The 144,179-nt window shown below is 36.5% G+C and overlaps 5 protein-coding genes across 11 annotated transcripts in view; 3 read left to right on the top strand and 2 right to left on the bottom strand.

Moving 5' to 3' along the window:
* Positions 1-19,094, top strand: part of LOC106545519 (Y+L amino acid transporter 2) — a 24,780-nt gene extending 5,686 nt beyond the window's left edge. Inside the window, exons 1-11 of one of the 5 annotated variants that reach the window (XM_087706886.1) lie at positions 230-375; positions 1,466-1,641; positions 6,276-6,797; positions 8,584-8,709; positions 9,768-9,912; positions 10,128-10,251; positions 13,899-14,002; positions 16,415-16,511; positions 17,134-17,283; positions 17,810-17,993; positions 18,891-19,094. In XM_087706886.1, coding sequence (XP_087563012.1) covers positions 6,293-6,797; positions 8,584-8,709; positions 9,768-9,912; positions 10,128-10,251; positions 13,899-14,002; positions 16,415-16,511; positions 17,134-17,283; positions 17,810-17,993; positions 18,891-18,982 — 1,527 coding nt within the window. In that variant the 5' untranslated portion in view covers positions 230-375; positions 1,466-1,641; positions 6,276-6,292 and the 3' untranslated portion in view covers positions 18,983-19,094. Of the gene's footprint in view, positions 1-229; positions 422-1,465; positions 1,642-6,275; positions 6,798-8,583; positions 8,710-9,767; positions 9,913-10,127; positions 10,252-13,898; positions 14,003-16,414; positions 16,512-17,133; positions 17,284-17,809; positions 17,994-18,890 lie in introns of those variants that run through there. The other 4 variants (XM_087706885.1, XM_087706887.1, XM_087706888.1 and 1 more) reach the window with 4 other exon arrangements.
* Positions 19,095-25,585: 6,491 nt separating this feature from the next.
* OSGIN2 (oxidative stress induced growth inhibitor family member 2) lies at positions 25,586-40,458 on the top strand. Of its 3 annotated transcripts, XM_087706883.1 has the most exons (7): positions 25,586-25,681; positions 26,583-26,737; positions 29,860-29,996; positions 30,857-31,048; positions 32,090-32,181; positions 32,470-33,524; positions 34,939-40,458. In XM_087706883.1, the coding sequence occupies exons 1-6, from the start codon at positions 25,638-25,640 to the stop codon at positions 33,485-33,487; spliced, it is 1,638 nt and encodes a 545-aa protein (XP_087563009.1). In that variant the 5' UTR covers positions 25,586-25,637; the 3' UTR covers positions 33,488-33,524; positions 34,939-40,458. The 3 variants fall into 3 exon arrangements, with proteins under 3 accessions (XP_087563009.1, XP_087563008.1, XP_087563010.1); XM_087706882.1 differs by lacking the exon at positions 34,939-40,458 and having other exon boundaries at positions 32,470-34,288; XM_087706884.1 differs by lacking the exons at positions 25,586-25,681; positions 34,939-40,458 and adding an exon at positions 27,820-28,643 and having other exon boundaries at positions 26,597-26,737; positions 32,470-34,288.
* A 2,089-nt stretch (positions 40,459-42,547) lies between these two features.
* On the bottom strand, positions 42,548-73,219 carry NBN (nibrin). Its single transcript, XM_087706881.1, has 16 exons — positions 73,094-73,219; positions 70,412-70,545; positions 68,785-68,933; positions 67,286-67,445; positions 65,632-65,735; positions 59,288-59,405; positions 57,308-57,498; positions 56,261-56,358; positions 55,024-55,165; positions 53,905-54,159; positions 53,119-53,578; positions 51,398-51,466; positions 49,831-49,983; positions 47,545-47,658; positions 46,186-46,235; positions 42,548-44,134 (listed from the first exon to the last, which is right to left on the bottom strand). The coding sequence occupies exons 1-16, from the start codon at positions 73,128-73,130 to the stop codon at positions 44,107-44,109; spliced, it is 2,262 nt and encodes a 753-aa protein (XP_087563007.1). The 5' UTR covers positions 73,131-73,219; the 3' UTR covers positions 42,548-44,106.
* An 806-nt stretch (positions 73,220-74,025) lies between these two features.
* Positions 74,026-91,071, top strand: DECR1 (2,4-dienoyl-CoA reductase 1). The gene is made up of 10 exons (XM_087706879.1): positions 74,026-74,153; positions 83,149-83,348; positions 84,405-84,462; positions 84,588-84,674; positions 86,763-86,910; positions 88,549-88,648; positions 89,067-89,139; positions 89,575-89,721; positions 90,060-90,122; positions 90,927-91,071. The coding sequence occupies exons 1-10, from the start codon at positions 74,079-74,081 to the stop codon at positions 90,984-90,986; spliced, it is 1,011 nt and encodes a 336-aa protein (XP_087563005.1). The 5' UTR covers positions 74,026-74,078; the 3' UTR covers positions 90,987-91,071.
* Positions 91,072-93,642: 2,571 nt separating this feature from the next.
* On the bottom strand, positions 93,643-120,217 carry CALB1 (calbindin 1). The gene is made up of 11 exons (XM_014062118.2): positions 119,977-120,217; positions 119,297-119,373; positions 109,319-109,393; positions 105,872-105,955; positions 105,710-105,766; positions 102,437-102,514; positions 100,806-100,861; positions 98,631-98,670; positions 98,492-98,545; positions 98,285-98,356; positions 93,643-96,439 (listed from the first exon to the last, which is right to left on the bottom strand). Exons 1-11 carry the CDS (start codon positions 120,056-120,058, stop codon positions 96,326-96,328), a joined length of 789 nt encoding a protein of 262 aa, XP_013917593.1. The 5' UTR covers positions 120,059-120,217; the 3' UTR covers positions 93,643-96,325.
* Positions 120,218-144,179: the final 23,962 nt, after the last annotated feature.

Genomic DNA, 144,179 nt, shown 5'->3' with positions numbered 1-144,179 from the left:
ATTTTGTTCTGTTCTACATTCCTAGGATTCTTTTTTGGCTACCATAGATGGACACAGTTCTCCTGTGATATCTACAGCACACTAAAGCTTGGCTGTGACATCAACAGTTACGGCTCATTAGTACACTTGAGCTGTTTAGTGGAAGAGAGTTTATTTTATCGGTGGTTGTTGCAGCGACTCATTGTGGATTTCCTGCTCAAATAGCAGCACAGAGAAGGGGGAAGAGAAAGAGCGAAGAGGCTATTCATATTCATATCAGTTTCCACTCTGCATTGGGCAGCTGTTTGCTCTGTTGCTTATTTAGAGTGAGATCACCATTCCATTTCAGAAGTTACAGCAGCTTTCCCTCTAAAGTAAGGAAGATATCGTTCATGGGTGAGCCTCTGTATTACTCCTTTTTACCCTTACTGACTAATTTCAGGTAGGAATGACTTTTCCTTTTGATATTTTCATTCGTTAGAAAGGGGCCATTGAGAGGGTAAAGCAAGGGGAGAGGATCTTGTTGTTCAAATTATATTTAAAAAAAAGTTTATTGGGAAATATAATTTCTTAACTAGCCCTTTCCAGATATTTGGGACTACAGCTTTCATCATACCCCATCAGCATGTGTTTTAGTCTTATGGATCTGGTAAGTGCCAAGTTAGAGAAAGTGAAACAGAGGAACTTTTGAAATATTGTCTATAGGCAGAAGCATGTTGTGTGACACAGGGAAACCTTAGGACACTGCATATGAAATTGCATCATCCATTCAAACACTTCTCTTAGAGTTTATTTTTCATCAAACTCAACATATTGTATATTGTATACTGAGGTCTGCTTCAGCTGATTTTTCATATTTCACATTTGATCTCATACATGGTTTAGTATAGCTATTTTTTCTACCCATTAATTATTCACCAATTATGGTAGTAAAGGCATTTCCATTATATGATACATTATTTAAGAGTGTTTTATTTCATTTGTATACATGGGCATCTCACCTATGTGAAATGTCAAAAGTAACAAACCCCTAACTGATGATTTACCTCTATTTATTTCTGAAGATATTGCTTTAAGTAGGCAAGAGGTGGTAAACTCAAATGAACTTTGCATAGGTTTCATTGCCAATTCATAATAAACACAATGAGCAAGCTAACAAATATTTATAGATACACCGCTGTGAATTCGAACAAGTGCTTTCTTTTAGATGAGAAATCTTAGGGCAAGTTTTCCTAAGGTTAAGATTTGTTTTGAAAGTAGTGTTTTGATGAAAACCATAACAGCCAGGCGGTTTAGAATTGTAAATCTTTTTAACTGTCCCATGAGCTCATCCAGTACTGTAAAAGTAGATAAACAAATGTTCCTCTGATGTAATTCTCACAGTTCGTTACCACTGGACATACTGTTCAAGGCTTAGAGGAGTTGAACTCCAAAATAGATAGAGATCTACTTCTAGTCTACATATTTTCTTTCTGTACACCAACAGTAAGCAATATCAACTTCACCAACCAGGAACTTGGAGCAGAGAAGAGAAAGGAGTCTCTGGCCAGGGGAATGAAAGAAGAAAAAGAACCAAAGAGATAAGAGAAGACAGAATTTAAACTGAGTTCTCACTCAAACGTCAACTGAAATAGTAACGATAGTGAAAAGTGGAAGATCAAGGTAGAGTCACAGACATGTGATACCCTAAATATGAACAAAATTATTGTATAGTTTTTTTGTGGACTGCAGTCCCTTTCACAAGAAAGGATACTTTCTTTATTCAACAAAAATCTATATAGATGCTGTTATGAAGAATAAGATTATTAACATTGTGTAATTTCATCCACAACATAAATCTATTTCTTTTGGTCTTACTTTTTTCAATTTTTCTTCTACCACAATAATTTTTTAAATAATTTCTTTTGCAATTTAGAATCATGCTGTATAGTTACTGAGGTAATAATTACAGAATGAAAAGTAATACTAAAGGGAGGTTTAACTGTGATACAGTTACACCAAATGATATTGCAAGTTCACATTATAAACATTTTGTGAATGAAAAAAATTGCTATTGGTTTAAGCTTTTAATGTTCATTTAGAAAAGACTCTTCACAATTTTGGACAGATCATTCTGCCCCAGTTTATTCTCATCATTTCATCAAGCTACCCATCAAATTAACACAGTACATCATCACCATCACTAAATAATTTGATTTTCTTACTTTTCTCCTATGCGACCTCCCCCCCCGCCCTCCCCTCCCCTCTTCCCAAGGCTGAAGAATATAATCTAATGGGCTCAAGAACTATACATCTGATTTTTATTGTGCTGCTTAATTTTTGGGGATGTTTGTCATGAAAAAATGAGCAAAGTTATATGCCTAAAAAAGATCGATTCATACATTTCAATAGGCTTTTTTGGTTGTTTTTGTAATAATAAGGTAATATTTCTGATAAACAATAACCTGACTTGAAAGAAAGTATCCCACCACATTTTTTACACTAGATTTTAAAGAATTATCTGAATTTTCTTTGAATCCAAATGTATGAAGAATGACATGCAAACAAGAGAAAGGAAAACAAGATTGAAAATAATTTTGTGCAGATTTTCCCCCTAATATATACTTTCCCTAAGCAGAGAGCAAATCCTATACTCACTCACATTGATGATGTTACCTAGTTGGTTAATGAAATGTCTGCAAGCTTCAGTTCAACTCTGAGCTATATATATATATTCTCTTCTGTTGATTTACCCTAATTGCATTTAAAAAAAATAAAATAAAATGGTGGATGCATTGCAAAGTTTGGAATCAGGAGAAAGGGGGGGGGGAATAATTAGAATGTTATTAGTTTAAAATGTGATATGTTTATGTTCAAATATGAATTGAACAAATTTATCCCCCATCCCTCCCAACAGTCAAGCTGGATTGACATCTCTACATAGCTTTAGTTTCATTCTTCCAGAATCTTTAATATCTTGGTTTCTTCATTTTAGAGGCAATCTGAGAAGGTCTATGTTGATTCTTAGCTAATTTTTTTTGTCATTAAGGCATTCAAGAGTAGAGTTATTGCTGCCAATCAAACTTAGAGTTAATCTCTGTATTATGGAGCTTGTTTGTTGTAATACACTAATATCAAAATAAATAAAGAGATTACAGTTTCGTACTATGGGTTACTTGTGGCAGGCTAGAAATTTTGGCTATTAATTTGAGATAACATAGCTGGGCTCACAATTTAACTCACACTAGTCACACTTATTTTAATCATGATTTCTCAACAAGCTCCCTTGACTTTATTCACAAAAGATGCTAAAGCAAATCACATTGTGGGTTGTTATAAGAATCCAATTATAATCTCTTGGGTCAAAGGAAAGCTGGAATGCATAAAGTACAACATGCATGAATTAGAAAATGTTTATGGGCCAGCAATATTCATGCTCAATATGGAAAAAAAAAAGCTGGGACAGCTGAGCTTATTCAGTGTTTTCATGGCTGAAAGAAGATACTTTATGTTGTGCAATAGAAAGAGAAGTGGAGGAAGTGGAGATTAACTCCAAGGCCATGCTTATTAGTTCAGTTATTTCATTTATTTATGCCATTTAGAAACCACCCATCTCCCTCACAGAACAACTCTAAATGGTGTACAAATAGATATAAAAATTATATATAAGTATTATAATAAAAGTTCAAATTTCCCCCGCACATGTGTGCTAGTCATTTCTGGCTCTAGGGAGGGACTAGGTCTAGATCTAGGGATGTGGTGGCTCAGTTGCTAAGATGCTGAGCTTGTCAATCAGAAAGGTCAGCAATTTGGCGGTTCGAATCCCTAGCGTAACGAAGTGAGCTCCCATTACTTGTCCCAGCTTCTGCCAACCCAGCAATTCAAACGCATGTAAAAATGCAACTAGAAAAATAGGAACTACCTTTGGTATCAGGTTCTGTGCACCTTGGGCGCTTAGTCATGCTGGCCACATGACCACAGAGATGTCTTCGTACAGTGTTGGCTCTTCAGCTTTGAAATGGAGATGAGCACCGCCTCCTAGAGTTGGGAACGACTAGCACATATGTGCGAAGGGCACCTTTACTTTTGCCTATTATAATAAAAATAGTTAATAATAAGAATAAAATACTATTAGATGGCTGCCTCAAGTGGCTGAAACTGGGAAGTTGGAAGACAGATTTGAGGAGATAATTTTTGATGCTCTAGAATCTGATCAGGTTTCCTCAGATGTTATAACAAAAAAAAACTCAATTTTTTCTTCTTAGTGTTTTACTACAATTACAGGGTATGTTTCCCCCCCCCCCCAGATTAACCAAGTGTTGATCCATTGGATGCATAGAAATTGATTGACTGACCTATTACTCAAGCTTGGCATTGGGAGCTAAGAAAAAGTGACTTCCAATTGCACTGAGATTCTATATTTTGTTTGAGAGCTTAAAGTGCATTCTATGTCTCATATCTCCTAATTCCCAATTGTGTGGGTTGCCTGAAAGACTGGTCAAAATTTTCCAGGGACTGTCCCTGATCCACTTTAGCAACACTGAAACAAATCAATTATCCCACTAGTAGTATTCTCATGTAGTAATGCAAGGAATACTATATTAGCCTTCAAAAAATATTGAGTCAAATCTTGGATATTTCCTTCTATGGTTTCAACATACAATGCATACAGTGCTCTCAAAAGAAACTTTTCCAAATTAAGTTTCCATGTGCATTATACAAAGTACAGATAGTTCTCAACTTTCAACAGTTCATTTAATGCCTGTTCAAAATTACAACAGAACTGAAAAAAAAGTGACTTATGAGCATTTTTCACATTTATGACCGTTGCAACATGCCGATGGTCACAGGATTTGTATTTGGATGCTTGACAACTAGTTCATATTTATGACAATTGCAATGTCTTGGGTCATGTGATCACCTTTTGCAACCTTCTGACAAGCAAAGTCAATGGGGAATCCAGATTCACTTAACAACATATGTTATTAAAATAACAACTGCAGTGATTCACTTAACAAATCTGGCAAGAAAAATTGTAAAATGGAACAAAACTCACTTAACACATTTTTCACTTAGCAACATAAATTCTGGGCTCAACTGTGGTCGTAAGTCAAGGACTACTTATAATAGCTAAACTTTATGTGGCGCCTATCACTGCTTAAGCTTCTAGTAATAATTAATCCCAGTAATACTATGTACTATGTATTTACTAGTATTTTAAATTTCCAACCAAAGCCATTAAATGTTTGTTTTTACCTAGGAAAGGTCTGGAATCAGTGTTTCAAAGTCTGCTTTTCATGAAATACAAATCATAATTTTTTTATGAAGAACTTTCTGGAAAGACAAGTAGTTCTAATCAGGAATTTTAGACTTAATGTTTTCTTTCTTCTCCTGCCCTGTCTCTATCCAAGCAAAGCGCTCTTACTTTATAAAACAAGTGAATTGCAGGTGTACCTGCAATGAGGGGCAGTTATGTGTAGGAAAAACCTAGAGTACCAGAGGTTTTAGCTTTAGACTTGGGTGAAAACGTGATGGGGTTCTGTGAAACTTTCAAACTTTCAAACTTTAATGGTATTTGTATGCCGCCCACTCCCTAGGGACTCTGGGCGGCTCACAGCAAATAAAAACAGCAAATAAAAACATTTAAAACATTTAAAATTACAAAATTAAAATCAACACAGCATCCATTTCATCAAATGTGGCTGGAATACTCAACAGCCCCAGGCCTGCCGGAACAGCCAGGTCTTAGTTGCTTTACGGAAGGCCGGGAGGGTGGTGAGGGTCCGGATCTCAGCAGGAATCTCGTTCCACAAGGCCGGTGCAGCTACAGAGAAGGCCCTCGCTCGGGGAGCCGCCAACCGGCATTGTCCGGTCAACGGCACCCAGAGGAGGCCCAACCTGTGTGATCTTATTGGTCGTTGGGAGGTAAATGGCAGGAGGCGGCCTCTCAGGTAGCCAGGTCCGATACCATGTAGGACTTTAAAAGTAACGACTAGCATCTTGAAGCCAGTGCAGCTCGCGGAGGATAGGTGTAACATGGGTGTACCTCGGTAAAAGTAAAGCCTATGGAAATGAACAAAGAATTCACTTGAATGCAGCCATTTTTTAATTACAAGAGTTTTGAATAGGGTTGATGGTGGTGATTATTACGGTATTACTAAACTAACATATTCAATGCCTTGAACATATTTTAAAGCTCCTGGTCTACAGACATCACAAATAAACCTCCATGGAATTAAAGTGTTATAGTATAACTATTCCTTGTTTCCGCATTTTTCCCCCCCCCAGACAAAACATTCTCTCGTTCTTGTTTCCAGGTAATGATTAACTGAAGATGACGGGTCCTTGGAAAACATGTTGCAATAAAAAACATAAACCCAAGAATGAATTACAGGAGTTGGACTCAATGGCAGAGAACAAGAAGGAAAAAATGCAAATGAAACAAGAAATCAGCTTGCTTAATGGCATTTCTCTAATTGTAGGGAACATGATTGGATCAGGAATATTTGTATCACCCAAGGGTGTGCTGATGTACAGTGGCTCGTATGGACTTGCACTTCTGCTCTGGGCCATTGGTGGGGTCTTCTCTTTGTTTGGAGCATTATGTTATGCTGAACTGGGGACATCCATACTTAAATCAGGAGCAAGTTATGCCTATATTCTAGAAGCTTTTGGAGGATTTATTGCATTTATCAGACTATGGTCTTCCTTGTTGATCATTGAACCTACCACTCAGGCAGTCATAGCGATTACTTTTGCTAATTATATTGTGCAGCCAATATTTCCATTTTGTGAACCACCCTATGGAGCAGTTAGGTTGATTGCAGCAGCCTGCATCTGTAAGTAAAATTTTACTTGGTCATTGCAATAATTTGTTATATGGTATCCTATTTCCCTGAAAATAAGATCTCCCTGGATAATAAGCCAAATCTGGCTTTTAAGCGCATGTGCTAAAATAAGCCCTCCCCAAAAATATTGCAACACAGCAGCATCCATGAGGTGATCACGCTTGCTGCCTTCTGCACCTCAAAAATAATAAGACATCCCTGAAAATAAAGCCAAGTGCTTGTTTCGCAGGTCAAAAGAAAATAAGACCCTGTCTTATTTTCGGGGAAACACAGTACCGTTTTAGAATGTAATACATTTTATTCATTTACTGCAACAACAGTGAGCCAAATAAATACCAGACACTGCCATTTTATCAGAAGAACTTTCTAAATTCTTATTAGCTCAGTAGTCTTGCTTTGAAGATTTCAAAGGCATTGGGTAATATAGTAAGTTGCCAATTACATTATTATTTAGAGTGGGTAAGATCCAAAATACATAGGCCAACTATTTACCACCATGTGGGAGAGTTAAATTTGCTGCCCTGGAATATGAACCAATATTTCATGTTAGTAGTATCATAATGGAGTAACTGTATCTAAAAATAATTTGAGTCTACCTCCTTTGTCCTTTAACCCAACATTATAATCTTGCACATGTGATCTAGCACATGCTGGCTGAGGAATTCTGGGAGTTGAAGTCCACAATTCATAAAGTTGTCAAGGTTGGAGACCCCTGATTTGGATGATAGCGGTCTGGTGGCTTGCAGCTATTTTGAGTAGCAAATTCACAATTCACTATTATTGGCCTTGCATCTAAAAATGGTCATATATATATGCAGCACATAACCGAAACTGAACTTCTTTTCACTTTCTTAATATCCCTGTAATATCATTTACATTTCTGCTCTTTAAAAATGGGAACTTGAAACAAAACAGAGAGGTTTGCCAAGCCCATATAAGTTAAATATCTGAGGAAATAATTCAAAAAATTGTGCAATCATTCCAGGGTTTACTGAAAATTGTAAAGCTGTGTGATTTGTTTCTCTGAAAGTATGTGCAGTATTGTAACAAATCCTCACAATTTGTCTTAATCAGCCCAATGGCAAAATAAGACCATGTTTAGGGTGGCATTTCTTCATAGTTTACTCATGTGATCTGATTGACAGATTCTTTCCATCTTAAAACTGGAGAATCTGGTTAAACTTGCTCAGAAATTATACCATTATCCATCAAATAAACCGTAAATCATATTCTCTTTAAAGAATAGCTTATGTTGTTTATTTTGGTTTCTGCCTCCCATTGAAGGGATATGAAGAAAAGAGAGAAGACTCATTTTTATCTATATGCTGCTTGCAAAATTGTTTTTGGTCAGCATTGGGCGCTCACCTTTACAGCTGGTCCTTGTTTAGCAACTGCCTCTTTAAGTGACTGTTCACAGTGATGATGGTAATGAAAAAGTAACTTTATGACCAATCCCTGTACTTACAATCTTCAAAGGTCTATAAAGCAAAAAAAAAAAAAACACCCTGAAATATGATCATAGACACAATTGTAATTTTATTTAGCAACACCTTCACTTAACAACTGAGTTACTGATCCCAAATATGGTCACTAAACAAGGATAACCTGTAGTTTTTTTTAATACACTCACCTACACTTTCGAAAAACAAAACAGCCAGGCTATTCAAAGAGATATTTCAAATAGCTTTTGTATTCTAATTAATTTCTAACAAATTTGTCAGAATTTTGTAGTCTAACAAAGTTTATTTATTACGTTTGTTTCCTATTTTCTTGTAAGGTTCCCTGACTTTTATTAATTGTGTCAATGTGAAGTGGGGAACCCGAGTACAGGATCTTTTCACATATGCAAAAGTGATGGCTCTTATCATGGTCATAGCTGTGGGCCTTTATAAAGTTAGTCAAGGTAAGAATGAACTTACTGTTATAAATATGGCAAAGTAAACAGCAGATAGAGGCAAACATTGATTTTAAATCAGATTTTACTTTTTGGTTCTAAGGTGTGCGTGTGTGTGTATTTGACATGATCTATTCCTCTGAGGCAGGAAAAAAACACTGTGATCCATCTGCAGCAATTTGTAGGGTCATGAACGTCTGGGCACTTTGTTTCCATATAACTCTTGTTTTTCAATATATACCATTTTCTGAATAACTTCCTATTAAACATGCAGATCTGTGGTGGCAGCTGAATAAATTATATTATATAATTATTCCGATGGCTGTAGACCAGGAAACACCAAAATAATTTCGTTTTTAAGGCTGGATAAAACAACCTTTATCAGCATGCCATTCTTCTACAAATCCACTTTTTGTAATGTGTCAAAACCTTAGTCATCATTATTTCCAAATACACCTTTAACCATATACTGCCAGCAGATAATTACTAGAGCAGATAATTATGGTGCAATCCAGATACAAGTTTTTATTTTATATTTTATAACAGGGGACTGCTCTGAGTTCATTTTCTTTTTAAATCTAATGGGAGCAAACTAAAGAAAATTCTTGGAAGGTCATGTCATCTAGTGGTGGGTTGCTCCAGTTTGGCCTGGTTAAGCTGAATCAGTAGTAGCGGTGGCGGGACACCCCCCCCACCTGCCCGGACGCTTCTGCGCATGCATGAGCACATGCACGAGTAGACCCAAACTGGTAGTAAAAATATTTGCAACTCAACACTGATTTCATCATATAGAACTAGCTTCCAAGTAGTGTATCTTTGCTCACATAACTAAATAATGATCTTTTGTGATTTTTCTCCTCTGATGCCAGAAAGCTGGTATGAACAGACTTGCTTCCCAGAAGGGTAAAAAGAATATACAATCAATATAACCAACTACAAATTAAGTTATGGAAAGGGAAAATGTTACCAGTGAATATTTCAGTTCTGCTCCCTTTTTACCCGAATACGTGCGAAGTACCTATATGCCTAAATGTAAACAAAACCTGAAACTTCTGGTGTTTCCACAGGAAAAACTGACAACCTCAAGGAACCATTTGAAGGTTCCACAACAAATGCAGGATTTGTTGCACTTGCTCTTTATTCTGCCCTCTTTTCCTACTCTGGATGGGATACATTGAATTTTGTCACTGAAGAAATGAAAAACCCAGAAAGGTACATGTTTGTTCTGGATAAATATAGCTCCTTCTCCTCTTTTTGCACCTGACATGTTTTACATGTTCATATATGTAAGGTCAGTAATATAGCAAGAAACTTTCCTATACAAACTGCTGTATTAGTATTTGCTTTATTCCTTTGGATTCATCTTAAATTCAGGTGCATTTAACATATTCTGCTGTTTGCTTGTTTGTTTTTCTTTTTTTCTTCAGAAACCTTCCACTTTCCATTGCAATATCAATGCCTGTAGTGACTATTATTTACTTGCTGACCAATGTGGCCTACTATGTCGTGTTGGACATGACTGCTCTCTTAGCAAGTGATGCCGTGGCTGTGGTATGTTCTGCATTATAGATTGTTGGGTGCATCTGATGGGCAGCCTTCCCCAATCTCAGGAAATCTACAGGTATTGAACTGCAACAGTGGTGGGTTCCAGATCCCATTCCAACCGGTACGGTTGGAACAGGCCCTGAATCTCGCGCAAACAAAAGCAGCGTGCACATGCATCTTACCGCTTCCACAAGCCTCCTCAATGCTTCAGCTGCTCAGCGGAGCATCACGCAGGTGCTGTATGCACCATGCCCCTGCACAGAAGTGCTGAAGACTTAAAAGACTAGTAAGGAGCTCAGGCAGGTGGGTGGGACCTCCGGAGTACCGTACCATACCGGTATCCGGTGCTCCTGGCAGGGTCTGGCATGCCCGTACTGGAGCATACCTCCTACAACCCACCACTGAATTGCAACTTGTAGAGTTTCAGTGCATCTGGAGAATGGCAGGTTGAAGAAGGCTGACCTGAGTAATAAACACATTATTCTTACCACTCGCCTTTCATGCAGTCCAAACGCAGGATGTCTTTCATCAAAATAATAAAAATAGTGCTGTGATATTGTACCACAATGCCATATATGTCACAAGGTACATACAAAAGCGCAGGATGAAATGGCACAGCATTGTTTTCATCAGATGTTACAGGTGCTTCTGATCCAAACTTCTCATGTGTTCAAATTCCCTTGTAGAATTTCCCACTGCAATGTGAAATCTATGTTGGATAGGGACAGCATGTGACAAAATTAACTCTTTGCTGATTTTAAATCTTAGTAATCTTTTAGATTTTTAGCATCAGAAATATACATCAGGCTTAGTATCAGCTCATTTCCTTAAATGTTTTGTCACAAGAAGTAATATTTGCAGTAGAAAACCTCGAACTCTGGGAAAGCCAGATAATTTAGTAATTTTTCAGTATCACCAGAACAAGATGACTGAATATGTATATGTATATGTATATGTATATGTATATGTATATGTATATGTATATGTATATGTATATGTATATGTATATGTATATGTATATGTATATGTATATGTATATGTATATGTATATGTATATGTATACACAAATGTAACAAAGGCAATAGTAAAAATATTGGGTTTCTGTCTGGATGGTCTCTTATGACGAGCCGATAGATAGAGAATGGAAGCAGTAAGCTTCCTCCCATATTTGGGCATACCAGGGGTTGTGACACTAATTGTATATGTATATGTGTATGTGTATGTGTATATGTATGTGTATGTGTATATGTATATGTATATATATATATATATTGGTCCTTGGAGACAGGAGAGGTATTGCAATTTTTTAAGACTGCAAAATGCAAGCAAAAATCACCCGGTACACAAACCATTATTTTCATGTAAACTCAACACCCCCCTCCCCCATGGTCTAAAATATTACAAGCAAAATGCAATCATTTTGCTAATGAATTTTAGGTTTTGTTGGATGGTCAGAGCTGCATGCAATTCATTGGTTGCCTGCTTTTTAAAGATTTATGAGTTGGAAATTTATGGATATAGCAATGCCTCCTTATTTTCAAGTGATAGAATTTATTATGAGTATAATTCTGAACTAAAATTGTAAATTATATATATGGAAATGAGACATATTTGCATATATTTTGCAATCTTTGAAGCTTGAGAGTTTAAAACAAAATTAGACATTTTTATCAGTGATTAAGGGACAAAAATAGAGATAGATAAATTAGAACATGTAGAAGAGCAATAGTTAAGAACTAAGGATCTGGGAATGAGATAGGAAGTTGTTAGAAATTATCATTAAGCAACATTATCACTGCATTTCGAATATAACCTCTTGATTCTGAATTACCAAGGGTGAGTCTTACTTTTAAAGTGAGTTATTATTCTGAAGGAACAACCCATGTTTTGGAAGCTATCAAATGATCTTCTTTGGGAATACTTTGACCCTTGGGTTACTTTACTTAGAGCAGTAAGTTCCATGGACCTTAAACAGAGGACATAAATAGATGGAGACACAGGACTCCTTTCCCATGAATTGTTGTTTCTCATCCAACACTCGAATCCAATGTTGATTCAAAAACATCTCTTTCGAATTACAGCATGGTCAACCTGACCTGCGAACAGTGGAATATTGGTAGAAAGCAGAATAAAAATATCAACTCTATATCAAGAATCATCAGCAGTATGTTGCCAATAGGTTCCCACTGGGTTCCATAAGATTGGTTCATTTTTATGTATATTATTACAGAGATATTAAATAATAAATTATCTTATTTACAAAATAATTAAAATTTACAGCTGACTTGTTGCAAAACAAAATTTCAATAGTATCATTGTCATCCTAAGAATGATTCTGGCTTCCACATAAGACCCATATGTATACTTATAAAATGATTGGTGTGCTGTATAGAAGTTTGACTATCCATCTGTCCAGGGCAACCATAACAGCAATAGAATGATAGGAATCTTCCTCAAGGGTTGGAGGAATTGATAGGCAAACTCTCTGTTTTGTCAATGGATGTTTTATTATTGGTCACAATCACACTTGAAGACAACTTTCTATTTAATAGGTATGACTAGTTTGTCAGAATACCTAATTATTATTCAGGGAAAGCTTTTATTTAACGTGGTAGAACCAAATTATGTTTTCTACAATATACATAATGCACATAAGTACTCAGTATTGTTGATTTTATCCTTCCTTTGTTTTCACTCACAGTAAGTTGATTATTGAGGGGTCCTTGGTACTCTCTGAGCTTGGTTGTTTTCTTGCAGATGTTTCAATACCCAAACTAAGTAAAATCATCAGTGCACTGATTACATTATGTAGTTTAGGTAATGAAACATCTACAAGAAAACAATCAAGCTCTGAGATCAGCAAGACCCTTCATTTCAATCATTAGCTACAAATATTTTCCTTTATAAGTTGATTAGTCTTCCCTGTACCATATACAGTAAACACGTATCTTATGGAACTGTTAGAAATGCATCTTTAACCTGGTAACCTCTAGACACAGTTTGGACTACAATTCCCAAGCAATATAATGAGAAGACATTATTTGCAATGTAGTTTGGAATTATTGACCATGTAGTTTCAACACTTCAGGAGAGCACCAGGTTAGGAAAGTTTGCTATGAAACAAATAAGGGTAAAGATCATCCAGTCATGGATGACTCTAGGGCAAGATGCTCATCTCTGTTTCTTGGCTGAGGTAGCAAGTGTTATCCAAAGACATCTTCCATGGTCAAGTGGCCAGTATGGCTATATGTCAAAGGTGCATAGAATGCTATTACTTTCCCACCGAAGTGGTACCTATTAATCTACTCGCATTTGCATGCTTTCAGACTACTAGTAGGCAGGAGCAAATAAGATAGATTATTGTTTCTCTACCTAGAGGAAGTTTGGGACTTTACAAAATTCTCATATGATTATAAAAAAAAATCCTATCAAATCACGACAATTCTTTTCTGGCCTTATTGTCTTTTATTACGTAATCACTACAAATCTTGTTATTCATGTTAGATACCAAAATTCAAAAGCTATGTCAAGCTATTGGTATTGTCAGAATTCACTGAGTATAATTTTATGCTAGAAATTAAATTTTCATGCAGTCAATTTCCCTGACACAGGAAAAATAGATGAATCTTTTCTTCTTTGTTTTTCTATTGCAGACATTTGGTAATGAAGCTCTTAGCCACGCTAAATGGATCATCCCTATTGCAGTGGCAATGTCTTGTTATGGAGGATTAAACTCATCAATTATTGCAGCTTCAAGGTATGAGACACTAGGAAATGGCTACTGGGCTGATAAGTCAGTAGCCAATTCTTAATAAACATTTATGTTGTGCAATGTAATACTGAGCATAAAGAGCTTTTTTAAATTCTTCCTCAGACTTTTTAGGAAAAGAAACTGGGTGGCTCTTTTCTTGAATTTTCCCAGGAGAAAGAGTTTTCCAGCAACCTATGAAGGGTAGAAGGCATCACTAGTCAAAAAGCCCAAGAGGAGGCGAGTTCTCTTGGAATTTAATTGATTCCAATTGAAGGGGGAGGGATGCTATTTTATTAAATTGTACGTGGAATGTGTGTGTGTGTGTGTGTGTGTGTGTGTGTGTGTGTGTGTGTATGGCATAGCATACTCCTACCGTGTTTTCCCCAAAATAAGACAGGGTCTTATTTTCGTTTGACTCCCCAAAATAATCACTTGGCCTTATTTTCAGGGAGGTCTTATTATTTTTGAGGTGCAAGAGGTGGCGAGCATGATCACCTCATGGCTGCTGCTGTTTTGCAAAATTTTGGGGGAGGGTTTATTTTTTGGGGAGAGCTGATTTTAGCGCATGCACTCAAAAGCCTGATTTGGCTTATTATCTGGGGAGGTTTTATTTTTGCGGAAACAGGGTATTAAGTTAAATTTATTTTGTTATACTCTTTTTCTCTTAAGAGACTACTCTTCCTCATTCCTTTTCCTCAAACCATCAGACACCAATATGGTAGCAAGATTCAATCTCATTTTAGGAAAGGCCTGTTACAAGGATCAGGTGTCATCTCTTTAATAATTCCATCATCCCCAACCAGCATGTCCCACTTTATATGCAACAGCCATGCTAGCTGAGACTTGTGGAAGTTGAAGACCAATATATTTGTTGGGAGATATTGGGTTAAGGAGTCTTAATTTCAGGATACCACAGAAATTTACTGTCAGCCCAGAAATTTATGGTGATGTGTGCCTTTAATGTGCTTTCTGCTCATTTATTAATTCCTGAAAATGGCTCAAGAAGCAACCGTGTATTTTCTTTGAACAAGACAGCTAAAAGATGTTTCTTTTATTAATATATCTATGAAGCTAAAACTGTTTTTTCTTTATTCTGGTTCCCTCTAGTGTCCAATTTTTAAAGTCTCTTTGAAATCCTGTCTTTAAAAGGATAATAACAAGGATACTTCTAATTAATTCCAAAATCTTATTTCAAATCCACCAGACCCTTAGTAGATTTGTAACTTTCCAAAATCAAGGTTCTAATCATCCTTTTGCTATTTATTCCAAAAGGGAAAAATAGTTTTTTAAATTTGCATTGAAAATTTATTTTGCTAAGAATTGAATGAAATTTGCCTGGTGCTATAAAACTTGTCATCCAACTGTACTTAATATATGAAAAGCAATTAACAAGCAATTTCTGAAAATTGCTAGAATTGCTCCCTACTAGAAAAGGGAGTATCCAAACCCAGTGCCCTTTTGAAGGCATCAACCGTGGTTTGAGCAAGTCCTTTGTATCCTGACCAGATAGTGCTGTCTTGCAAATTCTTCACATGCAGCAATTGTCCGGAGCACTTGTGGGAAATCTCAAGTCCTCTCCTCTTTCAGCGAGGAATTACAAAGATCCAGTCTCCTTGCTGGTTCTTCATTCCAGCATAACGGTCAGCTCCACTTTTAACAGAGCTATGCCACTTCTTTCTTGGAAGTCCCAAACTGTTTTCTGAAGAGTAGGGGAGCTGTTCAGAAACTTGCATTATGCACCAATTTTATATTACGTGATTAAGAGAAATGTTTCCTGAAGGATTTCAATCTTCTACATAATGTATAACTATCTTGACTATAAGTATGGGGTCTTGAAACATTTATCCTGAGATTCAATAAGTGGTTACAAAACAGAGATATTTTTTTAGCAATGGCACTGCAGGTCAGCTTCCCAAAGAAGTTACAATTTACTAGTTTTGATAGTGGAAATTTCATATTTTATTTACATAAAGAATATCTTATTCTCCACTGTGTCTTTGTCTAATTCAGGGAATATGCCTTATTGGTAATGTGTACATAATGTTAACAAACATTTCTACATGATTAATTTCATAATGGAATGGCAGTTCTCTATGGATGCTGTGGAGACTGCACTTCACCACAAGGAGTACAGCAGGGGATAAAATGTTGGACTTAATCCATGACAATCCAGTTTCAAAACTCTGTTGTCAATTTAAAAAATTAGATAACTTTGAATCCATCATTTTTACTCAGTCTAGTTCATTTTGCAAACAAATGTAAAGATGTTCTACTCTGAATTATCTGAAGAACAAAATTAAAATTATAAATTATTATAAATGGGGAGGATGAGGAAATATCTGTTATGCTATGATTTAAATCAATATTATTGTGAATGTATAAAATGACGCATTAATACTTTTTTTCTACTTCTGATAGACTTTTTTATGTTGGCGCTAGAGAAGGACATCTCCCTGATAGCCTGAGCTTAATTCATATAAAATGTTTCACCCCTGTTCCTGCTCTTGTTTTTAATGTAAGTAATGATAAAACACAAGAAAAGAAAGCTTTGCTTATTTTGAAAACTAGATTGATATATTTATTTCTTGTGAACTGAGGCAAACAATTGATTTTCCCAAACTGAACAAATAGGCCTTGTTCAAGCAGTCACAATAGTACCCAGTCCATGTATGTTTTGAAAACTGATTGGATTTAGTGGTATGTCTTTGAAGTTACAAGACTTCTAGTCAAATTATTCTGATGCTATTTTGTAAAAAATAACCATCAGCAACAACAGAAATAAAGAAACTTTCCAAAATGTAACTCTATAGCAGTTGGCTGGGAATTGGGACCACATATTTTCTTTCCTTGGCAAGTTTAAGGGCAACTAGCACAAAATTAAGCCTCCAATTCCTGCACTTTATTTGGTTAAAGTTGTTAGTAATGGAGAAACTTAATTGAGGGACTGTAATGCATCAGTTGACACAAACCAGTGCTTAAGTGTCATGTAGAGCAGGCTGGGAAATTCTGGAAGTTGAAGTCTACACATCTTAAAGTTGTGAATTTGGTTGTTGAAAGTTGAAAACACTGATTTAGAGCATACATTTATTTTTCCCTCTATCTTTACACTTCATTCTTTCTCTTTTATCTCCTGATAGGGTTTGATGACTTTGGTTTATCTCCTTGTGGAAGATGTCTTTCTCTTGATAAATTACTACTGTTTCAGCTATTGGTTCTTTGTCGGACTATCCATTGCAGGATTAATATATTTAAGGCATATTCAGCCAGATAGACCAAGGCCCATTAAAGTAAGAACATAAGAGAATTAAAACTTAAAATTGTAACCATTAGTATATAGTTCTAGTTTTTATATTAAGCCTCTGTGGAGAATTCCATTTATGAAACCACTGACTTTTTCCTTATATGGGGTGGGGGGAGGTTGCAAAAATGCATACATTCACTGGGTGGCAATAAAGAACTAGCATTTTCTGAATGTTTTAAGTGTCAGGTAGTCGTGCCTAGATTTTTGCAGTTCTGATGTGGCAACCCGATTAGGAGCCCTTTAATTTGAGACGCAAACAAAATATTTCTGATATCTACTTTCTATCTGTTAGATTGGCTTCTGGATTAAAGTGAAAATCAGTGTCCTTGATACTGTTGTTTCCGAGCATTTCATACCGTGCACTAATAAATATTATTTGTCATGGGTATAATTTTATTCTGGTATATGAAACACAATCATAGAAAAGTTTATTTGAAATTGTGAGAGTTGTGGTAATGGGAACATTTTAAAGAAGCACTTACTTTAACTTGGAATTATCTTTTTTTTTTCAGCTCAGTCTCTTCTTTCCCATTGTATATTGCATATGCACAGTTTTCCTTGTTATAGTGCCTCTTTATAGTGATACAATCAATTCTGTTATTGGAATTGGCATTGCGCTCTCTGGGATTCCCGCTTACTTTTTGGGAGTTTATTTACCAGTAGAAAAGAGACCTCGGTATCTTCATTGGCTTTCTGGTAAGAAACTATGCAGTTTATTTGCAATTTTGCAAATTTATATCATCCATATGCTATATTAAAGATTAAAAGGGATGGATGGAGTAATCTTAACATGGATCAAATGACAAGCGATTAACTTTATTTAATAAATAAACTTGTATCTATTTTAACTCTTATCCATCTAATGATAGTGGTATCTCTTTTAGAGAGCAAAATTGTTCTGAATGGTAACTTTAACCATACAGTTGGAAGTCCGCATGCTTTGATTGACTATCACAATAGTTTTATATCTATGGAGGTTCTCAATCATCCAGATCATGGTTCTCCCAAAAGTGCTTTTCAAAAGGCAACTAAACTTCTTAGTTTTTTCCTTGAAAAATTTCGCTTCTCATCCAAGAATTTTCTTCAGTTTGGGACACAACAGTTTTACGTTTTGACACCTCCAGCCAGATACCCCTGCAGAGGGAGTCAACCATCCAAGATCCTAGAACCACATACATCCTTCCACACAAAACTTTGCACATAGTTCCTCAGAATAGTTCCATTAATTTATAACTTCTAATAAGACGGAAGAAAAAAAATGAAAGCTGGGAATAATTTTTTCAACTGTATTTCGTTAATTTAACTAGCTAAAATTTAATGTGAATAAAATTAAATTTTGGTCTTCATCTTTTGTCTTCACCTTGCTGTTTTTTTAAAAAATTAAAAATAATGCAGTCCTCATTCTATTTCTCCTTTAACATCCCAAAATTGTGATATCCCTATCTCATATCAAATGTCAATTGGTTGATCACCAATTTGTTATAAAAATCAGGGTTACCATGCTAATGAAGACTTTTACATCATAAGAAATTCTGGAAATGCTGACGTAATTATCAGTTTTATAATATGGTGATTTTATTTTTTATCTTGCAGCTACCACTACACAGTATGTTCAGAAGTTATTCTGTTGCTGTCTGACAGACATAGACCTTGAAACAGAGAAACCGGATATCAAAGCAAAGTAGATTATTTTGGACAATCCCTACACTTTGCACATCCAAACAGCTGGAAATACTCCTTTCTGCTGTAGAACAAACTAAAAAATGTATGACTGTACTGTGCAACATTTTGCTGTATCCCCCTATTTTACTTTATCCACCTTTTCTTTGTTAGCGATTTAAGGGATTTCTTCATATTCCCATATAATATATATAACATGGATGTTATTTTTAAAAATAAGCAGTCCATTGTATCAAAGCAAATGCTAGGGATTTAGAATTTCCCAGAAAAATGACATAGATGCCAACCTAATAGGAAGGAAAAGTTAAAATAATGCCAGGAAGACAAAACTAAAGATATCAAATTTCAGGTTCATCCTTGAAAATTCTAAAGCATTTTCTTTTACGGATGGAAGGTGTCCAATTTATTTGGTGGATGAATATAATTAGTCTGTATCAGTGGAGTTCATCTTGTGTCACTGAGTCAAATCCATGAAGGGTATCAATGGAGACACTGTATGTCTTTGTACTGGTGCCTAATGTTTAGGCTCAATATTGAAACATCAAATGTTACTGTCATTGTTATACCACAGTGTGTCTTTTCTCCTGGGAGATTAATGTATTATGGAAAAATACTGTATAATTAGTAAAGAACCTTGCTGTTAGCAGCATCTTTAGAAGAGGAATGAGAGCTGTTGACGTACCAGGAATTCTATTAGTGATTCTGTAAATAACAGTTATGACACCAGTACCAGGCTGTCAGTGAGAACTACGTATGCTACACTATCATATTTTCTTCTAAATCTTCAATTGTCTGTAATATTGTAAAATACTGTTTGCATTGATCAACATTTTTATTTTCATTCAGTCCAAATGTTTTATATATTTTTTAAAAATGCATGCTGTATTGATAGATGACTGTCAAACTTACTTCAGTTTTGAATAAACCTGAGTTTTAAATAACTGCTTTGTGTGCCAGTGTATACATAACTGAAGGATCATAATTCTCATAACTTATGAGTGTATAAAGCTTTTTCTGGAACAGAACTAAAATGAATTTAATTCCAAAGATCCCCTATAAAATTCTGCATCTGAAATTTATACAGGAATGTTTGTTCAACATATGCTATTTATAAAATATTGCATTCTGCTGGACTTAAAATATGCTTTATTCTTTTCTTCTCCAGACCACTAAAATAGAGAAATTATATCTTTTTAGATAAACTAACGAAAATGGTGCTGTGATATTTTTACACCCAATTGTAATGCAAAATATTTTTCTGGAGAATGAAAGAATCTGTGAAGAAAAATATTCAATCCACCAAGATATTTCTTCCTATTAATCTCACAACTTGATCGAGCTTTTAAAAACATTTTAAAGGATATTACTGAGAGTTATTGGACAGAGATAAAACAAAATAGTTGTGCAACCAAACTTAAAAACATTCATTTTCACTCTTGAAAATACATTTCTGACATTCCTCTTTTCCTGATCTACTCTTTTCTCTCCTATAGATCAGTACTTCTTTTTTAAATAGGTAAGATGTGCAGCCAATCTTATTGCAAAGCAGTTCAATGAACTTAAGCCAAACTATATATCAGTATTGCACTTAATTATGGTGTATCTTTTAGTTCATCCTGTCTGTTTTTGGTCCTTGAAGATGTTCTTTGCTCACTCAGCTGCACAGGAGTGCAGCCTTATTTAGACTGAAAGAGAAAGTAAGAAGGGAAGAGTGAGATTTACTCAGGATTGGTTCTAAATCCTCAAACATATAATATTATATGTTGTATCTAGATAAATAAATATGTTCTTTATCAAACATCAATTATACAATGGGAGATCTCTTAGCATTAGTAATATTGCTGAAAAGTTCATTTGTTGCAAGATTCATATTAAGGTTATGGGAACACTGAGTAATTTTTGAGAAATGGGTGTAATGTTTTCTTTGTAATAAAGGAAAAGTAGCCTTCTGGGAAGAAATGATAGACAAAATTTGGCAGATAAAACCATATACAGAATGGTCCTATGATAAAAAAAATTGCCACACATTATATGATGGAACAGAAAAGTTATTTTATTTGCAATAAAGGGATTTCAGAAAAGGCTTATGTGCAAATGTCTATATATATTTGCACAGTAATATAATTCTGATTGCATATTGCTACTCTGATAGATCATTGTTTTTGTGTATATCTGTATAGATCTGATTCCTGTTTAGCAGTAACAGTGATTCATGTGTTATATTCAAAAATGGAAATGTATCCCCTTGGGTTTGTTATGTGTTAGTGTTGAATATAACCATGAAGATCCAAATTAAAATTTACAATTGGTAATATTGGGCTACGTTAACCGAGGGGAATATTGTGTAAGGGTAAAACTAGGAATACCTTGAATGTTGTCCTTCCCCAGAACAGAGGCAGCTATAGAAAAGATGCACTTCCTAGGTCCCACTAAATAGGAATGTTTAAGGGAAAGCATCAGGATTATGTCCACATCCAACCTGGTGGGCCAGGTATATACCCTCAGGGCAGGTACTCTTAGTATATGAGAGCAAACCCCACCCCTTTTACCACTGATTATGTTACCTAGTTGTAATGAAATGTCTGCAAGAAAATAACTAAGCTCCAAGAGCATCAAGGACCCCCAAAATGTGTAGGTAGATTCCACCATGTTTACAGATTTTGATATAATGTCTTCTGATTAAGACTTCCAGGTTTTGTAGAGAAAGAATGGACTAAAATAACTACTCACTTAGAATTATTATATTAGATTTTTATTTTACATTTTATCTGTGTGTATGTTTGTATGTGTAGAGAGAGAGGCATAGCGTGCGAAATTGGTACCTAGATTGCAACTGTGGTGTGCAGGAACTAGCTGGTTTGCAAGATTGGTAGTTTAGCTATATCCATAATTTTGCTTCTCAACAGGACATAAAGAGCTTTGCAGGGTTATATAGAGTGAACAGTTAATCAGAGATCAATTGTCAGGGAACTGGAACAATGTCAAAGTGTTAAAACCTTCTTGCCCAACTGGTCCAATCCAAATAATCCCAACAATTGTTGATCTTTCTATTGTTATTGAATGAAGGCAGCCATGGATGAAGCTAGAAAATGTCTCATCTGTGGTGGAAGAAATTTGTTTATAGAATGAGGATGCTCAATTCTACTTTCAGCCCAGACTGTTTCATGTAAAGGCTGATTTTTTCAGCTGCTTTTTAAACAATAATAACCGTTCAACAAAACAATTTCACCATAAGACAAATATGCCGTTATCTGACCCACCTTCCCACCGATACGTTTGTGTTGCTGAGATTTTATTGTTGACAAAATTGTCCAAATGTAATCTTTAGCCTGAAGGCTGATCTGTTCAATTCAAAATGGTAAATTAGAGAAGTCTGTCAAAATATCATTATATAGTAATTATTCTAGCCATGAATTAGTGCAGGATATACATGTAAGCACCTAGAAAAGCAGAGATACTGGGCCACAAAAAGGGGGCATGATATGTAGGAATAAATATTGTATAATATAAACATTCAATAGATCTCATCAAAATAGGGAAGATAAATCAATGTACTTGCTGTTCAGAGGTTCATTACTGATAAGCAACTTCACCCTCTTTTCCTTTCCCTTATAGTCTATTTCTTTCAATAAAATGTAGAGTGGAAAAGAGAAGAAACTTCTGAAGAAGACACTTTTCTAACAGAGTAATGCCCTTTGACAGACTCCAAGTAAGGGGCAAGGCCGTAAAAAAGAATAAATGGCCACACTATTACAAACACCTGAATCAAAACAAGCTTTTTTAGGTTATTGATATTCATTTGATTAAACTCCAAATACAAAAAATTTCATAGAGGTAGTGATGTTATTAGAGCATTCCTTCTTGGGCACCTCTCTGTTAAGAGAGAACTTATTCTCCAAATGCCAAAAGAACCCCATTCACATATGTGAAAGGTATTATTAGTAGATTTGCAAGGAAAAAGGTATTTTAAAATCATCATCTTCATCACCACCACCACCACCCACCTTGATGGCATTCACAGACAAAAAAATCTTTGATTCATGCCCTTGGCTGTAAAATAACATAATAATCAAGAGAGTATCTTCTAAAAGAGCTCTGCCAACTGGATATGAGTATTCTATATTGCAGTTTTCTGTTGCAGAAGAAGATACAGCAAGTGGCATATGCAATTTAAAATATTTTTAAAGGAAATACAATTTACTTTATATTGCAAAAGGAAACAACAGAAAAATAAGCATTTTTAATGGTATATTCATTTGAAATTTTGTTCTTTTAAAACAAATGAAACAAGTTGTGAATTGAAATGAATCCCTTTAATTAAATAATAATAATTTCAAGTGCTTTTGTGTTTTTATTTTTTTAAATTATTTTATTTGTATGGCGCCCATTTCACAAGAGCATGATTCTGGGCGGCTTACAGTTAATAGATTTAGTTTTTAAACAACATTATGCTACCATGAATTATAAAGAATGGACTGTATATTTAATTGAACACTAACAGTAGATCAGATTCAAGTTTTTTATATACTTTTGAAATGTTTCCACAAACATTAATACTTTAACTCCTATTGCTTTGTCTTTTGCATTCATTGAGATATAAACATTAACACAGAGGAATTTACTGAACACAGCATAACTGACAGGAATTTGCATGGCAAACTAAAATGTTGCTGCTTGTTTAAAGCATTAGGAAAGACACAATCAGATTCTAAAGCTAATAATCCTTTTGCACATGTGCCAGGAAATTAAACACAGAAGAGATTTTTAGAAGAAAAGATAAACCGTATTATAATGTATAGTGGAACATTTTGTCACTAGACGAGGACTTAAATTCGCATGACTTATTTTATCATTCTAAATATAGTCTGATAAAAGTAGGCACAACCTATTAGATATTGGATACTTAATTTTCCAAAATCGCATAGAGAATGAAAAATTTTCAAATGTCCAAACTCAGTAAAAATCATAACAATTTAAAATTTTATTTCCAACACTTATCAGAATACAGTATAGCATAATCCAAATAGAACAGAAAAATATACCAGCAGATCGAAACTACTATAATCATGTGTGTTAAATTGAATTACAATTTAACATCTGGAAAGGCACAACCTGAAGGACAGCTAGAAGCTCTAGGACCTAACAATCTTTGTTAATGAAATGTGGAATACTGTAATTTTCGCAGTAAGCACAGGCTATTTTGATTTGTGCTAAGATAAACAATGTCAAAACTACTAAGGTCACGCAGTGTTTCAGTATTTAAAATAATTAGCTTTTATTTAATGAAATTTAATATATAGTCTCAAGCCTAATAAGGTTTTGAACCATTTCAAGTGTATAATTTGAAACAATGTCCTGCCTTGGGCATAAAATTAAAATGTACCGTAATGTGGGTTGATTCAAGCATTTTGGAACTGTCTAGACTTTGAATTGCCCACAAACCAATTGTATTTCCTGCAGTAGAAGCTGCCATTCATATTTGGATAATGGAAAGGAAAATTTATCCCAATTTCCTTAAGAAAATAATACATTTAGGATATCCCCATTTTGAGAAATGCAGAAAAGGCTTTTTTTTAAAAAACTATGCAATTTGGATAATAAATATTAAATATACTTAAAGATTAAATATGAAAAACTTAAAGATTCTTAAATGAAGAATCTAAGATACTTAAATTATTATTGGAGGAAGTTTTGAATACTTTGAGAAATAACTGAAAAATATTATGATGGAGACAGGTACAGCGGGTCATTTGCAAGGAAAGTGGAATAAAGAGTTGGAATATCTTGTTTTAACCGAAACAACTTTACCAAATTTCCTTTAAGTAGGAGATCAACACATAAACTCAATCAAAAAGGCCAAAATATAGTATGGTATTTTCCTAACTGTTTTATCAACAGTTTTGGTATTTCTAAATTCTGATTCAAAAACTGTGCTGCAAGGGAGAAAAACGAAGCTCCTCCATTGCATTGATTGTTTGATCAGGCCCGCGTTTGTTTGGAGGACTGGGTAGGAAACAGACATCCTTGGTGCAGCTTCGTTTCCCTTCTTCCATTATTTTTGTTTCGCCATTGAGCGCACTATAATAGAGAGCAGCATCCGAGGGAGGATGGGGAGGAGGATGCGGAGGCTGACGCTATTTTTAAAGGCATATTTGGTAAAGAACGGGAAAGATCAGACCTGCGGCTCACTCCCAAGAAGAACCCCTGCAATAATTCCGAGGCACTCTGCTTAGAGAAGAGCGATAGAGCTCGCTGCCCTTACAACCCTCGCTGTGGGCCCTCTCTGCTTTCCACCGCCTTTCCCACCTTCACAGATGCTCGAGGCAGAGTGGGGGAGGGAGAGAGAGAGAGAGAGGAGCGACGCCCGGCTGTCCCCCATAACGTCGTCTTACGTGCCCCCCCCCTCCATACGGCACTGAGGACAGACCCTCTCTCCGCTTCGCCCCCCGCCGCCGCCGCCTGCCTGGTCCAAACGAGGCTCCGCCCCCCTCCTCTGGCACAGCGCCGCTCGCGAGGCGAAATGCGAAGGGGAGGAGGCAGCGACAACCAACAGCGGTCCCCAGCGCGGCGGCAGAAGAAAGGAAGGAGGCGGAGGCGGCGGCAAGCGCAGCGGCTGCGGCCGCATCTCCATCTCTCGACGTCCTTTTCCTTCAGTCCCTCATGACGGTGTGGTGCTGCCGCTGCTCCTTAACCAGCCGCTTCAGGTAAGCGATTCGAGCCTCGTTTGCCGAGCGTAGCGCCCGGCTACACACCGGCTTCCACACTCTCTTCCTCCCTCGCAACTGAGGGGCATCCAGCACCCGGCCCGTCAGGCCGGCTTAGGAAACCCTAACGAAATTAAACACTTGCCGCCGAGAGATGTGAGGCGAGAGAAGGCGAGGCGGAGCATCCCGGCGGAGGTCGGCCGCGCACGAGGTGGTGGGGATGGGGGAGGTATGGTCGGCTGAGATGGAGAGGCGCCGGCCTCGGCTGCACGCGCTCGGAAACGCCGCCTTTCCAACTAGCGGAAATGTACATCGGTGTGTGTGTGTCTGTGTGTGTGTTGTGCTGTGTTGTGTGTGTGTTGTCTATCGATTGAAAACGTTTTAAGACTAAATCGTGTTAATCGTATTTCATTCTGTCACTTCCTTCTTCTCGGCCCGCGTAGGAGTGTAAGGTATATGTTTAGAAATTTATGGTTCGAAGCTATATATTCGAATGCCTTTAAAAAAAAACAGTTGCCCCTCAAATGGGTTTGTGGGGGGAGGAATAACACGTCCAGAGTCAATTAGTGAAAATGCACCCCCTCCTCTTTGTTGTGGATCCAAGCGCAAGGTGTGTTGTTTATTTAAAAGACCCAAAAAAAATCTTGTAAGGATTACTTCGATAGTTGTTGAGAAGCACAGTTTGGTATTCACTAATTTTAAAAATGACCATCAACCAATCTGTCTCAAGATTGAAATCTCAACAATCTGTCACCTCTACTGTTATTATGTTTGGGGGGGGGGGGTAACTTGCATATGCATATGGCTAAAATACTATATTTACAAATCAGCATAAGTTACAGAAGTATACACAGTGAAGGATATTTTATAATACTGATTTGTTTCATTTTCTTTTAAATAGAAATTACAGTAGTCCAGAAACTGAAGGATGCTTTTTGAATTCCTTAGTGCAGTATTTTGGTGACAATCTTGGGACCAACGCTAAAACTATGCCATTACTACAAGAAAGTACACTACCTGTGGACCCAACGTTGACTTTGCCTATAGTAATAATCGGTGAGTTATTCTCAAATATGTTTCATGCTTAGCTCGTAGTGGATTTCCATTATTAAGTCATATAGAAACTGACTTAATCAATTTGACTTATGTGTATCCTTGTTAGCTCATAAACCTAATCTGACATATAATTATCGTGGCATTGAAAAAGATTTTGTAACTGAAATAATTTTTGCCAGCGTATATACTTTGTCTGCAAAGTATACTGTGTATAATTCTGGTGATCATAATAAAAAAAAGTTGCTGAGGCCCTAGAAAGAATGCAGAGAAGAGCAACAAAGATGATAAAGAATCTGAAAGCTAAATCTTATGATGCACAATTGAGGGAACTTTCAAAGAAAAGGATAGCGGGAATATGATGATTATCTTCCAGTACTTGAGCGGCTGTCACAGAGAAGAGGAGATTGACTTCTTTTCGAAAGCACCAGAGGCCAGGACAAGAAGTAATGGATGGAAGCTTGTTAAAGAGAGATCCAACTAGAACTCAAAGCTACTTTTTCAAAGGCAAGAACTGTTGAAAAAGTGAAAAAGGAAATTTTCAAGGAAAAACAAAAAAAGTCCAATTGCCTTTGAAAAACACCTTTGGGGAAATCATGTCCCGGATGATTAAGAATCTCTATAAACATCCAACCTGGATGGAAAGGAGAAATTTTCTGATAATGAGAATAATTAATCAATGGAATAGCTTGGATTGGAGATGCTCCATCATTGAGGTTTGTGAAAAAAGACGGATGGTATAAATTATTCTGCCTTGAGCAGGGCAGTTGGGCTAGAAGACCTTTGAAGTCCCTTCCAGTCCTATGATTCTATATTCTACCCCTTAGTCTCATTACCTTTTGAATTGTATCTGTAAAATAGTAAGATTGTGGGCAATATTGATATGTAATATTTTTTTAACATCTACAAAGATTCCAAAGCAGATTTTAAGAATTTTAAAAACAAAAATATTTTTATCCATGTAGTTGACCTCAGCCAAGTAAGCCCTTTTTAGATTTTAAAAATCTGCTTTATAGTGCAAAATTTGGAATGAATGTAAGACAAATGTGTAAGTATTTTTTCCATTCAACACTTCTTCATTTCAGATCATCCCTCAAGATCCACTTTCTGCCCTGCTGATTCAAGTAATCCTCATTTAGTGACCAATGTTGGGACCAGTTATTTATTTTTAAGTAAAACAGTTAAAACAGTTGCTGGGGTGAAGTCACATGATTGTGACTGTGTTTACAGTTTACTTCCGCTTCCTTTTCCCACCCACTCCCCTGCCCTTTGGAATGTTCACCTCATCTTTGGGGTAATTAGCAGAAAGGGAATTAATGTTTGCATTTACATTCATTCAAGAGGAAGGGATTACTAGAGAGTAAGTAGGCACACAATAAAGAATACAGAAAGGAATGTACTAGTGCCAACTGTGTGGCTCTTTGGTCTCTTGTCATCTCTTCCTCTCCAATCTCTCCATTCTGGGAGGAGAGAAGGAGAAAAAGGGTCAGGTACAAAAGGGATTGCCTGAAGATATTGCTTATATAAATCTCTCCATTCTGAAAGGGGGGAAATTAAAAAAGAAATGGGTCAGACATGTACTGATTGATTGTAATGGTGAACTCTTTGGATTTTTGTATTTATTTTTAGTTGCCTTCTTTCATGAGAAGTTGTATATCTGAACAATACTTCCAAGATACTTCTTGCAAATGATGCTTAAGAAAATTTAGTATATGTCCATTAATATGGAAGCAAAAGTTATTTGAATTGTCAATAATTTGATGAATGTCAAATATCATTATTAATTAGTGAAGTTAAAACTGTTATAAAACTTGATACCGGGGGGGGGGGACTTCTAGGGGAGTAATAGTGAACTGAAGACACCTTCATGAAAGCAGAGCTGACAATTATGGCAAAGACCAAAGTACTGGTAAGTAAATGGATTCTTCAGAACCTCTCTGAAGGAGAAGACGGACGATTGCCTATATGTGCTATTAATAGGTGTTTCTTGTGAGAAGAATAATGTAAGAGATCTCCTGTGGACTTAAGCATCAAAAGACTAAGAGATTAGCCATCTTGCTTGCAATCACTGTAGACCTTTTTAAAGGATACTAAATTCACAAGCCTCACTTTCTAATTACTTTTTGAAATTGCTTATTAATCCATCTTAAAGAGACCTTCAGAATAATTAGTTTGAAATACCTCTTTGTAAAGTTATATAGGTAGCTGTTGACATTTAGTGGTTGGTCAAAGTTACAACAAACTTATCTGGATAATAGTTTCGACCCAGACTCGAAGTTTTATCCCCCCTTCCCCCGGTCATGTAACTGAGCTTCAGGCACTCAACAATGGGCTGCATTTTTGCAGTGTCAGTCATGTGGCCATATTTTATGACAGCTTTGCAGAAAACCAACATTTAGTGGTTTTCAGAAAAAATACAGTATAGTGAACCATTGATTTCCTTAAGGCATTCATTTAACGATCATCAAAAAGTTGCCAAATTAGGTGGATCACATGAATGAACCTGTTTTACAACTGTCATAACTTAGGACCATGATGGACAGGCTTCACTACGGTCATAAGTCAAGAAATACTTCTGAGGGGTAAAGAGTATTTACATTTGTCTATACTATATACAGATAAAATTTGATTCCTGGTGACACAATGTAATTTCTTGCCAACAAGATGGAAGCTGTTTTTCATTACCATCTTTGTTTTGTTTTAATTTCAATCGTTTACACTTTCTGTCTTTCTTGCTGGTTCGAATTAAACTGATCTGCTTTTTCTTACTTTTCAAGATCATCTAGGAAATGAGATTAGTTAGATTACTAATTAGTCCCAATTATTTATTAATTATTTAGTACAAAATAATAAAAATAATTTGTTATATACTTTACTTCTTTATTTTTTTAATAGCAGTTTAAAAATTATTAAAATAATGTATAAAATGTGAAAGTTGAAAGTCTAGTGATAAATGTGAGGTTTTGAAAAATCCAGGTTTTTATCCAAATTTTTATGGAAGAAATTGTAAATGAAAAGCATTTACTTCAAAATCAGTAGGTTTAAAAATGTTTGATTTTGATGTAATATGTACATTTCTTTTAATTCAATAAATAGATTGTTACTTTTTTTTCAAAAACAAACAGGTAATGGACCTTCTGGAATATGCCTCTCTTACATGTTATCTGGATATAGACCATATTTATCCCCCGAAGCTGAACATCCAAATCTTATTTTGTATAATAAGTTAAAAGAAGCTATTCAACTTTCTATTGTTGATCAGGTACAATAAATGCGAAACTTACGCTTATATGCTTATTAATCAAAAACATATATCTTAACTATGAAACATGTATTTAATTTTATGTCATATTTGATTGCATATTATATATCAAAAATATTGATTCCATTTGTGTTGTAAGCTGCTAGTAGTTTTTATTCTTTCTTACAATTGCAGTTGATATAAAGTACATTTTAAATGCAAGATACCAGACGTGTACTATGCAATAAATACATAAAATTTTCCCAAAGATCATACCAGGTTTTCGCTTACTACCACACTAGTACATCTAAGGCTTTTGGAAACTTCCTAAATTCTTATTTCCAAAAGGTATACATTTTAGATACCATTAGTGGCTATTAATAAACCTGTGACCTATTAATGTAATGTGAACTAAATAGTAGGGCTCAGAAAACACTTTTATGGTGTGTCAGACATAAAAATGTCATTAGAATGAATGTCAACTTTGAAAAATAAGCTGCCCAAAAGAAATTGTTCAATTATAATATATTAATAACACATTCTCCATATTTAGCTATATATACAGCTAAATCTTGACTCTAATGCACTCCCAACACAAACTAGTCAATTGTATGCCAGTTAGGAGACATGTTTCCAATTTCATGCTGTCTATATATTCTGGGGTTATTCTCCCTCCCCCCACTTCCAAGCTAATTAAAATCAAAGGACAAATCAATCTTGATAAGAATTTGCAGACAGGAAGTAAATAAATTATAGGTTCAAATAATTTGTAAGAAGATTCATATAACTGATGTGCAAGGGAAACAAGGTGTTTTTTTCCATTATGTTGTACTCTGAGGAAAAGTTGAATTGACCATTTAAATCTTATCTTTTCAAATCAGGAATTAGAGTACTTAGCTGAAGGTCTGGAAGGGCGCTCTTCAAATCCTGTTGCAGTTCTGTTTGACACTTTGCTTCATCCTGAAGCTGATTTTGGATTTAAGTACCCACCGGTTCTTCAGTGGAAATTTGAACCACATCACTACATTCCTCATATAGTGCTTGGCAAAGGACCACCTGGTGGTGCTTGGCATGTAAGAAGAACTTTAACTTTTTAAACAGCTAAGTGCATTTACTATATAAGACTTCTGATTGGTTATGACTTCTATAGCAAATGCCCATTTATATTTTTTGAGCTCTATCATGTACAGCATTCCATCGTTGTTGTATTCATGTTGGAAGCCCTGAGGCACTTCTGAGTTAAAATGATTAATTAACTGGTGACATCACCGTTGCCCAGGAGACATCCATTGGGGGCTTCTTTCATGTCCCTGTTAATGAGCCCACCAAAGTGGTAGCTATTTATCTACTCGTATTACCACTTTCGAATTGCTAGGTCAGCAGGAGATGGAATGAATGACGGGAGTTCACCCTGCAACATAGCAGCACTCAGGTTCCGAACACGGACTGGTAGATTGTTCTCAGCATGTGAACTACTATGCTCCCAGCATTTCAAGAATAGCCTGGTATTTTTAATCATCCATAAAAATAACATTAACTCTGATTGCTTAGCAGTTTGTTTAACAGATTTTCTGTCCTCATTTTCATAGGCTTATAATAGGGAAGATTGTTTATTTTTTTATCCTAATCCTAATTTTTTTTATTTGGATCAATTAGTTACTAAGCGACCAAAACCTCTTAGGTCCTGAAGTCCTCCTTTTATTACAAACAATAATCACTGGATAGTATCAGCTTAAGATAGTCATTATAAGACTAAGAAAGTAGCAAAATAAATCCTACCAAAATAAAAGCATGGTGATAAAAGGCAGACTATTAACTTATGTCAGGGGGTGATATCTTTTTTTCTGTGATTACATTGTCGAACATAACTTGTAATTAGAAATTTAAACTTCATTTTATTCTAAATATCATCATAACAAACTGAATAAATATGCTTTCATTGAGTCACTCTGGAAACTTGCCAAACAAATAATATACTAAATTAATTGGTCTTGGTACATAATATATGATATATATTTCAGTTTGTTTTAAAATTAATCTTCAAAATGTAATGCTATTGTTATAAAAAAGTAAGATTATATTTTGAATAAAGTTTTGATTTTATTTTCCCATAGTCTATGGAAGGTTCTATGCTAACTATCAGCTTTGGAAACTGGATGGAATTACCTGGATACGCATTTAAAGATTGGGCTGCTACTAAACGAAGGTGAGCTTGGTAACGTTTTTATGCTGATTGTTGTAAAAAGAAAGAACTGATGCCTGGATGTAGAGATATTGTAGGTTTCCAACTCAATGGAATTCACACTGTAGGTTTCCACCTAGTGGAAAATTTTAAGATAGTAAAAAATAAATGTACTTAAAATAAAACAATTTCCCCCCCCCCCTTCCTTTTTTTTTCTTTAAGGGATAGTATAATCATATTTAGAGTTGAGTGGTGTTTGTATGCTCCAAATATATCAAATGTACATAATTTTCTGATCTGTTCTTCTTTCAGAAATATAAAGTGTGATAGAGTTCTGCCAGAGGAAGTTGCAAATTATTACAAGCACTATGTTAAAATCATGGGCTTACAGAAAAACTTCAGAGAAAATACTTATATAACATCTGTGTCAAAGTTTTATCGTGATCAGGACTGTGAAAGTGAAAGCCCTTTGCAGATAGAGGAACAAGGTGGGCAGACTACACTGATCAAAAGAAACTGGGAAATTAGAGGTTATCAGAGATCCGCAGATGGCTCTCATATGCCATTCTGTTTGTTTGCTGAGAATGTGGCTCTCGCCACTGGAACGTTTGATGCTCCTGGCCGATTGCAAGTTGAAGGAGAAGACTTTCCTTTTGTGCTCCATACCATATCTGATTTTGTAGCTGCCATAGATAAAGGAATATTACATGGGAAAACAGATCCAGTTTTAATTATAGGTGGTGGACTCACAGCAGCAGATGCAGTTCTGTATGCCTATAATAACAGTGTATCTATTATTCATGCATTCCGTAGGAGGGTTACTGACCCAAGTTTAATTTTCAAACAGCTACCAAAAAAACTTTATCCAGAATATCATAAAGTCTACCATATGATGTGTACTCAGTCAGTTACTCTGGATTACAATGTGCATCCTGCTTATACCAGTTTACCTGAACATCAAGTTCTTTCTTTTCAGCCTGATATGAAGTGTATCCTACAGAGTTCTACGGGATTAAAGAAGATCTTAAAATTCTCTTTAGCAGTAGTCTTAATAGGTTCACATCCTAACTTATGCTTCCTAAAGGATCAAGGCCAGAGCATATGCCATAATCCAAATGAACCAGTTACTTGCAAGGGCAACCCTATTGAAATTGATCCATACTCATATGAGTGTATAAAGGAACCCAATCTTTTTGCACTTGGTCCATTGGTTGGAGACAATTTTGTACGCTTTTTAAAAGGAGGAGCATTGGGAATTACACGGCATTTAGTTGCAAAACAGAAGAAACATCAATTTATAGTTGAAAGAGGTGCAGATGGAGCCCCCTAAAGCAAATAGACATTACCTGAGGAGCTGCAGGCATATGGTAATAACTGATCTGACCATTAATAACTAAATGATTAGTCTTGGTTTTGTTATACATACCAGTTTTTTTGTGCTTGCATTGCCTCATAGAGGAAGATGCTACAACAGTATTGCAGCCTTGCAAAATGCAAAACAAATGACAGTTTTTCTGGAATTGCTTCTAATTAAGGCAAATGTAATGGTTAACAATGCATGCTAATTTGCTTTGGTTTCAAAGCTTAGATATATGCTGGTCTTGTTGTGTTTGGGTCTTTTCCCGTGTAAGATTGAGATTGTTTTGGCAATGTTTCAATGAGGTCTCGCTCGTCATCTTCAGGCTGGGTTTTGGGCTTAAAGTGTGATCGGAGCTGCCGTCTTTCTATAAATCTTGAGGGGACGTGGAGTGCTGACTTTGTTTCAGTAAGTGGAATGATTGGTTGTGTGGTTGTATCATGATTGGTTGATTGGTGCTGGCTGTGTGTCTATTGTTGTTTCGTGTTGTAATGTCCTGGGTGGTGGGTGGGGCTCATTTGTTGACTAGGGCTGGTTTCCAGATGTCTGGTAGGCGCGAGGTATCATCACGTTTATTCATGTTGTGGGGGTGTTTCTCTATTTCGATAGCTTTCATAATTATTCTCTTGTTGAAGTGTTCTGTTTTGGAGATTAACCTGGTTTCTTCAAAATTAATTTCATGTCCTGTAGAATAGACACACAGCCAACAACAATAGACACACAGCCAGCACCAATCTACCAATCATGATACAACCACCCAACCAATCATTCCACTTACTGAAACAAAGCCAGCACTCCATCCCCCCCCCAAGATTTATAGAAAGACAGCAGCTCCGATCACACTTTAAGCCCCAAACCCACCCTGACGATGGCGAGTGAGACCTTGCTGAAACGTTGCCAAGACAATCTCAATCTTACACGGGAAAAGACCCAAATACAAAAGACCAGCCATAAGCTAATTGTTTTGCTATACAAAACTAGATGAGTATTCAAAAATAGAATTTTCTCCTTAACACAGCCAGTTAATTTTCAGCCAGTTACTTGCAGCGAAGATTTTATAAAGGCAACCTGAGAATGTTGCATATTCTGAATCGCAATGAGTTACAAATTTGAGATGTGCCTAATCTCTTACATCTAAATCAGATCTAGTGCTTGAGTCTGATGAAGGCACCAATCATTAATCTAAAACATGCAGTACAATCCAGCTAAATCTGACATTTACACAGAAGACATGCTCAACAGAAGCATGTACAGATGGGAGAATTTGCCCATATTTTATGTAGTTTCCATTATAATACATCCACGATATATTTGAGGCAGAATAGCCTGTTAATTATGGGAATTATTGCTATAAAAACCACAAGGGTAACTAGTGGTTCTCTTTGTATTTAATTTTTATAAATTATGAATGTTTTATTTTTTAGCCTCCTAAACTTTGATTATGTTCATTGGCAGCAATCCCTACAGACATCAAAATGCATGTATAGCAAATTAGTTTCCTAATCTCCAATTTTTGTCAGTTATACCCCTGTCCATTTAAACCTGGGGTATTTACTATTTGGTAAAATATGGAGGAAAAATTAAATGTAATTTATGCTAATATATAAAATATGTGGAACTGGAATTGGTAAGCAATTATACTCTAAATATAAAAGTTGGCAAGAATAAAAAGCATTTACTTTTAATTCACTTTACCCTTGTGTATATTATGGAGTATATAACAGTAATTCTGGATTAAATTGCGTGTGGGATTAAATGAATGTCCAACATTTAAAGACTGCCTATTTTTCATTGTAGGGATAAACTTCAGGGTTGCCAATAATTTTAAATAAAAGCATGGCATTCCAAAGATTTGTCTTTTCCCTCTCGTACATAAACTTTTTTTAAAACTCATCCTCTGTTTTTTACATTTTGTCTCTATCAATTTGAATCAGAACTGTTGTAAACTCAAATTAGTAGCCTCAGTGTTAGAGATACACAAGTTAAATTCATTGTAAAACACCCAATAAAGAAATTGTCAAGGTTCGTTAAACTATTTTAATATTTTTAAAGAGGGCCCCTTCAAATCAGTTGTTGGCTTTTTAAGTTTATCATTTACCTGGCAGATCAGGGTAACAAACTAATCTTTTAGTTTGTTACCCTGTTCCTTCAAAGACTTAAAGAACACTACCTGTCCAAATTTGACTATAAACCACTACATTCTTACAGTTTTCTAATTATTATTTCTAATTATTATCTTTCCTAAATAGTTTAATGCAGAACCTTTCAGTATAATAGAAAATCAATTTGGTTGGAAGCAACAAATGAATTTGAATGTGGTTAAGTTACTTTGTTGGAATACCAGTTACAATCCATTTTTCATATTTTCCTTATGAAGGATTACCCTAAATTAATGGTTATTATTATATTATTAAATGATCATAAACCAGAATAGCACTTAACTCATAGAAGTGCTTGCATGCCAAAACTCTTCTTTCAATGTTTCATTCAATTTGACATAGGGGAAATATCCTTTTCATAGCCAAGATGGGGCGGGGACAGTGGTGGGTTACAGGCAGTAGGCCCCGGAGCACCGGGTACCGTTCTGGTATGGTGCTCCAGAGGGCCTGCCCGCGTTCCTTACCTGTCTCTTCGGCGCTTCCATGCACTGTTCATACAGCGCCTGCGCAACTCTCCGCTGAGCAGCTGGAGGCTCATGGAGTCGTTGCTGGATGGTAAGACGTGTGCATATGCATGCACGCTACATGTGTGTGCACATTCATATGGAGGACACCGTGTCCCGTTGCAACCGTATTGGTTGCATGGAATCCGGAACCCACCACTGGGTGGGGATAAGATTTTTTTTGTCGCATATTTATGTGTGTGTTTTAATCCTTGCAGGTACCTAATACATCTATTTCATGCCTTTTAGTGTACTGTCCTCAACTTACTACAAAATAAAATTGGGATCTTATAAATAACATTAAGATTAAGCAGTTCAGTGGTACAATGCAGAAATCCATATTTTTCTATGATTCTCCTCCAGTAAAAAGAATCACAGTATTTGTGAGTTTTTTCCCCATAGGGTTTGATACTACTGGAAGTCATAGTGTTAAGTAGAAACTTAGAGCCAAAGTATCAAAATCATATATTACAATATTAGGTGTTATATTTATAATAGGCTTAGGGATCTCATGGAAACGGAAACTGCGAAATGGCTGTATTTTGTGTGAGATTTTGGAGCATTCTCCAATGGTCTATTTATATTTACATGTAATTGCTTTTTATTGGTTTAATTTTTTTAATGATTATTTAAGACTTGATTTAATTGTTTTTTTGGTTGTTGTTGTTGTACACTGCCCAGAGACACATTCAGGAGAGGGGCAGTTACATAAATCTGAAAGATATATAAACCCTCCTCTCACAATCATATATACTAGCAAATCAAAGAAAGCAATGCTGTTTTTTGGTAGAAGATCAGCCAAATTTGATAAAATACTAGGATAACAAAGATAAAACAGATAAATATGTAACATACTGTATTTTACTACAATGATGTGTTGATTACATGTGCATGTGTAAATTAAGTTATTGCAATCTATGAAGTGTATGTATGTACATATACATACGTACATACACACACACACACACCTAAAAAAGGTAGCATGTATTAAATGAATTCAGCTACTGAACTGATAAAGGGTTTAGAAATTTTCTGACCTTCCTGGTTATCTATGTACCAAGAGCAGAATGTAAGCAGATCTGATTTTCCTGTAGAATTTATAATAATAATGCATGCAAAATTATTTTGATCCCTTGTCACCACATGGTCACGGGTAGGTTTTCTCAGTTAATGGGAATTGGGAATATCTGCCTTGGTAAGATGTCTTTGTTGCTAGCTTTGAAAAATGCTATTCACAGCTCAAGAAGTTAGATTTTGGAAAGAGCTTGCTGGTTCCGAAATACCCTTATTAATCCAATCCAACACGTGCAATGTTAGAACATACTATTAACTTAATCTGAAACTTCACATCCCTTATTCTTTGAGCAGTTGTTCGGTTTGGTCATATCCTAAAGAAATTAGGAATCATAGAAAGCCTTATAATGCCAATGTCTGCTCTTCAGCCGCTTTCAGGAAGAAGAAAAAAATTGTCTGTTAAAATTAGAGGGGTCAGTCCAATTGAAAAGAACTGGATTTTCAGGCAGTGATTTATCATTGTCCAAGCCCTCCTTACCTGGATTGCATTTTGGTGCCCTACTACCTTGCACAAAAATACACTCCACACTCTTCACGGCCTTTCTAGATTTTAAGCATGCCGTTGACTCTTCTTGAAGATGTTGCACTTCTCATCCAACAAGCTTCTTCATGTCTTCTTTGGAACAACCATGACCTTGATGACTGAGAATCTCCATAGACATGCCTTTGATTCAATTTCCAGGAATGCCCTTTGGGGAAAAATTAGAAGCCAACTTTTGACAGGCATTTCCTCTTTCTGATACAGAAATATTCCATCACCACCCTAAGAACAAGGTGCAATATCCAAGAGTCCTTTTCTGACACAATAGGTGTTCAGAAAGGAGTGTGTAGGATTTGCACCTCAGTTCAGTGGTAGACTTTCATAATCCAGGTTTCTATGTATCTAAACCACCAGGGTACAAAATCCCTATACTACTTTTTACTGATCATAAACTATCATAATGCTAAAAAGAGCAACAGCAGCATTATTTTGGTATTGCAGTTAAAATTGCCTGCTTCTGAATTTTGAAAAATCTAAAATCCTGGTCTTTGTTAGAAAAGCCACCCACCTATTCTGGAAATCAAAGGAAATTACTGCATTTAACATCTTAGGGTATTTTTCCACTCTAAAGGCACTGGAACCTGCATGGAATCACATAGTGAAGTTAGCGCTTAGGTCTAGAGATGCTATTAAGCACTTTGTTCACACAAGTTGAGAACAATCAATCTCTGCAAGCATTAAAACTTTTTAAGGCCACACCACTGTCTCAAATCCCTTATTGTGCACAAATAGCAATTTATGCAAAGAAGAATGAAGTAAAAGCCGTGCCAATAAATTTTTTGAAATCAACCCTTTCTGCTCCCAATGGAACAACGAACACCCAATAAAGGCTCAAGATGGGAATACCTGCAATCCAGGTAAAGGAGGATGATGATAAACTACTAGCACATTAAATTAGCAAGAATCTGCAAAATGCCCCACAATGAATGCATGAACGCCATGTGAAGTTGTATATAATTCAAGAAAAAAATGCATATAGTGACTGATAACATTTGCAGCTGAAAAGCCATTCATGGCTTTCTTGGTTAGTAAAGCAAAATGTGATGGGAATATAGAAATATATTTTGCCTGCTTTGCAGAAACCAGGAAAACAAATGGTTTTGGATTGTTGGCAGCCTTTCAATTTAAACCTAGGCTAATCAAACTACAAACATAATATTCTGATAGGTAGAGCCTGGATATGTAAGCATGTCTGCATTTAAAACAACCTTACAGCTAAGCTTACTATGATGTGTGAACCCTCATTTGCATGTAATGTTGCTATTACATTGTGGCTGGCATGCCCAATGTGCATTTATGTTTAGGCAGAGTAAGACTTTATGAAGTTATAAAGAGAATGAACTTTATATGGAGGAGGGGGAGAGAGAACATCTAATTATTATGATCAATTGTTTTGCAACACTTTAAGAAGTTTAAAACAGCTAACTCACATGAGCTTCATTAACCTTATACAATGGAAGTTTTCAAACTTGAATGTGATTATGAACTACATTGTTTCCATTTTTAAGCCATTTCCCTAGACAATTATATAACTGAAGTTCACTATGCTATTATTGATTATTCAATACGAATTTAAAGATTTTGAAGAAATGCTACTTACTGAAACCTGGGCCAAGAATTTATGTAGTGATTTGACATAAATGAAAATTAAATTGATTTTTTAAAAAGCAATTAATTGCATAGAGTATTTTTGGAAAGATATGGAATTGCAAAGCAATGTTCTTTATTCTAATTGCTGTTAATTCCTTATAGGCATGCCTGGTACGTTAATTTAAATTACAATAATAAAAGTATGTGTGTCTAGAGATTCAAGTATATCTGAAGGAGAAAATGACATCATTAAACTGCACAGACCTGAGAACAGTAGAAAGATTAGCTACTTTCCTCTAGCAGCAGTTATGTTACCCATATATTTCTTTCAACATAGTTTCTTAAAATAATCTAGAACGGGATGTAAATGATGTATTTGAACACTAGTTCCAATTTGCTTGAGAAAACTCCTTTCTTTTATTGGTGGGTACAATTCCTCTGATGCTGAAGTTTCAAATGTCGATACTGTACTACAAGTATCTGGAAAGACAACACACATCATTACATCTATCTTATATTTTGCCTAAGTCCTGCCTATGTTTTGAAATAAGAATGATATTCAAGGTTTCTAGAAGTAGAAAGTAAGAAGCAGGTAGCAATTTTAGATATTCTGGTTCACCAGTTATGTGAAACACGCTCTTCTTCCAGATCAGAGCTGTCAAGAACTTAAATGATATCTCCACAATGGACACTGAGCTTTTCTTCTCTTCCCAAAAGTTTAAATAAAAAGAGTCTGTATAAGAATGCCCTGATGAGGAACAAGCTCAATGTCTTGGATGAATATAGGTTGATTCCTGGAGACAGAGATTAATTTAAGAATTTACCAATTTATACAGAGAAACGAGCCTTTCTTGAATGTCTAAGAGGATGAAATCTCCAGGAATATTTCCAGTCCCCTGCTGAGGAAAGAACCATGATGTTTGTTGCATTTGAGCCTTTGCTCAAGGCATTTGTCATAAAAAAAACCCACCTATGGATATGGTTTAATTTCAATATAAATTTAAGAGAATGAAGCCACCTTGATTGCCAAGTTCAGCCATGTATCAGATTTGAAAGCATTCTTTATTCCAAACACTTAAGCAGGGGTGGCTTCATAATTTTTAGCAAGGGATTCTCTACCCGGTTGCACCTCGGCAGGGGGCCATTTTTGCCCTTCCCGGGCTCTAGAGGCTTTCCTCCAGCCTCCAGGAGGGCAAAAATGGTTCCCTAAGGCTCTGGAGGCCGGAAACTTCCCAAACTTCTGGTAGGCCCATTTTTCGCCCTCCCAAGTCTCCATGTGTGCCCTGCACTTCTCTGCATCCAAAATGGTTGCATGAGGACTCCTGGGAGGGGCAGGGTAGGTGGGGCCAGCCAGGAGTGAGATTTGGGGGTCTCCGAACTGCACAGGATCTTAGCTAGAGGTTCTCCCGAACCCCTGTGAACCCCCAGCAGCCCAACCCTGTTTTAAGTGAATTCTACTTGAAACTGTCCATGGCTACTTTAAATGTATGCTTGGCAACAGCTTTCCTGCTTGGGAAGGCAATGAAGGAGAAGAGGCATTCTCTCCAGAAGCCTTCTCAGGACACCCACTTCGATCTTGCCTCTGATCAGTGCTGCCTTTTCTGCCTGAATTCTGCCTTTCATATAGACAAGGAAAACAGCAATCCTAACCTGTAAGCAGCATAAAGGTATTTCAGTAATTGAGGTGAGCGAGTGAGAGTATGAGCCAGTGAGAGCTGTAGAAGATATAAAAATATTTTGAGAAAATATACATGCTAGCAGTTTTATGGATTTGTCTTTCTAGTTGATTTTTGCTAAAAGGAAGATATAGCAATCTCACAACACATTGACAATTTTATTTGTTTGTAGCATGCTGTAGCATACTGTGAAAGTAGCCAAGAAGCCATAATTCATACCTCCATGTGTTGTATGAATAATTCCAATAAAAAAGTCAATAGAAAATAGATTTTAAAAACTTTGCTTTTCACTAGAAAATGATACTTTTCTATTTTCTTGTTTGCTTATAACTTTGATCTGAGAATTACATTATTAATTACACAGTTCAACTGCTGTTGTATATATGCAAAAAGCCTGGAGGTTATTTGTATGTAGTACAATGAAGTTATGGTATTCTCAGTGTTCCTTTCCTTTCCTCCCCTAAAAAATTATCATTAAAATTTCACCAGCATTTACTCAGGATAAATTGTGGTTAGGATAAATTAAAAATAAAAATAGCTGTAAAAAAAGATCATGTTTGAAAGGAAAACTATTAGAAAATAATACTTGATATTCAGCAACCTATTGCATCAATATTTTATAGCAAAAGAGGGCTATTAACTTTGCTAGAAAACTGACTCAACGGACCTAGCCTCTCTCAGAAGAGTCAACCCATCTGCATTTCCGCTAGCAGAAAGGCCAAATAGGGTCAATTCCATCACTTCCATAAGAAAACAGCAATTTGGGGCTTGCCTTCTCTTTAAATAGTTTCCAAATTATCTATTTGTATTACAGCTGCTTCAGCCCTTACTTTTCTGCATTGGAGTTTCTTTTAATTGATGTTTATTATCAGACTCAAGCATAGGGTATCAGGATAATATAGCACTCGCTTTCTCAGAGTTATTTTAAAGCAATAAAGAGGAACTTGAAATGAAGGGAAAAAATGTGATTCTCTGAAATAAAACATACGTATCCAGCAATTTCAAAAATCCATGGTTTCTATACATAGGTTTTAGACAATTATATTCTCAACACGTTAAATAAATAATGTTAAGTTACTGCAGAGATTGGAAAAATGTAATGGATAAACGAGAATGATCTCAAATAATTGGGGGTATGAAAGAAAAATGCTTGGAAAATCAATCCAATTATTATACCAGCTTAGGAAAGGTCTTCATATCCACATGGGAAATTGATTAATATTTTGCACTGCTAGCTCATTAGTACACTTCTTCAGGCTGGTGATTTTTTTAAAATAACATATAATCATTCGATGTTTGATTCTATCCTTACCATGATTCTAAATTTTCTGCAAATCAAAGAATTGTTGCATTAAAACAAATGGAGACTTTCTCAATCTTTGCTTTAGCATTTACTTGTTTTTACTATTTAGAAGATGAAAATTATTTCTTTTCTTTCTTCAGATTAGAAAACATATACCATAAACAGGACACTTTTGGAAAAAGGCACATTTCCTCAGAGAAAACATTTATTGGTTAGCTTACACAAATGTCTGCTTTGTGGTATGATTCTCCAGTTGAAAATAACTCAGCTAAACCAACAAAATATTCATTTATCCATAGTATGTAGCATAGTATATAGTGCAAATCTATATTGGAGTGATTCAACTTGACAGTGAAGACTCCTAAAGTTAAAATATACTTTAAAAAAAAAACCTTTTTATAGCATATTTGAGTAGGCAGAAACTCCATTGTGAAAGGAATTTGAAGCACATCCTACTTCTAATTCCCCGATCAGGATCTTTTTCTTAGAACTGTTTAAAGGAGTTAAATATTACAGGGACTAGACTGTAACATCTAGTTTACACTTATGTTTAATAAATGTGACTTATTAAAAGGGCCATCTTTTATAAATAGAAATAGTTGCAATGCATCAATTAAACACAAACTTCAAAATTGCCTTTTAAAAATGTGGTATCTCCATTTCTTTTTATTATTATTTTTTAAAAAGGCTTTCATAGAAAGTTCTTAAAATGTGGCATGAAATGGAATTCTAAAAGCATAAAATATATTAAGTTCAGTATCTGACAACGAGCAAATAGCTTGTTAGCAAAAACCAAAACCATAACTTTCCTATGTTGGAATGCTACTAAAAGCTTGGTATTTTCAAGATTTGTTCCCAGATTGTTTAGATGAAATCTCTAATATCAGCACAATACAGTGTCTTGTACCCCACAATCCTATAGGTCCGTGATGGTGAACTTATGGCACGTGTACCAGAGGTGGCTCACAGAGCCTTCTCAGTGGGCCAGCACATCATTGCCAGCTGCTCTTCTAGTTTCTGGTGTGCGCATGCATGGCGGGCAGCTGGTCTTCACCTGTGCCGGAGCACTGGAAACCCAAAGACCAGCTGGCTGGCGCACACATGCGTGCCGGACAGCTGGTCTTTGGGTTTTTGGTGCTCTGGCGCACACGTTCCAGTTTGGGCACTCGGTGCCGAAAACATTTGCCATCACTGCTATAGGTGAATGGCAATACTTTCAGAACCATGTGTCTTTTCCTATGCCTCTCTCATTAAACTTTCTAGTTACTCTAAGAACAGCTGTGTGGACTCCCCCTCATCCACTAGTTTTCATAACACACTACAATGGTGTATTTAATGGAAATATTGAAAGCAAGGTTCTCAGTGCTATTCAATGGGTTTTCTAGGCTGGGAAAATTACATTTCCCACAATTCCTTGTACCCAACATGCAGCACAAATGTAGGTGGGAGAATTTCAGTAAATAGTAACAAGGTTGGAAGAGGCTTGAAAATTATGCAAATGCAGGAAGCTTAAAATTCCTTTCTGGCTCAGACTGGATGTTGAATATTTTCCTTTGGGTTAATATTTCAAAGCCTACAAGAAAATTGGCTTGTTTTGGATCCATCACTAATTGGAGAAGTCTCAAGTTCTTTTTCTTATAAACAGAAACATTCTTTTTAAAAAGTCACATTTTCAGCAGATGTGTTTGATTATAAAGTAACTCTTTGATTCTGCAGTTTATTACTAGCCAGCAATTAGAGGTACAATTATCTTCTTTTTATTCGTGGATCATACCTGCAAATTAAGAAAAAGTATGTAAATACAGATTACTTAAGAAATCTTTAAAATTTATGTCGTGTTCAATAAATAGAACCTTAAATTGACTAACAAATGAGACAATTATAAAGGAATAAAGTAATAAGAAACCATACAAAAATATTAAATGAGATAAAGTAATGTAGCAATGAGGAAATCTGACTACAGTTAAACAGGTTACTTATTAAAATCCCCATATAAGCCATAAAGGATCCTGGGTGACTTCAGTCCTACCATAAATGAATGGCCTAACTAATCTTACAAAGTTGTCCCCAGGACAAAACAGGAGGCCTGGAGGAATATCTGAGATCATTAAAAAGAAGCAGAAGAATGGCAGTAAACAAGCATTGGAAGTTTATCAATATTTCTCCTGAAATATTTGTTGGACCAACATGATGAAACCATACGGGCTGGTCACATTGGGTGCTCTCAGGCACAAAAGAACAAAAATACCAGATCTATACATGAAAGTTCAATTAAACTGATTAATTGCTATAGCCCCGTGATGGCGAACTTCTGGCACGCGTGACAGAAATAGCACACAGTTATCTCTCCGGGCACACCAGCCGTTGCCCATTGGTCTTCCGGGTTCCAGCACGCTGACCAGCTGGTCTTCATGCATGCGGGAGCGCCAAAAACTGGAATAGCAGCTCCTTGGTACGCATGTACACGCCATGAGGCTCAGTTTCTGGTTTCCATTATGCGCATGCGCACAGGCCAGCTAGTCTTCACACACACATGCTTCCCAGAATCCAGAAGACCAGGTGACTGGCACGCATATGCCAGGGAGCTGCTCTTCTGGTTTCTGGAGCTCCCGTGCGTGCATGCACTCGGTGCCGAAAAAGTTCTCCAACACTGCTATAGCCTATGCACAAGAATCTTTTCAACAAATGGTTGAGACTAATCTGCTCTAACTGCTTAGATTTAGATGTGGGTCAACAGTACTCAAGGATGTTGGACTTAGTTCACAAGTTTCATATATTATATCCTTCATAATTTCAACATAAAACTGAACATAATTTAACATTATCTTTCCAAAGTACAGATCTACATCTATTGTCTAGGAACATGTAAAATTCCAAAGAAAACAAAAAACTACCGTATTTTTTGAAGGATAAGACGCACCAAGGTTTTAAAGAGGCAAATTTTAAAAAAAGGTTTTGCGTTCTGCAGACCTCTCAAAAATGGCCCATTTTTCACAAAACCGGGCCCATTTTTTTCAAAAAAGGGGCATGAATAACCTTTAAAAGGCTTGTAGAGTGCTTCGGGGGGGGGTGGCCATTGCCCCCCCAAACGAGCAAACAATGGCCAATTTTTCGCAAAAAATGGGCCAGTTTTTCATCAAAAAAAGGCACACATAGCCTTTAGGAAGCTTATAGAGTTTTCCTGGGAGCTGGAAGGGGGCAAAATTGAGCACAAAATGGCCCGTTTTTCGCTCATTTCTGCCCTCCCCAGCCTCCAGGACCATTCTGCAAGGCTCCTAAAGGCTATGAATGGCTATTTTGGTGAAGGGGGCAGGGTTTCGGGAGGCAAAAAATGCTGTATTCAATGTATAAGATGAACCCAGATTATCAGCCTCTTTTTTGAGGGAAAAAGGTGCGTCTTATACTCCGAAAAATACGGTATTTATGGTGACTGCTTTAATACTCTGGAATAGTGTGGAATCCCAATTAGCTAGCCAGTGAATTGTCATACAGGAAATTATCTTCTCTACTCATACTTGAATAGTTATAGAGGTTTAAAGCCCCAATTCACTTAATGGAGAACAAAATGGTACCAAAAATTAAGGGAAAATCAGTAAGGAAAAAAAATAATCAAGAGTTTCCTTCTAAAAGCATACATGCCCAAAAATCTTTGGTTTGAAGAAACAGCTACACATTTCATATATTTATTTACATAGGCAAACTTACTTACATAACGCTGATCATTATTGGTTCATCAGGAAAAAATAAAAGAGGAATTGTGTCATTTCACTAAACTGCTCAGAAGAAAAGTGTCACTGACTCCTCTATTAAATATAAGTTTCTTACCGGAACAGATCATCTGCAAGTGACTCCTCTCTTGTTTGACAATTCTGCTCCTAGAAAAAAATGAATGTTTCTTTAAGAACGAGTAGCAAGGATTTTTCTTATAAATTTTAAATAGAATCATTCATAAATAATATCCTATGCTGTACAACCACAATGCTATTTCTGTTCACCATATTTCCTTCCTACTGCAAAAATAGGAAATATCAAGCCTTTCCTAAGGTTGAGGAAAGGAAGGAGCGCAGGGAAGGATCACATAAGCTCTCTCTGATTTTTCACAATACCTCTTCTTCTATGCCAACATGCCATCCTTGCATGTTGTGTACATCAAAGATTCAAATAATTGCACTCAATGTTCTATTGTGTTCAGAAAGAATAAAGGTTTAATAAAAACAAAATTCTATAGATTTTTCAAAGTGTGTTTTTTAATTCTTGTAATTTTAATAGTTCTTATGTTTATAATTATTTTTATTGTATTGCCAGCTGCCCAGAGTTGCTTTGGATAGCAAGATGGAGAGCATATAAATGTAATAAATAAAATGGGTTCCTAAGAATTCTTAATCACAGCAAGTACATCTCTAAGAATCATGCACATAAACATCAATCATATTCAAGGATCTTTTATATAGTTGAGATTTGCTGTTTTCTCAGAGAACATTGTATCAAGCAGCACTGAGGTGCCTAGATCAGGCACACTCAAGAATCAATCTAGTCTCTGAGCACGTGTTGTCTGAGATTCCTGATTTACAGTATTTAAAACAATATTTTATTGATAAAATTATCAATAACTTTAAAAAGTGATCCTAAATTAGAGGCTTGTTTTAAGTCCTTACTGAACCACACAGCTTAGGGCTTCTAAACTCTCTTTCAGCTTAGTCTAGTTGTGGGAGCATAATTAAGTAAATACTATATATATTCTATATATAATCTATGAAAACAAATATATACACATCCCTGTTTCCCCTAAAATAAGACCTCCCTGGATAATAAGCCCAATTGGGCTTTTGAGCTAAAATAAGCCTTTCCCGAAAATAAGCCCTCCAGAAAATATTGCAACACAGCAGCAGCCATGTGGTGGTCATGCTCGCCGCCTCCTGCACTTCAAAAATAATAAGACCTCCCCAAAAATAAGGCCAAGTGCTTATAAGCCTCACAGTACACACACACACTTTAAACTCTCAGAGAAAAGTTAGAATACAGGAGACGGTGAAAAACAAGGTAAGAAATCAATATTCTACACATATGTGCTATAAAGTTGTATCCTTTTATCATGGTAAACAACCTCTTTTGCAAAATATTTTAAGCACTAACAATGTCAGTGGTGTTCACATTAGATTTTTTAAAAATATTTGTATTTCCTACCTCCATTTCTTGTCTCAACCAATCTTCCATGTCAGGGTTTCTTCTAGCATGATGAGCTATCAGATCTGATCCTCCAATAATGTTTGGCAGCCTCCCTGCCCCAGGATAAGCTATCTGTCCAGGAAAAAAAAAGCATATCCGTGTGAACAGAAATATTACCGTAATTACTGCCCACTGTTTGAAAGCAGAAGAAAATAAATGCAAATTTGTACCTTGCTTCATTTATTTCTTAAATAAAGTAATCCAATACAACAAATGACAGGATGAAAAATTAATCACTCCAACAGCTCTCACGTACGAATTTGGGACCATAACCCAATGCTGCAGCATTTCAAGCAATAATATATCAAGGTTTTCTAGTATGAATTACTCAATTGCTGGCCCTAGCACAAATTTCTATGAGATCTAGGCCTGGACTTAACTTTACAAAACATTTGTAGACCTGCTTGTTAGTTTGGGATCACTGTCTTGCTGAATTACTCACTTACATTTCAGCCTCAGCTGATAGACAGATAATACTCTCCATGATATAAAGCTTTCTTTTGCTATGGAAAATCATCCAGGTTCTGAGTCAGGAAGGTTTTCTAAGGCACATTTCCCATATATCGTAAACACTTCTTAAATCAGAAAAAAAATCTTTCAAGCGTGATATATGGTATAGGTCAGTGGTGGCTAATCTTTTTGTCATCGCATGCCAAAGCCCGCATGCCCACGCACAACAGTAGGCATGCGTGCCCGCACCCATAATGCAATGCGTGCATGACACCTATGCCCCTCCCCCTGCACATTCATGTGACACCCCCTCCCACGCTCCCCCCGCAGACGCCCCCATGTCCCATTTTGAGCCTACTAGTTCTCCTGCAGCTTCCTGGGACCAAAAGCGGGCCATAGGGAGGAACTCTACACTCCCCACATGTGCGCACTCCCCCCTGCCCCCTCACATGTGCGCGCTCCCTGCGCATGTGTGCACATTTTCCTCATTTGCCCACGCATGCACAACAGAGACCCAAAAATCATCTGGCCGGCAGGAGACACACACACATGCACAATGGAGCTGAGCTGGGGCGACAGCTCGCATGCCCTCAGAGAGGGCTCTGCGTGCCACCTGTGGCATGCCTGTCATATGTTTGCCATCATGGGTGTAGGTAGTCCTTGATTTAACAACCATAATTGAGCCCAACATTTCTGTTGCTAAGCAAGACAATTGTTAAGGGAATGTTGTCCCATTTTACAACAGTTCTTGATACAGTCATTCAGTTAATCTCTGTGACTGCTAAATTAGTATCATGGTTGTTAAGTGAATCTGGCCTCCTCATTGACTTTGCTTGTCAGGTTGCAAAAGTTAATCACATGAGTCAGGGACATTGCAGTTATCATAAATATGAATCTGTTGCCGAGCATCTGAATTTTGATCACATGACTATGGATGCTGCCACGGCCATGTTAAAAATGATCATAAATCAATCTTTTCAGTGGTGTGGTAACTTTGAACATCCACCAAATGAATGGTTTTAAGTTGAAGACTACCTGTATTAGGTTCTTGTTGTAGTAGGCAGTATTTGGTTTCTGCCAGATATAACAGCATTAATCTGTGACTCAAAAGATATACTTTTAAAACAAATCATGTAGTCTGACAGCTGTCAAAAGGCTCTTTGGCAATTTACTTAGTGAAATTTCTTAGTGAACAGTGATTTCCACCCTGATAATCTCCTATTAATCCCATTTTTACCTATAATTTTTTTTGGTGGTAGAATTACAGATTTTAGTCAAGGCAACAAAGACAAGAAAATTTCTGGAGGTTTTGGGTTTTTTTTAATGACTTCCGGGATGACTTTATGCTGTGACCTTAGAGTAATTTGGACAAAACCGTCTATGAAGATTTATTATTCTTTCAAATTTTCTTCATCCCAGGACTGTGTCTCTGACAATAGATCAGCTGAGTCCCAAAACTTATCCTGCATTGTAGGCAATACAATGCCTTTTTTAAAACAGAAAACTCCTAAAATTTCTTTGAGTGAGGCCTCTACAAATGTTATGGTGGGAACTTCACTTATTTATGAGAACTTATTTGTTCACTAAAGCTCCTGTATATGTCAGCAGCACCCACAGCAATATCTCAAAACACTTTTGCATATGCAAACATTCAGAAAATAAAAAGGAGGCAAATACTTTTTAAAAATTACTAATTGTCCACATGCAAAATCAAGAGAGGAATAAAACAGGATTAAACAAACATTCTTAAAAAATAATATTCTGAATAAGACACCCTTGTTATAATATACAAACCTTTTTAAAATTTTTAAAGTTGCTCAGATGTCCGTAGTCTGAATTTGCTTGAGGACTGATTTTCCTTGGTTGAGTAACAACCAATGATCTAAATTCCATTAGCAAAAGTTTATTAGGGAGATAGCTTGAAACATCTCCACATTTACCTGGATTCTTATTTAGGGAGAGAAAGGAAGAACAATTAGTAGAGGTACTCTAATCAAACTTCTCTATCATTAATGAAATTACCAGAAATACTGTATGCCCTCCCATTCTGGGGTTTATATCCCAAATCAATATTTCCCCAAATTTTGTAATGAAACCCATTTTATCATGAAAAATTCAAACAATGTGAACTTATATAAGAATCATGTGCTATGAAAACTTCCTAATTAACTAATTCATCAAATATAAACAGGTTTTTTTCCTTTAAAGAAAATCAGCATTGTGTGACAAAGTCACTCTGACAATTCTTGATCTTTTGAACAATTGGGACATAAAAATATTACATATTTTAGATGTAAAAAGGGAAGCAACCATCAATGTTGGTACAAATTAGGGAGTCTTTCAGATTTGGGAAGCTACATGTAACCCTTCAGGCTCTTGATTAGTCACCTCTGATCTATTAGTCTCAACTTTTTCTTTCTAATAGACATTTAAAAAAAATATCTCCCAACAGTTCCTATGAAAAATAAAATAAAATGGATCTTCTTTTATACTCCAAATTCTCAAATGGAATAATTACTGTTTGATAGCCTGACAAATAGCAGCAAGAGCCAAAAAAGGAGAATATTTATAGCTAAGGTTTGAAATGAAGAGTTTTTGGTGGTCTCTGAGCTTGGTTTTTTTTTCTTGCAGATGTTTCAATACCCAAACTAGGAAACATCATCAATGCTAGTAATTAATAGCATGAAAGAGTCAAAGAGGCAGAAACCACATGACATATTTTCTTCATGCTACTGTCAATAATGTTATGGGTAAGAAACAGTGGTGGGATTCAGCCAGTTCGCACCTATTCGGGAGAACCGGTTCTTAACTTTCTAAGAGGCTCAGAGAACCGGTTGTTGGAAGAAATCTTCTTTTGGTTTTTTCCGCTTTACAGGGCTAATCCTGTAGGAAGGCAGGAATGAAACATTCTAGTGTTGTTTCTAGCTTAATCTTTATTGCCCTGCTTACAGAAACTGCCTCTCCGGTTAACCCTTATTACATTGTAACAGCTAAGGCAAAGTGCCCATCGACCTGAGTAATGTTGAGTTGGCCACGCTCACACGGTCACATGACCACTAAGCCCCGCTTACCCACCTGGTCATTAGGACAGAGAACCGGTGGTTAAATTATTTGAATCCCACCACTGGTAAGAAACAGTTATTTTAAAAGTTTTGCTTAACAGTTTAAGTCTTTTTTAATTTAAAAATATTTTTCCCTTCTATATTCACCTTTTACTAAACTTATTTCTTGTATTTACATCCCACCTTCCTCCAAAGCTCAAGGCACCGTACACAGCTGTGCAATTTTATTTTCACCATAACCCTGTGACGTAGCTTGAGATAAACATGAATATAATCCTTAGATCTGAGTCAATTCTTACAGGTTCTGGTGGTTCTTCTTTGATTTCTTCTTTCTGGGTTTCTGCTGGAAGGGATTCCTCATTTTTTCCCTGTTTAATGGAAAGATATATTTGTACAGATAGCCCTTGACTTATGACCACAATTGAATGTATGTTGTTAAGTGTGAAAATAGTTAAGTGACTTTAGCTTGTCAGAAGGTCACAAAAGGTGATCACATGACCCCAGGACACTTCAACCATCATGAATATGAACCAGTCATATCCAAATATAAATCACTTGAGCATGGGGAAGCTGCAATGGTCATAAGTGTGAAAAATGGTCATAAATCACTTTTTTCAGTTGTAACTTTGAACAGTCACTAAACGAACTGTTGTAAATTGAGGGCTACTTCTATGTATTTTTAGAAAATCTGTGTTAGTCCTAGTATTATCACTTAGGTTTATATCCCACTTTTCCATTAAAAGATCATGGCAGGTATAAATAGTACCCCCTCCTCCATTTTGTCCACACCTAATCCTATGGGTAGGCCGAGTTAAAATCAACTGCTAAAACCAACAATGGATGTAACTTAACCTGAGTTTTCCAAACTCTTCTATAATGTGTGAGTCATCATCCTATATTCCCAAGAGGATTTCTTTCATGTATCGTAGCTCATGTATAACCACGATTCTCTCTCCCCCTTCTTCACTTTACAAACAAGATACTTTTGGATTTTTAAAGGATAATATAAAAAGTTAGCTTTCATTTATTAGCAACTTGACTTAAAAGTTGCTGCAATTGCAACTATATCATAAACCTGAGAACAGTCAGGCTTATTCAGGCCTAGCAGATATATCCCCAACTCCTTTTTAAAAATAATAATAACCAGGTATTTGCTTTTATTTAGGCATCCTTCCTTTACTAACCCAAGATTCACTTATCCTATTAGTAGAAACAATTCAAGTATAACCATTTATGCCATTAGTATAGTCCATGAATGCATTGAAACCCTTTCTAAAGCTGCCCATGCTTTGATCATCACTAATTTAGAATTTAGAATAACAAGAGTTGGAAGAGACCTTGAAGGTCTTCTAATCCAACCTCCTGCTTAGGCAGGAAATCCTACACCACTTCAGACAAATGGTTATCTATTCTTAAAAATGTCCAGTGTTGGGGCATTCACAACTTCTAGAGGCAAGTTGTTCCACTGATTAATTGTTCTAACTGTCAGGAAATTTCTCCTTAGTTCTAAGTTGCTTCTCTCCTTGATTAGTCTCCACCCACTGCTTCTTATACTTCCCCCAGGTGCTTTGGAGAATAGTTTGACTTCCTCTTCTTTCTCATGATGTTCCCCAATCTTGAACTATTCCATTGAAAAATAATTATAAGAATCTTTCCTATTTTAAATAATCATTTTTTTAAAAGTTCACAAGCATTTTAAGACAGAAAATCAGCCTACACTTAAGTTTATGAATTCAGAAAAAAAGCTTGAATTATTGCACCCGCGTGTACTACTGTGATTTAAGATGCTTAGATTTATTTGACAATTACCACAAGGTGATATTTTGTGTATGTGCTTCCCCAGAATGCAAATATGTAATTGCTAATTACATTACATTGTGGAACAAAATTAAGGTATTACATGCAAGAATAGATATATGAAAGGAAATTATTTAAATGCTAACTGATTAATATAATAAAATGTCTGCAATTTGAAGGACTTAATATATGTATAGATCCCATGAGGAAAAGCAGGTCTTACCAAAAATCTAGTGGCTTCTATTTTTGTTTCTGTGTTTCTTAAAGTGGTTTCTTTAAGATCCAATTTCACTTTCTTCTTTGCATTCTGAGTGTTTTTCGCATCCTGTTCTCCTATATTCTCTTCTAGATCCAATTCTTGGCTTGCAAATACAAGTTCTAAAGAAGCTTCATCTTCCACAGGATCCTCTATTTTCTTTCTTTTCTTTGATGCAGGCATTTCAAGAGGGATACTTTTCATTCCTGTTTGCTTTAACTTGTTATTTTCCACTATTGAAGATTTTCTTGAGTCCAAGTTTGAGTCACTTACTCCTTGTGTTGCTGCACGCTGTCCTTTTTGAGAATCCATATTATTTTCCCGTAGCAAAAAAGGTACAGATGGTGTTTGATGGGAAACCTGTGATGACTTCTTATCCATCTTTGCATGTTTTGATAATGGTGTTTCTAATTCCTCATTCCTTTCTCTTAAAATAAAAAAAAGAGACTGAAAAATTGGCCTTAGTTTAAAATATCTTTCTAGTCAACAATAGATAATTGAACAGGTACAGTTAGAGGCCCTATGGATATTTCAACAAGGAGGTGTTTACATTTAATCCTGCTTTACAAGCAAGACCAACTCTAAATTCTACCAAGCCCCGATCACTCTGTAATAACCAATATTGGAATAAATATCAAATAACAGCTCCCTTTAAAATCTTAGGAACTAAGTTAACTAACATAAAAATACAGATTAAGAAAGAGAACTTTTTTAACCCTTAAGAATCCATTATGAGAAAAAGAATTAATGTACCTTTTTTTAACAGTGGTCTGAAAGTAATTTTTAATCGAATTGAGTTGTTGTGAATCTTCCTCTCTGTTCCTGCTATGACTTGAAATTTCAGAAGATAAACATGCTAGACTGGCAAAATCAGCTCCGTGTGTCTTCTTTAGCTGGGGCAGGATTCTTTCTCGGTTTACACTACCTGTTCCTTCTGGAGTCTCCCTAACAGTCATTATATCCTGTGACTGGGTTACAGGCTTTTTTTCGTCTTGTGATAATTCCATACTGTAAAAGAAAACAGTTTAGAAAAAATATTAATCAAAACTGAGGTAAGCACACTCCTTGAGCTGAAGAATTCCAAATTGTTTTGACATCTAAGAAAATGTTAACACAATACAAAACTGTGGGGTATTTTGAAGTCTTATCCCTATTTGCCTCTTTACTGACCCTCAATGATTTTAATGTTTTCCTATTATTTAATATGAGAAAAAGGCTACTATTTAAGATTGTATGCTTGCATGCTTTCAAAAAAGATGTGATATTCAAAAGAATTAAAACTTTTGTTTAATTGCCTAGTGTGTAAACGGTATATAAAAATACAGAATAAAATACATGTATTTAAATATAATCCAATTAATATTCCAAGTATAGGTTGCTATTTTTTTTAAAAAAAAGGTCTTATTTGCTTATTTGTATACTTAGATGTCCATCCATAACTGATTATTTATTTACTCATATTCTATAACTGCCCATCTCAGCCAAGTTAGTCTGGGTTGAATGAACCACACAACCCGATTCTCCTTAATAAGCAACTTAATTGTTAAAACAATCATTTGAAATTGCCTCCAGAAGTTGTAAATGCTCCAACATTGGACGTTTTTAAGAAAAGATTGGACAACCATTTATCTGAAATGGTATAGGGTTTCCTGCCTGTGTACGGGGTTGGACTAGAAGACTTCCAAGGTCCCTTCCAACTATTCTATTCTATTCCATTACATTCCAATCCGATCCAATCCAGTCCATTCACCGAAGTTTCTACACTACACTAAATCACACACAATATAAGATGCCCCCAATTTCAGCAATTACTGAAGAGGTAAGAAATTATAGTTTTGGAAGCAACTAAAAAAAATCAGAATAATAATTTACAGTAATGTGTCCATCACTTCATCCATTTCTGTGTCAGCTACAAATGCACTGATGTCCTCTTGGTTGGAAGGCATTGTTGTTTCCTCCACTGCCACACTCTGAGACTGACTTAGTTGGGATGCCAGGGTAGCAGTTTTTATATCTGAAATTTAGATATGAAGGCAAAATTAACAACCATTTCATCAGAGTTATGCTAATTAAATTCATATAATTCTAATGTTTTATGCTTATTTTTATGTACAGTATTGTTACAATATTTACGTTCATATTTGCTCTACAGAATACAGAATGTCTACATGTTACTAAGTAAAAAATATTAAATGTTATTCCTATTATTCCCAATGATGTTTTCGTTCTATATATAAAGTGTATCTTAGTCTTAATACTGCCTTGAGTTCCTGAAGGAAAAGCAGATTATAAATCTAACAAATTATGGTATTTGAAAACCACAACCTCATGGCAGTTCCCAACATAAATCAAAACATCAATAATAAAGTCCACTACTATTACTGTAAATCATAGCAAGCTTCATATCTGCATCAGTACAACATACTGGTATGCTGTACTGATGCAGATATGAAGCTTGCTATGAGGTATTCAGATAATGCAGGTGTGATGTAACCCATGGTTTTATTACCTTAAACACAGGCAAATAATGGGCCCAGTAAATGTGATCATTTGCATTGGACATCTTAACACTTAACACTCAACACTTAACAAAAAGGTGTATCCAAAAGATCAAATCTATAGGGAAGGAAATTAGAAATGATTTCAGAAATTCTCTCTGAGGTTAGTCAATGCTGATGGGATTTGGTAATTCAAAACTCACTTTTTGCTATATGTAGTGAATTTTAGTTGTGCTGCTCTGTTAAGTATTTGGAAGGGGTTACACAATGCATAAACACAGAAAAAAGGACTCTCTGGTTACATTCTAGAAATAAAACGCAAATGCATGAACAGATTGGGTTCACAAGGATTGTTTTTATAAATTAGGCTAAGCATGGTTTGCTTAGGCATAGTTTGTTGAGTAAATTCATGGGGGGGGGATTAGAAGAGAGAAAGACAGTAATATTTGGGGGGGGGGGTAAATTACTTTTGTATGGTACATTATTTAAAAATAAAACCAAGCTGCAATTTAGTAAAACAGGTAAACAGCCACCCTAGTGTTATTGACTAAATATCAATTTCTTAAACAAAATAAAGAATAAAACAAAGTGGAAAAAAGTATTTTTGTTACCTCCACTGGGTGAAATTTGAGGATTGCAGTATTTTTCTGTAGATGCAAAAATAACTGCTAAACCGATTTCTGCCTCTGAGATTGTTCTGTAGTTCTTCCTAACAGAAATAAAATGTGCTATCAAAAAAGTATCATTCATCTAAAAATATCCAGAAAAATATTTAAAAACAGACTTTCACACAGAATTCAGAATAGCCACAAAACATTCATGTAGGCTGCTAGATCTTTCCCTACTCTTTAAAATGCTTTCTTGGAATACAGGGAATGGATTCATTTTTAATGTGTAGTTTTAAGTCTACAATTCCCAATTGTGCCAGTTTTTAAAACTTAAGGGCTCTCATAAAAAAATTAAAAATTATTTCCTGTAATTGGTTAATATAGTGCTCTACTGCCGTCTCTAAGCAGTTTACAGAGTCAGCATATTGCCTCCAACAATCTGAGTCCTTATTTTACTGACCTCAGAAGGATGGAAGGCTGAGTCAGCCTTGAGCCGCTCAGAATTGTACTCCTGGAGTGAGCAATGACTTAGCCCTTCAGCACTGCATTCTAACCTCTGCGCCACCATGGATCTTTCTTTTAATCAACCAATTGGGGTGGGTGGGGGTTACGTATAATTGGACAATTATATCCAAAGCCTTGATAGTACATCAACACATATTTTCAGGCTACAGGAGGCTACAGGAACCTTAATAAGTTACATGGAACCTTACAATGTCAACCTATCCGTCATCTTTAAAGTTTATTTTAAAACATTTCAAAATTTTCTTCTGTAAAAATACATGTCACCGTACAACTGATAGTGGGCTACATAGCAAAAACTGTCACAATTCATACTAAATACAATAAAATCTAATCTAGAATACTTGGAGCAAATTGTGTGATGAAATGGAAAAAAAACTTAATCAAATTCAAATAGTACTTTCTTGCACAAGTTAATAAACTATGGTGTAAGATGAATACTTCCTTTATGTTTTTAATTTTGCACCATATCACAAGATGTTGATGACACCGCAGTTTTCTATATGAATTATAAACAGTAAGCCACACCTTTGCAAGGCAGCTGTGATATTATCAATCCATTTTTTGTCCAAGATAGAAAGTGATGGTTGGGAGTTTGTAGATCCTACTTCAATCACACAAGTGTTAGATGTTATTAAAACAGCAGCATCTTCTGTTTTGTCAGTCAACAGTCTTGCTTCTCCGCCTCCAAGCTTAATTGCTGAACTCAATTTTGCATGCTAGAATGAAATTAAATTTAAATAACTAAGCTGGTATTAATGTGCGATAGATAGATAGATAGATAGATAGATAGATAGATAGATAGATAGATAGATAGATAGATAAATAGATAGATGATAGAGTCATTTCAAAAATTAAATATTAGAATAACAGAAAGAGGCCTCTCTAAATTGTAATAAAAATGTTAAGTACAGTGACGTGCTCAATTTACCACCATTCATCTAGTGAACAATCAAAGTTACAATGGCAGTGAAAAAAGTGACTTGCAACTGTTTTTCACACTTACAACTATTGTAGCAGCCCTTATGGTCACATGATCAAAATTTGGATGCTTGGCAATTGGTTCATATATATGACTGTTGCTGTGTCCCCCAGTCATGTGATCACTGTTTGCAACCTTCTGACAAGCAAAGTCAATGGGGAAGCCAGATTCACTTAATAACCATTTAATACTAACATAACAGTTGTGATTCATTTAACACAAAAGGTTGTAAAATGGAACAAATCTCACTTAATAACTGTCTTGTTTAGCATCAGAAATTTTGGGCACAGTTGTGATATATTCTTTTGTTCTGTCTACGATACCTTCTTAAAATTGCTACCTAGATAGCTAATAGGGAGCTAATACACCCTCATAATTTGAGTGCTGTATAGTACATAAAATAATATGTGTAGGTAACATAAGAGAAAAAATACACATACGCTGAGCATAAAAGTGCATAAAAACAAGTCCTGAATCTTTGTTTTCTTTCAAGCGGTTTGTTATTGGACCCTTAAAAACTGCATGTTCTTTTGCCTTTGATTAATGAATGAAACTCAATAGCTAACTTTAAATAAACCAAAGCCAATATCCAATTGAAACTCAAAGATAGAATTCTAAGAAATTTAAATACCTTTCCTCTTACGTCATACATACTGTAGTACATATATGCAATTATCTATTAGAGAATTGATTTGTTACCTGTCTTTATAATGACCATAAATTAAACCTAGATTTCTATCAAATTTTAATATTATATGCTTTGGTCAAAGTTACTAACTTAATTTTTGATCATATTCATGAGATCTATTGAAATAATTTCTGGTCCATTCATATGAAGCTAGTTCCATCTCTTCAAAACCCAAACAAAACATCAGCGAGGCGAATCTACATGAATCAGCGAGGGAAATCTACATGACACCTCAGATATTCAGTCTGTGTGAAGGGTCTTTGGGGGTAATCACATATGTACTCTACCACAATCATTCAACCTACACTAAAATTTAGTCCCACTCATCATTCATAGGAGGAGAGCCATCATTTTTTTTAACTAGAGGTCTTACTTGATTTTTTTACACATTGGCAAGAACATTAAGGGATAGATCCCTTAACAGACCCCTAAAAATGTTTGCTCCTCGGTCCTCGTATTAGGGAGGGGCAGTGTTATTTTCAACCCAACACTTGGCACTTTAAGACCTGTGGATTTCAATCCCAGAATTCCCGCCAGCATAACTGGGATTTGAAGCCCAAAGTTACAAAGTTGGACACCCATAATCTATACTATAATCAGAACTTATGTCATAAGGATAACTTTAATTCTTTATCAGGCTTTGATTAATACTAAATACCCATCAACTTGATTTCTTGGCATTTTTCACACTGCAAGTACCTTCTCTGACATTATTATTTTTCTCACTGAAAATGACAGTATTATTGAATTTCTGGTGGTCTTTCATCCATATACAAATCAATTACAACCGCACTTAGCCCCCTGGGCTAGACAGGGCTTTGAATAGTGAGCCATTTACCTGCTTTGCTGTTAGAAACATAAACAGTTTTCCTCTGAAAATAGTTCTTCTTCTAGGACACTTGGTCAGATCTATATTTTCACTCTCAATACTTGGTTCACCAATTCGTGGAAAAAATCTAAAAAGAGGAAATTGTTATAAAAAACATAACTTATTTATAAAGAAAGCCTTTCTTTAAAAACAAAGTAGTTTTTTCCTCAACCTTTCTCAACATTTAGAAGTGTTATAATATAAAAATTTTGAACACATTCTCTTCTCACCATCTCAGAGGAATGTATTACATCCCAGAATGAGATTCTATTTGGCATCGTCCTTTGTTTTGGGCATGCCTTAAAGCAAGCAACAAAGATTATTACTCCCCATCAAGTATCTGTATATTCAAAAGTATTTATTAGATTCACAGTAATCCTTGATTTATGACTTGTTATTCCAAGTAACATCAAATCTTCCCAGGAGTACTTATCATCAAGATTTGAAGTAATCCTCAGATTATATCCAGTTTCCAGCAAATAATATGTCAGAGTTTGTTGCAGCAATCACAACCAGAAAGCACACACAGATAATTGATTCAGCACGATTCATTAACTTCTCTTTATATATAATATAACACATGAAATAAGTATACAATACCAAAAGCAGGTTTTCCAATGTGGTAAAAATGAGAAATTTTAAGTACGTACAAACACAGGCAGAGGAGAAAACAGTTTCAATTTCAATTCTCAGCAATAGCACTCAGAGCTGTCACACGTAAGTCTTTCCGTTGCTCACCCAGCAAATACTGTTTCAGTTTCCATTGGCTGACTAAGTTGCTATGCCTATTCATTGACTGACCTTGTTACCATGTCTCTGCCAAGCCATGAACTCTCATATTCTGACAGAATATCCATTGCAGACAATGGGTTTGCATAACAACCATGGTATTTGCTTATTTATTATTTATTAAATTTGTATGCCACTCATCTCACCACTGAGTGACTCTAGGTGGTGTTTACATCATTAAAAAGGTTGTAAAAATGAGGCAAAGTCATGTGGTGACCTATTTAACCATTGGTACATCATAAGATCGTAATTCCGAGCTCAACTACAGTCATAACATGAGGACTACTTTGTATCCCACCTTTCTTCAGGAGCTCAATTTTTCTCCACAGTTAAAACACTCTGAGATAGGTAAGACCGGGAGCGTGATTGTCTCAAAAACCACCCAAGGTTTTTCTGTGGCTAATGGTGAACTAGAAGTCAACATCTTCATCATTATACTAGTAGGGATTACATGATGTACCCACAGTATACCATTTATCAAAGGAAATGTTGGTGAATCTAAAAAAGATATGTGATGTTGAAATTTAATTAAAGTGTTCAAATATGGGTCCTCTGTAGTGATAATATTAATTTCAGTATTAATGACCAAATCTGACCAAACTGTAACATTTAAATTCATAGGAGTTTTTCTGCTGAGAAGATATTAATATACACTGAAATTGGATACACTTATATTCATATTTTAGACAATATTATTTACTGCACAAAAATTATTATAAAGTATTATTTAAAATCTTTGTTAGGGTACCTATCTTCAAGAAGGCTTGACACTGTCTTGAAGATATTACTGTAGAGATCTCTGGAGCAACTAGATGAAATTAAGCCAATGATATTCTTATAATAATTGAAAATACTGGGTGCCGCCCCAAAATGCACATAGCCTCGTATCATAAATGTAATATACACACTGCAAATTGAAATCTATATTAAGCTGAGTTGTATCCAGCCTATAAGAAGAAATAAGTGCAAATGACAAATAAAATATATGTTTCCACTGTGGTTTATGTAAGGGCCAGGAAAAATGTTTTAATTATGTAATGGTTCTCATAAAGAAAAAAAATGGGAAAATATAGGTATAGGTAATGACTATTTTAATGAAAGTCCTGTAAAGAGTCTCAAGACAGAAACAGCTGTGATCATCTTTCTGTGAAAAAGTTAAAGATGTCTTCTAGAATGTAGACGCCCAATGATTACATGGATATGTAACCATATTGTTCACTTGGCAGCAAGGCAAAAATGCTATTGCATTTTTCCAGGACATTCTTCAATTTTCCAGTCTAGCCTGATATTATCTGCTTATCTTCAACACCAGTCTAACCAGGGTTAATCCTATTTATCTTTTAAGTCCAGACAAGATCAGCCAGATGCTGTCATCTGAAGCTGCCTGATAAGTGGAAGTTTGCAAAGTCAAATGTTGTAACCTTTAAATCCCATGAACCCATCATCAGCCATCCCAACCTCACTGGAAGCATTCGCTCATCCGAATGGACAATTCTGTTTAATTGACCCAACTTTGAAACATAGTTTTAACTGTAATAAGTAATTTATACTGTAACAGTCCTTTTCCAAATCAGACCATTTCAATTATTAGTAGAACAACCTTTTTTTAGAACTTACCAAAGAGATTGCCGTAGGAAAGCATAATATTTAATCCTCAAAACATTATGTACCCTTCGTTCAATAACCTTCAACCATAAAGAGGGTGGTGGTGCAAGCTAAGTCTTTTGATTTCTCACAATGTTCAAGAATATAAATCACAAGGAGGAGCCAATGTCGTGACGATATGGTTGTGTGGTCTCAATGCTCTGAGACCACAGCCAACACTTTTGCCGCTGGGTGGTCCAAACGGACCTAAACCATCCCAAAGAGACGGTGAACAGGAAGAATACGTCTTGCTGATCTTGGGGATATCGCAAAATCTCTGAAAGAAACAAGAGTTCTTCAAGCCGGCAAGAAAAAATCCAGCCAAGGCTGACAAAGTTAGGGCGGCTCCAAAAAGGAAGGATATGGAAAGAGAAAGTGTTTCCAGCTGGTGAGGAATGTTTATTGTTTTAAAAAAGGGAGTGCCTATGAAAACTTAAAAATCAATTTAAATTGAAGAATAGAAGAATCAAGCGGCGAAATTAAATTTGGAATGGTTTTGGACAGTGGTTATCTTACTTTTTAAATGTTATTTTCATGGATCGAATCTATGCAAACCTTTTGAAATGGATGGATTAAGTTTCTTCTTCTACCTTCTCTTTGTGACTCTCTGTAATTTATAGACCAAAGTTTTCCTCTTTTATTGCTGTGGGTATTTTTCTAATTCACTTAAAGATTGGACCTCTTTTTCTAATTTGAAATACAAAAAGATACAAAAAGAAACTCTTTAACTATGTTTCCGCTCGGAGGCTGGGAGGTTTTTGTGGATCGGAGCTTTATATATTCAAAACGGAACTTTTTTTTTCACGGACTGCTTTGACTTGGCACCACAAGGTTTTACTGTTTGGCTACAGAGTGATAAGAACACACAGATGTCCCTTTGAAGTATATTTTCAATCAGAGAAAAATGAAAGCAACATTCTTTGTGAATCTATGCTTTAATTTTATTAACCTTCCAAGCTAGAGCAACTGTGTTTGTTAGAATTACACAACATCAAGAGAAAATAGAGGTCTTAACTTTGCAAAGTATATTTTAAGAATTACAGAATTTATCAAATATAGTAGAGAAAAAACTGGAATACCTAGAGCACATAACAAGAAAATATGATGAAAAAATTGAGGATGTTCATCAAATGCAAAAAATCGAAGTGGAAAATGAATATAAAGAGACTAAACCTGCTGATATCTATGGTAATTGGTTTGTTCCTGAAAATGGAAAAAATGGAATACAGAAAGAGGAATTAAATGGAGAGGAAATCTATTCCAAAGATCATGATATAGAAGAAGATGAAATTAAAGAATCTATGGACTTAAAGGAAGAAATTCTATTAGCAAAAGCATTGATAACACTGCTGACAATCAAAGACAAACTGAATAAGGAAACAGAAAGAGGGCATCAAGATTATATGAGAGATTTTATAAGCAAGGAGTTGCTAAGAGAAGTCCATACAAAGCTGATCAAGAAGATGGTTAGAGGATTGGTACAACAAATGGCAGAAGGTATGACATTGTTTTGTTATTAGAAAGATACAGGTTGATAGATAGAATAATATAACTTAAAACTAGTTAAACTTAGGGAAATTTAGTGATAATATATATAGTTAAATAAACAATTGATAATGATAATAATGTATACAATGTGTAGTGTTATGATAAGTAATAATTGGATATGAATATTGAATGGTACCCATGAAAGGAAGATTAGAAATCCTTTTGGATTATGTACAAAGGTTAATAAAAAAGAACTAAGTTAGATACAGTTAAGTTTTGATTATTAGGGGGGAAATGTTATGATTCAGGATATAGTCAAATAAAGGAGGAATAATGATGACAACTATATATATGTATGGGTACAACATAAGGGAACTGGATGAAAATTGCAAACAGTGATTTGGAAAGGATTAGAAAAGTTTGTTATTAAATATTATGGATGTTTAGCTAGAATAGGACATAAGGATTCAGTGTTATTGGAGGATTTTAGAAATATTAAATGAAATGCCAGTATGTGGTTATGTATTAAATCTTGGTATATTTTATGATGAAGGACGTTTAAACAATTATAGTCAAATAAAAATGGAGGTATAAGGGTAACATGTCTGAGTTAAAATACTTGAGCTAATATGAATTATGCTTAATGACTGTGGAAGAGATGAATGAAAGCCTTTTGTAACCACTGATACACTTTCTACAGTATGTAAAGAAGGAAGTTTTTATGTGTTGTCTTTGTTTTGAAAATAAAAAATAAAAAAAATTAATAAAAAAGAATATAAATCACATTGTTTTGCAGGTTCTGTTAATTTCTCAGTGGATGATTATAGCATACAATGTAAGGTGGAATCTTTCTGTTTCCATGAAGTACTGACTGGGAGTTGTAGAAAGAGCTGCTATTAATAAATAGATGATATTCAGCATTTTTTTCCATTGGAACAGAGTATAATGGCTGAGTAACATCCTGAAATCTACAATAGGGCAGGTAAGCATGAATACACTAAAATACAATCCAGGCAACTCAAGAGCTATTTTTATTGTGCCCCCTGGAGATATGTTTACACTTTACATGCTAAGAATTTTGTGATGCTTACAGACAATAATAGATTATAGTTACTTGTCCATAGCTCTGTATATTGCTTTCAATGATGTCACACTTTCAATTAAAAGAAGACATTCATCAAGGGATATACCTTGCTTCTAAATTGAGAGTAGAGTTTAACTTTTTTGATTGATGGTGTCTGCTTTGGAGTTTTTAAAAAATCTGTTTCTTTAAAGTTAGGATAAAACTCTGCAGAATGTGTGTGTGTGTATGTGTGTATTTAAATTTAAGGATAGTCTAGAACAGGGGTGTCAAACTCAAGGACCGGCGGTGAGATCTGGCACACGGGGTACTTAGATCTGGCCCATGGGGTTGCCCTAGAAAAAGCAAAGGACTGGCTCGTGGTGCTTCTGCCAGCAAAAATGGGCTCCCAAGCTCCCTTTTCGGCTGCCACGCCCTCCTGCAACCTCTGCCAGTGCTCCGTTTTCACTGGCAGAGGGTTGCAGGAGGCCATGGCAGCTGAAAATGGAGCTCAAAAGCCTGTTTTCGCTGGCAAAACACTCAGGCCACCACAGGCACCCTCAACAGGAGTGACTTTGAACTAGCCACACCCACCCTGGCCCTTCCAACCCGGTCCCCTAAGCTCAAACACAACCCTGATGTGGCCCTCAATGAAACCGAGTTGGACACTCCTGGTCTAGAACTATATAATTATCAATGGTATTAAAACCTGCTTAAAAATCAAGATGATTTTTACCGTCCTTCTTGCTTGTCTCCCAATTTATCAAATCCAGGAGTTTCACTGATATAAGAAGTTGGGCTTTTTGGACTTATAATCCTTAAAGGATACTAGAATACACATGGAGCTGGATAGCATTGTCTCATTATTGATCCGCCTATTGTTTAAAATTAGTATTTTTATATTTTATTGTTCCCTGCCTAGTTATATACTGGATTGCAGAAAGAATGCCATTCAGTAGCACAAGGCCATAAATAATCAATAGGAGAATGTAAGCTATTTTCTTATGAAATAATAATAGAAGTAGCATTTCATGTAAAATGAATTTCTAATACAATTAAATAAATCTGCATGCAGTGTCAAAAAAGATATTGAACATAAAACAAATCAACATGTTTTTAATATTATAACCTGATATAGAAAATTTTACTGCACTATCAATATATAGCACATGATTAATGTACCTTGGATAATTACATTTAATCAAGGCATACTTCAGTAGTTTGGAAAGCGAATGTAATATCAGCAAATGTTACCTGGTAGAGGAGTATTATAAGATGGAATATTAAAAACTCTTAAAAGTTTTTAATGAGGATGCATCTTAGAACTTATTACCTTTCAGGCAGTGGTAACGTTTGCTTTGCTTGAATGGCTTTGATTAATTCATCGAAATATTCCGGCTTCATAATTGGTCGACCACAAATCAATGCACATATTGTCTACAACAAAAGTGGGAAATTATAATAATAATAATTCATAGTGATACAACACATGCAGTCTCTCTTAATTCGGTTCCTCAGCCAAGTACAAACCATTCTGCTTCTAAGCTTATTCATTGATTATATTCCAAACTGAGATTCCCTTACAAAAGGAACAGAAGTCCTATAATAAAATTCTATAATCACTGTACAACAATTTGCAGTGTTTTATTATCTTAATAAAGTATCTTAATTTTACAATATTTAGGAACAAATTCTACTACAAAAGGATTCCCATCAATATACGTAGTCTTTGTTTAGCAACTACAATTGACACTGTCATTAAACAAAGTGTTGCACAAGGCAATTATCACTAGGCTTATCTTAGTTCAAAGTTCCTTTGCTTTACAGTCTTTTTGCATCAATGTCATAACTTCAAACAGTTGCTAAACTAGGCTGTTGCTTAAACAAGGGCTACCTATCTTTTCAGTTGTCACTATTAAATATGTGGGTTTTCTGGAAAAAATTGAATTGGAAATTTCCCCAAAAAAATCTGGAAAATATTTTCATGCAAACAAGCATGATTCGAATTAGAATATTTATTTATTTATTTATTTATAAATAAATAAATAAATAAATAAAATTTATATGCCGCCCAATCCCGAAGGACTCTGGGCGGCTTACAAAAAAGAGAAAGAAAGAAAGAAAAAAAAACGGTTTAAAATCGCAACACCACATACATTCATTCTAATCGGGGCTGGACCTCAACAGTGAGGTCAATAGCCCCAGGTCTGCCGGAACAGCCAGGTTTTTACAGCTTTCCTGAATATACATACATAGTTCTTGGGCTATGTCCCTAATTGATTAAAATTTATTAGTTGAAATTAATTAGTTGAAAATGCTGACAACCCCCCCTCCCCGAAACTTATATGCCAGCAACTCTATTAACTATCTCTTCAACTTCTACATACATATGAATCACTCATCTCCTTATAACCTGTATATTTCTCTTGGCTGATCAAATATAAACTGACCTCTACAATTTCTTCATTGAAATGGTTTATATTAAGTTAATTATATTTTTGACATTGAAATGTCAATACATCCTACTATTATTCACCCAGAGAAATAATTTATTAAACAAGGAAGAATGACAGCTGTACCATAAATATTATATTCCTTTTCTTTTCCTTGCTGTATTATTAGCCAGCTGCTAAATATATATATATATATATATATATATATATATATATATATATATATATATATATATATATATATATATATATATATATATATATATATATATATATATATATATATATATATATATATATATATAGCCACACAGATTTGTTGGGTGTGACATGGGTGGCAAATTATAAATTTCATAAATAAACAAACAAACAAATGCATTATTAGGCATACAAGTCTACATTCCTATGCACAGATTTACATATGGGATTTACTTCCTAAAAAATCTTGTGTAAGAGTGCAAATAAAACATTTTCCACATCTACTCTTTCAGTGCCCATTGCAGGGATGCCTCCATTTAGTTGCGCATCACTCACCTTCACAGTAACTTTCACTAGAACCATAACAAGATGGGTACATTCTTCGTTCCACTCATTTACTACATGGCCACCCAACTGAAGAATATTTTTATTTAAAATATTTTTCTGTGAAACATCTAAGCATGAAGAACACACTACCAGTGGTTCATATTCAACTCTGCAAAATACAACAAAACAGAATGTGATTATAAATAATGCCAAACAGCTCACCATATGTTAACACAGTACTGGTAGTGATAGGACCTAAAGAAGTTGACCCTGTTTGATGTGGTTGGACAAGAAGATGAAACAAGGAGAAGGGGTCCAGATCCAGAGTCAGGTATGGCCTTAAAGGGGACAATCAATAGCTTAAATAGAACACTGTTCAAGTGACAACCAATGCAGCTCTCAAAGCCGTGGAATTAAGCTAAGAATATAAAGATTCATCCATCACAGCCTAGGTTGATACATGCTATATAATTGTAGTTTCTGAATGCTTTTCGGGGCAGCCACATGTATAAGTCACAATGATTAAAACAGGAATTGACTAGGGTGTAAGCAACTGTGAGAAGAACTGTCTCTCATTCCAAGAATGGTGCAATTGGCAAGCAATACATAGCTGCAAATACCGTCTTAGTCACACCTTTTAAAGCAGTGATTCCAACAAACTCCTAAATTGTTGACCATTTCTGAATAAGGGAATAGAAACCATTCAGAATCAAACATGGAACTGTTAAGTCCACGAACCTAAAGTCACTCTACCTCTGAAGGATTCAGTTGTAATACACCCCTTCTCAATCAAACCCTGACATTCTCTAAGCAGTGATCCAGCACTTCAAGTACATTAGCTGTTGGGTTCTGGGGTATAGCTTCAAATCCCACTTTGTGCTGGCAAATGATTTCCCCTAATATTAAAAAGAAGCAGATTGAAGATAGAAGCATTTACAAGGTAGATGCTTCAGGGCAGATTTCTCCTCCCTCAATACAAGCTGAAGTCACATCTTCAGAAAGGAGGAAAATCACTATTAGACAGTGCCAACCACTCCAATCCTTTGGAGACACTCTAGAAGGCTACTAGGATCAATAGTATTGAAATCTGCTGAGAGATCAAGAAGGATCAACAGGCTGCACTCTCCCCACACTGGTCTCTCCATAACTCATCCTCAACAGTGACCAATATAATGTGTGTATCCCAGCTTGAACCCTGGTTGCCATTGAGACTCATTTCCTACTACAGTTCTAACACTTATTTAGCAATAAGATCTACTAAATCTATAGATATGCTTGTACTGTAAGTTAACCTATGTAGGATTACCACTTTATATCTCATTTGAAAGAATAGGAATACTATTGTTTTTATCAACAAATTTAAGTCCTCTATAAGCTTCATAGTTATGAACATCATTTTATGTTATACATTTAATTAACCCATAACCATAATCTATCCTGTGTGAAATACACAGCAAACTCATAGATTTCCCCTTAACTGTTTCAAGGTTAGAACAAATCTATCATACCTGTATTTGCTTTCAGAGACTCCAAAAGTGATTCTGTCACCAGTATTTAATGTTATGGTATTACCCTTTTGTAGATTTTCTCCATTAACAAACGTACCATATTTTGAAGTGTCTTTTAAAGTTAATTCAGGAAATGATGAAAATTGACTCTGAAAATACAAGAAAGCTCACAGTGTTGAAGGTTTCAAAGATAGCAAGCCTATTCATTATACTAGCTTTACACCTCCTGTTTTTAAAAAAAATCATAACGTCATTAAAACATCAAACTACACATTAATGTGGTTTGTTTTTATTGGTTTTCATACAAGAGCCAGTTTGGGGTAGTGATTAAAGGCATCAGGCTAAAAACTGGGATAATGACTTCAAATTCTGCCACCTTGCCAACAAAACTGCAGGCAGTCTGTATTGCTTAAATTGATTGTTTGGTATAGTTATGATACCGGTAGTCCTTAACTGATGACCATAACTGAGCCCAAAATTTATGTTCCTAACAAACCCACATTTGCTAGGTGAGTTTGGTCCCAATTTATGACCATTCATGTTACAGTTAAGTGAATCATTGCGGTTGTTAAATTAGTAAGATGATTGTTAAGTGAATTTAGTTTCCCCATTGACTTTGCTTGACAGAAAGTCACAACAGCTGATCACATGACCCCCAGACACTGCAACTGTCATAAATATGAACCGCTAAGCATCTGAATTTTGATCACATAACCACGAGAATGCTGCAATGGTCGTACGCAGTGGTGGGTTCCGGATCCCGTTGCAACCAGTACGGTTGCAACGGGGTCCGGCGTCCTCCACATGAACTCCTCCACTGGCGTTCCCCACATGAATGCATGCGTATGTGTCTTACCAACCAGCGACACCTCTGCAAGCCTCTGCGATGCTCCAGCTGCTCGGCAGAGCATCTCGCAGGCGCTGCATGTGCCATACGCGTGCACATAAGCGCCAAAGGGTTTAAAGACAGGTAAGGAGTGCAGGCGGGCAAGCACCATAGCGGAACGGTATCCAGTGCTCCGGGCAGGCTCCGGTATGCCCGTACCAGGGCCTACTGCCTACAGCCCACCACTGGTTATACGTATGAAAAACTGTTAAAATCACTTGGTTGAACCTTGAACTGCCATTAAAAAAACTGTTGTTGAGGACTACCTGTATTTGCCAAATGAACCAGGATATTAAGTAATGGCCTGAAATGGCCATTTGTTTGGACCAACCAGTTCAGAGGTAGTAAGAGGCTATAATTGATTGAAAAATACTTCTAATCATAAGCCAAAGTGAATGTCCAGTTAAAAGAGTTTTATATGAAAATATTGCAGCAAAAAACTTTTCTAAGCAATGCAGCTTGACTGAAGAGGTATAATGAATCATATTCATCTGCAACAAGCTATCAGAATATTGTTATCTAAATGATATATTGTTATCTAAGAAACATAAATGATGTAATTTTTGTCAGTGATTTCAGATTCAAATTACATAATTTGTGTATTTTCTATAATGCCATCAGGATGCATTTGATATTATTTGTACTAAGTCAACAAATGTTAAATTTTTTAAAAAACATGCTTTTATATAGTGGATAATTGCCCAGGAGAGTTGGCAGAAAATTTGGGAATGTGATACTTACAAGATTCACTTGGGGATGATTAACTGAAAGGACTGCATGACTTCGGCTGATTGATGGATCATTTTGAATTAAAATTCCACAATTCTTTCGTCCAACAACATACTCAACACCAACTAGAAGTCGATACAATGGTCCTGAAATTAAAGAAAAATGTTAGTTTTAAGAATGGCCATAAACAACAAAAACATTTATTGTTAAGAATGTATAGTGCGAAATTACTAAAAGACTGAAACTAAATAATTTAAAAATGCAAATTTTAGAGTGTAATAGAATATGCATATATTTATGAACTATAGTTGGATATCTCATGGAACAAGATTGTAATGAAAGGTTCAATCTTTGAAACTGATGTATCTAATCATTTTATATGTTTCTTATTTTCTACTATGCTGAGCCATTTTGAAGCATATTTAATGAGGTGCATAAACTGCACCTCATTAAATATATTTTAAAACATAACAAATGTAACATATTCATTTAAAAAAATGGACATAAAGGCAGTGTAGGAAACATCTCAGAGGGAAGAAACATTCCAGAATACAGGTGTAAATATGGAAGGTATCCCTGCAAGCAGCTGCCAGGTAGCATTCACTGGATCGCCAGGGAGGCAGCAGCACCTAAATGAACTTGACTGATCTCAAAAAAGGTAAGTATTTAATTGATACTTGGATGGGAGACCAGTAGGTAATCCCTTGGTTGAAAGATAAAGTGGGAAATCTCCCCCACCAATCCCAGACATTAGTGAAAAAATCACTTCCATATTATTTCCCCAAACATGGACTTGCCAATAAAGTTACCAGGAATCAAGCTTGGCTTTTCTTAACTGTACAGAGCTTAACTGTAATTTTCTATTTTCTTTCCCCACTTATACAAAGAGAAGAGCAAAATGGTTTCGTATTCAAAAGACTAATTCACCTATAAGCTTCTTAAACTTGAATAATGCCACTGGTGGGTGTTTGTTCTTTCAAAGATGGTAGAGGAAAAAAGATTGAAAATAATTGTCAGGATAAATTTTATTTATGAGTTTGAAAAATAGGGCTGTATTTTTTTCAGAAAGAAGAGAGCTGTTGTTTGGATGGTCTCCTAAAATCATCACTGTCACTGAAGACATATATAGTTGCTAAAACTAAAGCCCCCATTGACAATCTAGCGGCCAGGCATTTAGGCCAGGTGTATCAAACTTGAGGTGTCATGTTGTCATCACTTGATGTATCACAACTTTTTTCCCATTTGCTAAACTGGGGATGGACGTGGCCAGCAGGAATGCATCTGGCCCCCAGGCCGTGAGTTTGACACCCCTTATTTAGGTGCTGCTACCCAGCTGGGTATCAACCATTTGGAAGCTTAGCCTATTTCTCTTAAAACTAACGGATTACTGGACAGACTTTAGAAAAGGGTCATATTCAATGTTAAACAATGCATAACAGACAAATCTAGTAATAGTACTATCAGTGGGGGCACATGAAATGTCCCTATTTTCAAAGTGGCAATCATTGATAATTTACTTTGCACTGCCATATAAGTACTTACAGTTATTTCACTGAGAGATCATAATCCAAATGTCACAACTTAAATTTCTTTCATGGCTAACTACTCCAACAATGTAAGGCCCTCTATCTCTAGATCATACTCTCCACTTTTGAGTGACCATTAGATCTAGATCATTTTTAAAGTTTTGCATTATTTTCCGAAAGTAGGCACTGGAGCACATCCACACATATACTCCTTTCTCATGTACTCCAAGCCCAGGATTAAGGAGGGTGCACTCCATTAAAGTGTATTTCAAAATAAATTTGATTTGCTGACCTTAGGTGCACGAATCTGAACTTCAACTCGTTACTTCAGTTTCTTCATCCACCCAACTTGCTAAATTCATCTAAGTAGAATGTTTCATGCATGTTGCATCCTGGTTAGGGACTTCTAGGAGTTGATGTCCATAGCAGTGTTTCTCAACCGTGACAATTTTAGGAGTGATGGATCTCAGCTCCCAGAATTCCCCAGCCAGCAAGGCAAAGCAAAGCTGGCAAAAGTATTCTGGGAGTTGAAGTCCATCCATATTAAAGATGCCAAAGTTGAGAAACACTGCTACAAGCATAAAGTTGATAAGGCTAAGATATATTGTACAATGAACTACACTAAAGTTAACCCTATTCAGACATCCAATTATGAATGAATGAATGAGTGAATGAGTGAATGATCTGGAAAGGACCTTGGAGGTCTTTTAGTCCAGCCCACGGCTTAAGCAGGAGAACCTATACCATTTTAGATAGGTGATTGCCTAGACTCTACTTAAAAACATCCAATGATGCACCACCCACGATTTCTGGAGGTCAGCTGTTAATTGTCCTCACTGTTAATAAGTTTCTCCTTAATTCCAGGCTGCTTCTCTTTTTGATTAGTTTCCAACCATTGTTTCTTGTCCTGCCCTCTGGTGCTTGGAGAATAATTTGACAGCAGGAAAAGCAGCAGGGTCACCAAGCCGGAGGAAGTTCACATATGAAAACACGCCCTTTCCCTTCCCTAGACTCATACGATCATCTGACCCGCAAAAGTCTGACCATTAAATGCTCCCCAAAGCACTCACCACTCTCTCTCTTGTGCTGCCACGCGAGGATGATCCAGATGTTGCAGCCCTACCTTCCCCTCCCCTCCCCCTCCCAATTCGCTTCAGTTTTTGCTTACCTCCTCCGGTCTCGTCGGCCGGGCACAGTTTCCACATTTTACTAACCCTAGAGAAGAATCAAGGGTGCCGCTCCTCCGAGTCATGGAAAGGCCGCCCCAGGTCCTCAGCCCAGGAGGCAGAAAAGAAGAATGCGCCTGCGCGCAGCTCACCTCCTGGTTGGAAAAACCCGGGAAGAGCGATCAGCGCCATCTACGGGCAGCGAGAGGAAAAGGTTTCTTCCTGTGCCAAGAATGTGACTCGTCATTGGTTTAAAAAAAAAAGGGATTTCCTGGGAAGAAAGGCAAATCAATGAAAAAGTAAACTTCTACAACGATGTTCCTTTGTAGCAGAAGTCCCCAAATTTGATAACTTTAAGATTTGTGGAATTACAGAACTCGTAGAATTCTGGTGGTGGTGGTTGTTAGAGAGAAGCAACTTAGAACTAAGAGAAATTTTCAGACAGTTAGAATAATTAATCAGTGGAACAACTTGCCTCCATAACTTGTGAATGCTCCAACACTGGACGTTTTTAAGAAGAACCATTTGTCTGAAGGGTTTCTTTCCTAAACAGGAGGTTGGAGTAGAAGACCTCCAAGGTCCCTTCCAACTCTTATTCTGTATTTTATGTTTATTATTTTTATGTTTATTTGTTTTGTGGTTAGTTTATTCCGGTGTGGGCTTTTTGTATTCGTTTTTTTTTAAAAAAAAATACTTTAACAATTGTAAGCCGGCCTTTATCTCGGTGCTGAGAAGACGAATTGCGCGTGAAGTTTGCAAAATTGCGCTCGACGTGACGATAAAAACTGCACTTCACTAAAAGTTAAGCGAAGTATTAAATTCTAAAGGAGTAAGTTTGCCTTTGGCTTGCTGGGCGTGGCTTGCTGGTCTCCGCAAAGGATGGGCGGGGAAGGGTGGGGCTTCCTGCCAAGCCCCGCCCCTTTGCCTCATCCCCGCGGTCTATTAGACGGCGGAGTGGTAGGAGGCGTTTCCACTGGAGAGGGAAAGATGGCGATGGGGGTGTTCGCTCGGTGCGGCTCGCAGACTTTATTTCCTCCGCGGCTTTATTCGGCGGCTGTGCGGGTGAGAAGCTCAAAACCTCTTCTTCTCCTTCAGCTCTCTCTTCAGGGAGGCGGCGATTTTACAATTGCCCTATCTAATGAGTCCCGAAACGGCGTCCTGAGTGTTCATTTTGCCCCCCAAAAAGAGACCCCTGGAAGTGCAGGGCGGAGAAGAGCAGCGAAAGATAACGTCGTTTCTTCTTCATAATGAAGAAGTTAGGTTTGTCCCCCCCCCCAAAAAAACCCTCTTGCTATTCACTAGTAATGAGTAACACCCCCCTCCCGAAACTATTACTATTAAGTAGTTATCGTTAAACCCAAAAGTTTAATGCAATATCCAGTTCGACCTGTGTACAGACTTTTAGCCACTCTGTTAAGACGGAAAGTTACCCAACGTTTACCATGGTCGAGGTAGTCTATGCTCCATACCCCAACTTTATATGGGGTATGTGGTCCATATAGACACCATTATAATATCTATCCCATTGCAATTCTATGGCTCCATACTATAGTGATTTTATTATGGCTTTATCTTAATTTAGTATATTACATCCTATGTTGTATGTATGTATGTGTATGTGTGTGTGTATATTATATATATGAATAGGAGTATAAATAGGAATCTTGCCTCATGTTGTTGGAAGGCAAGATTAGGCAGGCTTTTCTTTACTATAGATTGCCTAAAATGCTGTGGTTGAGTTGTGCACAGAATTAAGTTTGAATGAAGCACTGAATCATTCTCTTGTAAGGCCAATGCTTAAGCTTTTAGTAATGTTACTTACTAATAACAAATTCTTAGCGTTTGGTGGATTATTGAAAGGTTTAAACTTTCGCTGGGCACCAGTTGAAAACTATTAACTGCTGTTGCTCAAGTTAGCTCCTGCTAGGATTCATCTCTTTTCTATCACAGGTAAAACTTTTGTAACTTTTACCATGTTTTAAAACTTGCTGATAACCTTTAACCTAGAGAATAAAGTGTTCTTGTTATCTCCATAGCAGTCTAGAATCACCCCTTCCCCCATTGACTCCATTTCTCATACAGGTTTTTTTATTTGCAACTTTATAATCTGTTTTGTCATTCTACTATTCATGTTTATGTTGCACTTAAGTTGTACAGTAATCAATAAATACAGGTATGGTACTACTATCTAATTCCTTTTGATTACAGCAGTTCTAATAAATCAAATAGCAATACATGTGTTATGTTTATGAATCACTTAGAAAGAGGGGAAACTATTCTGTGGAGATGTTTTACTGTGAACTTTGTCCTAAATGCAGCTCAAATTATGAGTAATGCTATTTCCCAACCAAAAGAAGCAGCTTGCTAATAACCTGAAGTTCTTGTGTATAGTGTGGTTATTTAACACATGGATGATTTGTCTCATTTTTAGATGAACTATAATTTATTTGTAAGGATAATTCACGCACCATAATCCTCTCTCAACATCAATGATAGTTTTAATCTACCTTTAACCATTTTTTTCAATTTCATGATTTCAGGAAGAGCAGCATAGTTGGGCAAACATATACAATGTTTAAATTGCAGTTTGCTCAAACTATCCAATTTCTTGTACATGTGATGGCTATACCAGCCTTTTCTTTTAATACTGAAAATTTTTGAATTTTTTCCTTATTTACTTCCAAATTAACACTTAAACAGAATAGAATCTGCTATTATACTTATTTTTAATCAGAAGCTATTGCTTTTTTAAAAAAAAAATATTGTTTTATCACCAAATATAAAATAAAAACAAAGAAAAGTAAAAAAGAAACAAACTAACAAACACCCGGTACTAGCAACAAAAAGAAGACACCTTTTGTGCAAAAAAAGAAAAATAACCCAAATAGAAAATACATCATTAAACATAAGAAAAAATCCATATATAAAAAATATTAATATATTGTCTTCCCTTCATACAATGGGTCTACAAATAGTTATAAATGTTTCCATTGTATTTAACAAAAAATACTATATTACATAAACAAATATCCATGATATGAAAATCTATCTAATAATCAAATTGACCCAACATCAATAGTCAACAGGTTACCCCAAAGTTAAAACTAATCTTCAAATCCCTCTGTTAACCATCTGTCATTGTATTTAACCTGTAGAAAATCCATAAACAGCTTCCAGTCTCTTATAAATTTGTCTAATCTGTTGTCTCTAATCAGAACAGTTAATTTTGCCATCTCTGCTAATTCAGTCAATCCCACGCTTCTACAGTCAATGTCTCCTTGTAAAGAAATAATGTTCCAAACTGTTTTTAAATTCGTTCACTCATAATATCAAGAAAAAAGCTTCCGGTTTCATTAATATTTGTATTTTAAATATTTTTTGCATTATCAATATTATGTTTATCCAGTATGATTTAGCATACTTCCAAGGCTATCACATATAATAGAATGTATCTAGATTTTGGTTTCATTTCCAAAACTTGTTGAAAATATGTCTATATATTTGAGCCCAGCCTATATGGGCTCAAATACCAAAGGTACATCATCTTATAAACATTTTCTTTAAACTGTAATTCAAAGTAAATTTTAAACCATTCATTCATATATTCTCGCACTGTCTAGCATTATATTGTAGCCAAAGTTTTTCTCCCATTTTACCATACAATCTTTAACAAATTCATCTTCCAGATATCTCTTAAAAACATTTTATACATTTTAACAATTAGGTGGTGATCTCCAAAACATAAGTGGCTATCCAGTTCAGATTTAATTCCTGCAAATAGAAGTTTTTATCTAGTTTAATCTTTCAAAGATTATATAATAATTACACCAATCAATAAATCCTTCACTTAGTAATTGCTCTCTTGTTTTTATCTTCTTTAAATATCAGTAGATCTGGATATGTCATTTGAATTAGAATTTTCATTAATGAGAGTCCCCCCACCAATACTTTACCTGTTTTATAACTGTAATCCAATTCTAAATTACATTTCCTCTGCTCTTCCACATTCATATTCTTAGTCAATGCTCTCATCTTATGTATTTATTTTTAAACCTGCCATTTCTTCAAATATTTTAATCTTCATAAACGTATTCAATGTTCTCTAACAGGTCTTGCAAAATCAAAACCAAGTCATCAGCAAAAGCACAAAGTTTATACTTATGTGCTTTATTTTGTAATCCTTTTACTCTGTCATCTTATCTAATGTCCCTATTTAGCAGTTCCAGTACAAGGATAAATAATAAGGGGGATAAACGATACCCCTGCCTTGTTCTTTCCGGATTTTACATGGTTTTATCAAATCTCCATCATAATCTATGCTTAATGGAGTTTATAAATGGACTTCAATCCCTGTAAAAAGCCCAATCCAAAATCCATCTTTTTGACTACTTTAAACATAAAGTTCCAATTCAAATTATCAAAAGTTTTTTCTGCATCTAATAAGATTAGATTAGAAGATTAAAACAGGCAACCTGTTAGTCACTATGATGTTGTAAATGTTCAGTTAAAAGAAGATTACTCTCACATTGTCTTTTAATTGGCTTCTGAGTAAAAAACTACAATTGGGCTTCATCTATGTAATCTCAAAAAACCTTTTGAGGTAATGGATGTAAACAGTTTATAGTCATAGTTAAGAAGAGAAGTTGGTCTGTACTTGTTCACAGAAGTCCCTCCTTAGGTATAAAAGAAATGTAGGCATTTGTCCATGCCTACATAAAATTTCCTTAGAATAGAGTTCATTAAATCCTTCATTGAAAGAAGTACCGTATTTTTCGGATTATAAAATGCACCGGACTATAAGACACCTCTAAATTTACAGAAGAAAAACAAGAAAAAAATAATTTGGGGCATCTACCCGTCCTGTTTTTCCAAAAATGGGCACCTTTTTGGGCTCCCAAGCCCTCCGCGCATTGCATTTTTGACCTCCAAGACCCCCAGAAGCATTCTGCAGTGTTCCACATGCCCCATTTTCACCAAAAATGGGCACATTTTTGGGCTCCCAAGCCCTCTGTGCTTTGCGTTTTTGCCCTCCCAGGTCCCCAGAGGGACACTGTAGTGCTCCACATGTCCCATTTTCGCCACAAATGCAGAGTGCTTCTGGTGGCCAGGGAGGGCTAAAATGCACTGCACAGAGGGCTGCGGGCCCCTTTTTGGTGAAGCATTTTTGCCCTGTAGAGTGGTTTTGGGCGGCCTGGAGGGTGAAAACACAACACGGCAGCCAAACAGGACGTGCGGAGAACTGCAGAGTGCTTCTGGGAACCTGGGAAGGCAAAAACATGATGTACAGAGGGTTCGGGAAGCCAAAAGCACCCGTATTCTGTCTATATGACGCACCTAAATTTTCACCCACTTTTATGGGGAGAAAGGTGTATCTTATGCTCCGAAAAAATACGGTAATTGGTCTTCAAACGTTTTATAGAATCCACTTGGTAAACCATCCAATCTCAGCACTTTACTTAAGTTAAGTTAGCTCTGTTAATTGCTTCTGTTATTTCAAAGGTTGTTATTGGACTGTTTAAAATTTGCTTATAATTTCCCAATAGTTTAGTAAGATTTTGAGTCAAAATGTAATAATAAATACTTCATGTTTCTTACATTACTTCATGTTTCTTACATAAATTAGTATAATAATTCTGAAAGAGTCTTTGGATATTTTTGCTGTCAATGTAAGTTTTATTCCCTTCCTGAAGCTTAATTATTATCTTCTTTTCTGTATGGTTTCTTAATTTATGCACCAGCCATCTCCCTGGTTTAATTGGAAAAAGAAACCCAGTTTGATTTTGTATATTTCAATATTTGAAGCAGTCAACAAAGAATTTTTTTCTGCTATGGTTTTAATTGGTTAAGAATGTTAAGATCTTTTTGAAGGTTTTTTTCCTTCAGTTTAATTTCACCTAACCCTTTTTGGATTTTTCCATCCATTTGTTGACTCAGCCTTCCATCCTTCCGAGGTGGGTGAAATGAGGACCCAGACTGTGGGGGCAATTTGCTGACTCAATTTGCTAAAAATCTGTAAACCGCTTAGAGAGGGCTGAAATCCCTATGAAGCGGTATATAAGTCTAATAAATAAATAAATAAATAAATATTGTATGAAATACCCTCGTTATCCCGACTTTACAATCATCCAAAACTGTTGTCAAGTTAGTTCCCTTGTCCATATTATTATTAAAATAATCTTGGAATCTTGTTTACAATCTTTAACAAACTGGGGTCTTTGGAAAACTAGACTCATTTAATCTCCATTTAAAAGACTGGGATCCAAATTTAAGGTGAGTTATGATCAGAAAGAGATTTTGGAAGAATATTAACTATAGTTGTTTAGTAGAGCAAATGTTTTCTACTCCATATCATATCAATTCTAGAAAAAGGTTTATGTCTCTCTGAAATGAAAGTGTAATCTTACACCAGTCTATTTTTACATCTCAATACATCAATCAAACATAAAATATTAGTGAGGTCAAAAAAAAGTTTGAAGCAGCTTCCTTTGTGTTTCTTTAATTCTTTAATCATCTGATCTGCCCAACTGTGGGATTATTACCCCATTCTAATCCCAAAATATTTTTCAATACTGAAAAAAATAGGAGAGTAACTGTTCAGACAAGTGTTTAAAAAACATAGCTTTTTCTTTTTCCACCACCTTCCATCATGGCGTCCTGATCAGCTGGGCTTTCTTTTACCCTGACAGTGGTTGTTTTTGCTGTTAGAAGCTGGCTTCTGTAGCAGAACGCTCCTGGATTTGAAAGGAAGGGAAAGAAAATTAAGCATCTTGGAATCATCCCGGAAGCTCCTTGGATGGTTGTGATTAGCCAGGGAGGGAAACTCTAGTGTTTGACTACATTTTGATAAGTTCAGCCAGAGGAGACAAGTTATCAATCTTTTTTATCCAGCCTTTGTTCCAAAGGATGCCTTTGCTTTTAACTCCACACTTTGTAAAGCGTTTTTTTTTATGTTATACAATACCTCCAAAGAAAGTTAATAATTTGAATAAGTTCAAATTACTAGTAACAGAATTAAAACAATCTAAGAAGATGTTCCAATTACAAGGTAATGCAAAGAATACTTCTTCCTGATAGTTCTTTTAAAACAAGGTAACCTTCCCTTTCATTTGGTTATTTTTACCTTTAAGAATTAATGTTAGACTAAATTCAGTACCCAAAGTATAGGATTTTTTGGAAAGATACAGATCAGAACTGCACAATTTCTCAAAAGATAAGAATCTATTACCATGACAAATGAGTCTTAAAAAAAAGATAACAAATTTGAAACTGACCAAGGTCAAGCTGTGGAGATGGGAGCCATAGCTGGCATTCCTGAAACTTCTTCATAATGCATGGATTGTAAGATTTTAACATGAAATGTTAATGTGACAAACACCCCACAAAAAGACAAAAAATCTATTTTAGTATCTTAAAAAATTAAATAAAGACATGATATATTTGCAACAAACTCATATTCACGAGACTGATAAAAAGTACCTCATAAACAAAACTTTAGGATTTGTAATATATCTCTACCAATTGTAAGAAGAAAATCAATAGATAATTTGTATATAAACCCCAATTACTACCACATTTATTGTTTGCTTATGATCAAGGTAGATATGTAATTGTGCAAATTGAACTACAGGGAATAAAATTTATTGTAATGGGTTTATATACCACAGCCTACATTTTAAATAGGGATTATTCTTCAATAGTCAGTAAAATGTTTTTGAGTTTTATCTTCCCCATCCATTCTCGGTCAAAATTAAGGGTAGTGTTTAGTTCTGATGGTGTGGCAATATAACCTGAAGCTGATATCCATGCTGTGTAAGCATTTATATCTCTGATGATGATTATGTTGTGTTTTGGGACCCGAAAGTCTATTTAACAGCTGTAGAAAAATATGAGTTCATGTATGGATGTATAAAACAGAATTGTCAAGTGAGGCATCACAGTACAACCTGAGTGCTGGTCTCTCCAGTTACTTTCATAATATAGTTCACTTTATTTCTCCAATAATCTTGGTTTACTCTTTCAACAAAATAAAGGTTGTAATTCTTTTGATTCTGTTCATTTAACATATTAAAATAATTCATTCAAATGGCAGATGATTAAATCTGTTTCATGGACTTTTGGCAAATATAGCTGTATCTTGACTAAATTATCTGATTCTGCAGATAATGGTGCTACCCAGCAATTAATAACCATTAATGTTCCCGAAATCTGTACTATTATTTTAGCCTTATTCATGCTGAAATCTTTGTTGATATCTTTTTACAGAAGGTACAAAATGACTGTGTATATCCCTTCCCTACTTAGGTAGATATACATAGTAAATTTTAGTGTCCTATGCTCTGGGCCTCCTACTCCTTTAGTTATAAATGACCAAGAGGCTTATTTGGAGATAGGAAACTGTTCTAACTGTCTGATGATCCTGTCATTTTTTCCTCACAAAGGAACCTGAATTGCAAAACAACACTGTGAGCTCAAAAAAAGGCACAGCTTCTTTAAAGAATGATGAACATCATTTCCACTTCAGAGCTGAATAGCTGTCCTGCGTAAATATCTAGATTCATAATATTGTTTAAAGATCTTCAAAACCTCTTAAGAATTAGATTTGCAACTGCGTGTATGTGTTAAATATAATTTGGCCTTTAGCCATTTTAATAGCAACTATTTGATTCAATGACACATAACAGATACATTAAGATTAATTGGACCTGAACTGGTGATGACCAATTTTGGTATGATTAAAGCTGAAACTAAGCGAATGAAAAAATGATTTAATATTTATTTCAAAATTAAGGGAAAAAATAAATGAATTGACAATTGAAGGCCAGCATTTATTATTTGGTAGAAATAGTGATTATTAAGTGTATTAATGGTATATGGTAACTAAAGAACATGAAGAAAAAACAAGTTCTGGTAAAAGAGCTATTCTCAGCTTCCTCCAAAAATTTCATGGCAGGACAAATGCCTTTCTTCATTTTATACCCATTATATATAATTCTTACTAGGTTGCCCACCGTGAAGTTTTGAAGCATATGAGCCATGGTGGCGAAGTGGTTAAAATGCAGTACTGCAGGCTACTTCTGCTGACTGCTGGCTGACTGCAATTTGACAGTTCGAATCTCACAAGGCTCAAGGTTGACTCAGCCTTCCATCCTTCCAAGGTCGGTAAAATGAGGACCCAGATTGTTGGGGGCAATATGCTGACTCTGTAAATCGCTTGGAGAGGGCTATTCAGCACTATGAAGTGGTATATAAGTCTAAATGCTATTGCTATTGCCATATAGATCCTATATGCCATCTATAAAAGAATTATAAGACTATCCCATTCTAGAAGCAATATCTCATTAAAATAGGAACAGGGTCTTAATATCAGAGCCTACATTGTGGTTTTGTTATAATGGTAGTGGTACAAAGCATCTTCCAGAAATATGTGGAATATGTAAACAAACATTCGCATTAAGGATCACCAATTTAGGAATGGAATCTTCTGCAGAGCATCCTTGTCCCCTGGATGAACTTCCCCTGGAGTATAAGATTATACTGTCAGAATAATATCATCTAAACAGCAAACAATGAAAGGAGATTGTTTTGGTACATTTTATTGATTTCAGGAGCATTGGATCAATTATGAACTGCAATTTTATATTGCTGAGCAGTTAGTTACTGTGTGAATCCAGTTTTATCTTATAAAGCACTATACTCTCTTGTAAACCAATACTGATTTATTTACTAAGTTAAGCAAATCATGCCTTAAAATAATGAGCGGGCAACGAGTGGCCGGAAGGGGCGACTGAGTGGCCGGGAGCAGTGAGCGGGCAGGCATGAGCGGGTTCAGCGAACTGATTCAAATAGTCCCTACCAATTTCTCCGGTTGAATTTCACCCCTGCTTTACTTATAAATGCTTTTATAAGTATCATGGTTACATCAAGACATGTAAAGCAGAATGCTTGAAAACATTTATATACATTATCACTTAATATTGACAGTAGCAGTTGCCTTGGTGCGATGTCTACAATTGAAAAATACTTCTAGGTTAAAATGGTCCTTTTTTTCTTTTTTCAGCATTTTACCCATGGAACAAATGTACTATATCAAACGAAGAGTGGTCAAGGCACCTTCTTTTCACCACTTCAGAAAGTGATGTTGCCACCAGATGCTTTTCATGGGAAAGTGGCCTTTATCACAGGCGGCGGTACGGGCATTGGAAAAGGGATGACAAATGCGCTGTCTAATCTGGGAGCAGAATGTGTTATAGCAAGCCGGTAAAAACAAAACTTTATTACATCTCCATGTTCTCTTTACTTCCCATTCATCCTACTTGAATGATAAATTGTTCCTTGCTGGATAAACTCCTGTTTGTTTTGTTTAATGTTGTGTACTGGATGAGGCACAACAGTGATAGACTTTTTGCCTTTTCATTTTCTGTGGAAATCCATAAATTCTCAGAGAACCGAAGGTAGTCTCCCGTAGACCCTAAGTCCCTTTGGTGCATGAATCTGGCATGAATTAGCACAGAACCATTATATTGTGGGACACAGTGGCTCAGTGGCTAAGACGCTGAGCTTGTCAGTCAGAAAGGTCAGCAGTTCGGCAGTCAAATCTCTACTGCTTAACAGAGTGAGCTCCCATTAATTGTCCCAGGTTCTGCAACCTAGTAATTCAAAAGCATGTAAAAATGCAAGTAGAAAAATAGGGACCACTTTGGTGGGAAGGTAACAGCATTCCGTGTGCCTTCGGCATTTAGTCATGCCAGTCATATGACCACGGAGACATCTTTGGACAGCGCTAGCTCTTCGGCCTTGAAACAGACCACCTCCTAGAGTCGGAAACGACTAGCACATATGTGTAAGGGGAAACTTCACCTTACCTTTTAACCATTATATAAGGAACAATATGAAGAATCTGTAACACTATTTTCTAATGTATATAACACTATATACCAGGGGTAGTCAACCTTTTTATACCTACCGCCCACTTTTGTATCTCTGTTAGTAGTAAAATTTTCTAACTGCCCACTGGTTCCACAGTAATGGGGATTTATAAAGTAGGGAAGTAACTTCATAAAAGCAGAGTTACAGCAAACCCCTACCACCCATCATGAAAGCTGGAATGCCCACTAGTGGGCGGTAGGGACCAGGTTGACTACCACTGCTATATACACTATAACACACTGCATGGCGTCTGATAAGACATCTAGCCAGTAAACTCGTAACTCTATCCAGTACTCCAACTATATCCCAAATTAAGGGATTATAGGGTCATAAATATGGAATGTTTATTGTTATGTAAACAATAAGAACTCACAAAACTATTTGCAGGAAACTTGATGTATTGAATGAAACAGCAGAAGAAATATCTTCTAAAACTGGAAATAAGGTATTTAAAATTATTATTAATATCTGTGCACTATATCTGAACCTAGTATGCAAAGCTATATTTTAAATTTCTTTAAACCTTTTTTTGCTGCTGATGGTTATATAATTATTTTATTTTCTTACCAGGTTCATGCAATTCAGTGTGATGTCAAAGATCCAGAGTCTGTTACCAATGCAGTCAGTCGATTAATTGAAGTGGCTGGGCATCCTGATGTAAGTAATTGAAAAGTTTGGTTGATTATTCCTGGAAAAATAGTGTATGATGTAACAAAAAATAATGTCATATAAGTAAAAAAAATCAAACAAAAGGCAAGATAGATTTCCCTTTATTGTAATTTCAATAATATTAACTATCATATATGTATACTAATTGATAATACCATAAAGCCCCATCTAGTGGAATAGCCATAATATAACATAATGTCAGCAAATCAGAATCTCATGAAAAATAATTTGTCAGAAAACTAATCAAGAAGATTTGTAGATTTTCTCCTTCTCTCTTAATTAAATGTATCTCCAGTAGAAAATTTTTACTTGTACTGTGAGCATACCTTCTAATGTATAGCATTTATCAAGGTTTAATTTCTGGAATGAAATTCATGATCTTGGAGTGACATGTCAGGATATGTAATTGAAAACCATGGTCTAATGACAAAAACTAGTTTTGATTGATTTCATTTCTATTAAATTATCTAATATTTCTTGATCTCATTTTGACAGGTTAAAGCTTACATATTAGAAAGAATTTTGGACATCTTTGTGATCCATTCTTAATAGATTGCATTATATCATAATATATCAGCTTTATTACCCTCTGATATACAGCCATATATGTCAAGGCTTTTTAAAAATATAACGTTTCATTCATGTAAGTATGCATGAACAGACAAACAAACTGGGAAGCCATGGTGCTATTGCCACCATTCCCTTCCACAACTTCTCCAGCTGCATATCCCATCATATCAAGATTGAGAAACACTAGAATAAACAATAGTGGTTGACTTGTATGGATTATTTTATTATTAGCATAGTTTTACATGCCAATTTGCAAATTTAGACAGTCATGAGAAAAGTACACATCATTGATTTTTTTAATTAACCTATTTCAATATACAACAGTAGTGATAGATATAACAAATACAAGCACATTTGCATTTTATAGTCCATTGTGTAATTTTAAGTAAATCTCAATGCAGATTTTTCATGTGGAAAAACAAAAGTACCTCCATATATTCATCACTATCTCAAATACCTAAAATTAGACTCAGGTCCATCAGGTCAGGGGCATAGGATTAGAACATCATTGCACAGAATCTGGGAAGACACTATTATTTAAACTTCAGACATTTAGTTTGATTTTTTGTTGTTGATGAGAGTGGTACCACACCAAATTGAAAGGAGAAATGAGGATTTTAGAAGATGTCAAATAATTGCAAGTAAACACTCAAAATCTCACAATTGAAAAACAAATCCCCATTGAGAAGTGGGAAACAATTCCTGCTAATGTCAGAGTCTAGTAGACAGTTATAAGAAATAACCAGTGGTGGGTTGCTACCAGTTTGGACCAGTTTGGGCAAACCTGTAGTTCTGACCACCAGCCTCCCTGACGCTATCCCGTCCTATATATTTCACTCTCTGGCTCGCTCAACCTGCCCTCGCAGCCCAGCTGATTTCCCACTCTACTCACTGCGGCTGCCCAAGAAGCATGAAATCTCCCTGTGAGTGATGCCACACGTAAGCGCTCTCACATTTTCGGTTCACTAGGTGAACCGGTTGTTAAATCATATGAAGCCTACCTCTGGAAATAACTATTTGAAGTTATTTTTGTCAGAGGGGTAATACCGTGTTTCCCTGAAAATAAGACAGGGTCTTATTTTCTTTTGACCGTGCTTGGCCTTTTTTGGGGAGGTCTTATTATTTTTGAGGTGCAGGAGGCAGTGAGCATGGTGACCTCATGGCTGCTGCTGTGTTGTACTATTTTCAGGGAGAGCTTATTTTCAGGGGAGGGCTTATTTTAGTGCATGTGCTCAAAAGCTCAATTGGGCTTATTATCCAGAAAGGTCTTATTTTCAAGGGAAACAGGATATCATGTATACCCCTGTGACATATTTTTTCACATGACTATATTGAAATAGTCACATATTGTCTACAAAGCTTTTAAAACCAGAAGTATTATTTGACAAGAGAAGTTTTGACTGCTAGTCTTCTGTTTATGTAGAAATTGGTAGATGCTTATTTGTTATCTCCAGTAAACAGTATACCAAATTTAATACAGATCTAGTATATTTTTCTTTGTTTTAGGTAATAATAAATAATGCCGCTGGAAATTTTGTTTCTCCTTCTGAACGTCTTTCTCCAAATGCATGGAAGGCTATCACTGACATTGTTTTGAATGGTACTGCTTTTGTAACTTTGCAAATTGGAAAAGAATTGATTAAAGCCCAGAAAGGTAAACTCAAATTGATAAATATTACTTTTTTGTCAGTGAATGAAAGTGACATCTATGTTTATTTCCTTGCAGATGTTCAGAAATTTCAGTGTTTAGTATAGTTCAATATTGTGAAAACAGGCCTCATGCTTAATAGCAAACCCTTTTGGGAAGATGAGGCAATTTTTTCTACCTGTCCACCTTCTGGAGGAAAAGAAAACAGCTACTTTATAGTCATTAGGTACCAAAGGAAGAGCTTCTGTTAGCCTGTCTAATACTTCAGTTCTTGCCATTGCTATACATTACACATAAAGTAAATTTTGCTTGTAGATATAAATTATGCAAACTATGTAGGCATTTTATGGAATGTTAGCCACTTTTCACATAACCCTTGTAATATTATTATTGAACATAGCTATCACTTTTATCATTATCTGACTTCTACAAAACATCTTGGCTTTGTCTCACTTGACACTACATATGCCAAACAAAACAAAGGAAATATCTGCATCACTTTTATATGGCTGCCTAAAGATTATTTTGCAACTGCTACCATTTGTAAAGCACATTTTTTTTAAAAAATAAGATCATTATTAATTATTCTAAATATTATCTGCAATTTAATTATATGTCATATAGTTAAATACATAAATACTGAATACTCAAGGTTGACTCAGCCTTCCATCCTTCCGCAGTTGGTAAAATGAGGACCCAGATTGTTGGGGGCAATATGCTGACTCTGTAAAACTGCTTAGAGAGGGCTGTAAAAGCACTATGAACCAGTATATAAGTCTAAGTGCTATTGCTTATTGCTATTTTCTCTTTAACATTATATTTCCAGTAATATGTTCAGCATGAAGTGTATATACTTATTGCTTTAAGTACATGTGGTCAAATATATCATCTGTTTCTACTTTATTAACATTTATCAACAAAACTGCAGCCTTTGGAACTGAGGTGCAAAGTAAATAAATAAAATATAATAATCAATTTAATTGTCTAATGGATGGTGACTTATTTGCAAATCACAAATAGTACAAATATTTTTTTTTATAATTATTAAGTATTTATCATCTCTGTTGCCAAAATAGTGCTGTAAATATGGGTATGAATTTCTTGTTTAAAATTGTATTCTTTCTTATTCTTTTTGAAATAGATGCTTTTAAAATCTACAAACAGAAAACTGAAATTACTGCATTGTGTGCATCTGTATGAATAGATACAGATACACAGATACATGTCAGGGGTGAAATGCTCTGAAGTCTGCTACTAGTTTGCACAGCTGATTGTAGCACAGCTGATAATCAGAAGATATAAAATGCTACCGGTTTGTGCAAACCGGTAGCTTCAACGCTCAGCTGTGCGACAATCAGCTCTGCCACGTGATTTCTAATCTTGTGGCACAGCTGATCATCAGAATGTAAAAAATGCTACCGGTTCAGGTGAACCAGTAGCATTTTTTACTACCAGTTCAGGCGAACCGGTCTGAACCGGTAGCATTTCACCTACATGTCCATACAGGTTTAGATGTAAATGCTAGTGTTTCAGTCTTGACTGATATATATCCTGGTTTCTACAAGAAATATAAGAAAAGCTTGGTCAACTTTCAGGTCAAAGTTATAACTTAACAGCCCACATTTGTTTTCCTGAATTTTTCAGGGGCAGCATTTCTGGCCATCACAACAGTCTATGCAGAAAGCGGATCTGGGTTTGTAGTACCAAGTGCTTCTGCCAAAGCAGGTGTAGATGCCCTGTGCAAGTGAGTACTACTTAAAAATGCCAAATACCAAGTGCCAAAAAGGTTACGCGTAAACATTGCGTGTGTGCACACGCGCCCATCGGGGCTGCGCTTTGGAAAAGCCAAGCTTCCAGGTTGTAGCGTCCAACAATCAGCTGGCTGGCGTGCATGCACAGGACATTTTTTGGCACTGCTGCACGCACGAAGATCAGCTGATTGTCATGCGCACCAGAAACCCAAAAGGCAAACAGGAAAGACCACATGTGCTGGGTGACATGTCTTCGTGTGCCACTTTGGGCATGTGTGCCATAGGTTCGCCATCACAGGTCTATACTTTTCACTGTAGAAATGCAGTCTGTGCTCATTTAGCAGTCTTACATTTAGCAGCTATATTAATCTCTGGATGCAGAATATTTAATTAATCTCTGATGATTTCTAGGTCTCTTGCAGCTGAGTGGGGTAGATACGGCATGAGATTCAATGTGATTCAACCAGGTCCAATAAGGACAAAGGTACATTATCACCCATTAAGAAATTAACAGTTCTTTGCAGTGATCAGAAGCACTGCCCCACACGGGGTTGGATATGGATTTAATTCCACTTTGTGGCAAAACTGTGCCCATAGTAAGCCAGTGATTTGTTTAATGATTGTGAATTTGCTTAACCATAAAGATCACAAAAAAGACCACCAAAAAAAGTCGTAAAATTGGTTTGGTCAGATGAATGACCCAATTTACAACTATCCGGAGTTACAGCTGTGTTGTAAGTTCCTGTAATTGTGAGTGACCTTTTAGAAATGGGAATACTGTGGGAAGGGTGGAGCAGTGCTTCCTTGTGATTAATTTTTTTTTCTTTTACTGTTCTTTTTTTCTTTTGCCTTTCTTTGCAAGCCACAAATCCTTTTTTTACAACAATCATTTTTTCCCTGCCTCTCCCCGCCCTCCCAGGGAGCCTTCAGCCGCCTGGACCCCACAGGGATCTTTGAGAAAGAAATGATCCAGAGAATTCCTTGTGGTCGCCTGGGAACTGTGGAAGAGATTGCCAACCTTGCCACCTACCTCTGTAGTGATTATGCGAATTGGATTAATGGAGCAGTAAGTTGATCCTGGGTGCATGAAGCTCACTGCTGCTGTTAGAAAAGTGTAATTACACCCAAGCGCCACCTGATTCCTTGAAGGGTTTTAGTTCCAGTATTTTTACGGAACTCTTTGGGCTTGATGAGAATGCTTTATGAGTCACTCTTTAACTTTTTAGAAACTACTTACGGCCTAGTGGAAAGAATGCTTTATGGGCAAATTTAGTACAGTTCAGTAAATCACAGAAATTGAATACATTAAAGGTATTTTTCTCGTACAAAGTTTCCAAAGAAGTAAACTAATTCAATTGATAATTTGAATTTCTTAATGGAACAACCTCTGCATCAATCTTACAGGTCATTAGAATGGATGGTGGTGAATACGTGTCTATGGCTGGAGAATTCAATGAATTACGTAAGGTAATAATTTACAAGGAAAACTTTGTAACAAAAGGCTGCAAAATGGAAAACTCCTATTGGGTGTTGTAATCAGTTAATCCTGCCTTCCATTCTGTTGTACTTCCCATCATATTTCTCTCTTTCCTCCTCTACCTCCAGGGTGGATTTGGTTTAAATCAAGTAGATTTAAATCATAATTTAAATTACTAGTAAAAAGGCTTGATTTAAATCAACTCTATTTAAATTAATTTTTAAAGCGCGACTACTGCTCTGTTGACTCACTGACAGTCCCAATATTGCAGAATATACAGCCTCATGCTACATAACTACACTCCATTTTATGCTGAATAAACTAAATTATTAATGTATCTTAAATAGAAACTACCTTTAGATAGATTTTTACTCCCAAAGCATTTTATTAAAATAAATTTGATTTTAAACCGATTTAAATTTTAAAAATCCATTTTAAATTTAAAAAATCATTTTAAAAAAAATCTATTTTTAACCACCCTATTTTTTCCCAATGTTAGTTTTGATTCGTGGTTAAATATGTCCAGGCCTCCTGAGGCTATTGCCACTTCTATCCACCACTTTTAAGAATTATTTTTCCTCTTAACATTTTAATGTATTACTATATACTTTTGATTTGAGTACTAAGCTTTAAGTGCCATTGATTTCACTTGGAAAACTTTGAGGATCTGTTCTGCTCTGAGTACAATTTAAGAACATCATGTCCGCTTGGGTCATACCCATTATATCGACATACTACATGATGATAGTTAAAAAATCAGCATCTCAACTAAAATGTTTTCTTTTCTATGTTAGGTCACCAATGACCAGTGGAATATCATGGAACAAATGATACGAAAAACAAAAGGTTCATAATTTACATTTTTGTGTGACTTTTTATATAGCTTCTTTCTAAAATTTTCTGTATTCTAGCAATAAAATGCACCGCTGCTGATAATTATCTGTATGTCCATGTGTATCCATTTTACATTCACAAACTCCAATGTTGCATTCTTTGTGGGCAATATTTTAACAGACATACACAAATTATTAAATGTTAATACATTAATAGTTTCTTTTTCTTTACGAAAAATCTTCGACTTAACCACAATTGGGTCCACAATTTCTATTATAAGTTGCTGAGGTTGAAAGTAAAGCTGGACCAGATTTTATGACAACTTTAGACAGGCATTAAACTAATCACTGCAGTTATTAAGCCAATCATGCTGTTAAGCGAATCGAGCTTCCCCAAAGGGTTGGTGTTTTGTTTTGTTTTGGTTTTTTTCAGAAATCATCAAAAAACATCACAAATCTTGGTCACAAGACCACAGGATGCTGCAACCGGTCATAAATATAAGACGGTTGACAAGTGCCTGTATTGCCGTCATGTGATTGCAGGAGTGGTGCAATAATTGTAAGTTTGAATACAGGTGGGTTTCACTTACCTTCGCTAGTGGTTCTCAAATCTGAGCACGCTCATACGCACCATCTTCTGCACATTATGTCGGGGCAGGTGGGCGGAGCCTCCAACCACTTCCGCTACCGGTTAGCCCAAACTGGTAAGAACCGGATGAATACCACCTCTGGTCATCACTCGCTTCCAAAGCCATTATAACTTTGAAACATTGTTAAATGGACAGTCATAAGTTGAAGACTGTATTATTGTTTATGGTCAGTAGTCTGTCTTGAGTAACAAGTGGGTTTTTCACTTGTTTGAACTGTCTAGAATCTTAAGAATGGGAGTTGCCTCTGTACAAATATTACCATTTAATATTAGTCTTGTTAGATAGGACACTCTCTTTTCAGTCTACATTCATATTAAGTAAAAATCAGGCAGGTGTCCATAATTCTGAAGGAATTGCATTTGAATTACAATGATAACATATAAAATTATTGTAGCTACAGCATTGGTAAGGAAACATTTTTAAAACATACTTTCTATGATGAAGAAAAACAAAGATACATTTGCTTGGGCTGTAAGAAGCATCATGCTGCAGTCTGCATTTTTGCAATATAATAAAGGAATTGAAGAAGAGGCAGGGATTAAATCTGAATGCTTCTACGTTTAGAATAGAAATTAAAGTTTCTAGTAATATCTTACATTGACAATATTGTAAGGAGCAGTGTCCACTAGAGGGAACCATAACACAATATTCTAGTTATAAAAGCCTGAAAATATTTGAGTTTGTATCACATGATTCTTCATTTGAAAACACCAGCAGATATCACTGATGCAATGAATTAAATTCACATTCCATCTTGAGTTGATGCTGTTCTGATTCTTTGATGCTGACAATTATTGGAATGCATCCTTGAACTGGAAAAAAAATTGCAAATGTTGGCAGAAACATTTAACATGATCACCTTTTGGAAGTTATAGGGAGTAACAGTTCCTTTCATTCCAATTTGGCATTGAAAACATTGGAGATAAACTGGATGGCTCTGAAATCTGATGTGTTTGTTGGTGTCTGCTTAATGCACAACTGCTGAATTCTAATTTTGTCACAGACTTCTAAGAACAGAATGTGGTGAGGCAGGTGGGACAAGATTCAGTTCTCAATAATTGACACCATATTGTATAAAGTAAATAATCTGTAAAAGAAATCTTAAACTATTATGCACTGCTTAAATTTGGACCACATTCTTAAGGTCAGTTGGAGCATTTTCACATGCTCTTTAACTTTATTTGAATTGCTATTTTATTGATTTGTGCTAATCCACTTGATTGTGTGTGTGTGTGTGTGTGTGTGTAATGATTTAATAAAGATGTACTGCATAAAGCCAGAAATAGATTAATTCTCTAATCAAAATAAATATGTATGAAAATCCATCCTCAGAGCAGGCTTATTTTGTCTAACTTGGCACTGTCTAAATAAGGGGAAAACATGTGGCCTTTCTTGTGTTGTTATGTGGCAGCTTTCCTCAGGTCTAGTTGTCATGGCCAGAAGTAAACATAAAAATGTTTAAAGACCACTGTTGTATACCCTTTATTCTAAACAGGTCTCGGGGTTTCAGTTAGGAATCTTTCTCAGCCCTACCTGCTAATGCCCTATATAGATTGTCAACCCTGAAGCTGACCTGACTGAGGCCATTTTGAGGCTTCAGTGTTGCCATACTGGAGCTGAGATAGGGAGGAGGAATAGAGATAGCTGGGGTTTGTAGCCAAAACAAAATACTTTTTCCTGGGAACCAAGGACATTCCCACAGGTGGTCAGAGAGAGGAGTGAAATTACCAGACACCTTGATTGGACCATATGACTGATTGTTTGGGGAAGGAAGAAAACTTTTGTTTTTAATTAGATAAAAACCACGGGAACATTCAGAGTCGGTTTTCACCAGCCTGTGCCAATGTGATATATCCAATAAAGCTATTCTTTGAGGAATTAAACTGTCTCAGAATTCTATTTGCTATGGTTGTATACTTGAAATCCTGACATAGCTCTTGAAAATTTGCCTGAAAATGCTTTCCATCACTAAGCTAGTGTTTTCCTTGGATGACGACATAAAAGGAATAATAATGATGCTGGGATCATTCTTGAGAACATAATTTATTTTCTTTTATGAATATGATAATGTGTTCATTTGACACCCAAGAACAGCGATGCAAGTGAAAAAGACTAGAGAAATGATGATAGCAAATATGGTATACAATGTATGACTGATACCTTTACGTTTTCAACTCCACTTTGAGCTGATCACATTCATAGAATAAGATTTTTTTTCTTTCATGTAAAGAGTTGGGAGGGAACATCCAGCAAAATATACATATATCCTTATGCTTTAATTTATAATAAAATATACTAAGATTAATTGGTAATTAATATTCATTGACCTAATTTCTGAAAATTCATAGCAGCTGCTCTTATTAAATGCCACTGGGCTTTGTAGCCACACAGTATTAACAAAAATTAGGGCATGTATATTTAGATGCTTAATTATAGATTCATCTTGAGTAACATTTGAGTCAATTAAGATTGATATTTTGATCAATAGGAGTATTGATCCTGTATGAATAAATATCTATCATGGTAAATAAAAGGAATATTCTGTAAGATGAGCTTTTTCAAAAGCCATAATTATATATCAAGTGACTTACTGATGTCTGATATCATTTCCAGTTAGTTAAATGATTGTAGCTTTATCTCTTCATAGTATTCCTAAATGCTAATAAACAGCCTCATAACCATATGAAGCTGCCTACTGCTGAAATAGTATGCAAATCCTTTGAACAGGCAATAGCCCTTACAAGTTACCATTATTTAAATGGTTAATGCTTCAAGTAGAATTAAGACAAGAACTTTCTGACCTGATTAAGCAATAACCTTGATGCAGTAACCTTTCTGATAAGAAACACTCATAATGGTAGTATAAATTAAAAAAACATACAAGCACTTACTAATTGGATCTCATTGGTATCAATGAAATGTACATTCTAGTCATATGGTACCAGTAGGAAAAAATTGCAGCCTTATATTAAGTAACTGTCTTTGAAAATATATTTAAAGGAATTGAATGATCAAGAAAACATACAGTAATAAAGTAGATACATTACAAGTTAAATCAACACTAATACAGACTTGGGGATATTATCACATTTGTTTGGAAGTTATGTAGATTGGTTGCAATGAATAAATTTCAGCCCAGTTAATATACAGTTTCCCAAAATGGATTAAAATAAATGAATGTATGAAGATTTGATAATATTTAAAATGTTTTATATAATGACATTTGAATTGATATGATTGAGAGTCAGCCTCTATAGCTTCCTTTTGTGATAAACAGGTAGTACAGTGTACTTTTATTGGATTGTTACAACTAAATGACACAATCCTACCCAAAATAATTAAATGGAATTTGTGATGTAGGTATGTATAGAGTCAGACACATGTTTTCTGTGTTCCTTGTGTCATTTCTAGGTTAGGTACAATACATAGATGATAAAGCAATTTTATTTGCACTGAATATGCCTCAACCACTTATAAAAATTAGGAGATAAATCGACTATTTCTTGTGGAAATTGGAGAATTTCCTAGACTTTGGAAAATTAATTGGGTTGTGGCTTGATCCATGCGATTGTGGAGCCTTTATTATCTGTGATAGAACAGAATATCAAACAAATTGTGTACCAGTATATTAGCATATGAAATTTAATTATAGATTACATAAAATTATGTAAAAATAGCAGTTTGCAAGAGTTGTATTATGCAAAATGTGGAAATAGCTTTAGAAAAATGGACTGACATTCTCTGACATAACAGCATTTACAAATGCTAAAGATTGAAAGTGAAATATGAGGCAAATTTGTGTATTGATTTTTAACTGATTAAAAACATGCCATTTGTCCAGTAAAAATACAATGTTGTTCTTGCCAGGCAACAAGGAAGCTTAAAAACTTCTCAGGAAGTTCAGCACCTTCACACCCAGAGCCTCTGTTTGACCTTGGTAGTGAATTTAAGGAAGCTGGAGAACAAGACATTTATAACATATTGGAAGTTGACTTGATCATAGTAAACTGAAGCACTGCTGATGTGTCTATGCCCAGATCTTTTCTCGACTGAAACTGCTAAAAATTAAATTCTTAAAACATTTCTCGGTGGTTTCTGGCATATTTAGATATGGGATATCTCCTAAAAAGAGGTGACTAGTCATTTTGGACTGATTGACTTATAGTACACTTGACAAAAAGGCTGACCATCACTTTCTAGAAGATGACACCACCAAATGATTCTGGTGGATCCCAACAGCCTCCCTCTTATCCGTGTGCTACATTCCTTTACAAGAAAAGGAAGGAAAAAGAAGAAATCCCCCATTCTCCAAAACTGATTTTGAATGTGTGTTTCTTTCTGACATTGTCGAAAATCTATTTGCTTTATGGAGACCTAGCCAATACCAATCTCAGCTGTGCTCTTAAAACTTTCTCCCATGTCTCACAGAAACAAAGCCATGTTTATTGGTAAATGCATTGACAGACTGGCCCAGGGTAATTTAAGACATCGTCTTTAGTTACAAAAGCTGTACATTACGAACATAGTAGAAACAAGCTGAAAAGAATGTGCCACATAACCTGGCTAATTATCTATGTGCAATTTTAAATTTACAAAGTATAAAAGAAATAAAGCCTACTCTCTTATAATGCACAGTTAATTTTGTTTTGTTTTATTTTTTTTTTAAGATACAATATATCACTAGTTGGAGTGGAAATGAGAGATGGTCTCTTAATTTTCCCCAGCGCAGAGGATGAGAGCAAGTTCTGTCCTGTAAAGTTTTCCTCCATCGGACAAGGCCATAATGTTCTTCTTGTAGGTTGCAAGGTTATTGATATCTAATTCCTGTTTTTTAAAAAAAGAAAATGCATTTTAAAGCCACTAGATAGCATTCCTCTCAACTTGACTTCCTCCAGTAGTGTTGGATTGCATTTCTCACATTTACACCAACGTAGTTGGGAAGAGGAGCCGTTGAAAGGAGTCAGTTTAGAAATGTTTGCCAGTGTGAGAAGCATTACTGTATTTTTCAGAATATAAGATGCATCTTTTTCCCTCAAACAAAAAGAGGGCAAAAATCTGACTGGGACTTATACATTGAATACCGCTTTTTTGGCCTCCTGAAACCCCACCCCCTTTGCAAAAAGAGAAGCGCAGAGGATTTGTGAGGCTTGCAAAGTGTTCCTGGAGGCTGGGGAGGGCAAAAACGAGCGAAAAATGTTTGTTTGTTTTTGCAATTGTTATGAATTCAACTATTGCAGATTTTAAACCCTGCTTTAGTGCAATAGGCAGATAGTCCTCAATTTACAAATCAAACAAACAAAACATTTAAAAGTTATGACCAGACGCATAGACATATTAAAGTAATCAAAATATCTTTACCATCCCTAAGGCATGTCACAACTTTTGAGCAGCCCTAATGTTCGAAAGTTGAAACATTTGACACACCCTGTCAGTTCATTTAGTGACTGTTCAAAGTTACAACAGCACTGAAAAAAACGACCTATGGCCATTTTTCACACTCATGATCATTGCAGCATCCCCATGGTCATGTGATTTACATTCGGATGCTTGACAACTGAGTCACATTTATGACTGTTGCAGTGTCCCAGAGTCATGTAATCTCCTTTTGCGACCTTCTCACAAGCAAAGTCAAATTCATCTAAGTAATTACATTTAACAACTGCAGTGATTCACTTAATACACGTGGCAAGAAGAGTCATAAGATGGGTCAAAACCCACTTAACAATTTTCTCACAACAAATTTGGGGCTCCATTGTGGCCGTAGGTTGAGGACTACCTGTATTAAGCGATCAACTGTAGGTTTTTTTTAAAAGTTAATAGCTAAAAATCCCTACTGCTTAGCATAATAGTCCTTTGACAGGTGAGGATTATTAATTTATGCATTTGTTTAATTTTTTTCATTTGCCTCTTGGGTCACAGTGCACACAACCAGTGATGTGGTGCCAAGGATTGGATTTCTGGGCTGGGACAATCAAATCATCAAAACATTTGTGTTAATAAGACTTCATGCACACATTTTCAAATTTATTTTTTGCAAAATGTGCAAAAGAAAATACTTTTGTAGGAGCAAAGAGCAAAAAACCCCATTATTTCACTACAGAATTTTGGTTAGGGAACCCTGCCCCAGGAGTGACATTGTACCATACCGACAACTGTGTTTCCATTCTTTTGTCACTAAGTGCATGTTCCCAACCATTTTACTATGAATTAACTACCAGGGGTGTTGCTAGATATGGATTTCTTGTTTGACATTTATGGTTGTCTAAGGGAATATGGTTAATTGCTGTTCCCTGAGGGCTGCTTGAAAGAAAATAGTGGAAAGGGGTTTGAGAAAAGAGTAGCTATTTTTGTCTTTGTTAAGACAGAGCATTGTGTGGTCCTTTTCGAATTTATTGTTAATGGGTATTCCGTTCAAAGAAGGAAGACACCTACTATACTTTCAGTCTGGGGATACATCTAAGAGAAGTGGTGGCTGTTTTACTAAACCAGTGATGCGAATAGGTTAATGTAGGAGTAAACTGTGGTGCCTGGTATTACATATACAATTTCATTCCTTTCGTATCCAGAATTCTAAATATAGGGCATTTCAAAAGAACTTCTTGAACTGGCCAGACTTGGGAGGAGAAAAAGACTCATTAAGTACAATTTAAATGGAAATCTTAAAATTACCTTTTTATTCTTTTCACAAAGATCTTTTAGCAAAGCATCTAATTCCTGTTCATCTATGTAGCCATTTGCATCCTGAAAAGAAAAAAAAACACAACACTTGAATTTTTCTATTATTCATTCCTGCTGCTTTCATTGACTTGTTGCAGCTTAGAAATACATTAAAAACTTTGATTCACAGACTTTATTTTTAAAAAAAATTCTACTTACTGAATCAAATGTATCGAAAACTTTATTAAATTCCTTTCCACACATTTTAATACCCTAATATTCAAAAGAAGGACAAATATTAGAACAGAAATGAATCAAGATTTCAATATATACAGTATATACTTTTAAATAGGCATACCTGAAATTTAAGGAGAAAGTTTTCCTGTACTGGCAATAACCTTGGGAGAAAACAAGAGGAATTTAGAACAATTCCATAGTGAATAAAGAAGCAGAGAACACAGGGAAGCAAATCATTTCAATGTTGAAATGCTTTGAGCTTGAAACAACAGTTTGTTAGGGTTATTTCAAGTTGAAAACATTAATGTTTCATTGCAGGTGTTTTCCACTGGAAATTATTTCCAGCTCACACCACTTCTTCAGTGAACAGCTGGTTGAACTCAAAACTGAGCATTTCAAATTGAAACTGTTTCTAGGTCAAAATACTTTGGCTTCAAAACACTTTGCACGCATACATTTCACTCCTTTTAAAGATTAACAGATGCTGAGAAAGCCAAATGAGCTGAAACTTCCTGTGTTTTGTAGACAGACCCTTTGAGAAGATAGGTTTTTTTTAAAAGTGTATTTATTTGAAGCATGGAATTAGGTAAATGGGTGACCTTGGGCCAGTCACAGTCTTTGTCTAACTCACCTCCCATGGTTGTTGTAGGGACAATAGGAGGAGGAAGATGTGTTGGATATTTTCACTGCCTTAAGTTATTCGTAATAATAATAAAGGGGTACTAACAAACATATTGCTGGGAGTAGAGGAGGATATTGCTAGCTGGGCCTAGAAGTGCTGTCGTTTCTTAGAAGCCCTCATTTCCTTCTTCCCAATGTCAAAGAACAGTGCATGTAGACATTGGAACACTTGCTTGCTTGGGTTGACCTTTTCCACCCAAGGATGGACTGCTAAGTTTATCCTTGTAGGAGCCAGTCCAGCACAATCTACTGTATAGCACTTTGTACTAATTATCAGCATTTCTTTCGCCCACCCCCATTGTGTCATGTTCCACAACCAATCAATAGCAATAGCACTTAGGCTTATATACCACTTCATAGTGCTTTACAGCAGTGATATGCGGTAAGCTTTATGGCTGGTGAGGCAGCAATTTTTTTAGACTTGTGGACTTCAGCTCCCAGAATTCCACAGCCAGGCATGCTCAGTTCCGATTTAAAGCGACAACATTTTCCCCCTTGCAAAATAAGTTTTCCCATTCTTTTTCTTCTCCCTCCCCCTCCTTCCTCCCTCTCTCCCTCCCTCCCCCCTCTCTCAAACAGACACACGCACACAGAGAAGTTGGATCCCTCTCTCACTCTCAAACAAACACAAACACAGAAGTTGGATTGGATTTATATATATATATATATATATATATATATATATATATATATATATATATATATATATATACACACACACACACACACATACATACATACATACATACATACATACATACATATATATATTGGCAGCTCCTCTGCCATACCCCCCCTTCCCCTGCTGCCTTCTGGATCGGAGCCTTTGATTGCAGGTGAATTACGTTGCCTTTTCAAACTTGTAATCAGTGAAGCTGGGCTTATATACTTTTATCCAGCTGTGTGTGTGTGTGTGTGCGTGTGTTTGAAAAGGCAACGTGGTTCTGCATGCCCTCCCCACACAGGCACCTTTTCCAGCTGTTTCAGAGAGGATTTCAACGCTGCTTTTGCCTGCCCTCATGAAAGGCCAGCGCTCTGAGTCAGACTGAGCTAGTTGCTCCCAGAGAACTCTAAAAAGCCTCTAAAAATGCCCTCTACAGGAGGCGAGAGAACACGTGCCTCCTTTGCATACGAAATTTTTTGCTTTTTAACCCTTGCTTAACTCTTAAAAGGCGAAAAATTGCTTATGCACAGGAGGCCATAGTTCTCCTGCCTCCTCCTAACACTAAGCAGACTCCAAGTCACTGTGACTTGGAATCTGGCAGCAACTACCTTGGCTTTAATTATTTTTAAAAAATTATTTAAAATTCTTTCCTTTTCCTCATGACTGGTGAGGCCACACCTGCCCTGCCTCTAGTGACTGCACGTCCCTGCTTTACAGCCATCTCTAAGTGGTTTACAGAATCCGCTTATTGCCCCCAACAATCTGGGTCCTCATTTTATCAACCTCGAAAGGATGGAAAGATGAGTCAACCTTGAGTCTGGTGGGATTCAATCTGCCAAACTGCTTGCAGATTGGTGATCTGCAGAAAGTAGCCTGCAGTACTGCACTCTAACCACTGCACCACTGTGGCTCAATGATATTTTCTACCTTTTTTCCTCCAAATATTCTTACCGGGCCATTTCTGTCAGTTCCAGCTTTCCATCATTGTTTTCATCAAACATCTTGAGCTGAAAAAATTAAGTTATAATCTATAATAAGTTTATTTTTTTAAAAAAATCAACCAGAAGGGGAAAAGTTTGACTAAAAGCATAGTCCCCTCATGTTTGGGAAATACCGTATTTTTCAGAGTATAAGATGCACCTTCCCCCACTAAAAAGCGTGGAAATGCTTGTGTGTCTTATACACAGAATACAGCCATTTTTGGCCTCCCAAGGCCTGCCCCCGCATTTCATTTTTGTGAAAAATGAGCCATTTTTTGCAAAAACGGAGAGATTTTTTTGTCTTCCCTCAGTCTCCAGCAGCCCTCTGCAGACTTCATTAGGGCTAGGGCAAGGCAAAAACGGGGGCGTTTTTGTCTTGTCCCAGCCCTGCTGAAGCCTGCGAAGTGCTGCTGAGGGCTGACGGAAGGCAAACGCTTTTCTTCTTACTTACATCTTTGAAATATTGGTGCATCATATAGTCCGAAAAATACAGTATGCTTATCTCGATGAAACCTAGTAGCCTCCCATGAAGTCATTGTCACCTCTTCAAATGTTTGGACTTTTAATGATGTGTACTTTTATTGCATCATATTCTTCAGCTTTTATATCTGCATTTACATTTTGTTTTAATCAGGTTGGATCCCAAATCCTGGCGTTGAGTTCTGCAATTAAGCTTCATTGCTGAAAGCTTGGGAGATCTCCAAGAAAGTGTAGAAAGTTATGCAGGGAGAATTGCTAGTTGTCATGATGTTCTCCTCTAAAAGTCATCAGTTCCAAAGTCATTCTTTACATAGAAAAACACCTGACAATGCAGTCTTTTAGACTGATTTTCTAAGACATTTTTTGTAGTGATTAAGAATTTTAAGCCACTTTAAGTGTAGGTTCACAAAGGAAAGTGGGATCAAAATTAATATAAATGCTGTACAAATGTTAGACTTAAAATGGTAGAAACTAAATTTATTATTTATCTCGCCCTACCTCTCCAAATCTCCCTTCCAAGGCTCATTATGCCAAATTTTTCCCAAGGCCATGGCAGTTCACTACAACATTAATGTAGCTGAAACTATGTTATGTATACGTAGTACATGGCACTCCCAAAACTCTCTTGAGTTTTAATTGATTATCTCCAAAAGATTTTGAGAGCAGACTTTCCTAACATGATGTCCTCAACTCCCAAATTTCTCCACTGGGATGGTCATTGTAGACCAGTGTTTCTCAACCTTGGTAACTTGAAGATGTCTGGGAATTCTGGGAGTTGAAGTCTGGACATCTTCAAGTTGCCAAGGTTGAGAAACACTGTTGTAGACAATTCTGTAAATGAAATCCATGCAACACAAATGCACGAAGATGATAACAGACTGTTCTTATACATACAAAATGGAACTGCGTTATAAATGAGCCTGCTGGATTTCTTCAGTTATAATTTCAAACTTTTTTTAAATTGCCCATTGTTTATAAAGCCTATGGAGCCAACTAAATTGTAACTCAAAGGGTGAGGTAACAGACTCTAAATAGAGTTATGAGATATTATTTTCGGCCCTGTGTAGGTATCTTAAAATTGGGTAAGGTAATTAATTCCAACAAAGAAATAGCAGTTCTTACCATAATATCTGTGTATTCTGATAGTTTTGAATCATCAATCTGTTTATTTGCTTTCTGCAGTAAATCTTTCAAAAAGTTCTGAAATGAAATTAATATATCAAAAAGCAATTCTTTGTCTGATCTATGTGTGGAAAAAAATCTTTTCCTTCTAGTTAATTATGAATAGACAAATAATATTTTTCTTCACTTTTCTATTAAAATAAGGTAAAGGTTTTCCTTGCACATATGTGCTAGTTGTTTCCATCTCTAGGGGGCAGTGCTTATCTCTGTTTCGAAGCCGAAGAGCCAACACTGTTCAAAGACATTTCCGTGGTCGTGTGGCTGGCATGACTAAATGCCGAAGGCACACGGAACACTGTTATCTTCCCACCAAAGGTGGTCCCTATTTTTCTACTTGCATTTTTACATGCTTTAGAACTGCTAGGTTGGCAGAAGCTGGGACAAGTAACGGGAACTCACTCCGTTGTGCGGCACTAGGCATTTGAGCTGCAAAACTGCCAACCTTTCTGATTGACAAGCTCAGCGCCTTAGCCACTGAGCCACCGCATCCCTTTTTAAAATTAAAATATAAAGGCTATAATCCTAATTCATACATTCTTGAGGGTAAGAATCATTGACCTTAACAGATCTTCTTTCTAAGCAATCATGGATTGTCCTCTACATCTTTGAAATGCCAAGGACAGAAGTATAGTCAGTAACACTCATGCCAATTGGAAACTTAATATGTCTCCTACATTCCAGGTGCCTAGTCCTCTCAATGGGGATGATCAAGTCGATTAGCCTGCATGATACCATAATGCAAATCTATTTACTAGCATTATATTACATAATAATTCTCCAACCAGCTAGTAGGCATAAGGAAAGCTTCTATTCCCGTTTATGTCTTGAGTGTCACATAGTTGGGAGCTCAACCTCATTCCTCTGACCAACTGCTAGGCTTGTGAGTGACTTAAGGAATGTTGATTATTTTGTGATTCAGGGTTACTTGAAGATGGTTGGAGGTAAGAGTACAAACAGCTTGCCTTATTATTTTTTTTATAAGGACAGAAGTCAAGCATTAGGGGAAAGGGGTACATAACCCATATGACTAAGTAGTACTGCTTTAGCACTTCCCCATCAACAAGTCCCCAACTTGAAGTTAGAATTTTGAGTTGTGATTCTTTGAGTTGTAAATGTCATCAATTGAATGAGTTTCATATCCTGCATAGAGCTTTATGTAAGAACAGGACTCCCTTTGGGTAGCTGTATGCTGGGCATGCCTGAGACAAGCAGTAGGTGAGGTCAGAATTAATTTGGATAAGGTCATTTGTCATCAAACGCTCCTGATTTTCTCTGATACTGGTTTCTTCCAAGCAACAGGCTCTGGGAAAGGGACATCAAGCCCTTAGGAAAACCCTTGGCCCTTCCAAAAGTAATTTCAAATTAGATCACAGAGTATGCGTGACCCTAAGGCTACAGGCTTGCCATTCCTGATCAGTCAGTTCTGGCAGTGCCTGTTCTTTTAAATGCAGGTTCCATAATTAGTTAGCAGAGCCGAAGTTGCTTTCCTGACCTTGCAAGAAAACTTTGTTTCCCAGATGGGCAGCCAGTTGCCCTACTTTTGTGACATGATAAAATTCTTTGTTAAGCTAGAAGTTATGAGAGCTGGGGAATTATGAATGCCAATCAAAAAAAAAATCCACATATGCTCATTCTAAATTTCTTGGTATTATTCTTGGTATTATTTTTGCTTTTAATAGGAATGGGCACAAGTGGGGAAATGTGTAGGAAATTCAGCTGGGCTATTCTAGGCTGATCATATTCTACCTAAGCAGAAGCCCATAATATTTTGATTATTCTATCTGAGAAAACTATGAAAGGTCTTAAGATCAGATGGGGCAGATAATTTGTGTGTATTTCCTTTGATCGGCTCTGGCAGTGTTTCAAAACATAATCTGTCCACTTCTTCAATCAGCTGTCAATACCCTATTTATTCATTCATCAAATTTATACAGCTGCCCATCTCACAAAAATTTGGGTTTTTTTGACGTGGGGTGGCATAAAAGTATATACCGTGTTTTATCCAAAATAAGACAGGGTCTTGTTTTCTTTTGACCACCCCAAAATAAGCACTTGGCCTTATTTCTGGGTAGGTCTTGTTATTTCTGAGGTGCAGGAGGTGGCGAGCATGGCCACCTCATGGCTGCTGCTTTGTTGCAATATTTTCAGGGAGGGCTCAAAAACCTGATTGGGCTTGTTATCCAGGGAGGTCTTATTTTCAGGGAAACAGGGCATATTTAAAAATAACCAGGAAAAAATACAGTTAAATTGAGGGCAGCAGATGTTAACTATAATGGAACTTCCTCAGTACCTCACTCATCCCCTGGGATATCCTACTAGCATAACCTGGTTTTGAGGGACTTCCATAAATCAACAGAGATTGAGCTGGCCTCACTGGGTCTTGCCAAGTGCAGCTCCCTAGCAGACAGGATCCATAATTCCTATTGCAGGAACTGATGTTATCTGATGACACTTGTTTGTCTATGCTCAGAAAAACAATTTTGCGGTAGGCCTTCTTAGTACAATAGTCATCCATTGTTGAAGAGGTTTATGCCAGTTGACATAATAAAAAACTGTCTATATTTCTTGGCATCATCTGCTTAGGTCATTAAGAAGTTCTATGCTGTATGTAGTTATATCTGGTTTTATTTGTTAATTTTATATCTTTATCAATATTTTATTATATATTTGTTGTTTTTGATTTGGCTGAAGGGCAAAATACCTTTAATAAAAATAAATCAATTCCTAGGCTGTACTGCTTCATGCTCTTGGAAGATGTAACTACATAGATGAATACCTTACCTTCACAGAGAAAGAAATATTTTTAAAGAACTTTAAGCTAGGGCCTATTTCTCTGATGTTTAGCTTTCTGTTTTCCCAGACAATGTTTATTCCTGCAATCCCATCAGAACAATGGTACAATCCAGAAACAATAGTATGTAGGCATTTATGTGTTGCAAAGCTGGTTTCAGAGAGTTTATATTAGCAAACATTCAGCACTAAAGCAATTGATACTTGCATTCTGTAGGTTTTCCACTTTGGAATTATAATTTTTAAATGTTGCTGGTATCATACATTTAAGACAGAAATACCATAGTAAAATAAATTCTTAGATTGGTACAGCTCTGTTGTACTGTCTCTATTTTAAAAACTTTTTTCACAACTGCTTTCTGCAAATTATTTTGATGTAGAATGCGCCAAATATTTAAGAAATGATTATAGAGATTTCCTTACCTTAAGCTCTTCAGCCTCAATATATCCACTATGGTCACTATCATACTTTCGCCATATCTGGAATTAAGAAAATAGCAACTGAAAAAAATTGCATACATCCATATGTAAAGTTTTACACCTTGTCAATGCAATTTTTCACAAGACAAAATTTATGTGGATTACCTGCATGAAATCTTCACTAGATTTCAGCTGCTGGCATCTAAAGAATAATAGGAAGTTCTCTTCTGTTGGCAGTACCTGAGCAAGCTGGAGGGAAAAAAATTAACTTCGATTTAGAATTATTCTTCTAATTAGAATAAAGTATAAATTACTGCACTATGTTTCAATAAGGAAAAAAGAAATATTTTCACACAACTATTTAGTAGCTTATAAATACCAGGAACAATCCATGAATAATTGATTCTGTATCCAGTACACTGAACTATCATATCACTAAACCGAAAGTATAAAATTATAAGAGTCCTAATGTGATTGATTTTGTTTTAGCTTGGTGCAATATGTTTATTTAGCTTTTACATTTTATAAGTGGCTAGCAGTGATATGTAAGATAGCCAAGAATCTTCAGCTTGTTGATCCAACCTGCACATTTCTATAAGACATTTAAATCAGTATTCTGCCTTACTAAATTTCTCCAATTTTCAAATGCCTGATTATCACAAATCTTAAAGTAGTAAGGATGTTTCATTATTAAGACAAGCAAAATAACTTTTAATATGGATTTGGAGATGAGAAAAGGATCTTCCAACTACACAGATACATTTTGTTTTTAAAAGTTTCCACTAATATTTTCAAATTTCAATAAGCTTCAGATAAAGAAGGAAGGAAGAATGATAGGTTCTATATTATGTTCCACAATTTCCTTTAGATTATACCATTTGAGGAGTGAAGTACAGTTTCATAAAAAAAACAGTGGGAGGAAGAAACAAGAAATTGACTTTTTAACAGTGGGGAAAAAGTGGGGAAATGAGTAAAGGATGGATGAAGTGAAGATTATTTGGAAAAATAAGTAACAGGAGTCTGAGAAGAAAGAAATAGTGAATTCAAGATCTTTTCAGAGGAGTATTTGCCCTTGGCTTATTTTCTTCTTCTTCCATCCTAGGAAGTGTTCTAATTTCAAAACAATCAATTATTTCAAAATCAAACAAAGTCGAAATGAAATTTGAAGAGTAATGTTAATATTTTGAGCTTTTTCCGATATTGGAGTTCCTAAGCCACTGACCTCAGTGGACAAAAATAATAGCCCTTCCTGGGGGTGGGGGGGATTACACTAACATAAGATATAATGAGAAGAAAGGAACAAAAGGAATGAACATTCTGCTAATGAACATCTTGGCATCATAAAAGTCTTTGCCCATTTCCAGGACTCAGCAGGAGATCACCAATATTTTGATATTTTATGATTTAGGTCAACTGCTATGCTACACCTGGTAGAAGACTCAAAGTCAATGAGGTTAGAGAAATATTGTATTGTAGATTATCATGAAACAGTTGATTTATGCAGCAAGAATGTGCAAATGACTCTTTTACATACTGTGGTGTCAATTCCCTTCTTCCTCCTGCACTTCCCGTGAATTAACAGATTCTTGACATGGTGCTTGGTGGCCTTGAAATCAAGCAGTTACAATCCCTACCTTGAGAACTGCTGGCTTCAGGTCTAAATCAAATCATCCAGTGACACTATTTTAATATTGTGAATATTTTCTGTAACAGATGTCTTTTTTTAGAGTGACTGGAAAATGCCTCCCATAGTGAATCTGGATTATTTTCAGGAGTTGATTTCCAGAAAAGTTACAGAATACTTGGTCAGCTCTTGGTTACTATTGTATGGCAGGATCCAGAAGCTTATTTTTCTTTCAGATGTTTTAAGACTCCAATTCCCATCGGCCTAACTACTATGCCAACAGTTTCTGTGGTGCAACATCTGATGAAGGACTGTAGATCCCTTACTTTGTCGTGCAGCAATGATCAAAAGATGAAACTGCACCATCTGAAACAGATCCCTAAGAAGGGACCCAAACTTTGTAAGATGGTCTGTTTCGAACCATCTTGTGGTCTTGAGAATATTGTATGTCACGATCATTGCTGCAAACTGGATACACATCTAGCAAAAATGATTTTGTATCTTTCTATGGTTTATCAGAAAATAATTCTAATCCTCTTAAATATTCTCCTCTGGATTTCTTTATAGGACACACTTTTTTGTGTTTGCTTGAATAAAGCAAATCCCAAAGCAAACTGTTATACTTGATTGGGGAGCACAGATTTAAAATTTTGGTTGATCAAGATATGATAAAAGCTTCAGTTGCACTAATATTTTGAAAAGGAGTAGATGGTATCAATATATCCTGTTTTAGTTTATGATGAAATATTAGTAATGCCCTTGCTAAGTTCCATGAATGGCAAGTAGAGACAGCACAACTAAGAGTTCACAGTTTGCTCAGAGGTATTGATTGAATATATATCAGGAAAACTTCAATCTACCGCCACCTCACTTCTATTTTATAAAATCATCTCAAAATGACATGAAAGTAACAAATGAGTTCACTTCAGAATGAGAACATCCACATAGGAGAAAAATAGATGATATAAATGGTACTGCTTCCTTTCCTCAGACTAGAGAACTATAATCTGACCGGGCCACAAGATATGGCTGTATAATCTTGCACCTTATTATTAGAAACCATTGTAAAATATACATATATTACAGTATATGCATGTCACATATAACACTCTTACTCCACGAACTGCCCTGGGTCCAATTTGTTTCCAGGTCCAATTCAAGGTGTTGGTTATCAGCTATAAATCCCTACGTGGCACAAGACCAGGTTACCTCCCGAACTGGCTTTGTTCAATCTCAGCAGCCAGTCTCAATTGATCAAGCATGGAAGATATGCTACTGATCATGTCAGTCAAAGAACTTTGACTGGTAGGGTCTAGGACAGGAGTCACCAACCTTAAACACTGAAAGAGCCCCAAAGGCCCTAACTGGAAGCCCCCGGTTCAATTCTGGAGCTGACCAGAAGTCCAATTCCCCCACCATAGAGTCTCCTTCTAGCGCAGCGTCCTTTTTCCTCTACCTGTTCTAACCAAAAACATTATCAATTGGGGAGCCAACTGGCAACAGGGAACCACAGCAGAGGGATGAAAGAGCCACATGCAGCTCCAGAGCCGCAGATTGCTGACCCCTGGTCTAGGAAGAGAGACTTCTATGCCGCTGCCTCCTGCTTTGTGGAACATCTTGTTCCCAGAGGTGAGGCAAGTCTCCCAATCTCTTGACCTTCAACAACCATGGGGATAGCTAATCCTTTGAGAGCTTCTCCCTGCCTGTAATAATCCAATATTAAGTGGCCATTTTAGGATTCCCTTCCTTTTGATGTTTAATTGCATTATTCTCTAATTTTGAAAAATGTAACCCTAATTAAAATTTTAATTTCTAATGTAAATTGTCATACATTATTTATTGGCCATATTATATTGTACAGTATTACCCTCTTTCAGGGAGACGGGTGGTTTAGAAATATGAAATATAAATAAATGTCATATTTTGTGTGTCTGCACAGTTATGACTACACAGCATGTAAATTAATGCAGAATAAGAAGCAATCTTACCTCTACAATTCCTATTTTTCCATCAGAAGTCTTTGAAAAATGGTCCACAAAAGTTTTCATTTCTGGGGTTAAGCCCTGTAAATATAGAGCATGTTGATTAGTCTTTTTTTTTTTTTAGACAAAGACAAAAAGGTAGCAAGATCACAATCCATCCCGGAAATTTTGCCCAAATTCCAAAACAATGAATTATTGCAATGCAGACTAAACACAGGCCAACCTTGTTAAACAAGAAAAGGTGTAACCTAATTCATTAAGATATTAACATTAAGAGGTGCCTGAGTATAAAAAAAGAATTAAGTTTATGAATGGCTGAAAAATAAATTTATAAAGTGGAAAATTTCTGTTTGATTTTGATTAAATTTCAGATTAAGATTTAAATACACAAAGATCTATGAATTAAAATCAGGATTCTTGTTCTATCTAGCTATAGTGAATATTAATCACTACTCTGTATTCCTGATATTTTCATACGTTTCCTTTAAAAGAACTATTTTGCCTCTTGACAAAGTATGTGAAAAGTGTTCCAGAAAGGGAGATATACTCTTTACACTGTGTTCAAGAAACATGATGATTTACTCCTTCAGTCATATGTACTCAACCAGGAGTATGCAGAAGATGGGTGACAATATCCATTCAGATGTACTTTTAAATGCACATAGCAACACAGTAATCCAGGCAGAGTGGGTCAGCCCACTGCCAAATAAATCTTTTTTTAAAAAAAACATAAACTAATCATGCATATAACTAAAGACTGGCACAAGAAAACCATGAAACCATCAGCACAGCAGAACATAATCAGAAGTGATTGCCCAGTTTCTTGGGAAAACATTTATTTCCTTTCTGTTCAGAATGGGGTCAGTGGGAAGGTTTAATCGGCACTCAGTTTGGCTGGTACACTGTAAAAGCTCATTTTCTGCCTTGGGGTGAATCTGTATTAAGCTATGCTACATTAAGCTAGTTAGTGTTCCCTATGATTTTTAGTGGGTTTGCTCTAGGCGTAACTATGTTTGGATCTGACATGTAGTTACAGTATACATTATTATCAATGAGCACCTTATGTTGCATGTGAATGCTGACATTTCTCAGACAAAGAGAATTCAGTTACACAGTACTGAATACTGAAAATATATGAATGCAGATAACCAGATGTTGTTGCATGATGGTATTAGGAGTATCATTTTACAATGAAATCTGTTCCAAATAAAGCTGCCTCTTGCAATTGACTAATTTGTCAATGCTGATAATGTTCAAGTGGTGCTCCAGATGTTTTGGGAGTGCATCTAAAGTGCCTATTACTGTTGGTACTATCTTTGCTTTCTTTTGCCATAGTTGTCCTACTTCTACTACATAGCCAGTGCCATGTCTTGTTATCTGCCTTGCCTGCTAGGTTTTTTTTTTAATGTTCTGGCCATGAAATACTTTGTCTTGCCATGTCTCTGTTCTACTCTTCATTTGGTTTTTTCTTGTAGGACAGTTTGGTTTCTCTGATCTTCATTAAGCCTTTATGGTGTACCAGTTTCAGTGCATCTTATTCATCATCCTTCAGAGATTCTTCTTTAACTGTCTGGGGTACTTGCAACATTCATGCCCTCCCATGCTTGTGGGTAAGTAGAGTCTGTCAACATTGATGATTGGATGATAGACATAATTCAATGTCATTATCTTTCTGGACTTCCTATCCAGGAGCTTTTACCTTTGCTTGGGGCCAGCCCCCTATTCCGGTTGTGTATCTAATGACTGGAGCTGCACAGGTGTTAATTGCCTTGATAGCATTATTTGGACTTTATGATCTTTTTCAGTGAAATGATGCCTTCACTTCTAACATTATTATTAATCTTACAATCAGATGTTTAGTCTGGATTTGTCCTTCTAAGGACCTGGGATAGGCAAATGAGGTTTAATGGTATTGTCACAGGATGTAAGTTGTTTCAAATAGCTACCTTTTGCAATTGACTGATGGGGATTTTGCCAATGCCCATGGTGTCAGGTGGTGCTTCAGTTCTTTTGGTATCATACCCAACAAGGCACCTATTATGATTGGTACAATCTTTGCTTTCTTTTGCCATAGTTATTTTACTCCTAGTTGCACATCTTTTATTTTGTGATTTTTTCTAGTTCATTCTCTTATATTCTGCTGTCTTCAGGTTCTTCAATGTCCTATATCCAGATTTTGTTTTCGTACTAACAATTGTTAAATCTATTATTATTATTATTATTATTATTATTATTATTATTATTATTATTATTATTATACAATTGTATCACAGCGGTCAGTTGTTTCGCCGGATTTGGCATTGGTTACTAGTCGGGCCCCACCCAGGGGCCTAGGACGTCGTAATGTATTTTCGTAATATGCGTGCAGATCCAAGCAGTGTGGCTTTTTGCATTTGACTGATGGTGATTTTGTCAATTTTTAATTGTTTTAAATGTAATTCCAGTGCTTTTGGAATAGCACCCAGTGTGCCAATTACCACTGGAATTACCACTGCTGGTTTGTGCCATAGTCGTTGAATTTCGATTTTTAAGTCCTGGTATTTTGCGATTTTTTTCATGTTCCTTCTCGGCGACCCTGCTATCACCTGGTATTGCAATATCTATGATTGTAACCTTGTTTTTCTCAACCAGTGTGATGTCTGGTGTATTATGCGCCAGTATTGTGTCCGTTTGTATACGCAAATCCCACAAGATCTTGACCATCTGATTTTCGGTGACTTTTTCAGGCTGATGTTCCCACCAGTTTGTTGCTGTTTTAATATTAAAATTTTTGCACAAATTCCAATGGATCATTTGCGCTACTGAATTGTGCCGCAATTTATAATCAGTCTGCGCGATTTTTTTACAGCAGCTGAGTATGTGATCAACAGTTTCGTCAGCTTCTTTGCAAAGTCTGCATTTGGCATCATCGGAGGATTTTTCGATTTTGGCCTTAATGGCATTTGTGCGGATAGCTTGTTCTTGCGCAGCCAGGATTAGTGACTCTGTTTCTTTCTTTAATGTACCTGTTGTTAACCATAACCAAGTTTGTTCACTGTCCACTTTATCTTTTATTTTTTCCAGAAATTGGCCATGCAGTGCTTTCTTCTGCCAACTCTCCATTCTTGATTTTATCACATCTTTTCTATATTCTTGTTTCGTCTGTTGGGCCTTCAGTAGATAATAATAATAATAATAATAATAATAATAATAATAATAATAATAATAATTATTATTATTATTATTATTATTATTATTATTATTATCTTATGCTGTTTGGTGTATGTTACCATATTATGCCACAGTTTTTATTGTGCTTCTTATGTGTAAACTGTTTATAGTCCTATGCAGAAACACACAAGGCAGCAAAATAAATAAAAATAATACAACTATTAACTTTTCAATCAGCAAGTTATACTCTTTACAAATAGAGCAAAATGGTTTCGATATGAAATGCAGAATATTGACACAGGGTTCTCATAGATTCTAAAAAGAAACTATTGGAAGGTGCAAAAATAGTAAAATCACTTATAATTATTTATCAATGCAACAGTGAGAACTTGGAGTTATAGTGACTTGACTTTTTTTGTAAACCTTATATTGGAAAGTCAAACAAAAAGAAGGAGAGGTGAAGGGAGATTTTTTTCCATTCTCCTTATAATTAAAGCAAATCTGAAATGGGACAAAGGCATCCAGAACTTAAGGCAATTAACTGTGGCATGAATGAAATTGACTCTGCGACTAAATGTAGCTGTGCAACTAGCTAATGATTAAATGTTAGTACCAAGCTATGTTCATACTGTGATAATTTTACTAAATACTTATTAATTAGATATAAACTTCAACAGAAAGCAAATTCTCAATAAGCCACCTTCCTTAAATTAACATCATCTAACTAGATTATGCCAGTGAACAAACAAAAAATCCCAGCTAAGATATTCATCCTACAAATTGTAGTCCTAAATTATCTCTAAGATGCTTCAGTATGAGGAGAGCTGTTGCAGATAAACGTGGCCCCCAAACCAGTAAAAAATAATTCTCAGCAATATTCAGAAAAATATGTATTATATGCTACGTGCCAAACAACGCCAACAACTTTTAAACATATCAAGGCACACATCAATTTATTTCTATTTTATTTTTCTTTCAAGAAAGCATTTTCAAACATCTATGTGATTCCTAATTATTCCAATTGTTCACCATTCAGTAGAGATGCAAGTGTGTGAGAGTGTGCATTTTTGAATCTGTGTGTCTGTGTATATTGTGTGCAGATCTGTTTCTTGGCCACAAAGGGGCAGAAACATATTTCAGCCTAGATAGTAAGGTTGTATCCTTACTCTAAAAGAAATTCCTTTATCCACATTTTTTTTAAAAAAACATAGTGCAAGTAAACATTTCAATAGAGGAAGAACCAAGATGGCGAAGTGAAAGCTCTAGCGATCAGAGTGCACGGTAATTTTCTATTTTTATCTTATATTATCAGACTAATCCACTTTTTTAATTACTGGTTCTGGTGCATAGCTGTATTTGACTAATCTCCAAACAACTAGCTGAGAAGAACTGTGTACACATTACCGCCAAGAGATTAACGCATGGGAAGAAGGAAGAAATGACAAAGAATGAATTCTATCATACAGATATTTCTCAAATCATCTAAGCAACAAAACAGATGATATAATGGAATTTAAAAAGCAGGTGGCTGAAAACCAAAATGTAAGTAATGACAACACCTACATCAGCATTATAACTAAACTCCTGGACATCCCGAATAGATATGAATTGGGACTTAGTAAGATACAAGATGATAGTGCACTTTTAGATATAACAGTCTCCTGAGGCAGCTGCATGGTCAACTGCAGCATCTCCTATTAAAAAAAAGAAAACTTCCAGGAAGAGATTTCCAAAAATGAGACTACAGAACTTGCATCTAAGCAAAGATCATTGATTGCATGGACTACATTACTAATTTTTGACTATTTAACAGAAACAAAATTGAACGTGGACTTCCTGAAAGAGTCCCTTGATGCATTTACTCAATCCTTCCACAATAACTCACCTTGTTGAAACAGGAAACCGTGATCCAAAAATGCTTAAGCTACTGTAACCCGAAACACAAATGATGGAGAAAAGGGAACAAACTCCTAATAAATCTGCCCTCCAAACTTTGAGGCACAGAAGGGCTGAAAATCAAGATCAAAGCAACCATGTGTTGCAAACTAATCAGATTTACTTACAAATCAGCTTTAAAAGACTCAGCAGTAGATGGTGAGGTTCAAGAAAGCAATACATTATTCCCTAAGTCAGCTACTTCTATGTCATTAATATGCAATTGATTTACATTGGGCAAAATGGCTGCCTAGCAAGAAGAACTGTACACAAATTTTGGTGACATTCAAGCAATCTATAATCCCAAATATGCTTTTCAAAATTAAGTCCATGCTGACCATTTTCCTCATATTTCCACTGTGCATTTTTTGAGGCACATATCTCCCCACTCATTCAGAGATTACATCAAGATACTACTATACTTTAATTCTGAGAAATCAGGAATGGAGGTTGCTGTCCCAGTTGCAAAGATAACAAACTCTTCTCAGGAGAAACTTATTTAGATAAGCAACTTCAGGCAGAGAGAAAAGGACAAATTTAAGCTGATCCACTGGAAGCGGAAAAAAATTGAAATCTTTGCAACCTTGCTAAGTGCAGGAGCCATGGGATATACAACCCCCCTCTCACTGTTTCTCGGGAAATGCCTACAGCAGGGATATCAAACTGGACTTCATTGAGGGCTGCATCAGGGTTATGTATGACCTTGGGGGCGGGGCATGGCCAGGCTGGGCATGGCCAGTGTGACATCACTCATGTTGAGGGCATCTGAGGTGGCTCAAGCTCTCTGTCAGCAAAAAATAGGTTCTTGGGCTCTATTTTTGACTGTGATGGACTCCTGCAACCCTCTGACAGTGAAAAGGAGCTTGGAAGGGCTGTGAATGGCCCCCATGAGCTCTGTTTTCACTGGCAGAGACACTGCAGGCCAGTCCTTCACTGTTTCCAGGGTTTGCCCTCGGGCCAGATCTAAGCACCTCACAGGCTGGATCTGGTCCCTGGGCCTTGAGTTTGACACCTCTGGGCTATAGCAATAACTTTGCCCAGCCCAATTGAATGCCAGTCAACCAATATTTTCTTCCTTGTCTTTTATTTCCTGGAACATCACAGAATGAAAATCCAGAGTAGAGGCCCATCTTTTCTGGCATAGATCTCTAGTTATGACATAGTTTTTTTTCCAGGAAACATTGTGTGTGGCTAAACTGCTAGGGAAAGGGTTTAAGACAATTACATTGGAAGCTGTGCCTAACATAGGACATGGAAGGCTTTGTGGGGGCTTAGGCATTCTAACATCTGCCTCATTACAAGCTCAAATAACTAGTTCACAACTATGAGACTGGTATGCATTGGCAGCTCTCCTGCAATTCAGGAAGAGCCAACTCCTCGTGATTAATGAGTATATTCCACCCCTGCAAATAAGATTACATATGAAACAAGGGATAAAATATATACCTATGTGGGAGATTTAAGGGTTGCATTCCCAATAGCATACTTAATATTAGTGGTGACTTTAACTCAAGAACTGGAACAAACAATAAATCACTCTTTGCTAAACTCCATTGTCAGCCATTGTTTCCTGTAATAACATCTATTTTACTCGCCAATCTACGGATGTACTGTATTCAATGACGGTAAAGGATTTTGTATTGTTTAAACTTTTACAAAACCATTTGGTAGTATTAAATGGGACCACCAGTGATGATTATCCAGTGAAGTTTACTCACTGGTCTAGTAGCAATACTTCCTATTAGTCTATGCTAGGATCTCCCAGAGCTTAATTCCCTATGTACCTAACTTTGTTACTTTGCACTTGAAAAATTTTGATAGGTTGTTTTTACCCTTTTAGCATATTGCAACTGTGGCCCATGACCTTTGCTCTATTCATGATAAATGGACCCCTCAGCATGCAGCAATAATCACCAACTTTGAAGGGAGCCAACCAAATCTCTTTACTCAGCCATAGTCGATAGCAAGATAATTGTAATTGCTCTGGCTAGTTTCAATAGCCTAACAAATTATTTCAATCATTATTAACTGCCCCCAACCTATTATAGTTAGGCATGATTCAAAAACATGTCAGGTGAAGCTTGCAATTCTCTAAATTGTCCCCTAAAATTATTTTGAAACAAACAAAATTGAAATTTTTGAAATTTTGTTCAGTTTCTGACCTAGTGAATTAAAAAAAAAAATAGTACAGTTAATCTATCAAAAAAGAGGGGGGAATGCAATGGGGTTATTTGGTAACTCTTGATTGTGGTTGTCAGTGCAAAAAATCCTGCCATCTTTTAGGGAATAGTAATTCCATCCTTTCCCAATAATGCTAATAGCTCTTCATTGCATACCGTTTTGTGGCCCTACGAGGGCAGAGAATTCCCTGACTACTTGGTTGTGACTTCTCTTCCCCACTGAACCTGTCACATGTTCAGAGATCAGAAATATAACTGAACAGTATAAACTAGGTAAAGCCCCATATTCAAAATTTATAATGTATGATAATAAAAAAATAATTTGAAATGGTGGATCTCAGTGCTAGCTTCACCTTTCACAGCAGTAGGTCATTCAGCCATGATACCAAAGGATTGGGGCTTGACTAGTATAATACCAAGAAGGGCAAAAGGGATGATCCAGCTAACTACTGCCCAATCAGTTTGCTAAGACAGATTAGCAAAATGTATGCCAAATATCTGCAGGAGGCAAAACTAATTAACGGGCTTGAATCTAAGGATATCTTTAGGGATGAACAGTCTTGAGTTTAGAACAGGACAATCAACATTAGAGTTGGTACTGCGATACCTGGTGCAACTCGGGACAATTCTTTTATGCTGCATTTATCAATTTCAGATTAGTTTTTGACACAATATCTAGAATTAAATTAAATTAATTGGCATAGATTAATTAACTGCCATAAATTAAGGTATAAATTAATTTAATTGGCATAAATTTAAAAACACCACAAGTGACAAATGTCTACTCCTGCTGCTCATCAAAATGCATGAGAAAACTGATTAAGACTGATGGTTAGGTGCAGTAGTCTAGGACACGTCACAAAAGAAATACCTGTAAGGAGGGAAGGTAGACTGTACTGTGTATTGTTTCCAGATTTATTCAACTATTATGTAAACTCGTTAATTCTTCACCTAAGTAGCCCTGCCTATCATCCCCCTAAATTAGCCCAAAGACATATCAGTTTACTTCTGTATGCCAATGAGGCAATAATCCTGTTATTAACCTTCATTGGCCTTAAAAGAGCTCTGAGATCACTTATCATCACTGCACTGAGGAGGAACTAATAATAAATTATACTAAGACCAAGATACTTACTTTCTCTAAACGCCCAAAATAGAGAAGCTGGAATTTAGGTGGGCAGTCCATTGAGCAGGTTAAGATTTTTAGATATCTAGGAATAACTTTTCAAGCCCCAGGTAACAGAAATGAACACCTGGATTATATTTCCACAATGCACAGAGATCACCAACTTCACCAACTATAAACGTACTATTTTTCCTGAGGATCACAGTTTATTTCTGTGCAGTTAAGTTTTTTTGCAGCTAAAGCCCAAGAACAATTGTTACATAGGGCTCAATTAAGACCATAGAACAGTATGATCATCTTAGGAAAGAGTCAAATAGAATTTCTAAGCTTCCAGGTGACCTGCTGTGTTCCAAATGCAGTACTTCAACAGGAAGCAGGGGCCAATAAATTCGAAACTAATATTTGGATAAATATCTTACTACTGATTGAAAATACTTCACCATTCTAGCATAGTGGCCCATTTAACATTGACAATTACATATATTTCTGAGAAATAGCAATCCAAAGTAAACTGATAAACTTCCAAGTGCTTCAACAACCCTCTAAAAAGATGCAAATGACCAGCTATCTGCAAGGAATATAAATCCTTCCATTCTCCACTATCCTGTCAGAGCTGAAGAAGCTTCTTGGATAAGAAGTGAAATGTCTTCAAAAGAAAAAACAAGAAAGTCCAGTTGCTTCCTGAAAAAGCATCTTTGGATGAGCCTTTATAGTTCTCCAATGATGCCATCCAAAAGTTAAATCAAGCCAGATCAATACTAAGGCAAAGGATATAGAAGGTCAAACAGAAGTTGCTGCTTTTTCCTCACCACATAACTGGAAATTCAAATATTAGTCTAAACCAGTTTCATATTTATATCATATCACAGCACCCCAATTTAGGAGAGTTTTATCCTTAGCTCCATTTAATATTTTCCCCACAGCTATCCTGCAAGAAAAGTATAGGAAAACCCCATATGAAACCCAATAGTGCCTTGTGATATGGGTGCTATAGAAACCACAGCCCATGTTCTTCTGTATTGCCAGTTCTACAGGGACCTTCACAAGAAATTGATCACAACTGTTTTATTCAGATTGCAAGGCACTCTGACACCTTTTATCTGCATTTATGTTAAATAACACAGATTAACTTATTTCTCTAAAAGTTGCAAAAATATGTGTAAGGTTGTTAATAGTTTCTGCTGTTAGGAGATAGCAATCAATTCATTGCTTGCATTTTTATTGGCAACGATTGGAATAAAGTCTTTCTGACTTCGTTTTCAAATGCAGTAAGCTGTTTAATATCAACCCAGAGTTGCAATGATCTAGTTGAGGGATGATTCACAAGATTTTGCTTTTTATCTGAATTCCATGTTTTCCAGCCACAACTTTTCCATTTCTCCAGTTTTATCCATTTGCATTTAAGCTGATATGTGCACAACCAAACATGTAAATAGTCTTATTGACATCCATTACTGGAGCATGGTTACTGGAGATTATTATTATTGTTGTTGTTGTTAAATGTATATGCCACCTAACTCCCAGCTACTCTGGGCATTTCCCTATTCTTATTATATCTACAAAAGAAGAAGAAAAATGCCCATCTTAACCTACCAAACCAGCTTTCTGTCGTGCCTGCTGCAGTTCTTGGATAAAACCCTGCAGTTCGTTTCCATCCATGTATCCATTACCTGTAACACCAAGAGAGAGAAACACAATGGTTACAGCTCTTAAGTAGTTTCTCTCTTTTCCCCCCTGCCGGCATATAACCATACTTGCAAATTAACAGAGCAATCCTATGCTTAGATCAAAAATCCCACTGTATGCAACCAGACTTCGGGTAATACTTTACAAGGGTTGCTAGTCTTGGTTCCAGCCTCCCCGAGAAGGATGCCCCGTTTCCTTTTAGATTACGCGACCGTGTGCTTTACGGGAGGCGCTTCGGACTTTTAGAGGTTTTCAGCTGTCGAACGGAGGGTAAATAGCTAGAAGTCCTAACGCCACCAGAGCGACCGGCCGCTCGGAGGCTGGTCCGCCCTCCTTCCGCGAATGTCGGTTTTCTCAAACATCCACCTCGTTTCAGAGGTAAAGAGGTAAAAGTTGTAACTTCGCGCCCGACAAAGTTTCCTGCTTACAAGGGGAAGGAGGAGGAGGAAGACGCCGAGTCCCTCGCCTAGTTCAGCATTCTCAACCCCCTTCTTTCTTTCCCTCCCTCCCTCCCTCCCTCCCTCCCTTCCCCTTTAGTTCCGAGCCTGACGGGGTTAGGAGAATGGAACAATGCTGTAATCAATCACCATCAGCGTCGTAATGGCGCCAGATCGCGAAAAACTGGCTTGCCGACACTGTCGCCTCTTGCAGGTAAGCCTCCGCGGTCATGGCGCTAGTCTTGGGCAACCGGCGGGCGCAAGCGAAGCAGGGAGGTCAATGGCGCGGTTGTTAGGTGCCTCTGTCCGCGGTGCTGACCGGCTCTCTGCCCGGAGAAGTTCTCCTCGTTCTCAGCCGAGGACTCCCTATTTATCCACTTCTTTGCCTCCGAACTCCGCCCTTGGAGCGCTCCCTCCCTCCCTCCCCCTCTCTCTCCTCCCCCCCTCTCATTGATCCTCCTCTCTTGCAAAGCGGGATGGTCTCCATAAAGCCAACTCTCCTCCCCACCGAATCCAAAAGGCTTTTACATCTTCGGTGAGGAGGCTCTCCTCCCCACCGAATCCAAAAGGCTTTTACATCTTTAATGCTATAAAAAAAGTAATGAAGACCTTCCAATCCCGGAAACCTCCCACCTTCCTCTCCTACAGAACCACATTTTCCACCTTAAATAAATGAAAACAATCCAAAGTTCCATGTGGCCCAACATTTCTTCAACTTGGTGCTCTCCAGATGTGAGAGAATGTGATCTCCACATCTGTGGGCCAGGTTGGGATGCATTTAAATACACCCATTGATCCCGGACTTCTGGAATAACAGGAATAAAAGGCCTATTAAAGTTTGCCACCCAGGCAGGGGAAGAGGAACTGAGTGGATAGAGGAATTCAGCAGGCAATTTAGCTGACTATTTTCCATCAGGAGTAAAACAATTTCTCTAGTAAGTTGTCTTGATTGCAGAATTTCCCACTAGAGGGAATAACAGCATTATAACTGAAACCCCTGGAGAATTTCCTTCAGGACATTGTTTTTCAGTATTTAATTTCTAATATCACACATGCACAGCTTGGCCACACAAAGTATTCTACCTTCCAAAAATTTTGGAATTTTTCCCCAAAATTTTCTGCTTCTTTGAAATACAATCTAAAGCAAATTCTCTTTCTGTAAAACGAATGAAAACATGTGACAATGTATTTGTCTGGCAATAAGAAAATATAAACCTTGGTTATTCCAGCTCCAGGGAGCCAAGAATTTAACATTCCCACCAGATAATTAGATAATAACTGTTGATATAGTTCTCTCTATGAGTTACATCATTTATCTTCTCCCCAATCAGGTGTTATCCAAATGAGTTGGATTTCAGCTGCCCTTATCCTTGGCCATCTCAGTGTCCTTGCTGGCCTTGTTCATATCCTTCCAGCTTCCCCATTGATTTTGCTTGTTGCAAATGGTGATCACATAACTGCAGGATGCTGTGACCATCATAAATGCATGATGGTTGCCAAGCTCCTGAATCAACATCTCAAGAGTTTGCTGATGCTGTGACAGTCAGAAGAAATGGGAGGACAGATCACAAATCATTTTTTTCCAGTACAGTTCAAACTTCAAATGGACACTAAACAAATGGTTGGTTAATAAGGATTACTTATAGCTCTTTAAAAACAAACAAACCCTCTTTCTCATCTCGTCCTCCCAAATCATTACTTGTAAAACACTAATTCATTGTGAGAAAGCAAGAAGGCATAATTATTCCACAGTGATGAATTCCGAATCAATAGCATGGAGATATTTGTGCAGTCTCAAATAATTTATGAACCATAGGAATTTAAGGCTATTACATATGTATTCGCAACATTTGCCACGTATGATTAAAAGAAGTGATTGGAAATCATTCTGAGTCAAAATCTTTGAAGCCCATCAAGTAGATCTGCTTGTTTTACATTTAACAATCATCCCAGCCATGCAGAGTGCTACTAAATAGATATTTTCCTACAGCCCAACACTTTTCCCAACATAGAAACTTTCCCAGGGCAATTTCTGACACTTGATTAAGAAAAAGCAAAGAAAATTGATGGCCAAAAGTGTTTAAATCCATAGACGCCTTAAGGAACTTTGCAACATATTTTGCTGATTAAAAGGCATGTTGGTTCCCACAGAGGCACAGAAATGGCAAGGAGTTAGTTGTCAGTTGTGCCAGCAATACCTAAGAGAGAAGTATTCTCAATGGATAATGAAATCATGTTTGTCAGAAGGCTTTCTGAGACCAATCAATGGGCCTAAAAGAGAGAAAGTTAGAAGGCTAAGAGATGGTACTGTATGATGAGGACCTTTTCGGTATGATGACCTTTTATATCTGTCAAGTAAATTAAACTTCTCTGCACAGTGCAAACTTTCATCGTGTAGCAGCAATCTTAGTAGAAATTCAAGGTTGAATCAGTTTCCATTGTCATCTACCTTTTGTTGATATTGGTAGTAGCTGCCGGCAGTGCATGTTGAACACAGGGCATGCATTGTCTTCCATTGGTCTCTCTGATCCTTTATTCAGAGAAAGCTGGATGAGTTCAGATCAATTATTCTTAATTATACCTATACTGAACAGTGAACCTTTTCCAGAATGAGATATTTGTTATAGGTAATAAAGAACTGTGATAGTGTTTCCTACATAATTCACGTATTTTACTATGTTTTTTTCCCTTTTATGGGTGAACAAAATGCAATTTTACATTTTATGTGCTTGATTGATCTGCAGTAGAACTATTAGTTTAATTGTTACATTAATCAGCCCAAATTATAGTCAATTAACCTGTGGAGTCCAATGTTTATTGGTAAATGCTAATGGATTTAGGCTTTTGTTTATTTTTTTTTAAACTTTTATTTCTATTGTGAAAGTACAGAAAGAAATGGAAAATAATATATTAAAAGAGCATTGCAGAGAATATTAATAATCCCTGAATTAAATTTGTATTAACAGTTCAGCATTAACAGTTTAAAACAGTTGGGTATTTTCTACAAAAATATACATATTATTTATGGAATGTCCTGTGTAATAAATTAAAACAGAAGTGTTGCAGCTATGAAAATTAAACTGTATATCAGTCTGACCAAACAAAGCATCTACATATGAGTTTGACCATAGCTCATTTGTACCTTGAAAAGTTCTAATATGTGGGAAAGATACGAATTATAATTAATCCATTTGGGATGTTAGGGATAATGATGATGATGACGTTTGTCCATCATGTTTGAAGAGGACCTTGACATTTAACAGGTTGTGGGCTCTCCATGATGTGTCAGCAGGTGGCTGGTAAGGCTTACATGGGCATGAAATGTTCTGCCACATGTCGGGCAGACATGTGTGGGCACCATTGTTGCAGCATTTGCATCTCTGGCTTTGCAGAGTGCTCGTTTCTCTTGTGCTATAGTTGTTCTTCTGTCCTCAGATGTCTGGCAGCCTTGGTGGATCAATGTGTGCCATGTTGAACGATCTTGTCCCAGGGTTTCCCAAGATTTCCAGGGACTTAAAGGAGGCTTTCAATGTGTCTTTGTATTGCTTCTCCCCCCCCCCTGCAATCACTTTCCTTGGGACAGCTCCCCATAGAGGAACTGTTTGGGGAAGCGATGGTCTGGCATCCTTGCAACATGGCCTGCCCAGCATGTCTGGGCTTTCATCAGCAGGGTGTGAAACAGTGGTGGGTTTCAAAAAATTTTAGAACCTCTTCTGTAGGTGTGGCCTGCTTTGTGGGAATGGCTTGCTGGCCATGTGAGCGGGTGGGAGTGGCTTGCCGGCCATGTGACTGAGTGGGAGTGGCTTGCCAGCCATGTGACTGGGTGGGCATGGCCAACTTGTAAAATATGGTGAAACTAACTTAACAATGCTCTTGCTTAGCAACCAAAATTTTGGCTCAGGAACTCTGGCATTGAAATGTGCAAGTCTTAAAGCTGTCAAGTTACAAGACCCTTGCACCCCTAACCCTTTAGAAAAAAAACCCAGAGGTGTTCAAACTTGACAGCTTTAAGACTTGTGGACTTCAACTCCCAGAATTCCTCCTCTCGCTCTTCATCTTGATGATGTGCAGATGGGCGGTGGGGGGGAGAGCTGGAACCGGTTCTAAACGGCAATATAGATTTGTGGAACCTCTTCTATGGAAGAGGTTAGAACTGGCAGAAACCCACCCCTGGTGTGAACTGATGGCAAGCCTGGTCTAGAGAGGACTTATGTGTCTGGCACCTTATTCTGCCACCGGATCTTCAGAATTCTATGGAGGCAGGTCATGTGGAAGTGGTTCAATTGCCTAGCATGCCTCCTATATACAGTCCAGGTCTCACTGGCATACATCAGGGATAATGATGCAGCAAAGGTGACTATCTGCATTCATGCATATGAAAATCAATCTGTACTAGTCCTCTTATATTGTGGGAACCACAACTCTTGAACTCCTCCATGCAGGGCACACTCTCATTGCTGAGTAAAGAAATCAAGTTTATGTTCCTTATAGAGCCATATAAAGAGATGAACCAGGGCATGTTGGTCGATTGAAACTAATTTTGCTCATGGACAAAAAGGAACCAGGCATTTACATGAGAAAAATAATTGAGTTCCAAATCTCCATTGAAATAACTTTTAATATCCTTAGAGAGAAATCATAATGTTTGGAAGGCCGCAAATTTACCTTGCACTGTATTTTAGGAGTAAGCACATTAAGAAAATATGAAAGATACATCCAAACATACATGGGCAGACCCCATACTGAGCAGACCCCAAACTATTGGTTTTAAAGATTCAGAGAACTAAGTAAACCTTGATGCTTAAACACAATTGATGCATACAAAGGGAGGGAAAGGAGCAAAATGTAACTTCCAGTATGGAACAGGATTAAGACATGGTTAAACATTTTCCTCTGTACTACTTCACCAAAATAAATTACATTAGGTATTAAAGATTTATGGGCAATAGAGGACAAACAGAAATATAAACCAGTATCATTGGTTATTATTTCCACACCATTACTGTTTTATAGGAAAAATTATATATTAGAAGTTGCATTGTGTTACTTTAAGCTTCATTAAGAATCATAAATGTGGAATGTGGATATAGCAATTATTCTTCATCATTGAATCTAGAATAAATAGCAGAGGGGGTGGTATATTTCTTTGTGTATGATCTTTAATTGAGTAGTGTACCTTCTTGAGTTTCTTTATTCCACTTTTCAGTAACAATCTTTCATTCATTTTCCTAGCTAGCAAGACAGAGAGCAAAGTACCAGACAGAGAAATAATTATCTTCTACAAATAGCAAAAGCTCAGTGTTATCTGTTTCCATGGACTAAGCTAATCTATAGTCATGTTTCCATGGAGAATGATTCCACTTTCATTATGACCACTGAACATCCAGGCATCCAAACTATCCACGAGAAATTTGCAAGCACTTGATAAAAGTGTTCTTCAAAAATCCCTCAAAAAATGTGATGGATTGAGAGAAGGCGCATGAACACTTTAGAACGGTGATGGCGAACCTATGGCATGCATGCCAGAGGTGGCACACAGAGCCCTCTCTGCTGGCACATGCACCATTGCCCGAGGTTAGATCTCTGTGGCGTTTCTTTCGTGAGCTTTTATTTCCCTGCAAACGACAAAACAGAAGCTCACAAAAGAAAAAGATCTTATCTCTTGCCACACTGCCAGTGTTGGGATGTTCTGCCCCATACTGGCCAGCTGGTCTTTGGGTTTCTGCTGCACATGCGTGCATGTCCACACATGTGCACATTCACGCATGTCCATGCATGCATGTATTCATGCATGCACACACCTTTCAGTTTAGGCATAAATGCTTGCAGTTTGGGCATTCAGTGTCTAAAAGGTTTGTCATCACTGCTTTAGAACAATGGCAGTGGGCAGAAATAATTAACATTATATTTCCTATTGTCTTCACATAGATATCCTCCATGTTTGTGCCATCCATTAAACTACTTCTAATTCCAACTCATTTTTGGATTTTGCAGCTAGTGTTCCACTTTGAGGGAAAGCTGGCTATAGAAAGTTTAATGCATATACATGGTCAATGTGTAGGTCCATTAGAATCAGTGGCACTTCCTATTACTATGATTTCTATTTCCCAGTCTCTCCAAAATAACTGGCAATGATCCATAATGGTTTTTACTCCTGACAATCTCAAAGCATTAAGAACATAGTTCTAGATAGTCAGCAGTCTTTAGTCCTTCCAGTTGACCAATAAGACAAAATTTCAACAATAACAATACAATCAATGCCACACTTCAACCCTGTCCATGACACTATCCATCCTCAAATTAAAAAACAAAGAGGTATGCAAGCTGCCTTCCCACAAATCTTAGTTATAAAGGTAGTTATATCTCTTTATTTTGCAAAGGCAAAATAATAGAATATTATCAGAAAGAGTCAGTCAAACAAAGTTCTCACATGGAGATGCCCATGAATATCTCATCCTAATAATTCACAGCTGATGCTTCTATGTTCATTGGAATGAACTTTCATATTCTTTTGTTTTTAACAAAACACATCAATATTGAAAACTTTGTACATAGAGCCAAAAAACAGCTATTATTCAACAATTGGAAAACCCTGTCATGCTACTTTGTTTCTATAAATTAATTGTGCAACCAATTTATCATACTTCGAGGTCAGTTGTGGGGCATTTTTTATTGTATCCACACTTCACTCTACCCTTCAAAATAAAATTCCCAAGGCAAATAATAATTTAATAATAACTTCTGAATTCAGACTGACAGGAACTTGGCCCACAACACACCTGACATAACAATAGTTGAAAAGAAAAAAATATGGTTCATTGACATTGCAATACCTGGAGATGCACGAATTGAAGATAAACAGCAAGAAAAAATCACAAAGTACCGGGACTTGCAAATTGAAGTTGAGCAACTGTGGAAAAAGAAATCGTCTGTTGTCCCGATTGTAATTGGAGCCCTTGGAGCAATACCCAAAGGGCTACCTCGCTATTTGGAAATTTTAAATTTATCAGACTTGAACATTCTGATTCTACAAAAAACCACCCTACTTGGAACAGCTTATATCCTTCAACGTTACCTTAACAGTTCCTAGGTCCTTGGTTAGGTCTCGAGCTGTTGAGCTACCAACCAGCCCCAAAGGCTGTGAATCTCACCAAAGATTAACCAAATAATAAGTGCCAAATGCAGACTTTGCAAAGAAGCTGATGAAACTGTTGATCACATACTCAGCTGCTGTAAAGAAATCACGCAGACTGATTATAAATTGCGGCACAATTCAGTAGCACAAATGATCCATTGGAATTTGTGCAAAAATTATAATATTAAAACAGCAACAAACTGGTGGGAACATCAGCCTGAAAAAGTCACCGAAAATCAGATGGTCTAGATCTTGTGGGATTTCCGTATACAAACCGACAAAATACTGGCGCATAATACACCAGACATCACACTGGTTGAGAAAAATAAGGTCACAATCATAGACATCGCAATACCAGGTGATAGCAGGGTCGCCGAGAAGGAACATGAAAAAATCGCAAAATACCAGGACTTAAAAATCAAAATTCAATGACTATGGCACAAACCAGCAGTGGGAATTCCAGTGTTAATTGGCACACTGGGTGCTATTCCAAAAGCACTGGAATTACATTTAAAACAGTTAAAAATTGACAAAATCACCATCAGTCAAATGCAAAAAGCCGCACTGCTTGGATCTGCACGCATATTACGAAAATACGTTACGATGTCCTAGGCCCCTGGGTGGGGCCCGACTAGTAACGAATGCCAAATCCGGCGAAACAACTGGCCGCTGTGATACAATTGTATAACAACAACAACAACAACAACAATAATAATAATAATAATAATATTTCAGTAGCAAAGACTCAAACATTGAAGACTGAATATCTGTAAAATCATAACTGATAAATCAATAGCAAATAAAATGAAACCACAAATTCCATCATATTTTTCACAGTCTACTGGCTGTTTATAAATATGCAGTGAAGCTGATAGAAAGGCAACATTATGGCTATTATCTAATGTCTGCATAGGCTTACATTAGATAATTTTACAACTTGGGACAAGGAATCATCCAACAAAAATAAGTACTAATAAGATAAGGAGAACAGGTGACAGGTATATCTTTGCACAACACATAATAAGCTTTAGAATTTCATTATTAATGTAAACTCAGTGCAAGGCTTGGCACTCTGAAATCCTTTAGAAGTTTTAGATCACGGATCCTTCCCCCTCTGCCATTGCCCATGCTATTAGAACCTGGACTTTTTAAACATGAGGTAGAAAAAAGCCCACTCTTAGCTTGGAGCATTCAGCAAGGTTTATATAAATTTAATTACCTTTCTTGCAAAGGAAAACTTTGAAGAGTGAAAATCATTCCTTAAACATTTTACTAACAAACTGAATTTCCTTATTTTGAGATGTCTGTCATTTTGCCAGGTTTAGCAAATAACTAATTAAACTCAGCGATTTAATATATACAGTATATAGATATGGATAAAGATATATATATTTCTAGGTAATCATACCTACCTTTCACAATGGAAAAAGCAATTAGAATTCATGTAAAAAATTATCTCTTTTGGCATCTAAAAACACGAGATCTGTCCCTGAGAGCAAGGATTATCAGAAAGCAGCCAATCTATTTTTAGAAAACAATTAACATACACCAAATTTTTGCAGAAATAGTAATGGTTCAGTTATGGGTTATTCTATATCCCTTTTTCCATATACTAGAGGCAAATTTCCATGTGCAGTGAATTGTACCCTTAACCTCTATAGGGAAATATATTATGCAACATTAAAATAGCAGGTTATCTTTATTTAAAATAAATATATATATCCTTGGTTCCTATTTCGTAGTATAGGGATCATATAAATATACATAGGGAGGCATAGAATTGATTACAGAAAATATTTCAGAAGTTATTCAGGTATTTTTTATCTCTTTAAAATGGGTAGTAAATTTCAAGGGCATGAGGGAAAAGACCCTAATTTTCATCAAAGCTTGAAATTTTCTTTGAATAGCTTTATTGATTTTATTCTAGTTTTTTTTAAAGAAATTGAAGTTGAACATGTACATAAAACATCTGTAGAACTTGGTTTGGTTTCAAAGCTACTTTTGGGAATAAATCTTCCAGAATAAACTCTCTGAAATAAATAAATTATTTGTGGTATAAGTTTTCCAATAAATCTTGAAATAAGAAGTTTAGAAATGCAGAGAGAAATATCATCATCTGATTTTGGGAAAAAGTTGGTTTTCTTGAAATAATTTCAGCCCATACTAGTATGTGCATATGCAAAATTTATATAACAATGTGATTCATTTCAGTGGAGAAGTGTATTATACATTACAACTATTTATATTTTTCTGTTTTTCAATTCAATGAGTAAATACTCTGTTAACACCACTAAATGCAACATACCAATGTTCCCAAATTAACTTTGTTAAATGTGATGTTTTCCTGAAATGTTGAATTACAACTTTTATAATCCATGGTCAAAATTCATGGAAGTAGTAGCCACAGCAGATCTTGGCTGATCATGACTGATCTCAAAAAGCTAAACAGGGTTCAGTTTAATCGGGTTGTATGGGCTATAAGCTACACAAGAAATATCCTAAAAACATTTTGGAAGACAATAACAATTCTCTTCTATAGTTGCTAAGAAAATCACATGCATATAATTTGTCCAAGAAATCAACAGGACATCATTAACTTTTTTGTTTGGTCGAGCACATTTGGGGGATATCAGATGAAGGGGAGCTACAATAAATTTTTGATAAAAAGATTGTGTTTTGTATTTTTGGGGAGAAGGCATTTGACGTTTACAATAAAGTTTCTAATAAATGAACAGGAATCTATCCTGTGGTTGCCAGGCAACTGTAGCTTGGCCTTTTCTTCTGGGGATAGAGAGTAGGGCTGACTGGACTTGAAGTATATCAGGAATATGTCTACCTGATATAAAGCTATTGACTGACCTGATACTTATTTTCATTTCTTTTCCAATATTAGCATGTACATCTATACTTTCGTTGTAAACAGGATATGAATGTTTATCTGAGAAAAAATATCTTACAGCAGCAACAGATGTCAAGTCCAGCCTGTGTCAAAAGTCTGGATCCTCAATATACACAGTTCCCTTTTTACACAGATGCTATTTCTTGTTCTACCTTGGATTAAAATGCTCTTTGTTTAAGATGTTGGTTATGAAAGGATGGCTATTGTTGTATCCAGGATTAAAAGCCCTTCAATCTCAGTTGCTGGAGAGCACAGTGCCCTACAAGTGAACTTTCCAAAAAGCAGCTAAATGGCCCTCTGTGAAACAAGATAGGGGCTCGATTAACCCACTTCCATGATTCTGCAGGTCTCTTGTTAGTTTTGCATTGCAGTTGGAACAATGCATTTCCTTTTAAGACAACAGTAACAGTTCAGACAGATCCCTTCTGGGGAAATTGTATTATCTTTCCGTTCCATCTTTGAGGTTGTTCTGTTGTTAAAATAAAATGAAGAGTGTGGCATTAGGGTTAAAATATATGAAGCACAGATTTTAGAGACCCAAACTACAAAACATGGTGAGCCATCAGCCTTGCTGGATGACTAGGGGGCATACAGAATTATTTAGCCTAATTTCATCTCAGGAGTGTCACGGGGGATATACTGTATGTCTGTCATATCATCCTATGATTTGAAAACAGAGAAAAAATTCTTCATCAAAAACACTAGTTAGTATTCTTAACTCATTTCCCAGCATTCCTTATCAGTGTTTATGGCAATTGGAATGTCTGGGAAATATAGTTCAGCAATCTCTAGAGCAGGGGTGTCCAAACTTGTGGACTTTAAGACTTGTGGACTTCAACTCCCAGAATGGCTGGGGAATTCTGGAAGTTTAAGTCCACAAGTTGGATACCCCTGCTCTAGAGCAATGTTTCTCAAACTTTGCTATATTAAGATGTGTGGACTTTAACTCCTAAAATTCCACAGCAAGAAAACTGCTCTAGATGGACATATATTTCACCTGGCTTTATAAATTCAGTCTCTGCAGTCACTTTCCTTTTTAAACTCATATACTAGAAAATTAACACACAGGTTAAGTTTCCATACATTCAGATTATATGTTATCAGTTATATATAAGAAAGGCGAAAGAAGAAGAAGGAATGTTGATCATTCTGCTTTAGTACAGTAGAGATCTGGCAAGCCTAACTATAAAACGCTTTTGCAAATATTAAGTATCCCAAATGCCAGTCCCAACTCATGCAAAAATCCATCAAAGTGCTCCATACAAGCTCTTCTTTTCAGATAACTCTGCCCTTACACTAATCTACTGAAAGCAGAAATAATAGATGCATTTGGAATCTGCATTTTTATTTCCTCCGTGGGTAACTTCAAGGTTCCTTTGATTCATGAATACAGCCAACATTTCTATGTGGAATGCATAAAGAAAAATAAGCTATTTATTATTTCTGATTCAGATTTCCTTTTATTTGAGCAATGTTTTTCTGTGTAAGCATATTTATAGGTGGTCCTCAACTTACGACCACAGTTGAGCCCAACATTTATGTCACTAAGTGAGAAATTTGTTAAATGAGTTTTGCCCCATTTTATGTCTTTGCTTGTCAAAGTTGTTAAGTGAATCACTGCAGTTATTGAATTAGTCACATGGTTGTTAAGTGAATTGGGCTTTCCCATTAATTGTGCTTGTCAGAAGGTCAGAAAAGGTGATCGCGTGAGCCTGGGACACTGCAACCGTCATAAATAGGAACCAGTTGTCAAACATCTGAATATAAATCACATGACCTTGGGGATACAGTGCCATTGTAACTTCAAATGGTCACTGAACAACTGTTGTAATTCGAGGACTACTTGCATATGTTTTGGTTAACAAGACATATAAAAAGGCCGAATGATTTTGCTATACAGTATACCAGTATAGTCCAACCTAAAAGTAAAGGTAACAATAATCCAGTTGTGTACAAGTCTATGGGGTGGTGCTTATCTCTGTTTCTTAGTTGAGGGAGCCAGCGTTGTCTGAAGACATTTCCGTGATCATGTATGAATATATATTAAGGTGCACGGAACACTGAACTGTTACCTTCCATCAAAGTGGTACCTATTTATCTACTTGCATTTGCATGCTTTTGAATTGCTAGCGGGGAGGAACTGTCCAGATTTGCTTGGACTACAGTGCTCGGAGCAGCCTGCTGGGCAACAAAGATAATTAGAAGGCTGGAGGCTAATACATACATACATACATACATACATACATACATACATACATACATACATACATACATACGATGGACAGTTGCAGAAACTGAATATGTCTAGTCTAAAAAAGAGATGGACTAGGGATGGCATGATAGCAATCTTCCAATATTTGAGGGGCTGTCATCGAGAAGAAAGGGTTGATAAGAAGTAACAGATGGAAACTAATCAAGGAGAGATGCAACCTAGAACTAAGGAGTAATTTCCCTGTGTTCAGGGGCCAGACTGAACTGAAGGTATATTTGCTAACAGACTAAGTATCAATACATACAAAATTATATCTGAAGTTTAAAGCATCTTCTCTGAATGCGGAATCACAGGACAAAACTAGGAAGAGTATTCTCCAGGTGAAAATCTGCCAAAGTTTCAAAAATCTGAATCCTTCCTACCATAATGAGTTATAATTGTTTTGTATATGTGGACATTTGAGTGTGCCTAATCCGGGGATAGGGCAGAAAGGTGATTTATGAGTCCTATAAATTAATAAACAAATAAAGACTTCTAGGGTATATTGATTGTCTTAATGTTATTTTCCAGACGACACAAACCTGAGGGGGCACAGTTAATTCTACTGAAGAGCTATATTAGATTAACGTACTCAATGTGAAAGAAAATTTCAAAGTGCAGATGTGCAAATCTGCTTCCTCACCCTTTTACAAACATCTTCTAACATATCCTGTTATATAAGGGTCGTCCCCCCCCCACTCTTTCATTGTAAAACATCTACTGTAAATGAACTGCATCTGCAAGTGTGGGATGTTCAATGCTCCAAACAGAGATATGCAACCTAAGACCAGTTTAAGAATAACATATTGTAGACTAAAACATATGAAAAACGGTTGCAGGAACTGGGTATGTCTAGTTTAATATAAAGAAGGACTAGGGGAGACATGATAGCAGTGTTCCAATATCTCAGGGGTTGCCATAAAGAAGAGGGAGTCAAACTATTCTCCAAGGCACCAGAGGGTAGAACAAGAAGCAATGGGTGGAAACTAATCAAGGAGAGAAGCAACTTAGAACTGAGGAAAAAATTCCTGACAGTTAGAACAATTAATCAGTGGAACAGCTTGCCTCCAGAAGTTGTGAATGTCCCAACACTGCAAGTCTTTAAGAAGATGTTAGCCATCTGTCTGAAATGGTATAGGGTTTCCTGCCTAGGCAGGGGGTTGGACTAGAAGACCTCCAAGGTCCCTTCCAACTCTGCTATTGTATTATTGTATATTTGTAACCAGGGGAGCATCTACCAAAAGCGAAAGCCAAAACTACTCATGAATCAATAGCATTTGAATGAGTAATACACAAATATCTAATCATGGTTCCACACACACACACACACGCCATGAGGTATTGGAGGTTGGCTGAAATTCAGAAACTCCTTTCTGAAATTCTTTTCAACAGTGTTAATCTGGGCCTCCCTTATATAAAACCTGTGTATTTGAAGAAATGGACATACAGCTCCAGCTTCTAAAAAAAATTAAGCTGTGGTATATGTCAGGTCTGTCAAACTGGCAGCCTGCAGGCCAGATATGTTGCACGCAGGCCATGCCCACCCTAGCTCCGCAAAGGCAAAAAAGTCACTATATGTTGTGATACGGGTTTGACACCCTTGGTATATGCTAACCCCTGGAAACTGTTGATTTTTGTATGGCAATGGAACATATGCATATCCATATTAGAGTGAAACTACTAAACACACCTAAAAGATAAAGGTAAAGGTTCCCCTCGCACATATGTGCTAGTTGTTCCCAACTCTAGGGGCAGTGCTCATCTCCATTTCAAAGCTGAAGAGCCAGCGCTGTCCGAAGACATCTCCGTGGTCATGTGGCCGGCATGACTAAATGCCGAAGGCGCACAGAATGCTGTTATCTTCCCACCAAAGGTGATCTCTATTTTTCTACTTGCATTTTTACATGCTTTCGAACTGCTAGGGTGGCAGAAGCTGGAACAAATAACGGGAGCTCACTCTGTTAAGTGGCGCTAGAGATTTGAACTGTCGAACTGCCAACCTTTCTGATCGACAAGGTGAGCATCTTAGCACTGAGCTACCACATCCCTTTTCTAAACTCACTTACCAAAGCATAAAACCCATTGATCACGGTGAGACTTAACTGCAGAGAAGAATGTGTAGTCTACACAGAGAATTCTAGATACTGGACTAATCAGAACTAGACTTAGAAAATACGTATTGAATTGTCTTTGCTAATATTAATTATTATCACTTTCCAGGAATACAATTTATCAATAGCGTAAGACTGTTGCCTACAGAGTAATAAAATAAAATTTATTACCTTATAAATATGTTTCCATTATAACAGTTGTAACCTATTGAATTTTATCCTCTTTTTTTTTGTACTGCTGCCAGTACAGTCCAGGACAATCTCTACACTGTAAGAATCTACTTTATTACTGCATAATTATTGACTGAGAAGTCATCCATTCAAGCAGAATTATAGAGTATGGCGAGATATTTTAATAGATATTCCTCACCCTCGGTAGAAGAATGGAAAAAGTGGATTACCTCAGCCAAATACTTTTATTACAGGTCAACCTGTGTGTGACATAAAAACAGCATAATTACCTGACTAAAGTCTGAATAAAGCATAATATGGAAAAACCAATAACTATAGCAAACAGACTGCATGGGTGAATAGGTTCGTCTTACAACACTTGCTGAAACTACCTCTTATTCAGCACAATGTCGTAAGTGCTGGTATAATAAAAGTCTCTTGTTAGACAAAGTGCTAATTCTCAACAAAACTGGATGACTTGTAGAGATGGAAATTTATATGATTGCTTTAAAGCACCCTTTATAAAGTCCTCAGGCATTTAAGCAGTCAGTGGGGCAAAGATTTACAGGGATAAGGTACTTTTTTATTTGAGTGTTTAAAACTATATTTGGAAAACTCAGCTTCGAAGCATTGACATAGTTACAGGTTCAGGGGGTGAAGATGTTTCCACAATCTTGACCTGAATTCTTGATTCTCAAATTTCTGTAAATTGTCCTGGAACAATACTTCTTAAGCCTTGAAAGCCCTCAAAAGGTGATCATTGTCTCTACAATAGTAACAATAGCAATAGCATTTAAACTTATATACCACCTCATAGTGCTTTACAGCCCTCTCTAATCAGTTTACAGTGTTAGCATATTGCCCCCAACAATCTGGATTCTCGTTTTACTGACCTTGGAAAGATGGAAGGCTAAGTCAACTTTGAGCTGGTTAGGATCGAACTCCTGGCAGTGAGCTGAATTAGCCTACAATACTGCATTCTAAGCCCTGTGCCACCATGGCTCCTAATGTCTTGCAAATGGTGGGTGAAATTTAATCATCTTCCTTTTCCCTATTCCTAACTATCAAGGTAAAAGCACCAGTGATTTAACTTGAGAGCAAGAAACCAATTTGCATCTGAAGTGACGATAAGGAGAACATGATGAGTTCCCCTAAAGCCAATCATCTTTTTCTTTTTACTCAAAATCCAAAGTAGAGATAGTCCTCGACTTACAACAGTTCATTTAGTGACTGTTCAATGTTACAATGGCACTGAAAAAAAAAGGACTTATGATCCTTTTTCACACTTACAACTGTTGCAACATCCCCTTGGTTACGTGATCAACATTCGGATCCTTGGCAACTGGTTCATATTTATGACGATTGCAGTGTCCCAGAGTTAAGTCATCAGTTTTTCTGACGTTCTGACAAGCAAAGTCGATGGGGAAGCCAGATTCACTTAACAACTGTGTTACCAACTGAACAACTGCAATGATTCACTTAACAATTGTGGCAAGAAAGGTCATAAAATGGGGCAAAACTCACCTAACAAATGTCTCACTTTGGGCTCAATTGTGATCGTAAGTCGAGGACTACCTGTATATTTCTGGAAAGGTACCAAGGCTGAATATACCCCTCTTGTTAGGCAGAAATGATTTTGGTCACTTTGATATCTGCCTTGGTATCCTGCAGATTAGATTGATACCATCTGCTATATCACGTTGCTTTTGAAGATTTTTCAAACCTTCAATCAGTTCAGAAAATAGTTGCTCAGTTAATAACTTAAGGAAATTGAATTTTCAGGCATCATATTCAGACTCACCTCCCCCCCCTTCGGATATTTGGTGTTTTAGATGCTGGTATTTTAAAGCTCATTGGCTGAATGCTCTGTTTTCAAAGAATAGAATAGAGGTTTTTAACTCTGTGTTAATGGCATCATGTGGTATCTATCATTTGTTTCTTGTGTTCTGATAAGTTTAGTTTTAAATTTCATTTTCAGTCATCTTGGAATATTAGAACAGAAAACATATAAATACTTTAAAGAATGCTTCATCTTCCCGGACTTGAAATGGTCGCAAAAGCTGATATTTCATTTCAAAGCATAAATCCCCTGCAAGGCTTGTTTTAAATCCCTCTGTGCCACTTTGGTCCAGGTACATGAAAGGCTGTGCTTTGACATGGATCAAGATCTTCAGCTCCCTCCTGACATTTCCCTGATGGTAACTAGGGAGATGCCTTCAGCCAATCTGCCAGGATATGATGGAAATTGCAATCTAATATTTCTGGAAAGCAGCAATTTGTTGGTCTTAGGTTTTACTCCTTTTTATCAATTGTGCACTGCCTTAGAATTATGTCATTGCAGAATTCTATTTTAGATGTATTTTCAACTGTATGGTCTCCTACAAAAAAAAATTGTACTGGTGTCAATACAGAGAGAAAGATGTTCAATTTCTCTCAATATGAGTTGGTTATAAAAGACCAAGTTTCATAATTTCCTACTCTTATCTCCCAATCCTACAGATAGCTTTGTTTTTAAAAGAGAGAGTAACTATTTCATTTCACAGGGGATTTGGGGGGGGGGGACTCATGTCAGAGAAGCAGAAGACCTGCTTATTCATATTTATGGGCTAGATCTGGGCATCTTGATCTATTCTCACTGGACTTTATTTGCTCTCTTCCATCCACCATCTGATTAGCTGCTACCACAAAGTGCTGATGGAAGAAACCCAGGGAACTGATATTCTCTGCTACTTATGTGATCATCAGTACCAACAGTCTCTGCAAGCAAAGAATCCGAGTTTGCTACAAATGATACAAATTCTTCAATACGAGACATTATTACTTCTGTTATGCAGTGCATACTCCTTTGCTCCAAAGATCAGCAATTTTCTGTAGGTTGAGCATTACTTATTATATTCGCATTACAAATAAGGTGAAAACTTGATTCAATGAACAGTCAGACAATCATCTGAAGTAATCTGTATGAAGCAGTTAGATCTACATAGATTTTGTATCCTTCATAATGATTCAATTTATGTCTAAGAGTTGAAGTTCACTCATCTTAAAGTGGCCAAATGTGAAAAACACTGTTATAAACATAACATGGTGATTCCAAAACAGGGAAATGGAGAGAAAGATTTGGCTTGTTCTCTAAAATGTCTTTTTCTTTGTAAAATACTTTCTGGCCATTATTATTTTGGATGATGTATTCACATCTTGTGTGAAATTAAGATTTATCTTTTGCAATCTAACCTCTAATACTACCCCCACAGAATCACACAACTGAAAGATAACTTATCGTGCTGTTTGATCTCTTCCCAAACCTTACAGCATTATTAATAACACATTTCTTTGTTTTTTGATCCGTTGACGATGCTAATTTTTGCATAAAATATTAATAGGCTGCTCTGGATCAGCTGCCACAAAAAGATTTTTCATCCAGGCTGGGTTTGCCCATTATGTTAAATTATTATGTTGCTATTTAGTTTTAAATTAGGTGAATCAAGATATTGGGGCTTGTAAAACATAGTTAATGGCTTAGCATATTCTACAAACTAATCAACTGATTAATTTAGTAACTTGCGGATAAGAAAAACGTGACTTGATATAAAGTATTTATTTATTTAATCAAATTTAGATGATTACCCATCTCAGATAAGGTGCTTATGTGTGGCATACCACAAAACCAAAATTTACACCTATTATAAAACCAGTTAAATTAATTATTAAAACCAAGATGACAAGGTGGGCAAAATTAGAACGTTAAGCACAATGCAACCACTGTACAGCTCCTTGCTATCAGGCGATCCCCAGGCCTGATTTTAAAAAAACACCAGGTTTTGACAGCTTTCTAGAAGATAATAAGGGTTGGAATAACCTCATCTCTGGGAGGAAGGGGGTTAATGTTCTAAAGGACAGGTGCTGCAACAAAAAAGTGTTGGGTCGTGTCAGAGTGGTTGGGATCTGCAACATACCTATCTTCCAAGGCCTGATGGGTTAAACAGGTGTAATTGGAAGATCACCTGGCCCCATGCCATGCAGTGCTTTGAACTAGCACCTTGAATTAGACATGGAAGCAAATGGTAACCAATGCAGGCCCTGGAACAGAAATATAACATGTGCTCTTCAAGAGCTACAGATTATTGCCTAGGCCACTGTATTTTGTACCAGCTGAAACATCTGGATGTTCTTCAAGGGCAGTCCCATGTAGAGTGCATTTTAGTCCATCGGGTTAAAGCCTCCCAATCCAGGAATGGATTCAACTATTGCACAATACAAATTTATGCAAAGGCCCTCGTGGCCATTCTACTCCTCAAGCAAGAGCTGTTTACTCCAGGGAGACCCTCAAGTTGTGCAATAGGTCTATTTGGGGCAGTGCAACTCCAACCAGTACTAAAGATGGTAAAGGCCCAGATTTGGGACATCCTAAAAGCCAACGTCAATCAGCCTTGCCAGGATTCAGGAGAAGCATGTTGTTCTCCATCCAAACCCTCACAGCCTCAAGGCACCAGGATATGACATCAACAGCAAATAATGATTCTACTATTAACCTGATTGTGAGTCTATTTACCATTATTAAGACAAATAGATAGGACTTGGATGCAACTAATTGATTTTCCCCCCCAAAAAAGGTTACTTATATTCTATTGCATTTATCATATAAAAAGATTTGCTTTTATGGTAGTCTCATGCAGTGGTTGTTTAAATTATTACATTATACCAGGAAAAAGGACAATTTTATTCCAAAGAACTTATTTCTTCATAGATATAGCTGTACAATGGCACCGTAAAGATTACAACATATTGATTTCATTTTTCTAATCTGAACTGGTTAATTGTTTCATACTTTGCTGGCGCTGATGTCCAAAGTTTAGTGTGTTTCTTGCAGTAAATAAATGAAGTCCCCCACCCCAATATATACATGAAATGGGGGAGGAAATGAATGGCAGAAATGAACTCTTTGCAAGCAAATATCAAGATGCATCCAGTACAAACATTATTGGCACAGAAAATCTCAACATGTTAAAACAAAAGAATCTAGTTTTTTTTTCAACATTACAGTGGCTAGTTATTATCTGTATCCTGCTGTAGTATCTTAGACTCAATATTCAGGAGTCATAAAAAAGTTATCTTTATTATTCATTATATCAGGGTAGATAGAGTGCAGCATTTAAAGTCCTCACACTTATCATGGCTCAGAATTAATTGCCTTGCACTTATTGGTACAGTATATTGAGTTGTGGATGGGAATATTTCAGGCATGGGTCTATCTAAATACACAGGGGTGGGCTTCAAAAGTTCAAGCAACGGGTTTGCTGCCCTAGTCGGCCTCCTGCACCACAGTGGGAGGGGGCATTTTTTGCCTTCCCCAGGCTTTCTTTGAGCCTCCGGGAGGGCAAAATTTGCTTCCTACGGGCTCCGGAGAGCCTTCAGAGGCTGGAAACAGCCCGTTTTCAGACTTCTAGAAATTCCAGTAGCCCATTTTTTGCCCTTCCGGAGGCTTTCCTTGAAACTCCAGGAAGAGCAAAAATTGCTTCCCCAGGGCTCTGGAGGCCCTCTGAGGCTGGAAACAGACTTCTGGAACAACATTCAAAATTGTAGAAAAAGTTTCTAAGAAAATGGAACAACAAATGTTGTTTTATTTGCAATGCCAGGAACCCAAACAAATTCAGAAAGTCCTTGTCTCACAAGCATAATTGAGCCCCATATTTCTGTGAAGTGCATCACTGCAATGTTAGTATCACAGTTATTAAGAGAATCTGGCTTCCCCATTGACTTTGCTTGTCAGAAGGTTGCAAAAGGTGATCACATGACCCTGGGACACTGCAACCGTCATAAATGAGTCAGTTGCCAACAATTTGAATTTTGATCATGTGACCAGGGGGCTGCTGCAACAGTGTAAGTGGAAAAAATGATCATAATACGCTTTTTTCAGTGCGATTTTAATTTTGAATGGTCACTAAAAGAACTATTGCAAATCAAGGACTACCTGTAAAATGATCACAGTTCTGGAAGGTTTCTCAGCTACTCTTTCAGAGACATGAAAGAATCATTATAATGTAGCCCCAGCTACATAATCTCTATAGACATTTAGATAATCCTCCAGCCTATAGTTGAAAATGACTACAAAAATACAATCTATAAATCAGGGATCCCCTACCCACAGGTTGTAATCCACTACTGGGCCGTGGCCCAGTCGGAAACACCGCATGTGCCCCCCACTTGCACAAATGGAGTTGTGCATGCTCATTCATACACTCCTGGTCACCCAGGGATAGGCTGCTATGGGTTCGCCCGGGATTGGGAAAACCCATAGCTAACATTATGGCTGGTTTGAAAAACCTCCAAATCCCACCCTGGCTGGCCCCAGACACCCCACCCCTCCCAGGAGTCTCCACGTGGCCCATTTTGGATGCGAGATAAGTGCAGGGCCTGCATGGAGATTCAGAGGGGGGGGGGAAACGAGCCTCCTGGAAGTTCCTAGATACTGCCATCTGGAGCCTGGGGAAAGCAGTTTTCGCCCTACAGAAGCTTGAGGAAAGGCTCTGGACCCTGGTGAGTGTGAAAATGCCCCCCATGGTGCAAGAGGCTGACTAGGCAACAGCCACTATGGCCACGCCCACCCAGCAAGCAGGATGAGAACCAATTGTTGAAATTTTTGAAGCCCAACTCTGTGGTCACCCCAAACCATCCTCTCTCCCCTCTGCCGATCCAACATGTCAGAAAGGGGTCATTGCTATAATTAACAAATAGTTCTGTTACACTCTTAAAAAACTACAGGAACTCTTCTACAGAACCTCCTCTGTTGTTGATACTCCAGCAGCTGATATTCACAAGTTATAGACTTGGATTTATGTATTAAGTTTTAATTAAATGAAGATGTACTTGAATGACTCTACGATTTATTTATTTATTGTAGTTTTAATCCATCCAATAAACAGTTATCTGGGTGGATTACAACTTAAATTAATTAGAAGATACTAACATCAATAAAATAAACAGTAATTAGCATTAGGAAAAATATTAGAAAGTGTACGAAACTGCCATCCCAATAGCTGTTATAAAACAAGCGGTAATACTAAGAATGAGGCATAAACAGAAGTGATCTGCTATTTTATATCATTTCCCAGGTAATGAACTCCTAACTAGACTTTTCTTAGAGCTTGTCTGCACCGCAGTGTTGTCCCATCAGTACAACAGGCAGACAACCATTTCTGCAGAATAGAAACAGATGGTGTGACCCTCTTTTAATCCCCCTGGCACTACGAAACCCCAGATCTCAGGATACATTTTTCTGCTCCACTTCCAAAGTACATTATTATTATCATTCTGCTTCGTCGCACAGTCAGCCAGATGTTTAGAATATATTTGACATCTTTATCCACCTATCCAATCCTTCCTGGGAAAAGTCAATGTTGTTGTTTGATGGTGTTAAAGAAATCATCACTGGATGAAAGTTATTCCAGGTAAAGCTGCATTTTGCAATTAACTGATGGGGATTTTGTCAGTGCCAACCAACAATAGTATTCAAGTGGTGCTCCAGGTCAGTGGTGGCATTCAATTTTTTTACAACCAGTTCTGTGGTCGTGGTGTGGCTTGGTTGGCGTGGCTTGGTAGGCATGGCAGGGGAAGGATACTATAAAATCTCCATTCCCATCCTACTCCAGAGGAAGGTTACTGCAAAATCCCCATTGCCTCCTGATCAGCTGGGATACGGAAGGCAGAGAAATAAGGCCAGTCAGAGTTTCTCCAAACTCGAAATTTCCACTACTGGTTCTCCAGAACTGGTCAGAACCTGCTGAATACCACCTCTGTTCCAGATGTTTTGTGATTGTACTGAAGGTGCCTATTACTATTGGTACTGTTGGAAGAAATGTCCTTCTGGGTTCGGCTCCAAGTGGGGGAAAAGACACTGAAGACATGGAGGCTGCTTGGAAAGATGGTTTTAATGGTGGACAGGACCACATGGCTTGAGTCCTGAATAGAAAAGGTCACTTGCTTCAATGTTGGTGGGGAAGAGAAGGGAAAAGAAAAGAAACTGAGTCCCTGGTTTTATGCCCTCTCAGGCCTTTGATCTTGAGCGTGTATTCTGACTCCAATGGCCCCATGCAGGGGCAACTCTCTAGGCTGTGTTTTGAATCCGGTTTGGTTGAGTTCTCAGATGCCATGTGGGGAGTTGGGTAAAGTGCCAATATTATCATGCCTTAATCCCATCACTCTGGAGCTGAAGGGGAAAACTCTTTATTATGTAAAGTGGAGTAGCTCAGGCTTTAATGGCTCATTGACAAAGGGGGATGGGCAGGAAGCTGCAGGCAGCTATTCTGTCTTTTAAAACATGTTTCTTTCTTTTCACATCCAGAGAAATATTCTACCTTTTCAATACTTCCTAGGATATTTCATTTTTCTGGGAGAGGGCTGGGTGGTAACTTCCTACAGTACTGTCTTTGTTTTCTTTTGCCACAAGCGTTCTACTTCGATTTGCAGTGTTGTGATTTTCTTCTGTTCTTTCTCTTCTCTTCTGTTGTCTCTAGGTACTGCAACATCTACTATCCAGATTATTTTGTCTTTCTTATCAACAATTGTTAAGTCTGACAACTGTTTGCCTGCTTGAATTCCAAAGTACAGGACACTTTAGTTTCTTCATTTTCTATTACCTACCACTTCATGCTTGGAGGCAAATGGAATTTCTTGCATTTGCTGTCTGCTACGGTCTTTCCAGTTCTGGTTCTGTATACATTTTGTTCTTAAGGCTGAGTTTTGTGCAGTCAAAATTAGCCCCTCTGTTTATTTATCAATTTTTCTGCTCTTAGCCATTGCCAAGTCTTGCTATTTTTGCTTGCTTTGCTTGCTATTTTTTTAAAAAAATATATTGGCCATGTAATACTTTGCCTTACCATGTCTCATTTCCATTCTTCATTTTGCCTTTTTTGTAGGCACTTTCGTCTCTTTGGCATTGGGATTGTTATTGTTGCAGTCAACCAGATATTTAGTCTAGATATGTAACTTCTATCCACCCATCAAGTTATTATTATTATTATTATTATTTTTATTATTATATACAGCAATATGAAATCCCAGTTGCCAGTTTTTTAGTTGGTGTCAGCTTTCATGCGCAACAGGTTCCTCCCCAGGTCAGTGATGGCTAACCTTTTTCTAAAGGTTTGTGTGTGCGCGTGCTATCGCACAGGCATGCATGCCCACCCACCTGCACATGTGCGCATGACCCCTCCACCTGCACATGCATGTGCGCTCCCACATGAGGCAGGGGAGTTTTTGCCTTCCCCAGGATCTAGAGCAGTGTTTCTCAACCTTGGCCACTTGAAGATGTCTGGACTTCAACTCCCAGAATTCCCCAGCCAGCATGGGGAATGGCTGGCTGGGGAATTCTGGGAGTTGAAGTCCAGACATCTTCAAGTGGCCAAGGTTGAGAAACACTGCTCTAGAGGCTTTCAGGGGTGAAAACAGTTTCCCTCAGCCCTCTGGAAGGCCGAAAATTAGCTGAGGGCTGCTGTGCCAGCAAATATGGCTCCGTGCGTGCCCCTGGCACACATGCCATTGGTTCACCATCGCAGCCCTAGGTTGTCATAAAGTGTTGGTGTAGGATATATGTGAATCCAAGCAGTTTTGTAATCAACAAATGGAGATTTTATTAATGCTCACATTTTATAAGTACTGTCCAAGACTTTTTGGTATGATACCCAATGTCCCAATAACTCTTCCTTTGCAAATAAGTATTGTTCTTTTGAAACTATTTTTCTTTCCCTGAGATTTTCACTTTTCCTTATGTGCATGCTTGTGTGTATATTT

The sequence above is a fragment of the Thamnophis sirtalis genome, unplaced genomic scaffold (genome assembly GCF_051295495.1).
Source record: "Thamnophis sirtalis isolate CommonGarterSnake01/CBP01778 unplaced genomic scaffold, rThaSir2_p1.2 scaffold_2, whole genome shotgun sequence".
In the NCBI taxonomy this organism is placed as follows: domain Eukaryota; kingdom Metazoa; phylum Chordata; class Lepidosauria; order Squamata; family Natricidae; genus Thamnophis; species Thamnophis sirtalis.
The sequence above is the reverse complement of the archived record's forward strand: the minus strand, read 5'-3'. Positions and strand labels throughout refer to the sequence as shown.

Bases quoted from the DNA above. Each gene is read 5' to 3' on its own strand.
- OSGIN2 (XM_087706883.1), top strand. From the start codon at position 25,638: ATGACGGTGTGGTGCTGCCGCTGCTCCTTAACCAGCCGCTTCAG. The intron at 25,682-26,582 runs GTAAGCGATTCG...TCTTTTAAATAG, and splicing joins TCCTTAACCAGCCGCTTCAG to AAATTACAGTAGTCCAGAAA. The intron at 29,997-30,856 runs GTACAATAAATG...TTTTCAAATCAG, and splicing joins AACTTTCTATTGTTGATCAG to GAATTAGAGTACTTAGCTGA.
- NBN (XM_087706881.1), bottom strand. From the start codon at position 73,130: ATGTGGAAACTGTGCCCGGCCGACGAGACCGGAGGAG. The intron at 56,359-57,307 runs GTGTGGCTTACT...TATTTCTGTTAG, and splicing joins ATCACAGCTGCCTTGCAAAG to GAAGAACTACAGAACAATCT. The intron at 51,467-53,118 runs GTAAGACCTGCT...TCCATTAAACAG, and splicing joins TAGAAGCCACTAGATTTTTG to GGAAAAAATGAGGAATCCCT.
- CALB1 (XM_014062118.2), bottom strand. From the start codon at position 120,058: ATGACCGCGGAGGCTTACCTGCAAGAGGCGACAGTGTCGGCAAGCCAG. The intron at 119,374-119,976 runs GTGATTGATTAC...TTGGTGTTACAG, and splicing joins GCGCCATTACGACGCTGATG to GTAATGGATACATGGATGGA. The intron at 98,357-98,491 runs GTAAGTAGAATT...TTTTCTTTTCAG, and splicing joins TTTTCGATACATTTGATTCA to GATGCAAATGGCTACATAGA.
- DECR1 (XM_087706879.1), top strand. From the start codon at position 74,079: ATGGCGATGGGGGTGTTCGCTCGGTGCGGCTCGCAGACTTTATTTCCT. The intron at 83,349-84,404 runs GTAAAAACAAAA...AACTATTTGCAG, and splicing joins GAATGTGTTATAGCAAGCCG to GAAACTTGATGTATTGAATG. The intron at 88,649-89,066 runs GTGAGTACTACT...GATGATTTCTAG, and splicing joins GGTGTAGATGCCCTGTGCAA to GTCTCTTGCAGCTGAGTGGG.